The 144,179-nt window shown below is 36.1% G+C and overlaps 3 protein-coding genes and 1 non-coding gene across 11 annotated transcripts in view; 1 reads left to right on the top strand and 3 right to left on the bottom strand.

Moving 5' to 3' along the window:
• Positions 1–20,028: 20,028 nt before the first annotated feature.
• On the bottom strand, positions 20,029–114,842 carry LOC123534489 (eIF-2-alpha kinase activator GCN1-like). Its single transcript, XM_053519445.1, has 51 exons — positions 114,789–114,842; positions 114,598–114,700; positions 112,201–112,399; positions 111,680–111,785; positions 108,631–108,729; positions 107,919–108,053; positions 98,181–98,249; positions 96,579–96,687; positions 96,251–96,325; positions 93,314–93,442; positions 92,569–92,721; positions 90,689–90,786; positions 90,076–90,151; positions 88,885–89,037; positions 88,360–88,452; positions 85,152–85,227; positions 84,114–84,273; positions 82,912–83,101; positions 82,286–82,410; positions 79,749–79,927; positions 78,192–78,285; positions 76,384–76,503; positions 75,599–75,791; positions 72,432–72,769; positions 70,243–70,470; positions 67,409–67,536; positions 66,796–66,988; positions 65,708–65,944; positions 62,168–62,362; positions 61,241–61,487; positions 60,579–60,700; positions 53,500–53,614; positions 52,657–52,836; positions 52,235–52,455; positions 51,809–52,016; positions 51,070–51,266; positions 50,536–50,725; positions 45,641–45,927; positions 45,088–45,252; positions 42,605–42,766; positions 38,986–39,081; positions 38,505–38,648; positions 37,723–37,992; positions 36,742–36,855; positions 32,712–32,942; positions 32,234–32,427; positions 31,365–31,576; positions 29,842–29,990; positions 24,069–24,170; positions 22,418–22,636; positions 20,029–20,955 (listed from the first exon to the last, which is right to left on the bottom strand). Exons 1-51 carry the CDS (start codon positions 114,810–114,812, stop codon positions 20,827–20,829), a joined length of 8,031 nt encoding a protein of 2,676 aa, XP_053375420.1. The 5' UTR covers positions 114,813–114,842; the 3' UTR covers positions 20,029–20,826.
• A 5,892-nt stretch (positions 114,843–120,734) lies between these two features.
• LOC123535509 (small nucleolar RNA U3) lies at positions 120,735–120,952 on the bottom strand. The gene has a single exon (XR_006683229.2). It is a non-coding gene; the product is annotated as a small nucleolar RNA U3 (small nucleolar RNA).
• A 5,140-nt stretch (positions 120,953–126,092) lies between these two features.
• On the bottom strand, positions 126,093–134,303 carry LOC123533831 (selenoprotein M-like). The gene is made up of 4 exons (XM_053519446.1): positions 134,144–134,303; positions 131,014–131,084; positions 129,179–129,257; positions 126,093–128,203 (listed from the first exon to the last, which is right to left on the bottom strand). The coding sequence occupies exons 1-4, from the start codon at positions 134,237–134,239 to the stop codon at positions 128,021–128,023; spliced, it is 429 nt and encodes a 142-aa protein (XP_053375421.1). The 5' UTR covers positions 134,240–134,303; the 3' UTR covers positions 126,093–128,020.
• Positions 134,304–142,011: 7,708 nt separating this feature from the next.
• LOC123534343 (uncharacterized protein CXorf38 homolog) overlaps positions 142,012–144,179 on the top strand; it is an 8,280-nt gene continuing 6,112 nt past the window's right edge. For 2 of the 8 annotated variants that reach the window (XM_045316555.2, XM_045316553.2), the window contains exons 1-2: positions 142,018–142,512; positions 143,943–144,179. The exon at positions 143,943–144,179 is cut by the window's right edge and continues 300 nt beyond it. Coding sequence is in view for 2 of the 8 variants with exons in the window: in XM_045316559.2 (XP_045172494.2) it covers positions 143,949–144,179 (231 nt within the window). In the remaining 6 variants the exon portion in view is untranslated. Of the gene's footprint in view, positions 142,513–143,942 lie in introns of all 8 variants that reach the window. The other 6 variants (XM_045316559.2, XM_045316560.2, XM_045316561.2 and 3 more) reach the window with 6 other exon arrangements.

Consider the following 144,179-nt stretch of genomic DNA (forward strand, 5'->3'; position numbering starts at 1 on the left):
TATTGAGAGTTCAAGTGAAGATAAAGATACTATGCAGCTTGCTTTCCAGAATATGACTTTGCTAGAATCCACATCTTCAACGCAAACAAACCCTTGCTTTGTCCTGAGCACATACCCATGGGAAGAATCTGATATGTTCACCATTGAAAATATTATTCAACAAATCCCTGATGTTTTAGACTACCTTAAATCAGATAATCAAAAGGAAATGGTACATAAAATTTACAACATTACTCGCGGTACGGAAGATTCCTTCATCGACCAGAAGATTCTGTCATTACTTTCGCTGTGCCATCACTGACTTGTCTAGAAAAATATCTCATTTGGCTAAAAAACTGAAACAAAGTCGTCCAAACAAAGCCTGCAGTAGTCTTTAATATATGAACCTGAAAGCAATCCTCGGATAAATATTTTATAACTGCAAAAAGCGGGGTAATTCAGTAAATATGCCTGACAAAGTTATGTTTCTTAATGGTATGACACTGCCCTTCGATCGTTTCAACGAATTACCTTCAATAGCACTGAAGACATGAAGTGGCACGCAAAACTTTAACCAGCATTTCTATGGCAAGATACTGTTGACCCCAAAGACATGTGCGTAGTTTCTACCAAATACCTTCAGTTTTCTTGGAGAGATAAAGTTCCAAGCAAAAAGTAAGCAAAGCATTACGCCGGTGTAATGAAGTATTTCGACCCCCATAGAATAACGACCCCCCGGTCATTATTCTATAGAAAATGTGACTCCTTTCCTGTAAAATATTGACTCCCCTTATAAAAAACTGACTCCCTTTGAAAACTCTATAGAATAACGACCCCCGGTCATTATTCTATAGAAAAACTGACCCCTCCAAGTAAAATACTGACTCCCTAAAGATGACTCCCTTCGAATATCATAGAATTACGACCCCGGTTCTTATTCTATAGAAAAAGTGACTCCTTCCATGTAAAATACTCACTGCCGAAATTACTACATTCGAACTCTCATACAATATCGATTCCCGGACATTATTCTATTTAAAAAAGTTACTCTTTTCGTGTAAAACACCGGCTCTTAAAAAGACTTTCGACGATAATATCTATTAAAAAGTAATCCCCACCAAACCTAACGGACAATTTTACTAGATCTACAACTCTAATACCCTCCATTGCCAATAGCTAACATTTTGATTGTACTACTACTACTGGTGCCGCTACTTCTATTGTAATTACTACATGTACTTCTTCTTCTTCTACTACTACTACTACTTCTACTACTACTACTACAACTGCTACTACTGCTACTACTATACCTGCTTCCACTAACACTTCTTGTACATCTACCTCTTCTTCTCCTGCTGCTGTTGTTGCTGTCACTTATTCCTCTGCTGCTGATGCTGCTGCTGCTGCTGCAACTGCCACTACCACTGCCACTACTACTACTACTACTACTTTCTATTGTTGCCGCTACCGTACTTTACTGCCACTGCTAAGTATTGCAACTTCTATTAATACTAAGTTCTATGCTAGCAGTTTCTTGTGCAGTTTTCTTCCGAAGAATTACTTCATACCGAAGTTTACAGGGATTATTGACACTGGTGTGTTTTGTGAACGTATTGTGAATTGTTATTTTCCTGAAAAAAAAATGTATACACCAAGATACAGCGTCTAGAAATAGAATCCCTTTTCCCGTTGCGGAATGCTCTGATTTCTGTGTCAAGTGATGGTATCTGGGGCTAATGGTCAAACGGAAGGACGGACATACAAGGGCAAATCTATATGCCCCCCTCCCCACTCCCCCGAGTGGGGGCATAAAATGCAGCAATTAGGCCTTAGATACATGAGTTATCACTAAATTTGACCAACCGGGGGTTGTTTTTTTTATGGGAGTCAATATTCTTCGTGAGGTTCAGTTTACTTCACGTGGGGGAGTCATAGTACTATGATCTGGAGGTCATAATACTATGACCGGGGGGTCACTTTTTCTATAGAATAATGACCGGGGGGTCATTATTCTATGGGGGTCGAAATACTTCATTACACCGGCGTCAACACCAACGACGATGCATGAACACGTGAGTAGAATAGCTTAGACTGTTCATTGAATCGTCGAGCTAAAGAACAAAAGAACAGTTGTTGCAAACGCAGATGAGACATGTTACTAGTAGTTATTATATCGTATCAAGATATAATTCCTCTTTCCATAATTAATTATCAGCTTCATGTAAATATTTTTGTTTCCAGGTAGGGATGTGCTTAGGCAATAATCAGTCATTCTACGTGCAGCTAATGCTTAACATTACTTATAGTACGTATAGTACCCGAAAACACTTTAGATGCGCCATATAATTTTTGTGGACACAGGAACTTCACATTCGGAACGATAAAAGACAAAAGGTGGATATAAAGGTAATGGAAATCCCCCTACGTGACTCGCAAGATATGGTTCAGTGAACTCGCAAGTGAGGTACAGATTTGCAAGACGGGTTCAGTATTCAAACAGTTGCCTTATTTACTTTCCATAATTTTCTACATAACAAACATGGTCTGGTAGGTATATGTCGCCTGTTTAGTGAAGGAAATACATTAAACAATACCTTAAACTCGAGTATTGGTATAGATAAACGATTTTATCATAAAATTCCTTGTGTAATCGGCGAGTGTTGAAATAAACGTAACACGTTGAGAAGAGTACAGCGTTTTATCCGCAGTTATAGGACGAAAGCTGGCAAAGACTGAATTTATCCGGAAGGATAAAGTATTTCTTGATATGATACAATCGTTTACATACCGCCTCAGCATCATTGCAACAAGTTGTTTATAATTATTTAGATAGTCCCACCTATTTTCGCCAATTGGATCCTGAAATATGCTCGCAAGATCCGGTTGGGGTTCAGTTCGTTTATATACTGTGTATTTCATCACAAATTCTAAGAAGTAAGTAACATTTTATTTACCTTTATCGCGGCTGGAACTTTTTAAACAACGTTTTCTAAGTAATTCAAGAAAACAGCCAAGAACACGTGAAGGTTTCGGAACGCGCTACGGATCATACATTCAGCTTGTGTCTTCCGAAAGTTATATAGCAGAAGGAGCGAGTTAATGAAACTGATAAGAAATGCATATTTTAATCATTTAAGAGGATTATGCGAATTCTACTCGAGATAAAATTTTGTAAACCAACCAGCTTTTATGGGAACTACTCGATTTTCAGTACGTGTATTTTATTTAGGAATGGTCTTACATGTAGATCGAAAACGGCCGTAGCTTTGCGGTTAATAACATAACTGTTAAGTTAGTTCTGTATGTTCGAATATTTTTTTTCTCCAATAAATATGGTCATGTGCTTGATAGATTATTTTTCTGTTGCTGATTTTGAAATTATTGGACATCAAACTTTTTTTTGTCAATGGAAAACACAATTTTGACGGCGTTTTTCCAAATAGAAATACTGATTGAATTTAGATTTTTATCGAAACTATTTGCTAATTTCATATCATATATTATTCGATGTGAGAATTTTACCATGATCAATGAGAAAGCCAAACTGAAGCTGATTTGATGTTAGTTTTAATCGTTTCGCTCGCATTTTTAAAAAAATTATCTTTATTCTTTAAAAAAGATATTTCACCTTGTTAGCTTCAGCCGTAAGCACAAAGCTATTCATTCATCACCGAATATCAGGCACAGGTGCTCAGATAAGACTTCCGGTGTAAAAAGGTTTGCAGAACTAGGTTTCTCTTAAAAACAGATATTATATAATTATTATACACATCTGCACTCAAACTGTAACATTTACCTCCTTGCAATAATTATGTATACAGTAGTTTGTTCTCAAATACACGGATCCTAGAAATTGCTTCATAGAAACATGGCAAAAGCTATTTGTAACATTGTTTGGTGCCGTAAGTATTGTCTTCTTGTTCCAACAGATAGAACGGTCTCAATTCTGTTACAAAGACCATATTTGGGCATACAGTGTGGCATGCCAACAGGTAAAAATTGTTGCAGAAGCGGCAACAATATAAAATTGTATATATCAAATACATTATATATAAACGCAACCTCTTTTTTTAATGTGCAGAGAATGTGGCTATAGATTGCGTCACTATTCCTAATCCTCGTACCGTTCAACGCGTCAAATTGGTCATTTCTGGTATAACAATAGTCTGGCTACCAACTACATAATCTTTTTAATTTTTTTAATCATTTCTCTTCTATATTCTGACCGATCTTTCTTGGCTCTGATTCTCTAGCATCCAGTGTGATGCTTCGAAATGACACTTTTTAACATTTGACTTTTGGGATCACCTCTAGAATAAATAGGCATATAAACCTACCCCACCCCGTGTTGAAATCAAGAAAAATTGGGCAAATTTTCTTATTTCAGACACAAGCCATAGATTCGTTTGTGTACTTAAATATAATTTCACCATGTTCTCATATAGATCAAGCGTAAGGGTGCAACACCCTGCTAAGCAGTGTCTCTCAAACAATACTGTGATGAAAACGCCGCTCTGCAAGTGCAGTATGAATAAGGGCCAACCTAATCCTGTGGGTGGATGACTAAAACCAAACTAAGTTTCAACTTTAAGATAGAGAATTTATTTTATTTAGTATAAAGATTCACAAACGATATGATTACTTTAGAAACGTTTTTTACTTATTAAACAAAGCTTCAAAATGTTAATCCGAGTTCCAATAACAAGCTTTGGAAAAGTTTAAGGAAAGATCCTTCCAATGTTTAAAGCAAACAATAAAGTTAATATTTACATCTCCTGTCCCATCGCAAGTCCAGTGAATTTTCAGTAAAAATTAGGGTTAATAACAGTATTTAATACTATTAAATACTTTGCTAGTACTGTATTTGTAAATAAATAGAAGTTTAAATAAAAGTTTGAAACAATTTAGTTTAATGATGTTCGTCCAAAGTCCGAATGAGAAAAGCTCCTGATTGCCCTGTGCGGCTGACTATATTCAAATTTCCCCGCTCCCAAACTCGTATCTAAGGGAGACTCGCGCATCACGGTGGTACCCCATCCAATCAGCTTGCAGAGATGGGAAAACCGCGGGAGATCAGTTCCAGTCATCCAATGAAAAGCCGTTCAGCCCGCTTTACCTCTTCATCCCACCGCGTCGCACAAACCTAGTGCGCTTAACTGGATACTGAAAAGAACAGCCTAACAGACGAAAATAGGGGTCTAAGGAGGCCCCTAAATACTTAGTACTGCCTAGCCTAAAGATTTAGTGGTGTGACATCAGTCATTAATAGTGTTTTTCGCGATGTGATAAAAATATCCATGCGCCAACTAAAATGGAAACCTTACAAGTCAACAATGAATGAAAATAAGGAATATTTGCTTATAATTGAAAATATGGATGATACAACATCGATGAGGATCTTCTTCTATAAGTAGGTGTATGTTTCCTGGTCCATATATCGCGTGGTATGAGTATGCAATGTGCATAAAGTGTGTTTAGGTCTCATGTTTGATTTTACTTCCTGGTTCCTAGAAACGTAACACGAGATATTTTCTTATGTATTGGTGATATAGAGTATCAGGAATGAACTACAACAGCAAATTAATACATCCTTACGATTGTCATCAAATTGAATGACATAATTTAATGTGACATATCCAACATGTCCAAATACTGTGAATTCAAAGGTCAAGCATGGCAGTTAGAGATGGAATCCAGGTAAACATTCTGACAGCACTATTCTGCCTGTGGTTCGACCCCGCTCGGTGCTGCTTCAAAAAAATGTGGGTGGGAGGGAATCTGAATATCCGAAGTGCATTCTGATTTTGTGCCATGGACTTCTTGCACAAATGAACCTCATATTACAATACAATAGGTTTTAGGGGGAAAAAAACCCAAATCAGCGAATTTATATCCCCCGCCAAACAGATTGTTTTGCGAATGAGGGGACTATATTTTGAAAGATATTTAATTTCCTGGTATACACAAGTTACGTACAATAGGACTGTGCCATGGTTTCTTGGTTCACTGACTGATTTGAGCATAACTGTCGTACTTTTACAGATATGTATAAAAGAGTAAAACATTCCCTTTTTTTACAAAATCAGAGATAAACTGTGCTTTTACTGAGTAAAGGTGGGGGGGGGGGGGGGGATAATACTACATGTGAGCATGCTAAAAATGATTATATGAGATGTGGCAATTCTAGCTAAAATACTTTACGAATTATAAACACTTTCAAATCGGACGCACGCACGCAGACAGACATACAATCAGCCGGACGGACAACGCTAAACCTTTCTACTTGGTTTATGTTGGAATTTAAGAATAATGAATCAATTCAAGGGCAATAACTCTTAAGTTAGTTAAAATATTTTGATAAATGTTGCATGCGCACAACTGCCCTCCTTGTTACGTGGGAATTTATGAATCCTTAAACAATTAACGTGCAATGACTCTGCAGTTACTGAAGAGACCATGACAAAATTTGTTCATGCACCACCGCCCTATAGTGACTTATACGTGAGGAAGAATTGACCTCCGGACCGATATCTGCCAACTTCTCCACATGAATCGGATGCTACAAAACAAGTTTGATGAAGATCCATCTAGTGTTTCATGAGAAAATAATGTTTAAAGGTATTCCTATTTTTACTTCTAGCGGCCCCACAAAGACTGTAAACAAGAAAAGGTATACAAGTGATAATTTGTTCAATCATTGTGTGTGAAGGGAAATCGATTGAAAATTTCAAACGTAATTCTGAAAAAGAAAGGCACAAATAAATTGAAAAAAAAATGCAAGTATTTCACAATATTTCACAAAACTATTTACATCAATCTTCTCACAGTCAACTAGTACACACTCAGGACAACTTCCACATATATATGTGTAGTAATTCTCGAGACAACTTCCACATATATATGTGTAGTAATTCTCGAGAAATAATCAAATAAATGTCAGCGAGATGAAATGCAGCCTACACTTGGCCCTCTAACTCATCATCAAAGGAACTTACGCAGAAATTTAGTGACTTTTCATCGAGAAAATTGAAAAAATTAGGAATGACATTATTTCGCATAGCCAAACTGATTGTGATTCAGTAGACTTGCATTGTTCAGAACACCAGGAAGTAGCAAACTGTCTTATTGATTTGGCTCCAGGTAAAACAAATCATACAAAAAGCTCCAAACAAATCCTATGAACTTGACCCTTTACCAACATGGCTTTTGAAGAAATGTCTTGATGAGCTCTTGCCGTTGACAACAAACATCATAAATACATCAATGGAATTAGGTTATGTATCAAAAGAGTTTAAAAGTGCTACGAAAAGACCACTGCTTAAGAAACCAGGTCTTGAACCAAACATTCTCAAAAACTACAGGCCTGTGTCTAACCTCCCTTTCATTTCAAAAATCTTAGAAAAGGTAGAAGATGCGCGTCTTGAGCGGCACTTGAGTGAAAATAAGCTACATGAGGGACTGCAGTCTGCTTACAGAAAGTTTCATTCAACTGAGTCGGCTTTGATAAAGGTACAGAATGACATCCTCACATCTCTCGGCCAAAATTCTGTAACAGTCCTCGTGCTACTCGATCTGTCTGCAGCTTTCGACACGATTGACCACCAAACACTGTTACACCGACTCGAACGTCATTTTGGAGTCACAAAGTACTTTCATGGATGTCATCATATCTTAGTGACCGCTATCAAACTGTGTGCGTTGATGGTGAGTTGTCGACGCCTATGTTGATGAAATACAGTGTGCCCCAGGGATCAGTGCTTGGTCCAAAGAACTATATCATGTACACTAAACCCGTGTCTGCCATATGCAGACGTCATGGACTTCTTCATCATTTCTACGCCGATGACTCTCAATTATACCTATCTTTTAAGCCGATAGAGGCTGTGGCTAGAAGTGAGGCTTTGCGCCACATTGAGAGCTGTCTGGCTGAAATTGTATCGTGGATGCATTGCAACATGCTGAAGCTCAATGCTGATAAAACGGAGGTAATGCTATTCACATCAAAGCGTAACTCCAAGTACATTGATGACGTCTCTGTGAAGGTCGGTGACTCTGGTGATAAAATCCACAAAATGTGTTAGGAATCTTGGTGCAGTATTTGACAACAGTATGGATATGGAACAACAAGTCAACTCTATGTGACGGACTGGATATGGACAACTACGCAGAATAGGTCACATCAGACGGTATCTTACCAGTGATGCCACAAAGACCCATATCAACAGCCTGGTTACTTCACGGTTAGACTACTGTAATGCCTTGTTAAGTGGTATTCCAAACAGCACACTTAACAAGTTGCAACATGTCCATAACACGGCAGCTCGCGTCATCACTAAGACGCCCCGTCGCAATCATATAACACCGGTTCTGAAGGAGCTTCATTGGTTGCCAGTAAAATACAGGGTGCAGTACAAGGTTCTGACCCACACCTTGAAGACTTTACACAATCAGTCCCCTTCCTATATTAGAGATACGATAGAAGTGTATAAACCAGTCAGAAACCTAAGATCACAAAACACGCTGTCACTGGTTATGCCAAAAACTAAAACCATGATGTATGGCAATCGCAGCTTTTCGTTCACTGCTCCAAAGCTTTGGAACTCCCTTCCCGTCAAGAGCAGGGAAACTCACACGCTAACTGCTTTCAAAAGCCTGCTAAAAACCCACATCTTTGTACAATATTTCGTTAACTGACCGATACATTGATGTTTTTTTTTCTTCTTCATAAAACAGCGTAGAACAGTATTTTATCCTAGGGTCACTTAAATACCTTTAAATATATATGTATGTTTGTCTTGTTTTATCTATATGTTTTACATTCATGATTTTTGTTAATGTGGAATGCATTATTTTCTATGCGTATTTGTTTGTATTGTTTGCAATTTATTCTGTAAAGCACTTTTGAACGTGTACATGTGCATGAAAAGAGTGCTATATATATGTGGTATAATAATAATAATAAGTGTTGAAAGTTTCAAAGCTTTTATCTCAAAAGGTTTTGTCAAAATGTGGACTGTTACGAAAAACTTAACCAAGGTGTGACGCCGACGCCGTGTTGAGTAGGACATCTCTACTTATTCTTCGAATAGTCGAGCTAAAATTGGGAGAGAACCTTATAATGATGCTACAGACCAAGTTTTATAAAGATCCATTAAGCAATTCGTGAGAAGAAGTCATTTACAGGTGTTTTTTTTCTATTTTTAGCTCTAGCAGCCCCTAAAAGGAGCTAAGTGCCCCTAATTGAACGAACTTGGTCTTTAGGACTTTATAAAGATGTACAAATCAAGTTTGATAAAGATCCATCAAGCGGTACATGAAAAGAAATCATTAAAGGTGTTTTTCTATTCTTAGCTCTAGCAGTCCCTAAAAGGGGATAAGTGCCCTTAATTGACAAAATTGGTAGAGGGCCTTACAGTGATGCTATAGACCAAGTTTGATGAAGATACATCCATCGGTTCATTAGAAAGACGTTTTTTTTAAATAAAAAGGTATTTCTATTTTTATTTCTAAGGAGCCAGTCGCCCCCACACCTCCCCACCCCCTTCCCCATGAGGGGGAAGTCGATTAAATGAATTTTTATTTTTATTTTTAGCCCTTGCGGTCCCTTATAGGGGTTTCAGAGGAGAAGATGTTTAAGTACAAATGTTGACGCAGGACGACGGACCATGGACGACGAACGCTGGACCATCTATCCATACTAATCACCCTGAAAAAAGTTCACGTGAGCTAAAAAAAAAAAAGTGCTGAATGGCGTAGGCGGATCTATGGGTCTCCCCACGGGGTGTTCATTTAGGGTTGTTTCAACTCATAATCAAACAGAATAGCGAAGTATCCAACCTACAAAGCCAGCACAATATTGGTAGTAAATTTTTCCAATATAAACCTTCAATGCTTTACTTGTGTTAAACGATATACACAAGTACACATTTAGTGGTGAGGTAGTACCTCAATATATAGTGATCAATACATTATCACCGTGTCCAACGTATACGTCGCATTTACGGTGGGTACGCTGCATACATGGTATATTGTACGCTCCATTACCGGCATTTCCTGTTGATTTTGTCAACACCCCGTATAGTGAGGTAAGAAAAACTACTTATTTACATAAATACTTCTGTAGACGCGCCGTTTTATGAGGCGTACATCGCTAATTTTGGCATAAAACTCCTTTTAAACATGAATTTACGCCATGATATATATTTCAAATTGTAGCTTGTGATACTATTCTCGCGTTAAACCGATGAAAAGTCAACAGAATGATTTTAAGAGACAGAAAATGAACCTGAAAGTGAACATCCGAGTTCAAAACCGCCTTCACACGTCGGTTTACTCGAATGTTTGAACAAACTAGAGAATTACTGACCAAAATCACATTACCATGGGGAGCTTGAATGATCTGCAGCTCGTACTGAATATATCGCTTCTTTGAACACGTTGAACTTCGATGAAAACGAGTAGTTTTTCTTACCCACCACATAGGATGTTGACAAAATAAACAGGAAATGCCGGTAATGGAACGTACAATATACCATGTATGTAGCGTACTCGCCGTAAATGCAACGTATACGTTGGACACGGTGATTATAGTCAATATATAATAGTCTCTGTTATTATACAGTGTAAACAGTAATTCATCCAAGTCTGAAGTTGTTGAAATTATTACTGAATTTGCATTTTTTTTAAACAGATTTAACAGGTCTAAGATTGTGTGTCTTACACTCACATTACATATTTTTTCAAGCAGGATTTAATACATTTTATAAGCTTTTACTGTTAGTTTAAACATATTTTGTTGCATTTAATACATGTATTTATATAATAATAACCACAGGTACAGCTCGTTTAAATGGGTCAACCGTGTTATTGCACTTATAAAATAGACTGGCCCGGTTTATAGGTTGATCAGGGCTACGGATATGTATTGTACTTTGCCATCGAAATATTTCTATAAAATGCTTCTTCCCCTTCCGTTTGGATCCGACCATGTTTTCAAACACGTTTGTTTATTTTATGGACTGTAGACATTAACAATCAATGAAATTTCTAGTATAGCAATAGGGTCGGGTCACAAGTTCTGCCAACATTAATAAACGGTCCTTCCCTTGAATATACCAATAAACTTCTACTGTTATACACTTGCAGACTGACTTACTTTTCCAACTAGAACCCTAACAATTTAGGCATATCATGCATAAGTTCTTGAAAAAATATTTAAAATAGTTAAACTGTTGACTAACATAGTGAAATGGCCACGTTGCGCTATAGCAGTTAACATTTCTATCTTGTTTTATTGAAATCCTTCCAATCATGTCGGAGATATGACACCGGGCAGACAGAAAATGTACAATTTATATAAGTAAGGGCCATAAAACTTGCACGGCTCCATTCCTTCACAGCAGTTAACATTTCAACCTTGTTTTATTGAAATTCTACAACCCAGTTCTGAGCTATGACAAAAATCGAATAAAAATACTATATATATAATTGCAAAGGGCGATAAATCTTGTCCTAAATGAAACTTGCAAGGTCGTGTTGCCCTATGACAGCTAACATGTCTACCATGTTTTACTGAAATCCTTCCAACAACGTCTGAGATATAACTCCGGACGGACAGAAAATGGAATAAAACACTAAATATGTAATGTACCAAGGGCCATAAATCTTGTCTTATTCATGCCATCTGACCAAAACTCGCCTACGGTAGTTAATATTTCTACCATGTTTTATTCTAATACCATAGATATGGTTTCGGACGGACGGACAATGCCAAAACTATATACCTCCACCTTTGGCGGGGGGGGGGGGGGGGGGGGGGGGGAAAAAAAAAAACAGGCCAAAGACGTTGTTTCGCTACAGAAAACACATTGCCTCGTTCAAATCAGTGCTTCCGAAAAAGGTGACTCGCAAAATTTATGGATCTAGGTGTACCCCAAAATTCGCAAATGCTACATGCATGTAAACACTGATTTCTTTGAGAATTAAAACAGTAATATTAATAAAATTTGAAGAGAGGTAACCCAAATATTTCCAAAATCGATCGGGACCTAAATTCGAAAATGATCCCCTACCACCAAAATGGTACTAAACGTCAACACCAGAATAATTAAAATGCTCATTCAGTAGACGTATTATTCGTGTAATGCCTCTACAAATCGTGACAGTCTCAGATAGTGCCGGAGCATCTCAATGGAGCAATAACGAATATATGCTCATAAAAAGGCTTTGATGTCAAAGTGAAACAATACTGATTAGCAGTAATCTTGTTTATGCTCTAGTAACAGCATGCTATGTTTCAGATAATTACAAAAAAAGTAGATGAATGTGTTAGCATAACCTCTGATTTAGATAGAAAAGAATTCGGAGTTTCCGGTATATAAGAGAAAAACTTGGGACTTTGAATATCGTCCGATTATAGGCAAAGGATTCCGGTTTTTTGGAGGGTCCGGTTTTCGGAGTTTTTACTGTACATGAAAGAATTAGAATGACCTCTGGAACTGGTTTGTACAAATAATTGCACTAAATCTAACTGTGGTTTGAACATTTATGCTCTTCCTAAATGTAAGACAACAGCAGGAAAAGCCAGCTGAAAGAATTAATTGTTTTATGAACTGCCTTACCATCAGATGTATAAAATCGTATAAAAATATGGCTTTCAAGAAGGTGAAATGGCAGGTATGTATCTTATGAAGCTGTCAGAAACAGGTACATTTGTAAAAAATATTCAAACATTCGAGAATTACGATACACAATTGTCAATGATTAAGTTAAACCCGATTATGAATTAAAGGCCAGCGGCTTGTTTCCAAATAAAAAGCATGTACGGTTGTCTTTGTTTAGCTTTTACATGTAGTTCCGTCTGTGGATCACTTGATTTTTTTTCTCCTGTTATCGTTTTTTTAAGTAACAGTAAAACAATTTGGTATTCTTCCAACGAGAGATTTGTGGACTTTCCAGCTTTTATATATAGATAGGTTGAGTTACAGTGCATGGCATGGGCGCGCGCGCTCTCTAGTGTAGGTACGTAGCCCAAAATTCGAGCGCCTGTGATGTGAGCTCATAAAACGGCTTTGAAGCCAATGCAACCTAGTACTTACCAATTAGATACAATAGCAGTATGGCTATGTATAAACCACTATGTCTTCCGAGACGAATCTTGTTATTTCCTGCCGCTTTCATTCATCTTTGTAAACTAGGATATTACAAATACTTAATTTTCAAGTCGTAAGTCAATCCCTAATTTGTAAAGGTATTGACTTGTAGTTTAAATAATAATCAATTCTTAAACCGGTCGTTGATGGAGAAGCTATGTTCTAGCCATGCTCTAATGACCGTGTGCTAATGGTTTTACATCAATAGATGAAAGAATTAAATGATTTCTCAATGATACAGACAATTAAAGTCCTAAGATACATCAATAGATGAAAGAATTAAATGAGTTCCCAATGATATAGGCAATTAAGGTCCTAAGGAAAAACGAATTTGTACTAATAATGACATTTATATCGCTTTAAAAATGTAAGCTATACGAATAAGTAAGTCAAAACACGAAAATGCTGCTGAAAGACAGTTCATCTGCGAATCAAAAGTTAAATGAGCCGTGCCATGAGAAAACCAACATAGTGGGTGTGCGACCAGCATGGATCCAGACCAGCCTGCGCATCCGCGCAGTCTGGTCAGGCTCCATGCTGTTCGCTTTTAAAGCCTATTGGAATTGGAGAAACTGTTAGCGAACAGCATGGATCCTGACCAGACTGCGCGGATGCGCAGGCTGGTCTGGATCCATGCTGGTCGCAAAGCCACTATGTTGGTTTTCTCATGGCACGGCTCAAATGTAAAATTTACGAAGTGAAACTGGGGCTGGCAAGTATACACGTAACAAAACTTATGATGCAGAATTAAAGGGTACATACCACCTGTGCTTGTGTGTATTTTATAGTACTGTCATGTAAAAAATGAAAGATCCTCATATCAGCATGAACACTTCAACTTCAGTAATCTTAACTAATGCCAGGTACAATCTTAACATGAGCTGTATGTAAACAGATATGCTCCCCGCCACCCCATCCTGTCCCGTTTTCAATACCGAGATCACCTTGACCTTGATCTTTTACTTACATCTAAAACAAGAGGTCATCAACTGAGCGCTGGTAATCGTCCTATGAAGTTTGAGAAATGTAGGCCAAAGCGTTCTTTACTTAATGAATGAAAACCATTTTCAGTCACAATAATACTGTGATCTTGACCTTTGGCCTACTGCCCCCAAAGCATCAAGGTTCATCTGCTGACCACAGGTAATCATCATACAAATTATTACTATTATGAGTCTAACCATCTCTGGTAATTGATCGAACACCGAATGCACGGTTAATCTACCCAGTCAACGGGAATGGACTATTAATCTACCCAGTGTACGGGAATGGACTGTTAATCTACTCAGTCAACGGGAATGGACTGTTAATCTACCCAGTCAACGGGAATGGACTGTTGATCTACCCAGCCGACGGGAATGGACTGTTAATCTACCCAGTTAACAGGAATGGACTGTTTATCTACCAAGTCAATGGGAATGGACTGTTAATCTATCTAGTCAACGGGAATGGACTGTTAATCTACCCAGTCAACGGGAATGGACTGTTTATTTACCCAATCAACGGGAATGGACTGTTTATCTACCCAATCAATGGGAATGGACAGTTCATCTACCCATTCAACAGGAATGGACTAGTCAACAAGGGAATGAACCTACTAAGACAATGTGAACATACTGTTTATCTATCCAGTCATCAGGAATTGACCGTTAATCTATCAAGTTTCGGGAATGGTTTGTTGATCTACCTATTCAACAGCGGGAAAGTCAACAGTAATGAAATATTAATCTATCCAGTCAACAGAAATGAACTGTTAGTCTACCCAATCAACATGAATGGACTGTTAATCTACCCAATCAACATGAATGGACTGTTAATATATCCAGCCACTAAAAATGGACTGTTAATCTACCCAGTCAACAGGAATGGACTGGTAATCTACCCAATCAACATGAATGGACTGTTAATCTACCCAATCAACATGAATGGACTGTTAATATATCCAGTCACTAGAAATGGGCTGTTAATCTACCCAATAAACATGAATGGACTGTTGATCTACCCAGTCAACAGAAATGGACTGTTAATCTACCCAGTCAACACGAATGGACTGTTAATCTACCCAATCAACATGAATGGACTGTTAATCTACCCAGTCAACATGAGTGAACCTTTAATCTACCTAGTCAACAGGAATGGACTGTTAATCTACCCAGTTAACATGAATGGACTGTTAATCTGCCAGGCAATGGGAATGAATGGACAGTTAATGTTCCCAGCTAATGGGAATGGACTGTTAATCTACCCAGTCAACATGAATGGACTGTTAATCTACCCAGTTTGGGGAATGGACTGTTAATCAACTCTATCAATGGGAATAGTTAGTAACTTTAATGCAAAAGATAATGTGTATAAGCAGATAAGCAGTGTCATCAAAGAACCACATTGAAAGGATCAATAACTCCTACCAACTACCTTGCCCAATGTCAACTTTAGGACCATCCAGAAAATTATTTAATAACCTGCAGTTTTTTTAATCCACTCATTAAAACCAAAATCAGTGTAATTATGCTTCAGAATTATGACCGACAATACAAACTGTTGAACCTTGTATTGCAGGTCAAGTACCTTTCTATGACGTAAATTAAGTCATTGTAAAGTTAATGACATTCAGTATCAATCACATCTTCCATTATTTGGTCACAACTTAAATAACAAGAGGGCCATGATGGCCCTATATCGCTCGCCTGAGTACCATTACTCTTAATGATAAGATCAAGTTTTGACATAGATCACATAGGCATACACATTAAATATCATCAGGATAAGTATTTTTTTGTAACGGCCCCTTTTGACCTATGGATCACGTACTAGTCAGGGCCAATCTCCATACAAAGTTTGAGGGTCCTAGGCTCAAATGCTGCATTTTTGTACTAGCATGATTATTCCTTACCCTGGAAGACTTAAATAATATTTAAAAACAATCTCATTACATGCTGCTGAGGTACATTCATTTACATAAAATAAAGGGAGATAATTTGTCATAAATTAGTCAAAAGTTATCTACCCTGATTGTCAGAGTCCATCTAATGGAATAAATGACATTTCAAATCAGTATCTTTATTGGTTACTGAGATACATCCATTTTAAATTGAAACAAAGGGAGGTAATTTGACATAAAATCATGATTGTCTCAGTCCAACTAATGACAATAATGAAATTTCAAATGAGTACTATAATACTTATCGAGATAAATCCATTTTTATTAAAATCAGGGGAGGTAATCATGCATTGGTATATGCATGTAGAAGATACAGAGTACAAGCCTTTACAACAATATATAAGAAAAGTAAGTAAAAGTAGAAATTTCTTACCATGGAATACATAAATAACGTTTAAAACCAATCTCAATAGAAGCTGCTAGGTATATTCATCTACATAAAAAGTAAAGGGAGGTAATTTGTCATAAATTCAGTCAATATGTATCTTCACTAATTGTCCAAGTCCATCTCATGGCATAAATGAAATTTCAGATCAGTATCTTCATTAGTTACGGAGATATACCCATTTTAATTTGAAATAAAGGGAGGTAATTTGACATAAAATCAGTCCATCGTTACCTACCCTGATTGTCTGAGTCCAACAAATGACAATAATGAAATTTCAAATGAGTCCTAGAAGTACTTACTGATATCAATCAATTTTGACTGAAATCAGGGGAGGTAATCAGATATATATTAACTCCAGAATCTGACAGATTCATCAAGAAATCCAAGATTTATTGTTGTTGGAGATATTTTGCAAGTTTGTATTATCTCAAACCATAAATGAAGTATCTATATGGCTGCAAAAGCCAAAATAGCAAATTTTGGACCTTTAAGGGCCCATAACTCTGGAACCCATGATGGGATCTGGCCAGTTTTCACAAAGGAACTGAGATATTATGCCAGTACAAGTTGTGTGCAAGTTTGATTGCAAATTAATGTCTCTATCGTGTTCATAAACAAAAAATAACAAATTTTGGTACTTTAAGGGGCCATAACTGTGAAACCCATGATGGGATCTCGCCAGTTTTCAAAAGGAACCGAGATATTATGCTAATACAAGATGTGTGCAAGTTTGATTAAAGTTGATTGCAAAATGTTGTATCTATCAAGTTCACAAGTAAAAAATAGCAGATTGTGGCCCTTTAAGGGGCCATAACTCTTGAACCCATGATGGGATCTGGCCAGTTTTCGAAAGGAACCAAGATATTATGCCAATACAAGTTGTGTGCAAGTTTGATTAAAGTTGATTGCAAATTGTGGTCTCTATCGTGTTCACAAGCCAAAAATAGCAAATTTTGGCCCTATAAGAGGCCTAAACTCTGGAACCCATGATGGGATCTGGCCAGTTTTCGAAAGGAACCAAGATATTATGCCCATACAAGTTGTGTGCAAGTTTGATTAAATCAAATACAAAATGTGGTCTCTATCATGTTCACAAGGAAATTGTGGACGGACGGATGGACGAACGAAGGGTGATCACAAAAGCTCACCCTGTCACCATGTGACAGGTGAGCTAAAAATGTCCATTCATTCCCTACAAACTGATTAATGGTCAATGACCATCCGCTTCTCTCGTACACTGTTGAACAGGCTCCCATTAAGTATAAGAAGCCAAGTGTGGTAAAAATACATCTTTAAAAAGATGCCCAAATGGGCCTATGGCACCCATCTGAAGAAAACCTTGCACATCTGACCAAGTTTGGAGAACAGTTTATTAAAATAAAAGTTATTTAAAGGTTTTTTTTCTATCTTTTGCCGTCACAGCCTAAAAATGAGAAAACATGAGAGAAACTTGGTGATCAGCAGCTGTTGAAATAATTTTCTATTTTTAGCTCAACAGAGGGACATAGTGAAACCATTACAATGATGCTATATACAAAGTTTGATGAAGCTCCATAGAGTGGGTCCTGAAAAGATGTCATTTAAAGGTTTTTTTTCTATTTTAAGCTCTAGTGGTCCCTACAAATGGCTAACTGCTGCCCATATGAACAAACTTTGGAGAGGACCCCTTACACTGATGCTACAAACAAAGTTTGATGAATATCCATCCAGTGGTTCATCAAAAGAAGTCATTTAAAGGTATTTCTACTTTTAGTTCTAGCTGCGTCTCAAAGTAGCCAAGAGCCACCAGTTGATTATTTTGGCATAAGACCTTATAATGATGAAAGGGGCCAGGTACCTCCATCAGGACAAATTTTTGAGAGGACCTTATGATGATGCTACAGACCAAGTTTGGAGAAAATCCATCAAGTGGTTCATTAGAAGATTTTGTTTAAAGGTACTTTCGTATTTAAACCTAGCAGCTCCTAACAGTGGCCAAGTGCCCCCATTTCAATAAACTTGGGAGAGGACCTTATAATGATGCTACAAACCAAGTTTGATGAAAATTTATCAAGCAGTTCATGAGAAGAAGTCATTAAAGGTATTTCTTTTTTTACTCTAGCAGCCCTTAAAAGGGGCAAATTTTCTCTATCTGAACAAACTTTGCCGAGGACCTTATAATGATGCTACAATTTACAAACCAAGTTTGAAGAAGATTTATAAAGCAGTTCAGGAGAAGAAGTCATTTAAATGTATATCTATTTTTAACTCTAGTGGCCCCTAAAAGGGTCTAAGTGACTCCATTTGAACAAACTTTGGAGAGAACCTAGTAATGATACTGCAGGCCAAGGCTGATGAAGATCCATAAAGCAGTTCATGAGAAGCGTTTTTTAGCTTTGGCCCTCCTAAAAGGGCTTAAAGTGAAACATTTCAGCAACTTGGTGGAGGTTCATGCCAGGATGCTACTGACCAAGTTTGGTGTAATTCTGACAAGCAGTTTCAGTGAAGAGGTTTAAGTAACAAGTCTGCCCATGGGCAGAATGTCGAGCCCGCCATAAGTGTGAACTTGACCTTAGACCTAGGGACCTGGTTCTTGCGCACGACACTCCGTCTCATAATGGTGAACATTCATGCCAAATTACATCAAAATCCCACCATACATGAAGAAGAAATGCTCCAGACAAACTTCAATTTGACCTTTGACCTCCAATTGTGACCTTGACATTCATGCCATATATAAACAAGATTGGTCCATGCATGTCAAAGTTATGGTCAGGACAAAATCAGATGGACGCACATACACCGACCTGCAAAAAGTGACAACCAAGTCGAGCTCACCGCAAGTGGGCTCAACAAAAATGTTGACACGCAGGATGATGGACCATCCATCTATACTAATAGCTCATCCTGAACAAATTTCAGGTAAGTTTAAAACAAAAGTTGAAAGCCATTTCTTAACAGAAACATTTTATTATTTTTGTTTCATAGTTCTTTTTTAATGTCCAGAAAACCAGTAAAATACCAAATATAACTCATGCACTATCAACACATTTCTATATTACAAGCACTTTATAACACGATTTGTTTAAACAGCACTTAAAATATCGTATACAAATTATCCAGCTTATACACATGAGAAAACAGCAAAGTCAGAGCATATGCTGGAATACCAGATAAAACTAGACGCTCGTGGGCAACATGCCGAGGTTTTGCGCATGATACTCCGTCTCACTAAGGTTAACATTCATGCCAAATGCTCCATGCATGTCAAATTATGGTCCGTACAAACAAATCCGGACGGATGCATGCACGGACACACATACATTGAACAGCCATTTGGACAACTAGTATGTCTTTGCTTCTGCAAAAAGCTTCTTACTGAATATTACAGATCTTTTGTTGGAGCATATGTTCCCAAATAAATATTTTACAGCAACAATACCTCAGGTACCTTTGTACAGTTTTGTCTAAGATGTAAACGTTTGAATAAAATGTTCTGTCAATAATTTGCAGCAGAGTTAAAAACAAGAAGAACAGTGCCAGAAAGCAGTCTCTAGTTTCTTGTTTACATTGAGGATGTATTTTACAGCAGCATTACTATTAACATGATGAAATTCCAATGATAGAGTATATATACATGTTTTCAATTTCACATTCTGTAATGTACAGCATTTAAAAATTTGGTGAAAGTCAAAGGAAATTGGAAATGTTAAAACAAGTACAAACTAAGATAATATAATTTTACATGATGTTAACAAGAGAACACGCCCAAAACTAAACAATATGGCAAAATATAGATAGCACTAAGATCATGTTTTATATCAATGTAACAAAGCATTTATAACTTATAAGTTTCATTTTAACTCACAACAGAGCTTAAACTCAAAATAGAGTTTAAACTGATAACAGAGCTTAACATTAAAAAAGAGCTTTTTTAGTTTAAGCCCAAAACAGAGCTTAAATGTAAAACAGAGCTTAAACAAGATTTTTTTTTCTTATACTATTATTTCATCCTATACATGTATAATCTGGCTGAATCAGGTATTAATTATCTGATCTGCTGACAATATCATTTACCAAAGACTTTCCAACCTTTACAGGGTCATAAAACAATTAAGTAAAAGGGAAAGCTGCATAATTCATATTTCATGCATTCATATACCATCTTTTACAGCACAAACACCTTTTTTTGTAAAACTGTTCCAAAGAAATTTTGCTTCAAGAAATTTTTTGTTATTCAGGCTGTCAAAATATGGAAAGACTTAAAAAATGTTAATGCCGTCACTTTCCTACCACCAAGCATCCGTAAATTTATCACCAATTTTATTAAGTGTCTTTGTGTAATAATAGAATAGTTTTAGTCCTATAAAGTCATTATTAACATCCTGCTAAATGAGAATGGTATCATCCATTTGATCTGCAGGGGGTTCAGGTTGACTGATAATCTTTTTCAGTGATTTAGACACTACCTCCTGTAATGGGTCCTGCATTCCAGAGTCTAACATAGAAATCACAGTCTGAAATATAGGAACAAATTACTGTAAATCATGTAGAAACTACTGTAAATCAGTAATCACGTGAAAATTACAGTAAATACTGCAATTCAACTAAAAACTAGAGCTGCTGATAAAAGCGCATGTCTCCCACAACTACCTAATCATCTAAATAGTAAATCAGTCTTTATATACTGTTTACTTAGAGCACATGCGCATGCGCTTTTTGACCTCAAAAGGACCCCTTTACTACTTTTAAAAGTAGTATAGGGGTCCTTTTGAGGTCAAAAATGCGCAAGAAATCTGAGCGTATTTTGGTAATTCAAAGGCCATAATTCAAAAGTGCCTGGGCCGATTTGGCTGGTTATCGAACTTGGCCGAGCACTTATTGGCAAACACATTTTGTTCAAGTTTGGTGAAGATCGGATGAGAAATGTTCGACTTAGAGTGCAGACAAGCTTTGTGACAGACAGACAGACAGGAGTAAATCAATATGTCTCCCACACCACTATGTGGTGGGAGACATAATTACCGTAATTCATGTGAAGAAGGGGAGTTTTTCCTTGATTTAAAAAAGAAGCAGTAATTCAACCTCTTGTATAAGGTTAACAAACATATCAAGGGCTATTAATGATGACCTATTTTTTGCAGAGAGTAAGACATGGGGAAACCAACATTTTTTATCAAAAATTTCAGTGACAGTTATCATATGTGAAATACTTCTGTTTGGCTCTTGAACGTCATCATCTTTTACCATTCACTTAAGTGTAAAGCTTTAAATGTTTAAGAAGTCAGTATTTAAAACTAGATGAAAATAAATTTCTTTTTCACCTTAACTGCAATTTAATCCCTCAAAAGCTTGAAAACTACATGTTGGAATTCAGAACCTAGCTGACTCATAACCTTACCATTTTGACCTTGCTTCGAACCAAGTTTGGTGAACATACATCAAGTGGTAAAAGCGAAGGTTTGAACAAACTTAACCTATAGCCTGCTACCGGCAAGTGATTTTGCCTTTGTGACCAGTGCAGATTAAGATCAGCCTGCACATTTGTGCAGGCTGATCATGGTCTGCACTGTTAGCTATTAAGGTGAACACCCTTCAAATAATATATGGTACTGCCCAAATTGAATGATAGACCAGTCCATTTTATAAATTCAGCAGGATAAAAGTTAAATAAAGTTCATCTACTAAGCTTGGTGAAGATTCATCATGTGGCATGAAGAAATAGTTAAAATGATTATCCATTTTTTTTAACTCTAAATGCAGTTATGCGGAACAGAACAACTGACACAATTTTGGGGAATGGTCCATGCCATGATGCTTCAGGCCAAATCTGGTGAAGTTCTGACTATGATATCATGAAGATGTAAAATTGTGGACAATGGTCAAAGAACATGGCGGGATCATCTGCCTATACTATGTCAGTTCAGCTAAAAAGAAGCCTGCCTATACTATGTCAGTTCAGCTAAAAAAAAGCCTTACCTTAAGATATGAATCTCCTTTCCTAAGTTGTAACACAGAAACTAAAGCATATTCTGAATTAGTCCGTACTACAGTGTTCTTCTCCTTCGTTCCATTTACAAGTGGCATAACCATCAGTTTACACACTGCAGGATCTAACCCTTGTGTTAGTCCTGACATTATAAATGATACAATCTGTCCTATCATTTGTTTTATATCATTCGATTCCTGTTTAAAACCCTGGAAGAGAAACAGATTACAGTTATGATTCTAATAGTTGAAGTGACTTACAAGTCCACTGTTTTTTTTGTTTGTTTTGGGTTTAACGCCGTTTTTCATCAGTATTTCAGTCAGTTAACCTAACCAGCATTCCTGGATTCTGTACCAGTACAAACCTGTTCTCCACAAGTAATTGCCAACTTCCTCACATGAATCTGAGGTGGAGGACGAATGATTTCAGACACAATGTCTTTTATCAAATCGTCACGAAGAACATACACCTCACCCAGTCTGCCAGAGCTTGAACCTGCGACCCTGCGATCCGTGCTCTTCCTATTGAGCTATAGGTCCACTGAGCTGGGTGCTTGTTGTCTTTGTACATTACTATTTGTCTGTAATATATGATATGCACATGTCACTGTAATAAAACTATGTACCTTTTCACTTACGTAAATACTTACATTTCATTTCAGTCATATTTACATATTTAACTTGCGGGTGTAATTTTGCAACATATACTAAAATACATTGATATAAAACTTTCTTCTGATAAAATTCAGAATGTCGTAACAGACATTAAAAAGAAATGAAAGTGCATCTAAATTAACAGTGGGCTTGATCTACTCAACACCATATGAAATCCTAGTCTTCATCTAACTATAAGCTAACTACAGCCAAAAAAGTCTCAATAATGACTGTTAGTTATTGAGTGCACATAATTATTTCAACTGTGTCCCAAAACATTTGCCAACTTACTAAACAGGTTTGCAGTTTTTTTAATAGGTGCTCACCTTTATATCCTCAACAACATTCTTATAAAGTTTCCTGACTCCAGGTCAATACTTCTTGAGATACATGTGAAACAAACTTTTAGGACTTTAATACATGTTTTTGACTAAGTCAAGGGCCATAACTAAACAAAAACCGTGTGTGCAAAATTCATGGGCTGCATATTTCTACATGGTTTCATGACTCTAGGTCAAATAATCTTCGAGATATATGTGATAAAAACTCTTAGGGCCTTAATGCGTATTTTTTAGTAAGCCAAGAATCGTAACTCTGGTGTAGCAGAGTTAACAATCCTCTAATGTTTCAGGACTTTAGTGTCTACTACTTTTTGAGATATGTGTTCAGCAAGCTAATAAATGCTACCTGTCTAAAGTAACACTTTTCTATCATTTCTTTATATCTGAATCTGTTACAAGACTTATTATTCAGATATAATTATACCAAACCATTTATAAAATAGCAAAAAAAAACAAAAAAAACAAAAAAAAAAAAAAACCCACAAGAACACAGATTATGAGCTGCAATTTCCGTTTTTCTCATCTGTATGTGCTTGTATAATCTACACATTAACATCTATAAATACTTAAACCAAATTATACGAGGGAGTTATTTAAGGAAAAAGAAGATTCAAAGAACTACTTTACAAGTGTATGTTGATAATTACCTTCATTAGAGTTGTGATAAGGTCTGTTTCTAAGGTATCTGTTTTTATAAGATGACTTAATAAATAACCTAAGCATCTGTATCCACTAGTACATAAAGGAATCTGAAATAGAAGCACCGACAATTAATCAATTTAGGCTACACGCTAATTGGAACTAAATTGGGGATTAAAGAAAACGATATAGTTATGAACGTTACTACATGTCTGATTTGTGAAGCCTGTTAACTATGTTAATGTTCAAGTACCACCAATTCTGTCTACCTCCTTAGTAATAAGTTTATGTGTATTTGATTGGGTGTATTAATTAAGATGAGCAATTAATGCTTATAAAACACACCACTTCATTCAGATTATTACATAATGTTGTGGATCCATTCATGTTTTTGAAGGGTTATTATTGCTTGGTGGGCTGATCAAAGAACTCACAAGAGAGTCAATCACCCAGGCAAGGTGATCAAGTTACAATTTGCTTTGATAATAATCTGTTTATCTAAAACAATGAGAGAATGAAGTAGATAAATTGCAGTGTGTATCAATCTAGCTATCTTCCCTTTGCAAACTGTTCCTAAAATAAGGACTACAATGCAACACCTTAATGTTTACAATTAGTAAGTTTGGCAGCAGTAGGCCCAGACATTCTTCAGTCTTGAAAAACAACAACAACAATTTTCATTCTCATGCTCCCTGTGACCTAAGCTCAGATACTACACCAAAATGTGGTGGATATTACTTCAAGTTTGTTGAAGGTTTATCTGGTGGGCTGATCAAAGAACTCACAAGAGAGTCAATCACCCAGGCAAGGTGATCAAGTTACAATTTGCTTTGATAATAATCTGTTTATCTAAAACAATGAGAGAATGAAGTAGATAAATTGCAGTGTGTATCAATCTAGCTATCTTCCCTTTGCAAACTGTTCCTAAAATAAGGACTACAATGCAACACCTTAATGTTTACAATTAGTAAGTTTGGCAGCAGTAGGCCCAGACATTCTTCAGTCTTGAAAAACAACAACAACAATTTTCATTCTCATGCTCCCTGTGACCTTAAGCTTTCACATACTGACCACCAAAACCATGGGGAAGGAGGTTATTTACTGATCAAAGACTTATGTTATGATGTTTGCAGAATGATGGCTCCAATTGGTCGGATACTGTTTTATGTCCCAAGGTCACTGTAATCTTGACCTTTGACAAAATGACTGCCAAAGCCACTGGGACCATCTACTTACCACATGCAATCCTATTCTGCAGGCTTAAGTTTTCTCTAGTTATTTGCCCCTAAGGCACACTGAACTTTAGATTTGACCAACCAACCCTGATGGACAAATACCCAAGTTTTCTCTAGATATTGACCAGAAACTGTTTCAGTGTAAAGGTTATTGTGACCCTGACCTTTGACACAACCATCACTACAACCATAGGGGTCATATACTGACATCAGGCAATCATATTATGAAGTTGACAAGCTGTAGGCCCAAGTTTTCTTCATTTACTGTGACCCTAACCTTTAACACAAAGATCGCAAAAGCTACAGGTTGACCAACCAACCCTTATGGCAACAGAGGTCATCTTATGGTCACAGGCAATCATACTACAAAGTATGACAATCATAGGCTCAAGTGTGCTTTAGTTATTGATCGAAAATGTTTCCGGTCTTCAGTCACTGACTAAACCTTTGAAAAACTGACCCAAAAATATTAGTGGTCATCTACTGACCCAGTCTACCATCCTATGAAGTTTGACAGCCACAGGCCAAGGTAATCTACTGTTACTAACTGGCAACTATTTTTATTCTCTAAGTCACTGTGACCATGACCTTTGACCTGCCAACACCCAGGTCATCCAATGACAACAAGAAACCATTCTATAAAGATGCAAACTGTATGACCTGCATTCTTACTGATTAAACACTGTTGTAGTCCTAAGGTGACATTCACCTTTCCCCAACTTTTACCAAACCTGGCATCATTTGTTTGTAACTGCTGCTGCAGCTTTAAATAATGTACTAATGTTTCCACTCCAATGGGCAACTCAGATATCCTTCCAGGATGACAATTTCCGTATTTTTAAAGAAAATGTTAAGCATTCAGCACTTTTGATAATGTCAGCAAATTGTGGACCTATACTGCAAAATGCTCATCTAATTTTAAACAGTCGGTCAAAATAGCCAAGGTTGTGCCTCCTCAAATGCCAAGACTACTTGCTATTCAGAAAGTGTATACTGTCAACATTCATATACCATAGTTTTCACAGCAATACTGCTTGAAATTTCTATGCCTGATGAAAGACCCTTTTGATCATCTAAACAATGTGCATGCACATTTCAGCATATAAATCTCTTTTAATGAAATTTTCAAAGCAATATAGACTTTAATTTATAAAAAATCCTTTCTCAATATATTCTGTCTTAACTTTTCGAGGCAGCAACGAAATATTTTCACAATTTACAAGTACCTACAAATCAACAATGGATAATGATTCAACTGTTACTTTTAGCCCCCTGGCGGCAAGTGATTCTGCCTTTGCCACCAGTGCACCAAGATCAGCCTGCACAGATGTGCAGGCTGATCTTGGTCTGCACTGTTCGCTATTCAGTCAGTAATTTTTCAGTGATCACCCCTTCGAACAAGAGCTCGTCGAACACGAAATGCCCCCCTTGATGCATTTAGTAATTGCACAAGGAACAAATTATATGCTCCCTTATGCATGTGGTTCAAATTTGAAGGCTGCAGCTTGAAAAATGTGAAAGTAGGTCACTAGGTCAAAATCAAGGTCAAATTTTATTTCCAAACACAAAACTAGCAAGTGATCCAAATTTGAAGCCTGTACCTTCAGAAATGTGAAAGTAGGTCACTAGGTCAATCTCAAGATCAAAGTTCATTTCAGTACACAAAACTATGCTTGTGGTTCAAATTTGAAGGCTGTAGCTTGAGAAATGTGAAAGTAGGTCACTAGGTCAAAATCAAGGTCAAATTTTATTTTTGAACAAAAAACTATGCATGTGGTCCAAATTTGAAGTCTGTACCTTCAAAAATATGAAAGTAGGTCACTAGGTCAATAACAAGGTCAAAGTTTGTTTCAGTACACAAACCTATGCATGTGGTCCAAATTTGAAGGCTGTAGCTACAGAAATGTGAAAGTAGGTCACTAGGTCAAGATCAAGGTCAACTCATGTCAATGTTCATCTTGCCACTCAAAACTATACATGTGGTCCAAATTTGAATGATGTAAGTTATTGACATGAAGATTCTAAGTTTTTCCCTATATAAGTCTATATGAACCATGTGGCCCCTGAGGCAGGGCCTATTTGACCCTAGAGGAATAATTTGAACAAACTTGGTAGAGAACCACTAGATGATGCTACATTACAAAATATCAAAGCCAAAGTCTTTGTGGTTTGGACAAGAAGATTTCAAAGTTTTTCCCTATATAAGTCTATGTAAACCATGTGACCCCAGGGCGGGGCCATATTTGACCCTAGGGGAAAAATCTGAACAGTCTTAGCAGAGGACCACTAGATGATGTCATATACAAAATATCAAAGCCCTAGGCCCTGTGGTTTTGGACAAGAGGTTTTTCAAATTTTTTTCCTATATAAGTCTATATAAACCATGTGACCCCCAGAGTGGGGCCACATTTGACCCCTGGAAATAATCTGAACAATCTTGGTAGAGGACCACTAGATTTTGCTACATACCAAATATCAAAGCCCTAGACCCTATGGTTTTGGACAAGAAGATCAGAAACTGTTTAGCTGTTCCTGGCCAATGCAACCTTGACCTTTGACCTAATGACCTCAAAATCAATAGGGGTCATCTGCTGGTCATGGCCAACCTAACTATCAATTTTCCTGAAACTAGGCCCAAGCGTTCTGAGTTATTGCCCGGAAACCATTTAACTGTTCCTGGTCACTGTGACCTTGACCGTTGACATACAGACCTCAAAATCAATAGGGGTCATCTGCTGGTCATGAACAACCTGCCTACCAACTTTCGTGACCCTAGGCCTAAGCGTTCTTAAGTTATCATCCGGAAACCGTTTAATTGTTCAGGGTCATGACCAACCTCCCTATCAACTTCATGATCCTTGGCCCAAGTGTTCTTGAGTTATCACCCAGAAACCGTTTACTATTCAGGGTCACTGTGACCTTGACCTTTGACATACTGACCTCAAAATCAATAGGGGTCATCTGCTGGTGATGACCAACCTCCCTATCAATTTTCATGATCCTAGGCCCAAGCGTTCTTGAGTTATCATCCGGAAACGGATTGGTCTACATTCCGACATCTACAAAACAATATACCCCTCCTTCTTCAAAGGGGGGCATAATAATAAATGGTACTGCCCAAACTGAATAATTGACCAGTCCATTTTAAAAACCTTGGTCTGCACTGTTCGCTATTCAGTCAGTAATTTTTCAGTGATCACCCCTTCGAATAACAAGAGCACCGCCTTGCGGGTGCTGACGCTCATCTGATTTTTTTCGTATTATAGAAATATTGTCCTACCCATGATTTTCTAAGTCTAAAAAGGGCCATCATTCTTGCAAAAAGCAGGATAGAGTTATGTTTCTTGATGTACAGTGTCCACTTATGATGGTGAAAAACTGTTGCAAGTTTTAAAGCAATAGCTTTGATAGTTTATGAGAAAAGTTGACTTAAACATAATACTCATTGACAACTAAGAAAATGATTTTCTAAGTCCAAAAGGGGCAATAATTATTGCAAAAAGCAGGATGGAGTTACGTTACTTGCTGTACATGGTCAGCTTATGATGGTGAACAAGTGTTGCAAGTTTCAAAGCAATAGCTTTGATAGTTTAAGAGAAAAAGTTGACCTAAACATAAAACTTAACCAAGAAATCTGATATTTTCTAAGTCCAAAAGGGGCCATAAATCTTGAAAAAAGCAGAATGGAGTTATGTTTCTTGCTGTACAGGGTCAGCTTATGATGGTGAACAAGTGTTGCAAGTTTTAAAGCAATAGCTTTGATAGTTTAGGATATAAGCTGACCTAAACATAAAACTTAACCAAGAAAACTGATTTTCTAAGTCCAAAAGGGGCAATAATTCTTGCAAAAAGCAAGATGGAGTTGTGTTTCTTGATTTACAGGGTCTGCTTATGATGGTGAACAAGTATACCAAGTTTCAAAGCAATAGCTTTGATAGTTTAGGAGAAAAGTTGACCTAAACATAAAACTTAACCAAGAAATCTGATATTTTCTAAGTACAAAAGGGGCCATAAATCTTGCAAAAAGCAAGATGGAGTTATGTTTCTTGCCATACAGGGTCAGCTTATGATGGTGAACAAGTATTCCAAGTTTCAAAGCAATATCTTTGATAGTTTAGGAGAAAAGCTGACCTAAACATAAAACTTAACCAGGCAACGCCGACACCGACAACCGCTCAAGTGATGACAATAACTCATTTTTTTTCAAAAAATCAGATGAGCTAATAAATGGTACTGCCCAAACTGAATAATGGACCGGTTCATTTTAAAATTTAGCAGGGTAAAGGTTAAGTATACATTTTTCTGAAGTATGAAGCTTTGTCAAGAAAAGATAAATGAGCCATGCCATGAGAAAACCAACATAGTGGGTTTGCGACCAGCATGGATCCAGACCAGCCTGCGCATCTGCGCAGTCTGGTCAGGATCCATGCTGTTCGCTAACAAACTGCACCGATGCGCAGGCTGGTCTGGATCCATGCTGGTCGCAAATGCACTATGTGGGTTTTCTCATGGTGCGGCTCAAATTCAACCTTACACTGATACATACCCTATCAGCTTCAGTTAGACTAATTACAGTTTTCCTCACACTACTTCGGAATTGGTCACACCACAGTTTGTCTGGGGCTTCTTTTAATGCTATACCTAGGGCTATTCCTCTACCATGCCTCAACATCCAGTCTGTTGATGAACTAGTGTCTAGACAGGAATGAATGAAAACGTGAAATGTCAAATATTTTCTCAAAACAAAAATTAGGCATAAACAAGTAATGCAATATATATTGTGAAATCATTTATATTCAGGGGGACACATGTGGACAGCCAGTGGATTTTTAGGTAGAGGAAATCCACTAAATTTAATCCAAATAGCCATTTTAGCAGAACCCATGAAATTCCATACCCACAACATTAGATTTCAATATACAGTCGACACTGTATTAAGAGACCGCTTAAGGGACTGCTAAAAATGGTCTCTTAATGGAATGGTCTCTTAATGAATTTCAGTAAGGCGAAGAAAAAAGTTATTTTCAACTGTTAATGTACTTCGTATTTAGCCGATGTGGATTCCATAATGGCGAAAAACTACATGTATGATGTCAAAATCTGTTTTAAGATCGTGAACAAAGGTTAATTGTATTCAGTAAGTTGCAAAACGTACTCGCTAAGTACACAGGTAAAGAAATGCCAAGCGGGAATCTGGTAACCAGTTGCTTAATAGATACATTTTTCTAATATTTTACCTTTCGGGGCTACATAAATGTGGTCGCTAGTCATTTAATAAAAAAGTCGTTTAATGGAATGAAGATATGTATTGAAAACATTCAGGAGGGATTCTGACTAGGCGTTTAATAAAAAAAATCGCTTAACAGAGGTGGTCGCAAGTACGATGTCGACTGTAGTGTGTTAGAAAAGATATTTGTGATACAGAGGCCTAGGCATGTATACAACACCAGCCTGATTAAAAACCTAAGTGTCCAACTATTGCTCATTTCAACTGATAGAATTTATCAGGCACTCCCTAAAAACTTCCATCTAAAGTTTATTATTTTCATTGAAGTACTAGGAAAGTGTACAAATTTCAGAAGAAAATTTATAACCAAACTGGGACATTTAAATAATAAGTTTGAACAAGGTATTTGAGCCGCGCCATGAGAAAATCAACATATTGGGTTTGCGACCAGCATGGATCCAGACCAGCCTGCGCATCCACGCAGTCTGGTCAGGATTAATGCTGTTCGCTAACAGTTTCTCTAATTGCAGTAGGCTTTAAAAGCGAACAGCATGGGTCCTGACCAGACTGCGCAGATGCGCAGGCTGGTCTGGATCCATGCTGGTCGCCAACCCACTATGTTGATTTTCTCATGGCACGGCTCATTTTTCTTTTGCTTAAAATATACATCAAACTTTGTCTTCATTTATTATACTTCATTTTATGAGTCAAGCTGTATTAACAAGCCCATCTGAGAGATCCTTAGTAATCTTATTTGAAAACTTAATATGCCTATTGGCAAGTAAGCAAAACACTCCTCACTTTCACCTTGTTAATAATGCATATTACAAACTGAAACATACCAAGCAACTGTTGAATCAGTAAATCTGCGAGTTCTTCCTCATCCAGAGACAGACACAGTACACCTACACAACCCGACGCCACCATGCGAGTAGATTCATCCGTACATCCTAACATATCGGTAAGTGTTGGGGTAAGTTGTTTACGATTGACCACCGACATTTTCTGTCCAGCACCAACCAAACAAAACCTCAATGCCTGTAACATGGTGTCCCTACAAAAATAATACAAACACGTAAGTCCTTTGTATTAACGGTATGAAATACTGGACATAATGAAGACATGACATTATTTAGTGACTAATAGTTTTATTTTCGTAAGTTTTAAGCCTGCCTCTACTTTACATATTTTATGACACATAAAATTATGTATATCAAGGAAATCTGAAATGTGCACAAGAAAAGGGTTTTAAAAGATTAAAACATACTGATACAAGAAAAAATTACTCATTTTTTCCTATTAAGACATGTTTTTGTATTTGCACATATGGGTACCTATGGGTCTGTATACAGACTCATGTTTTTACCAATTCACAACAAACCCATCACCTAACAATCCAGCCATGGTGACAAAAGCAGCTACTGTGAAATCATTCATATTCGTGGTGGACTAATTTTCGTGGATTTTGTGGTTGTCTATCCAGGAAATTTAATCCCAGCGAACAAGTAAAATTCCTATTCATTTTATGTTCAAAAGTTGAAATCCACGAATTCATATCCCCACAAAATTGTCGTTTTGACAAAAGCCACGAAATTTCATGCCCATGAAATTAAATGATTTCACAGTGTTAATTCAAAAGGTACTGGAAGTCATTATGGAAGGTATTTTGTCGCAAGTATCTGCATTTATACCTGTGCTGATATCTAAGTACCTGACACTTATATCCTCCGCTGTTTTTATACCAGTGTGTAACTCAGTAAATAACGGATCTACTCTAGTATGTATGACTATCAGTTTTCCTAAGGCAGCTGCAGCCTTCAGTCTCACTGCTCTGTTTGGATCATTCAAAGCTTTTAAAAATGTTGTTTGCAGTTGGGGTAAAAATGGCTTTAACATCACTCCTACCTGAAATGGAGAAACATGTCAGAGTATCTTACAACTTTTCTTGCCAGCTATTTGTTGTACAGCTAACATTTTATCACTTAAGAAATGAATCTTGACTTTGCTGCTTCTATCTGAGTAAGAAATACATGGATATATTTAAAGTCTAAAGGTCAAAAATGTAAAGCAAAACATGACTAATATCTTATACCCAAAAAAGAATCACAAAAACTGTAATTTGTACCTTACACAACTAAGATTTTTCAAGTCCGATACAATGCAAGTATATCTACGAACAATTCATTTACCTTTGACAGAAGAAGTGTCAGTGTCTCTAAAACTGCAGTTTTTACACCCCAGGCAAATCTGTCTCCCAGAATTCTGATTAGAGGCCCTGTGATATTAACTACAGATGGTTTCAGGGCCTCGGCACTTGTTTTCTGAATAAGTTCACCAAGAGCAATGGCTGCCTGTTCTTTCATATCCTGTGAACCATTCAATATCCCTTCTCTGAAGATAGGCAACACTGGTGTTATACCCTGCAAGTAAAACAATAAATGAATCATATGAGTCATCAGGACTTTAGTCAAATCTCTTAAACTTCTACTGTCAAATCAGTAATCTTAGTGGGGCCCCAGTTTTTGTTGATTTTGTGGTTAAGTCAATCCATGAAATTAAAATATAATAAATCCGAACCAACAAGAAAAATTCCCACTCATTTCATGTTCAAAAGTTAAAATCCATGAATCTGTATCCCTTAAAAATAGCCATTTTGACTCAAACCAGAATTTAATGCCCACAAAATTAAACTATTTTACAGTACCAAAGTTTTTACAGTAGGTTCATCACTGGCTTTGTTACATTGAAGGTTGGTATTCTAACACTTACTTAACCACAATGGCATACCTTAAGTTGATACTGTAACAAGAGATCACAGAGTGATCTTGGCGCCCACCAATGTGCCATTTTTGAGTGTTCCAAATTTCAAGACTGATTGACTAGCTCAAGGTCAAATTTCATTTCCTTACACAACACAAATCTATGCATGTGGTCCAAATTTGAAGCCTGTACCTTCAAAATGTGAAAGTAGGTCACTAGGTCAATGTCAAGGTCAAAGCTTATTTCGGTACACAAAACTATGCATGTGGTCCTAAATTTGAAGCCTGTACCTACAGAAATGTGAAAGTAGGTCACTAGGTCAATCTTAAGGTCAAAGTTCATTTCGGTACACAAAACTATGCAAGTGGTCCAAATTTGAAGGCTGTAGCTTGAGAAATGTAAAAGTAGGTCACTAGGTCAAAATCCATGTCAAATTTTACTTCGGAATACAAAACTATGCATGTGGTTCAAATTTGAAGCCTGTACCTTCAAAAATGTGAAAGTAGGTCACTAGGTCAATGTAAAGGTCAAAGTTTGTTTTGGTACATAAAACTATGCATGTGGTCCAAATTTGAAGGCTGTAGCTTAAGAAATGTAAAAGTAGGTCACTAGGTCAAAATCAAGGTCAAATTTTATTTCGGAATACAAAACTATGCATGTGGTCCAAATTTGAAGCCTGTACCTTAAAAATGTGAAAGTAGGTCACTAGGTCAATGTAAAGGTCAAAGGTCATTTCAGTACACAAAACTATGCAAGTGGTCCAAATTTGAAGGCTGTAGCTTGAGAAATGTAAAAGTAGGTCACTAGAACAAAATCAAGGTCAAATTTTATTTCAGAATACAAAACTATGCATGTGGTCCAAATTTGAAGCCTGTACCTTCAAAAATGTGAAGGTAGGTCACTAGGTCAATGTCAAGGTCAAAGTTTTTTTCGGTACACAAAACTATGCATGTAGTCCAAATTTGAAGGCTGTAGCTTGAGAAATGTGAAAGTAGGTCACTAGGTCAAAATCAATGTCAAATTTCATTTTGAAACACGAAACTACGCATATGGTCCAAATTTGATGCCTGTAACTTAAAAAATGTGAAAGTAGGTCAAAATAAAAGTCAAAGTTTTTTCCAGTGCACAAAATTATGCAAGTGGTCCAAATTTGAAGGCTGTAGCTTGAGAAATGTAAAAGTAGGTCACTAGGTCAAAATCCATGTCAAATTTTACTTCGGAATACAAAACTATGCACGTGGTTCAAATTTGAAGCCTGTACCTTCAAAAATGTGAAAGTAGGTCACTAGGTCAATGTAAAGGTCAAAGTTTGTTTCGGTACATAAAACTATGCATGTGGTCCAAATTTGAAGGCTGTAGCTTAAGAAATGTAAAAGTAGGTCACTAGGTCAAAATCAAGGTCAAATTTTATTTCGGAATACAAAACTATGCATGTGGTCCAAATTTGAAGCCTGTACCTTAAAAATGTGGAAGTAGGTCACTAGGTCAATGTAAAGGTCAAAGGTCATTTCAGTACACAAAACTATGCAAGTGGTCCAAATTTGAAGGCTGTAGCTTGAGAAATGTAAAAGTAGGTCACTAGAACAAAATCAAGGTCAAATTTTATTTCAGAATACAAAACTATGCATGTGGTCCAAATTTGAAGCCTGTACCTTCAAAAATGTGAAGGTAGGTCACTAGGTCAATGTCAAGGTCAAAGTTTTTTTCGGTACACAAAACTATGCATGTAGTCCAAATTTGAAGGCTGTAGCTTGAGAAATGTGAAAGTAGGTCACTAGGTCAAAATCAATGTCAAATTTCATTTTGAAACACGAAACTACGCATATGGTCCAAATTTGATGCCTGTAACTTAAAAAATGTGAAAGTAGGTCAAAATAAAAGTCAAAGTTTTTTCCAGTGCACAAAATTATGCATGTGGTCCAAATTTGAAGGCTGTAGCTATAGAAATGTGAAAGTAGGTCACTAGGTCAAAATCAAGGTCAACTCATGTCAAGGTTCATCTTGCCACTCAAAAATATACATGTGTCCAAGTTTGAATGTTGTAGTTACTGACAAGAACATTTTAAAAGCTTTTCCCTATATAAGTCTATATGAACCATGTGACCCCCGGGGCGGGGCCATATTTAACCCTAGGAGGATAATTTGAACAAAACTGGTAGAGAATCACTAGATGATGCTACATTACAAGTATCAAAGCCCTAGGCTTTGTGGTTTGGACAAGAAGATTTTCAAAGTTTTTCCCTATTTAAGTCTATGTAAACCATATGACCCCCAGAGCGGGGCCATATTTGACCCTAGGGGTATAATTTGAACAAACTTAGTTGAAGACCACTAGATGATGTCACATACAAAATATCAAAGCCCTAGGCCCTGTGGTTTTGGACAAGAGGTTATTCAAAGTTTTTCCCTATATAAGTCTATATAAACCATGTGACCCCCAGGGCGGGGCCATATTTGACCCCAGAGAAATAATTTGAATCATCTTGGTAGAGGACCACTAGATGATGCTTCATACCAAATATCAAAGCCCTAGGCTCTGTGGTTTTGGACAAGAAGGTTTTCAAAGTTTTTCCGTATATAAATCTATATAAATTATAGAAATAAACAAAGGGCCATAACTCACTCATAAATTGTTGAACCAGTCTGATTTTCAGGGGGACACAACTAGGGTACCAATACATCATTCTGACAAAGTTTGGTCAAAATCCCCCCAGTAGTTTCTGAGGAGATGCGATAACGAGAAATTGTTAACGGACGGACGGACGGACTGACGGACGGACGGACCACAGACGCAGAGTGATTTTAATAGCCCACCATCTGATGATGGTGGGCTAAAAAGCTAAAAGAAAAAAACCGCTTACATCATCTATTTTCATATATCTAAACACAGAAAATACTGCCCCCCTTCTCACAGTAACTGTTAATGCAACCATCTGCATAAGATATCTTTACCATAATAAGACCTTGAACTTCCAGATATCTTACTGTGCACGTTTCAATTTAATGGCACGAGTTACAAGATTATGTTTTGTACAATTCTGTTGCTATTTAAAGTAACTCATATGATGTAAAATATTGTGCAGTAACTCGTTTTTAGTGCAGTGTAAAAAATAACAAATTACTCAAACTCTTCTGAAAATAGACAACATATTGTCTGACCAATGCGAAGGCATTTTCACTCTATAAAACTGCTACCATTTTTCCTCAAGGTGTGATGTAACTGGATAGATCTGACAAAGGACGGTACTTTGAAAAGATCAGTTTCCAAATTCGCCTCTTAGCCCTTCCAGATTATATATTATAAAACTAAACCGATTTTTTATGAACTATGCATATTGTAGGAGTTCTCATTATTCCAGTCTTACAGTAGAACTATTACGAAATTTCTTACTTAAACTGTTGTTCTTACATAAAACAAGACAGACAGAAAATAAGTTATGTGCAATAATTCACACTCACTTTTTTTGGAATACTGAAGCCTGGCAATTCCTCCCCCTTCAAATCTGCAGCAGCGTACCGTATAGCTTGTCGCACATTCTGGATATGATCTAACATATCTGCAGTGTTCAGTTTCTGAAACACGATCAAATATATTTCAATTTCTGCAAATGTTTCTGAATGTAAAGTGACTTTTTATTAATTTCTAATACAGTCAAACTTTGTCCCCTTGAACTAGAATAATTTGTGCACCAGCTTTCGCTCGAACTCATTGTCAGGTCCCAGCAAAATATCTATATAATGCTTAGTTTTCAAGGGCTCAAACTAACAATAACTCGAACCAATTTTGTTTGTCACGTTGAGTTTGAGCAAACGAAGTTCGACTGTACTATGAAATCAATAAAATTTATGGGGGACTAACTTTCGTGGATGTTATGGTTTTGTCAATCAACAAAATTAAATTCCAATTAACAAATGAGTTGCGCCATGAGAAAACCAACATAGTGGGTTTGCGACCCATGCTGTTCGCTTTCAAACCCTACTGCAATTAGAGAAACCGTTAGCAAACAGCATGGATCCTGACCAGACAGCGTGGATGCGCAGGCTGGTCTGGATCCATGCTGGTCGCAAAGCCACTATGTTGGTTTTCTCATGGCACGGCTCAAATAATATTCCTATTCTGTTTATCTATATAACACCCACAAATTGATTTCACAGTATTTTATAAAGACTTCTAACTTGTGTAACTAATGTACAATATATAAAACTAATCAAGTTCCCTAGTAAAGCTTGTTAAAATGTGTGTGTTTGGGTATAGCATCTTTATCGCAGAACCTCCTACACCCACAGGGGGCATTCTACCAATATGCTACCGAGGCAGTAAAAAAAGTCTTTGAACACTTTAAGTACACATCATGGACAAACATTAACCTACTGTATTCATAAATCTTCAAACTCTTTAACTGATGCTACAATTTTAAGTTTAGTTACATATAAAAATACCTTGGTAATAGCATTAAGACATTCCCAAGCTGCTAGCAAGACTGGCTCCTCCCTTCTCACAAACTGACCAATCAGACCACGGAACAGCTGTGGCAGGAACTCCTCGTAATCTACCCTCGTATTCTCACAGAAGGCGTGGAGGATGGTGAGCGAGGCTCGACACCTGTCTGGGTCCTTGGACTGTGAGGCACTGAGCAATTCCTCCATGATGGTACGGACACCAAACTCTTCCTCCACAGATAAAACTACATTCCTACAGTACTCCAACTCCTGAAATAAATTAGCGTGTTTCCAAAATATTCAATGTTTGTTAAAGCAGACATGTTTTGTGGAATTGATATTTCATGAAAAAGTTTTTGATGTTATACTGGTATATGGCTATCAATTCATTTTCTATCCATTCCCAATTCAGTATTTTACTTACATTAGGTAATATGTGTCTCTTGGTTAAAACTTGTTCTCTGAATTAACAGTTAACTTTCTTAAAGTAATGGAATTAAAACAGAAAATGTTGACAAATGAGCAACTTACAGATTCCAGACTTAAAAGTCTAACAGTTACCTAAAGGAGGAGCAGTTAAACACTGACAATCTATATAGTACTGTAAATCGCACTTTGAATTCTAACAGAAATTTATTCTAACACTACCAAGATATTAACTTTCTCCTAAAAGGAGATTCACTATCTCAGGGGACGAAGAACAGAAAACATTTTCTTCATTGTAAATATTCAGAGTTCTCTGTATCATTTGCATCTTAAATCGATGAAAAAAAAATCTTTACCTGAGGTTCTTCTGGTGTGCCAGCTTTTTCACTGAGTGAGGACATAAGAGCAGGGAGAATTTTGGGAAGATGTCTTGTAAGGGCCTCACCAGATACTGAGGCAAGATAAGACAGGGCTCGAGTGTTCACTGGTGGAGTTGTTAACTGTAAAATAGAAATAATATGGTACAATCATCGTCACTTAGAGAAGTCAAGTGAGGTTAAATAGTACTGGGCATATTATTATTTTAAGTGTTGCCAAGCAATCATTAGCTGTAAATAGGCATGGTACGAAAGAAACATTGGCAAAATTTTTCAGTATTCAACTGCTTGCTTTACTACAATTAAGTATTACTCTACACGACTAGATGCCCTCCCATTTAAAACATAATTTGTTTCAAGAACTGTATCCTTGGCTTCACCCAACTATGGCAAGGGGAAATCACTCTCTTCCACCACCCCCTTCTCCCTGCCATTAATGAAACCCCTGTTGATAACAAACCTGGGGGACAAGATAAGGCAGCACCACTCTACTCTTCACTATCATAACCTGTGTGAGACCATCCAACGCTCTCTCTGACAGCTCCGGGTCATCACCCTGAAAATAAACAGTAGTAAATTTTCACTACGATAAAGCTTATAGAATTTTATATAAATGTGTGACAAGTGACTAACATGCACATGTGAAACTATTAACATGTATATTTTTGAAGCCATGCAGAAGATACAGAGTACAAGCCTTTACAACAATATATTAGAGAAGTATTCATATCGATAAACGTTCAATCAAGAGTTATCTAACATGACTATTTCTTACCATGGAAGACATAAATAACGTTTCAAATCAATGTCATTCGAAGCTGCTAAGGTATATTCATTTACATAAAAAATAAAGGGAGGTATTTGTCATAAATTCAGTCAATATGTATCTTCACTGATTGTCCAAATCCATCTGATGGCATAAATGACATTTCAGATCAGTATCTTCATTAGTTACGGAGATATACCAATTTTAATTTGAAATAAAGGGAGGTAATTTGACATTAAATCAGTCCACAGTTATCTACCCTGATTGTCTCAGTCCAACTAATGACAATTATGAAATTTCAAATGAGTCCTATAAGTACTTACTGATATAAATCAATTTTGTTTAAAATCAGGGGAGGTAATCAGATATAAAATAACTCTGGAACCTATGATTGGATCTGACAGATTCGTCATGGAATCCAAGATTTATTGTTGTTGAAGAAATTTTTCAAGTTTGTATCAAATCAAACCATAAATGAAGTCTCTATATGGCTGCAAAAGCAAAAATAGCAAATTTTGGACCTTTAAGGGGCCATAACTCTGGAACCCATGACTGGATCTGGCCGAAAGGAACCGAGATATTATGCCAATACAAGTTGTGTGCAAGTTTGATTGAAGTGATTGCAAAATGTTGTCTGTATCGGGTTCACAAGCCAAAAATAGCAAATTTTGGCCCTTTAAGGGGCCATAACTCTGGAACCAATGATGGGATCTGGCCAGTTTTCGAAACGAACCGAGATATTATGCCAATACAACTTGTGTGCAAGTTTGATTAAAGTTGATTGCAAAATGTGGTCTCTATCGTGTTCACCAGCCAAAAATGGTGAATTTTGGCCCTTTAAGGGGCCATAACTGTGAAAACCATGATGGGATCTGGCCAGTTTTCGATAGGAACCGTGATATTATGCCAATACAAGTTGTGTGTAAGTTTGATTAAAATTGATTGCAAAATGTGGTCTCTATCATGTTCACAATTGTGAACGGACGACGGACGGATGGACGACCGACAAAATGCGATCACAAAAGCTCACCCAAAACTATGTGACGGGTGAGCTAAAAAGAAGTCCGGCAAAACAGCAAAATTTATTCTATCCCTACGTTTTGCACTTTATTTCGCATGATGGTAGGATAAAAAGTGTTTATAAATTATGGCATGATAAATAGAATAATAAGTAACTGTGTATTGAGAAAGGGATTTCTCAGACTTGGCTAGATATGGTCCGGAAGGAGCTCGGCTAGCCTCACTCCTTCCCAGGACCATATCTAGCCTCGTCTAAGAAACCCTTTCTCAAAAGACAGTGACCTGTTATTCTCTAACTTATCCTTCTAACTTCATCAGTATGTCAGAATACATAAAAACATGTAAACACATCAATACATCATATATATCAAAACTAGTGACTGAATACATAAAGGTGGCAATTACTGGCATGCTTAATACTTCGAATTTAAATTAGAGAAAACACTTTTTCTCATATATATTGGCAGAGGACAATGGAAAGGTGAAAAAATTAAGTGGACTAATGGTAGCAGCAGGGAGGGTATAGGTAATAGTTGATAATCTACCGCTTCCGGTCCACCTAATATATACCTATCACATGCTCTACTTATATAGAGAACCATAAACTATAACACTTGCTTACAGCTTTCAAGTTTACATATTGCTGAATTACTAGTATCAAGCTTTAATCTGCATTTGCTATTAGTAATGTTTAGGATTAGTTAGAAAAGAAAAGAGCATTTATTTAAAACAGCTCAATTTCTTTTGTTTGAAAGCAGACAAATTTTCTTTTTTATTGTTTTAAATGAAAAACAAATGTATTCACTTCTTTGTAGAGCTCTGTCACATCAATAATTAGATAAAATGATTATGGTACACAAATAGCGGCAAATTTTATTTTTGGAACAGAAACTGGTTTCCCATTGTTCTTTCTAATAATAGCACCAACGGTTTCCCACTGCACCTTCTATTTATAGCAACATTGATTTAAAAAAAGAAGATATTTTCAGATAACAAATTACGACAAGAAATGATTTGCAATTCCAAACTTTTCATCTATATTAATTGAAAACCAGAGTGTAATTATTTTTTCAATTTGTTTTTAAAAAAGGATTAAAATAACATGTATCTTTATGTCCTTAAAAACCTACAAATCATTAACTAACAATTATACAAAGGTTATTTCAATTGGGAGCAAGGTATTCAAATTTTAAAACAGTTATAAATACAATTTGCATTTAAAACGATATATAATGAACTTAAGATTATATCCCTAATAGGTGGGCCGGAGGCATCTGGTTACTATTGAAATGGCATACACATACCCAACTGCCACAATTAGTCCACTTAAGCCTTTTCACAATTTTTTCTAAAATTCTTAAAATTTATATTTCAATCATGAACTGCAATTAAAATTTTCAAGAACATTTGACAATGCTTAATTTTAAAGCTGCTTAGTTAAAACTAGATTAAAGTGTACAGACTGAAATGAGATACGACCCTGAAATCCATAGCTCTGCGCTCTCCCTATTGAGCTAAGCAGGCGGTTGCGCATACACATATGAAACTATTAACATGTATATTACAGAAATACAGTGTATGTATGTATAACTGTATGGCCTAAGTTGATATTATACAGGTAAACTTGTATTAGAAAGTACCCGCTGGCACTAAAGACCGCTACTTTACTGCAAAATCATTTAATTTCAAGGAGATGAAATTTCTTCATTCTGGCTAAAATGGTTCTTTTGATACGATTTGAATTTGTAGCTTTCATATTCTGAAGGTAAAATGAAATGGTTTTTGTTTGTTAGGACTGAGTTTCATGGATTGATGCAACCATGAAATCTTCAAAAATTAATCCACTACAAATATTAATGATTTAATAGTATTGACATTTGCAGTCTATTTAAAGCTGGAATGCAGTCCTCCTATAAATGAGCCGCACCATGAGAAAACCAACATAGCGCATTTGTGACCAGCATGGATCCAGACCAGCCTGCGCATCCATGCAGTCTGGTCAGGTTCCATGCTGTTCGCTTTCAAAGCCTATTGCAATTAGAGAAACCATTAGTGAACAGCATGGATCCTGACCAGACTGCGCGGATGCGCAGGCTGGTCTGGATCCATTCTGATCGCAAATGCGCTATGTTGCTTTTCTCATGGTGCACCTCAATTATAGACATTTTATTGACTCTCCAAAATGGGTCTTTATATAAAGACCTGACCATGCTGACAATGACTGAAGTACGACGGCACTGTATTTGTATCATATTTATACACAATTTAGAGAAAAACAAGTTTATCTTCGTACCAGTTTATCTAGGAGATCGGGTAAGATATCATCGAGTGCTCTCTGGCCAATGTTGGTATGGAGACCATCAAATGTACTGGCTGCTGCCTCACGTACTTCTGGTAGAGGATCTACCAGGGCACGCTTCACTGTTGGTATCAGACTGTCTGCATAGAACATCACCTAAAACAAGTCAAATCATTTAGTGCAAAGTGGAAAAAATACAAAACATCTTTTTTTCTTATCAAAATGCTCTCAAATTCTGCCTGAAAGTAAGTACAGTCATATTAAGCTCTATTCACTTAAACAAACTTTACAGTCCTAAGAATATTTCATAACAAGAGGGCCAAGATGGCCCTAGGTCGCTCACCTAAGAAACACTCCATAACAGTGTAAAACATGTTTGACCTAGTGATTTCATGGAAACAAATATTCTGACCAATTTTCATTAAGATTGGACCAAAAAATTGGTCTCTTGCGATAAAACAAGCATTTTCTTAGATATGACCTAGTTTTTGACCCTAGATGACCCATGTTCAAACTCGACCTAGATTTTATCAAGGCAATCATTTTGACCAAAATTCATGAAGATCAACTGAAAAATACAGCCTCTATCACATACAGAAGTTTTTTCTTTGATTTGACCAAGTGACCTAGTTTTTGACCTCAGATGACCCATATTCAAATTCGACCTAGATTTCATTAAGGCAATCAACCTGACCAAATTTCATAAATATCAACTGAAAAAACAGCTTCTATCGCATACACAAGATTTTTCTTTAATTTGACCTAATGACCTACTTTTTGACCTCAGATAACCCATATTCAAAACCGACCTTTTTTTCTCAAGGCAATCACTCTGACCAAATTTCATGAAGATCAATTGAAAAATACATCCTCTATTGCATACACAATGTTTTTCTTCGAGTTGACCTAGTGACCTAGTTTTTGACCCCAGATGACCCATTTTCGAAATCAGCCTAGATTTTATCAAGGTAATCATTCTGGCTAAATTTCATGAAGATCAGTTGAAAAATACAGCCTCTATTGCATACACAAGGTTTTTCTTTGATTTGACCTAGTGACCTAGTTTTTGACCCCAGATGACCCATTTTCGAACTTGGTCTAAATTTCATCAAGGCAATCATTCTGACCAAAATTCATGAAGATCAATTGAAAATACAGCCTCTATCGCATACACAAGGTTTTTAGGTGATATGACCTAGTGACCTAGTTTTTTACCCCAGATGACCCATTTTCGAACTCGGCCTAGATTTCATCAAGGTAATCATTCTGACCAAAATTCATGAAGATCAATTGAAAAAATACCGCCTCTATCGCATACACAAGGTTTTTCTTGATTTGACCTAGTGACCTAGTTTTTGACCCGAGATGACCCATTTTCGAACTCGGCCTAGATTTCATCAAGGCAATCATTCTGACCAAAATTCATGAAGATCAATTGAAAAATACAGCCTCTATCGCATACACAAGGTTTTTCTTTGATTTGACCTAGTGACCTAGTTTTTGACCCAAGATGACCCATTTTTCAACTCGGCCTAGATTTCATCAAGGTTATCATTCTGACCAATATTCATGAAGAAGAATTGAAAAATACAGCCTCTATCGCATACACAAGGTTTTTCTTTGATTTGACCTAGTGACCTAGTTTTTGACCCGAGATGACCCACTTTCGAACTCGGCTTAGATTTCATCAAGGTTATCATTCTGACCAATATTCATGAAGATTAATTGAAAAATACCACCTCTATCGCATACACAAGGTTTTTCTTTGATTTGACCTAGTGACCTAGTTTTTGACCCGAGATGACCCATTTTCGAACTCGGCCTAGATTTCATCAAAGTTATCATTCTGACCAATATTCATGAAGATTAAATGAAAAATACAGTCTCTATCGCATACACAAGGTTTTTCTTTGATTTGACCTAGTGACCTAGTTTTTGACCCGAGATGACCCATTTTCGAACTCGGCCTAGATTTCATCAAGGTTATCATTCTGACCAATATTCATGAAGATTAATTGAAAAATACAGCCTCTATCGCATACACAAGCTAAATGTTGACAGACGACGGACGACAGACGACACCACGACAGACGACGGACGCCGGACATCGAGCGATCAGAAAAACTCACCTGAGCATTGCTCAGGTGAGCTAAAAATACTCTTACTGTTGCATTCTTTATCATTTTTTTTTAAAGCACCAAGAACAAAGTAAGATCTTGACATATACAAAAGAAAATGCTGATAGTTTCATGAATTGTTTCACATACCAAAGAGACAAGCAGTTACTGACAATTAATCTGACCAGATTCTTAAATAACTGCTACAAGATCACCAAGGAAACCTCACCCTGTTTACCGAAAGTTCCCTTCCCTCCTATAATTACTGGATATCTGAGTGTGAGCATTTCATTTACCTCGACTTTTTTGTATGTATGACACAATTTCAGACAGTTCACAAAATGCGTCTCATATACTTACATGATCTCTCTGTGTAGAAGACATGATTTCCCGTAATCCTATACACACTCCTTGTCTCTGGTCACTCTGCTCCGAGTCTAGTCCATGTTCCAGGATAGGTATAATTTCTGGTAAAACACGTTCTCCAAGTTTCCTTACCAAGTCACCAAGTGTTCTAGCAGCAACCTGACATATAAAACAACTCATGAATTGACTTTAGACTTCTGACACAATCAATAAATAAACAACAGTAATTTCTGTTGGCCATCTTTTCATGAAGCTGATGATCTGACAGTGGGTCACAAAGGAATGTTTTTGTAAAATTATTTATTTTCATCTTATTTTGGCTAGAATTTATTTAACAGATTTTCATCATGATTAGTCAATGGTCTGGTATTTTATGTACTCATTAATCAATGTGAAAATGTTTGATTTCCTACACTATCAAACAATGATATAATATTTGATTCACAACACTTCCAAACAATCACAACTGCGAAACTTAATTACAAGCATAACCACAAGGTTGTGGTACTCGTTTTTTTAAATAAATACAAGTAAGCTAACCACCAACCTGTCTTTTATCATGACTAGTGCTGGCCAAACATCCAAGCAACAATGAGAACAAGGTAGACAGGATCTCCCGCAAAGTTCTTGGAGTATTTGGCACAATAACCTTCCATACGTGAAGTGCTGCCTGCCGCACAAGGAGTGCAGAGTCCGAGCGACCCATGTAAAGCCCAGAGAGGATACGATTGCGACATTCTGCCCCGAGAATTTTGTAGATAAGTTGCTGTGAACTTTCTGTACCAAAATTATCATCTTCTCCTGCACTCTCGGTAGACATTTTACCTGACACACCTGAAAAACAGAAAAATAAGACCATTTAAAATCCATTAAAAACTTTATTATAGATGGTTTAAGGTAACCTGATACATAATTAATATCAATATGCCAGAAATATTTGACTATTACAATCAATTACAATCATATGGTCAGAAAGAAATTTAAAGTTTCTCTCAGCTTGGACAGAGGCCTTCTATTCCACCAAGGAAGCAGTTTGCTGGGTAATGTTTAGCCGTATTATTGCCATGAAAGTTCTTCCAATGATGGAACCTACACACTTACACTCTATTTGTACTGAAGTCAAACTTTTCCAAACTTTGCTCAGCAACAGTTACTGTAAAATCAGTATGGAATTTAACTGGACACAAACAGCAATACCTGAACATGTAAATTTCAAAATCTTTTTTTTTTTAATTTTTCAGTAAATCTCGAAACTTTGTAATACTGCCATGTTTGTGAACAATTTGTTACAGTACAGGTAGGGCTGTCTTTGACAGGTCATTTTGTACTGATAAATCAACTAACAAAATTTAACCTTTAGCCTGCTAAATTTCTAAAATGTACTGGTCCATCATTCAATTTGGGCAATACCAATTTATTATTTGAAGGGGTGTTCACAGTCACAAAGGCAGAATCACTTGCCCCCAGAAGGCTAAAGGTCATCTTAGAAGATTCTATTTTCTTGTAATATGCAAGTTTTTTTTTGAACATTCAACATTTTTTTTTTATTTATCTTACTACGCTAGTTTTCATTTTTCACTGAACTGTTCTTACAGACTTCTGTATCAATATTTTATCCTTTTGACTTTATCAATACATCAAAACATCTAAATGTATCAAAGCAAGTGAATACATAAATGTCACAATTATGGGCACACTTAATACTTTGAATTTTGAGACAATATCTTTCCCCATATATATAGGCAGAGGGACAATGGAAAGTGGAATCTTGAAAAGTGAAAAATTAAGTGGACTAATTGTAGCAGCAGAGGGGGTATAGGTGAATAGTTGGTAACCTACCGCTTCCGGTCCACCTAACATATACATATCACATGATCTACTTATATAGAGAACCATAAACTATAACACTTGCTTACAGCTTTAAAGTTTGCATATTGTTGAATAACTAAAATCAAGCTTTGATCTGCATTGGCTGTAAGTAATGTTTAAGATTAGTTAGAAAAGAAAAGAGCATTTATTTAAAACAGCTCACTTTCTTTTGTTAGGAAACCGAAGAATTTTCTTTTTTATTGTTTTTATTGTTTTAAATGAAAATTTAAAGTAATTTACTTTTTTATAGTGCTCTGTCAGGATCAATAATTAGATAAAATGATAATGGTACATAAATAGCAGCAAATGCTATTTTTGGAACAGAAATTGGTTTCCCATTGTACCTTCTATTTATAGCACCATTGATATTTTTAAAAGTTATTTTCAGGTAACAAATTAAGACAAGAAATAATCTGCAAATTCAAAATTTTCATCTATATTAATTCAAAACTGAAGTGTAATTTTTTTTTCGTTTTGTTTTTAAAAATGAATCAAAATAACATATATCTTTATGTCCTCAAAAACCTATATGTCATTAACTTCTAACTCCACAAAGGTTATTTCAATAGGGAGTTAAGGTATTCAAATATTAAAATTGTAATAAAAGCAAGTTGCATTTAAAACAGTATATAATGAACTTAAGTTTATATCACCAATAGGTGGGCCGGAGGCATCTGGTTACTATTGAAATGGCATACACATACCCAACTGCCACAATTAGTCCACTTAAGCCTTTTCACAATTTTTTCTAAAATTCTTAAAATTTATATTTCAATCATGAACAGCAATTAAAATTTTCAAGAACATTTGCCAATATTTAATCTTAAAGCTGCTTAGTTAAAACTAGATTAAGATGTACAGACTGAAATGAGATACTGGGGAAATAAAAGAAGTTTGGTGGGTATTTCAATACTATTACAACAAAGCATCAGGTCTGTAACAATGACTAATTTCCTACAATTTCCAACTAGAACTTACATACTGAAACAAATAATATGGTAATTATGACTGGTGTAAACTGCAATGAAAATAACCAGACTGCATAATTAGGTGACCATTCCTCTAACCTTCTTTCAAGTAACAAAATGATCAAACAGGATCTTATTTTTCTTTCCTTTGACATAAGAGGAACAGCAGCCAGTATGTGAAAGATATCATTTCCAGACCTGTTTACCCCTTTCACGCCTCAACAGTAGTCTGACAAAGTTTTTATCAGTAGCTTTTGGTATCTGTCAGTAGTAACTTACCGTCGACCAGTGTTTTACACAACAAAGATTGATTAAACCACAAAACATTGATAATGATAAAAATTTAACTATATTCTGTATCAGAATAGTTTTTTTATGCTTGAAATTAGAATTCAGCATTTCACAACTGATAGATTCTTCCTCCTTACAGCCAGTTGATTCCAGAACTGATAGAACATTAACCATTATCAACAAGAGATATTTCAATTTTCACGGATAAGAATTGCTCAAGTTAGAGAGCAGATGCCGTTAGGATGCCGCCCGTACGCCCACCCTCCGGGCATATAAAAAGGTTATCGAAACTACGTAAAATATTTACAAGTATTCCTCGTATTTCTCGTAACGGAGAAACCATTCTTTGTTACAATGATGTGGACGCTTGAATACTGTAGTAAGAATGAGCGTTTATGTAACACAGATGCACTAAAGAGTGGAATGTGTTCTAAATAACAGAAAGGAGTCGATAAAACGAAATTTTTACTGCAACTGACCCCGTAGGAATTTCACTATTTATCACTAGTGCGTAGTTTCTGTGGCAAAATCGTAGTAAATACAGACAATCTGTAGGGGTAAACAGGTCTGCATTGCATGGTTACATGGAGATTTAAATTTCTTTGGCTTAAATCTAAGTTCAAGAAAATATCAAGTGCATATAAGTGACATGACACAGGAAAGTAACAAATAACAAGAGGACCATGATGGTCCTGAATCGCTCACCTCTTCCCACATGACCCAGTTGATAAACATTCAGACCAACTTTCATACAGATCCCATGAAAAATATGGCCTCCAGAGAGGTCACAACGTTTTTACATTATTTGACCTACTGACCTACTTTTTGAAGGCACGTGACCCACTTTCGAATTTGACCTAGATATCATCAAGATGAACATTCTGACCAATTTTCATGAAGATCCATTCATAAATATGGCCTCTAGAGATGTCACAAGGTTTTTCTATTTTTAGACCTACTGACCTAGTTTTTGACCGCACATGACCCTGTTTCGAACTTGATCTAGATATTATCAAGATGAACATTCAGACCAACTTTCATACAGATCCCATGAAAAATATGGCCTTTAGAGAGGTCACAAGGTTTTTCTATTATTTGACCTACTGACCTAGTTTTTGATGGCATGTGACCCACTTTCGAACTTGACCTAGATATCATCAAGATGAGCATTCAGACCAACTTTCATACAGATCCCATGAAAAATATAGCCTCTAGAGAGGTCACAAGGTTTTTCTATTATTTGACCTACTGACCTAGTTTTTGAGGGCACGTGACCCAGTTTCGAACTTGACCTAGATATCATCAAGGTGAACATTCTCACCAATTTTCATGAAGATCTCATGAAATATATGGCCTCTAGAGAGGTCACAAGGTTTTTCTATTTTTAGACCTACTGACCTAGTTTTTGACCGCACGTGACCCAGTTTCGAACTTGACCTAGATATCATCAAGATGAACATTCAGACCAACTTTCATACAGATCCCATGAAAAATATGGCCTTTAGAGAGGTCACAAGGTTTTTCTATTATTTGACCTACTGACCTAGTTTTTGATGGCAAGTGACCCAGTTTCGAACTTGACCTAAATATCATCAAGGTGAACGTTCTGACAAATTTTCATGAAGATCTTGTGAAATATATGGCCTCTAGAGAGGTCACAAGGTTTTTCTATTTTTAGACCAACTGACCTAGTTTTTGACGGCACGTGACCCAGTTTCGAACTTGACCTAGATATCATCAAGGTGAACATTCTGACCAATTTTCATGAAGATCTTGTGAAATATATGGCCTCTAGAGAGGTCACAAGGTTTTTCTATTTTTAGACCTACTGGCCTAGTTTTTGATGGCGCGTGACCCAGTTTCGAACTTGACCTAGATATCATCAAGATGAACATTCTGACCAACTTTCATAAAGATCCCACAAAAAATGTGACCTCGAGAGTGGTCACAAGCAAAAGTTTACGGACGGACGGACGGACGCTGCGTGATCACAAAAGCTCACCTTGTCACTATGTGACAGGTGAGCTAAAAATACTGAAGACCCATATTCGACATCATTCCATGTCTAAAATTATGAGATACACTTTAAATTCTTAATATTCCTTCCAAAGTATTTTCTTAATCTTATACAGATTTCAACGGAAGTTTTTTTTATCTCGCATGAGTTTTTAAAGTGCTTTCATGTATAACATAATATATATATGTTTATAGTTGACTGCTTTTAAACAAATGGAACAGTTAAAACTTTAAGTCTCAGACATCTGATTAACACTACCTAGGACTTATACCTACAACAACAATAGCATAAACTTACCAGATATACTGTACAACAAATCTCCGAGTAGCTGTACTGAGCTGTATCTGATTCTCCAGTTATCGTCAAACAATCCTTTCTCCAGTTCGGGTAACAGTAACTCTATAGCTGTATTAGCGTACATGTTGATGATTCTCTGACCAGCACGCAAGGCTGTATCTCGCACATATTCAGACTCATCAGCCAGTGCCTGTAAATGTGTCAAGTGTTTTCTCAACAGTTTTAACCATGCAGTTGTTTCAAAAACAATGCAATTGTTTCACATTTTTCTCTAATCATTTAAAAGATAAATTTAATACAGTTTTTAGTATTATCTGCTTATAAAACACATTCATCTAAAACTATAGACTTTTTTTTAAATTCTACATGGATATATAGTAAAACTAAAGTGTATTATTATTTTATGTAGATCATATATTAGGTTTTAGCTGCCATTATCTTTATCACAGCAAATCTCTGAGTATCTTTCAAGCACTAAGTTAGATCAGACAAACTTTTATTTCCGAATTTATGACAGAATTAACATATAGATACCTGTAAAATGGATGGGATGATAGGTCCCACATATTGTTTGAATTCCTCCTTGAACACAGATGGCAGATATATGTACATCATGATATAACCATCACGCACGTGTGGCGGTATGTCCGTGCGTTCTGCAGTATGTATGACCTGTGGCATCAACTTGTGCATATCAGCAAGACCCATACCACCCAACACTTCACTGAGACCTGTATAAAGGTAACAAAGGTAACTTTATTCATTTTTTTTGTATTTTTAAAGAGTCACATTGGCACAATTTTAGGAAGACCCGAGAAGCCTTTCCTGGCATTGTTTCATGCATGAGCCGGCACCTGGTTAGAGAACCACAGACATTTTATAAGCAAGGTGGATGGCTTCCTCAAATGAAGAATTATAAACCTAAAGTAAGGTTTCCAACACAGAAACTGATCTGAAGGCAGCAACCTTAACAACTTGGCCCCCAAAAAATGGAGGTCCCTAACAAAAACGTAAATATTTGTGGCTATGCAGTTAAACATTTAACAAAATCAAATTTTTAATTCTGGCTACTCTAAGTTTACTTTGTTAAACTGTTTTTTGTCTTACTTTTGTGTCCTAGTCACTTTGATTTTGAGTAAATCAGCTGTCAAAACATCAACCTTAGATGGTGAATATTTCTACCTTGTACTAATTCAGTGGGACTAATTTATATTGTTGATACATCATCCAAACAGATTTTTTCTATTTAATTTTAAAGTTTGAAATGATATACCTTGAGCAGCCCCAGATCTGTCCACTGAACTTCCCTCTGACTTCAGTGTCTCCATTAACCAGTTCATTAATTCATCGAATTTCTGACCTCCCATACCCTTCACCATAGCACCAAGGGCATGAGCCGACACCGCCCTCACTTCTGGTACAGGGTCAAGAAGAGACTGTTTCAGACCTGGGATAACCTTCTCTATATATGGGTCAAGATCCTAAAATATACGCAAACCTATTACCATTAGTTCTGTCACAGAAGAAATACACTTGCACAGTAAGACTTGGGACACAATCATTAAAATAATAATTTGACAGAATTTGATCCAGTCCTGGTCAGATACATACTTAAAAGATTTCAATGTTTTCCTTTTTCATCATTCCACAATTTCAATTTTCCTTCAAACTTTTACTATACATAAAATCCTAAAATTACCTTTTGATCAGTAAGTGAGTACATATTGCCTATAATTTGTGCAGCCATCTTCCTCGTTTCGGTTGCCCTGTCCTGGAATGCACGTTCCACTACAGGCATGATGAGAGCCAGGGACGGAGCGTCTATAAAGTGGACAAATTTTGTCTCCAGCAGGTTCTGTAGACACATACTAGTCTTCCTGGCTGGATCTTGTAATGCATCCAGCAACACTGGTACAATTGCTGCAATACAAATGTTCAAAATAAATGTTGTTTTTTTTTGGTTTTAAAGTGAGGTTTCCAACCCACAGCAATAAGGAGCAAGAGTTTCAAAGTCAGTGACCTTACACTCGGCAAACATAGACCCCTATAACAAAGGCTGAGACATTTTTCTTGTACATGTAGAAACATCTTTGAGGATGTTTTTAGATGCTAGGTACCAACCTTGAATTTCAGGGTTCCTGATAACATTGCCAATCTGTCTGAGAGCCTGGGAACCAGCTTTCTGTACTCGTGCATGAGAATCTGTGAGAACTTCCGTGATCTTAGGGACAATACTCGGCAGGCAGGCTGACAGCTGTTTGGGGGCACAGTACGCCATAGAACCCAGTAACTCAACAGCACCTGTATACAGAATCATTCCAAATGAATATCGTAATTAGGTACACGTTTTCTTCTATGATTTTCTAAGTTTAAAGACCCTTAGTATTCACAACAACTGTTAACTGAAGCACCAAATACTTAATGCTCTTGTGCAAAAATTTTTTTGATGTTTTATAGCACAATAATTAGAGTAAACAACATTTCTGAATCGATAATAAACAGCAACATTCAAAGCAGAAGTATCATCTTCATTTTTACAGCAGAAACCAAATACAAATGAGCCGCACCATGAGAAAACCAACTTAGTGCATCTGCAACCAGCATGGATCCAGACCAGCCTGCGCATCCGTGCAGTCTAGTCAGAATCCATGCTGTTCGCTAATGGTTTCTCTAATTGCAATAGTCTTTGAAAGCGAACAGCATGGATCCTGACCAGACTGCACTATGTTGGTTTTCTCATGGCACGGCTCAAATGAAAACTTGTTTGAACTGAGTCTGAGAAAAACTTGAATCTTTTGATACATAAATCAGCATTTTAATATCAAAGGAAAAACTCTCAATACGTTCAACTTGACTTATTTTCTTTACTCAAACTTCATATATAGTCAAACCTGTGTCAAAAATGGCTGCTTAAAGAAGTCAACTTTCAGCACAGGTTGGACTGTGTTTGTGTAAGTCACCTACCAGCCTTAGTTCTCCAGGAGTCTTCTTCCAGACCTTTAATTAATGACGGCAAGACAAGTTTGACACCATGAGCTGTTAACATTGCCATAACTGCCTTTGCTGTTTCATCTGCTGCCTACAATAGTGTTCATATTTTAGTAACTTCCTGTAATACCAGAAATGTGTAACATATAAAATACCTGTTGAATTGAAACAGACTGCCTTAATTTTTCCTTAACATCTCTATATTCTAGTTTCCCATCTTTTTGAGCATGCAATATATATCAATATTGCACTTGCTTTGTTCACGTTTCCAAAATGTCACCTATTTATGCATATGTACATACCTCTCAAGCAAATGGGGACATATGTATCAATGTTTGTATTAACTAGAATGTGTCGCAGACATGGATGCCCCCGCAACATGAGAAAGGTCACAGGCATGGTACTGCTCACAAACTAAAAGAAGGACCATTGGCCCTATTTATTTACAAAACAAGAGATCACAGAGTGATCTTGGCGCCCACCAAGGGCCATTTTTGAGTGTTCCAAATTTCAAGACTTACTGACTAGCGCAAGGTCAAATTTCATTTCCGTACACAACACTGTGCATGTGGTCCAAATTCGAAAGCTGTAGCTCGAGAAATGTGAAAGTAGGTCACTAGATCAATCTTAAGGTCAAAGTTTTATTCGGTACACAAAACTATGCAAGTGGTCCGAATTTGAAGGCTTAGCTTGAGAAATGTGTAAGTAGGTCACTAGGTCAAAATCAAGGGTCAAATTTCACTTCAGAACACAAATCTATGCATGTGGTCCAAATCTGAAGCCTGTACCTTCAAAAATGAGAAAGTAGGTCACTAGGTCAATGTCAAGGTCAAAGTTTGTTTCGGTACACAATTATCCTATGCAAGTGGTCTAAATTTGAGGCCTGTAGCTACAGAAATGTGAAAGTAGGTCACTAGGTCAATCTTAAGGTCAAAGTTCATTTTGGTACACAAAACTATGCATGTGGTCCAAATTTGAAGGCTGTAGCTTGAGAAATGTGAAAGTAGGTCACTAGGTCAAAATCAAGGTCAAGTTTTATTTCAGAATACAGAACTACGCATGTGGTCCAAATTTAAAGCTTGTACCTTCAAAAATGTGAAAGTAGGTCACTAGGTCAATGTAAAGGTCAAAGTTTGTTTCGGTACATAAAACCAGGCATGTGGTCCAAATTTGAAGGCTGTAGCTTGAGAAATGAGAAAGTAGGTCACTGGGTCAAAATCAAGGTCAAATTTAATATCGGAACACAAAACTATGCATGTGGTCCAAATTTGAAGACTGTACCTTCAAAAATGTGAAAGTAGGTCACTAGGTCAAAATCAATGTCAAATTTCATTTTGAAACACGTAACTATGCATATGGTCCAAATTTGATACCTGTACCTTCAAAAATGTGAAAGTAGGTCACTAGGTCAAAATCAAGGTCAAAGTTTTTTCAAGTGCACAAAACTATGCATGTGGTTCAAATTTGAAGGCTTTAGCTACAGAAATGTGAAAGTAGGTCACTAGGTCAAAATCAAGGTCAACTCATGTCAAGGTTCATCTTGCCACTCAAAAATATACATGTGGTCCAAATTTGAATGTTGTAGTTATTGACAAGAAGATTTTAAAAGCTTTTCCCTATATAAGTCTATATGAACCATGTGACCCACGGGGCGGGGCCATATTTGACCCTAGGGGGATAATTTGAACAAACTTGGTAGAGAACCACCAGATGATGCTACATTACAAGTATCAAAACCCTAGGCTTTGTGGTTTGGACAAGAAGATTTCCAAAGTTTTTCCCTATATAAGTCTATGTAAACCATATGACCCCCAGGGTGGGGCCATATTTGACCCTAGGGGTATAATTTGAACGATCTTTGTTGAAGACCACTAGATGATGTCACATACAAAATATCAAAGCCCTAGGCCCTGTGGTTTTGGACAAGAGGTTTTTCAAAGTTTTTCCCTATATAAGTCTATATAAACCATGTGACCCCCAGGGCGGGGCCATATTTGACCCCAGAGAAATAATTTGAATCATCTTGTTAGAGGACCACTAGATAATGCTTCATACCAAATATCAAAGCCCTATGCTCTGTGGTTTTGGACAAGAAGGTTTTCAAAGTTTTTCCCTATATAAATCTATGTAAATTATACAAATAAACAAAGGGCCATAACTCACTCATAAATTGTTGAACCAGTCTGATTTTCAGGGGGACACAACTAGGGTACCAATACATCATTCTGACAAAGTTTGGTCAAAATTCCCCCAGTAGTTTCTGAGGAGATGCGATAACGAGAAATTGTTAACGGACGGACGGACGGAATGACGGACGGACGGACCACGGACGCAGAGTGATTTTAATAGCCCACCATCTGATGATGGTGGGCTAACAAAAAATATTGTAGGAAAACCAGAAAGCTTAGTATTCTGTATATGTAGTGAAAATTGGCCAAGTTCAACCGAAGACTGTGACCTTGACCACTGAGCTACTGAAATGGTTTTGGGCATGACACATCGTCTATCTAAGCATCATTTGTGTCAAATTATTCTGAAATCCGACCATGTATGTCAAAGTTATGGCCCAGACACGAACACTACCCTTTCACGAAAACACACAAAAATCTACTGGTCATGACCAACCTCCCTATCAAGCTCAACCAAGGACTGTGACCTTGATCTTTGAGTTAGTGAAATGGTTATGGCCTGGACACGAACACCACCCTTTCCCGAACACACAAATGAACAAACAAACAGAAACACACACGGACAGGGGTTACACTATATGCCCCCCCCCCCCATTTTAAGGCAGGGGCATAAAAAACAAGAGGGCCAAGATGGCCCTAGGTCGCTCACCTGAGAAACACACCATAACACAACATATTAAACAGAGTAAACATGTTTGACCTAGTGATTTCATGGAAAACAAGAGATCACAGAGTGATCTTGGCGCCCACCAATGTGCCATTTTTGAGTGTTCCAAATTTCAAGACTTATTGACTAGCTCAAAGTCAAATTTCATTTCCGTACACAACACAAATCTATGCATGTGGTCCAAATTTGAAGCCTGTACCTTCAAAAATGTGAAAGTAGGTCACCAGGTCAATCTTAAGGTCAAAGTTCATTTCGGTACACAAAACTATGCAAGTGGTCCAAATTTGAAGGCTGTAGCTTGAGAAATGTAAAAGTAGGTCACTAGGTCAAAATCCAGGTCAAATTTTACTTCGGAATACAAAACTATGCATGTGGTCCAAATTTGAAGCCTGTACCTTCAAAAATGTGAAAGTAGGTCACTAGGTCAATGTAAAGGTCAAAGTTTGTTTCAGTACACAAAACTATGCATGTGGTCCAAATTTGAAGGCTGTAGCTTGAGAAATGTAAAAGTAGGTCACTAGGTCAAAATCAAGGTCAAATTTTATTTCGGTATACAAAACTATGCATGTGGTCCAAATTTGAAGCCTGTACCTTAAAAATGTGAAAGTAGGTCACTAGGTTAATGTAAAGGTCAAAGGTCATTTCAGTACACAAAACTATGCATGTGGTCCAAATTTGAAGGCTGTAGCTTGAGACATGTAAAAGTAGGTCACTAGGTCAAAATCAAGGTCAAATTTTATTTCAGAATACAAAACTATGCATGTGGTCCAAATTTGAAGCCTGTACCTTCAAAAATGTGAAAGTAGGTCACTAGGTCAATGTCAAGGTCAAAGTTTTTTTCAGTACACAAAACTATGCATGTAGTCCAAATTTGATGCCTGTACCTTCAAAAATGTGAAAGTAGGTCACTAGGTCAAAATAAAGGTCAAAGTTTTTTCCAGTGCACAAAATTATGCATGTGGTCCAAATTTGAAGGCTGTAGCTACAGAAATGTGAAAGTAGGTCACTAGGTCAAAATCAAGGTCAACTCATGTCAAGGTTCATCTTGCCACTCAAAAATATACATGTGGTCCAAGTTTGAATGTTGTAGTTACTGACAAGAACATTTTAAAAGCTTTTCCCTATATAAGTCTATATGAACCATGTGACCCCCGGGGCGGGGCCATATTTAACCCTAGGAGGATAATTTGAACAAACTTGGTAGAGAACCACTAGATGATGCTACATTACAAGTATCAAAGCCCTAGGCTTTGTGGTTTGGACAAGAAGATTTTCAAAGTTTTTCCCTATATAAGTCTATGTAAACCATATGACCCCCAGGGCGGGGCCATATTTGACCCTAGGGGTATAATTTGAATAATCTTAGTTGAAGACCACTAGATGATGTCACATACAAAATATCAAAGCCCTAGGCCCTGTGGTTTTGGACAAGAGGTTATTCAAAGTTTTTCCCTATATAAGTCTATATAAACCATGTGACCCCCAGGGTGGGGCCATATTTGACCCCAGAGAAATAATCTGAATCATCTTGGTAGAGGACCACTAGATGATGCTTCATACCAAATATCAAAGCCCTAGGCTCTGTGGTTTTGGACAAGAAGGTTTTCAAAGTTTTTCCCTATATAAATCTATAGAAATTATAGAAATAAACAAAGGGCCATAACTCACTCATAAATTGTTGAACCAGTCTGATTTTCAGGGGGACACAACTAGGGTACCAATACATCATTCTGACAAAGTTTGGTCAAAATCCCCCCAGTAGTTTCTGAGGAGATGCGATAACGAGAAATTGTTAACGGACGGACGGACGGACTGACGGACGGACGGAATGACGGACGGACGGACCACGGACGCAGAGTGATTTTAATAGCCCACCATCTGATGATGGTGGGCTAAAAATATTCTGACCAATTATCATTAAAATTGGAGCAAAAATCTTCAGTATAAGTAAGTATTTTCTTTGATTTGACCGAGTGACCAAGTTTTTGACCCCAGATGACCCATATTCGAACTTGACCTAGATTTCATCAAGGCTATCATTCTGATAAAATTTCATGAAGATCAATTGAAAAATACAGCCTCTATCGCATACACAAGGTTTTTCTTTGATTTGACCTAGTTTTTGACCCCAGACTACCCATATTCGAACTTGACCTAGATTTCATCAAGGCAACCATTCTGACCAGATTTTATGAAAATCCAGTATAAAATGCAGCCCCTATTGCATACACAAGGTTTTTCCTTGATTTGACATAGTGACCTAGTTTTTAAACCCAGATGACCCATATTCAAACTTGACCTAGATTTCATCAAGGCTATCATTCTGACAAAATTTCATGATCAGTTGAAAAAAATTAGCCTGTATCGCATACACAAGGTTTTTCTTTGATTTAACCTAGTGACCTACTTTTTGACCCAGATGACCCATATTGAAACTTGACCTAGATTTCATCAAGGCAATCATTCTGACCAAATTTCATGAAGATCAATTGAACAAGCAAATTCGATGAATTGGTATCCCCCGCCGAAAGTGTTTGTGGTGAGGAATGGCAAAAAAATATATCCGGAAAAAAGGGCAATAACTCTTAATTTACAAATAAATTCGAATGAAATTGTGTGTACACAACCACATTATGGTGATCTAAATTCTGTTTAAGTTTCATAGTTCTAGGTCAAATATATCAAAAGTTATGATGCAGAAATTGCCATATTTATAGTACCCTATATAGTTAACACTAGAAACTTCTAAGGGCCATAACTCTGGTGTTACTAGGGCAATCTGACTGAAACTTGACGGGCCGCAAAAACTCATAGTGGTGAACATGTATAAGAAGTTTTAAATAAATATTCCCAACCATTTCCTAGATATGGCTCTGGACGGACGGAAAGACGGACGGACAACGCCAAAACTATATCCCTCCGACTTTCGTCGGGGGATAAAAATACAGCCTCTATTGCATAAAGAAGGGTTTTCTTTGATTTGACCTAGTGACCTAGTTTTTGACCCAAGATGACCCATAATCAAAACTAACGTAGATTTCATCAAAGCAATCATTCTGACTTAATTTCAGGTAGATCAATTGAAAAATATAGCCTCTATCGCATACACAAGGTATTTCTTTGATTTGACCTAATGACCTAATTTTTGATCCCAGATGACCCATATTCAAACTTGACTTAGATTTCATCAATGCAATCATTCTGACCAAATTTCATGAAGATCAATTGAAAAATACAGCCTCTATCGCATACAAAAGGTTTTTCTTTGATTTGACCTAGTGCCCTACTTTTTGACCCAAGAGAACCCATTTTCAAATTCGGCCTAGATTTCATTAAGGTTGTCATTTTGACTTAATTATAGGAAGATGAATTGAAAAATACAGCCTCTATCGCATATATACAAGCTTTTCCTTGATTTGACCTAGTGACCTAGTTTTTGACCCCAGATGACCCATATTCGAACTTGTCCTAGATTTCATCAAGGCAATCATTCTGACCAAAATTCATGAAGATTAATGAAAAATACAGCCTCTATCACATACACAAGGTTTTCCTTTGATTTGACCTAGTGACCTAGTTTTTGACCCCAGATGACCCATTTTCAAACTCGGCCTAGATTTCATCAAGGTAATCATTCTGACAAAAATTCATGAAGATTAATTGAAAAATACAGCCTCTATCGCATACACAAGGTTTTTCTTTGATTTGACCTAGTGACCTAGTTTTTGACCCGAGATGACCCATTTCCAAACTCGGCCTAGATTTCATCAAGGCAATCATTCTGACCAAAATTCATGAAGATTAATTGAAAAATACAGCCTCTATCGCATACACAAGGTTTTTCTTTGATTTGACCTAGTGACCTAGTTTTTGATCCCAGATGACACATTTTCGAACTCGGCCTAGATTTCATCAAGGTAATCATTTTGACCAAATTTCATGAAGATCAGTTGAAAAATACAGCCTCTATCACATACACAAGCTAAATGTTGACAGACGACAGACGACAGACAGACGCCAGACATCGAGCGATCACAAAAACTCACCTGAGCATGTTCCATATATGGAATCTGTCTGAAAATTCTTCAACAGTTGTTGAAAATTTCTGACCTTGGACAGAGGAGTAGGGATGGGGTAGTTTGTGATTATAACAATCTGATCTAGGTGACAGGATGTAGAAGCAAGAAGAAAACTGTTACCTCTCTGACATACTGACTGGCATCCCCAAAACACAGCAACAGGTGTGGCAGAATATGAACAACATATGGCTCAAATAGTTTACCCAACATTGTGCACATCATCTCATAGGCAAACAAGGCTCCTGTAATATAATACCTTATGCTTTAAAATTCTCACCACAACCTTGCCAATCCAAAGTTCCAGCAGGACAGCTTCCTTTTCTTATTTCGTTTTGGGTTAAACACTATTTTTCAACAGTATTTCAGTTATGTAACGGAGGGCAAAGGCCATTTCTCAACAGTATATCAGTTATGTAACGGAGGGCAGTTAAACTAACTGGTGTTCCTGGATTCTATACCAGTATAAACCTGTTCTCTGCAAGTAACTGCTCAGACACAATGTCTTTTATCAGATCATCACGAAGAACATCCACCCCTTCCAAGGATCGAATTTTCAACCCCACGATACGTAGATCTGCTCTCTCCCTACTGAGCTAAGCGGACAGCTAACAGCCCTTCAACATGCTGTACTATGCAAATTAATCATGAAAGCATTCAGTGAGACAATCTGATAAATTCTGTTAAAGGTGAGTGAAAATGTAATTTCACATATTTTAAAAATGTCAAGTAAAGATTCCCTCATACTCACATTCCCTCATGCTCACAGTTTCTACAAGACATACCTTCTCTCCTTCTTGGGTTTTTCTTATCTTTCACGGCATCTTCTAACGTTGTCATGATCTCCAGTTGCTTCAGTGCCGTGATTCCCAGTCCTCTAACAAGACCCGCCAGACCGTAAGCTGCCCCCTTACGCTCTCCGTAACTGTCTGATTCCAGTAAAAGGTCCATCAGTTTCTGAACAAGTTCTGGGGCGTTTGATTTGACAGCCGGCACTAACGGAGGCAGACAGTTCGCAACAGCTTCCTGTACCTGTAAACAAAATATTCATATTTTAGTCTTCTTTTGTTGGGTTTAACGTCGCACCAACACAATTATAGGTCATATGGTGACTTTCCAACTTTAATGGTAGAGGAAGACCCCAGGTGCTCCTCTGTGCATTATTTCATCACGAGCAGGCAATGGGGTAGAACCACCGACCTTCCATAAGCCAGCTGGATGGCTTCCTCATATGAAGAATTCATCCGAACCTACACTGGTGAGAGGCAAGTGATTTGAAGACAGCGACCTTGGGCCATGGAGGTTCCCTATGTTAGTCTTGTATTTCAATATGTTTACTATATCACAATTTAACAAACCAGTTGCTATTTCTGAAATGAGATAATACATGTATGTTTTACATTTATTTTTTACCATACCTGAAAAAATTTGACAAAAGAAAACTGAGAAAGGGAAAGTACCATACAAAGCAATTTTCTATTAGAATCTGTAGCTTAAGGAATTTTGTATAAAATCTGGCAATGAAACAGACCTTGGCGGTATTTAGGGAAGAACATACCCATCATGTTACAATGATTTCTCATGCCAAAGAAGAATGACACCAAGAAAAAGCAGAGACCCTCAGAAAATCTTATTCAATACTTTTATGTTGTAAGTCCCCGTTTTCAGCCTGTTGCATGTATACATTCATTTAAACAGTTTTTCTAACATACCTCCTGTGATGGTGTTGATAGAGCAGCTATAAGCTGACCCACTATGGGCTTCACCTTTGGGTTGTCTTTATCTAAATGTTTAGCCAGGGAGCCCATGAGGATGACAATGCTCTGTCTGACAGCGTCGTAACTGGCGGTACCTGGGGCACTCGTCAGAAACTCCTCAAACACTGGCAGTAGCTCAGCAACATTGTCCTGGAGTAACATGAAACAGGATCAAAATACTATATGGTAAAAGACTGATACAACCTGTGTTAGACAGTGACATTACATTCATATCTTTTTATTAACTTTAAACTGCTGTTTTAAACTAGAACAGTCACAGGAGTGACTCATACCCCCACCATACGGTCTTGTCACAGAAGAATGGCAACCATAAGGAATCTTAAAAATACTTTGGAGTACTTCATCCTGGGCTTCCACATATAAGTAATACTAGTATAATACTAGTATAGTAATACAAGTAAATATATTAAATCTCTAATATTAGAGACACACTAAAAGTGAATAATCGCTCACCTGCCCCAACATGGCCCAGTTTTGAACTGAGTATGACGTCGTTTTTTTTCTATTATTTGACATAGTGACCTAGTTTTTGAGCTCATGTGACCCAGTTTTGAAACTGACCTAGATATCATAAAAATGAACATTCAGACCAACTTTCATACAGATCCCATGAAAAATATGGCCTCTAGAGAGGTCACAAGGTTTTTTCATTATTTGACCTACTGACCTAGTTATTGATGGCACGTGACCCAGTTTCAAACCTGACCTAGATATCATCAAGATGAACATTCTGACCAATTTTCCTGAAGATCCATTCAAAAGTATGGCCTCTAGAGAGGTCACAAGGTTTTTCTATTTTTAGACCTACTGACCTAGTTTTTGACCACAGCTGACCCAGTTTCAAACTTGACCTAGATATCATCAAGATGAACATTCAGACCAAATTTCATACAGATCCCATGAAAAATATGGCCTCTAGAGAGGTCACAAGGTTTTTCTATTATTTGACCTACTGACCTAGTTTTTGAAGGCACATGACCCAGTTTCGAACTTGATCTAGATATCATCAAGGTGAACATTCTGACCAATTTTCATGAAGATCTTGTGAAAAATATGGCCTCTAGAGAGGTCACAAGGTTTTTCTATTTTTAGACCTACTGACCTAGTTTTTAACCACAGTTGACCCAGTTTCAAATTTGGCCTAGATATCATCAAGATGAACATTCAGACCAACTTTCATGCAGATCCCATGAAAAATATGGCCTCTACAGAGGTCACAAGGTTTTTTTATTATTTGACCTACTGACCTAGTTACTGATGGCACGTGACCCAGTTTCGAACCTGACTTAGATATCATCAAGGTGAACATTCTGACTAATTTTCATGAAGATCCATTCAAAAGTATGACCTCTAGAGAGGTCACAAGGTTTTTCTATTTTTAGACCTAATGACCTAGTTTTTGACCGCAGCTGACCCAGTTTCGAACTTGACCTAGATATCATCAAGATGAACATTCAGACCAACTTTCATACAGATCCCATGAAAAATATGGCCTCTAGAGAGGTCACAATGTTTTTCTATTATTTGACCTACTGACCTAGTTTTTAAAGGCACGTGACCCAGTTTCGAACTTGACCTAGATATCATCAAGGTAAACATTCTGACCAATTTTCATGAAGATCTTTTGAAAAATATGGCCTCTAGAGAGGTCACAAGGTTTTTCTATTTTTAGACCTACTGACCTAGTTTTTGACCCCACGTGACCCAGTTTCGAACTTGACCTAGATATCATCAAGATGAACATTCTGACCAACTTTCATAAAGATCCCATGAAAAATGTGACCTCTAAAGAGGTCACAAGCAAAAGTTTACGCACGGACAGACGCACGGAAAAAAGTGTCTTACCGACCCATGTTACCACAGAAAAATGTTTTTACTTTTTACATAGGACTTATAATTAAAAAGTTAGAAAAATAACTAAAATACTGAAAATCTAAAAATAGGATTTCTAAAAATAGACTAATTCCTGGAATTTAAGGGGAAGAAACTCAGTACAAAAGTTAAAAAAAGGTTACTTCCCTTTGGCTCTAAGCCATTCAGAATGAGATATTGTGAAAATACATCAAAATTAACCTTAAATTCTAGGTAAAAGGGGACACAATTCAAGAAAAATTAGTGTCAGAGTTATGCACCTTGTGTCACATGATGTGGGTGATGAGGTGGAACATCTATTTTAAGTCTGGATCAAATCCATTCAGTAGTAACTGAGATATAGTGAAAATACATCAAAATTAACCTTAAATTCTAAATAAAAAGGGGCATAATTCATGAAAAATTGGTGTCAGAGTTATGCACCTTGTGTCACATGATGTGGGTGATGAGGTGGAACATCTATTTTAAGTTTGAATCAAATCCATTTTGTAATAATTGAGATATAGTGAAAATACATTAAAATCAACCTTAAATTTAAAGTAAAAGGGGACATAATTCATAAAAAATTTATGCCAGAGTTAAGCACCTTATGTCACATCATCTGGGTGATGAGGTGAAACAACTATTTTAAGTTTGAATCAAATCCATTTAGTAATAACTGAGATATAGTGAAAAAACAACAAAATTAACCTTAAATTCTAAGTAAAAGGGGACATAATTCATGAAAACTTGGTGTCAGAGTTATGCACCTTGTGTCACATGATGTGGGCACATGATGTGGGTGATGAGGTGGAACATCTATTTTAAGTTTGAATCAAATCCATTTAGTAATAACTGAGATATAGTGAAAATACAACAAAATTAACCTTAAATTCTAAGTAAAAGGGGACATAATTCATGAAAACTTGGTGTCAAGAGTTATGCACCTTGTGTCACATGATGTGGGTGATAAGGTGGAACATGTATTTTAAGTTTGAATCAAATCCATTTGGTAATAACTGAGATAATAGATTTCGGGACGAGACGGGACGGGACGGGACAGGACGCGACAAAACTGCCTCCTATATACCCCTCTCAAACAAGTTTGGTGGGGGTATAACTGTATAACAGACTGCAAAATCATTCTTCTGAATGTGACATAAACCTTTAGCCTGCTGGTGGCGAATATTTCTGTCTTTGCAACCAGTGCAGACCAAAATCAACCTGCACGGATCCCGCACATCCATGCAGGCTGATCATGGTCTGCACTGTTTGCTACTCAGTAAATTTTCAACAAACACCCCTTGCCCAAATGTATGCCCAAATGTATATTAGAATATGTACATTAATTCATCAGAATGTGTTAATTACTTGATGAAAATGTGGGCATTAATTCTTCAGAAAGTGTACTTTAATTGTATATTAGAATAGGTACAATAATTCATCAGAATGTGTACTTAAACTGTATATTAGTATATGTACATTAATTCATTAGAATGTGTACTTTAACTTCATATTAAAATAAGTACCGGTACATAAAATTCATCAGACTATGTATCTTATTTTCCAGAAATCATAACTGTCCTTCAAATCTGTATGGAGGCTGCAAAATATACACAATACCTTTCCATGTACATTGATAGTTGCTAGTGCTGCCGACCTCATCTGAGATCTGACCTCCGGGCTTCTGTCACCTAGACCCTTTGGTACGTAGAAGTTGAACAGAGGAAGTAACTGGTCCTGGGGTAGTATTGGGGCAATGTGCCCCAGTGCCATGGCAATCCCAGTCCGAGCTGGCCACTCATCCATCTGTTGTGTTGATATCACTCGACCAAATTCATCAAGTACTGGTGCCGGCATCTACGTGTCAAACGTGTAACATTACATATTCTTACATATATGAAAACTTCAATATTCAGTTTTCACATCTAACTACCCAAAATGCAAGGTTTTCCATATAAAAGTAACAGATCTAAAGTATACTTCTGCCATGTTTATAGGAAAAAGGCAATGTATGAATACTTTTCAAGTCAAGCTAAAAATTACTCCAAACATGTCTTGGTGAAATGTGTAATGAAAGTGTGTCCTTAAATAGGTGCTCTAGTGTTCAAACTCGGTTTCCGTGAACTCCAAAATTTACAGAAAACAAACAGCACATGTTTTTAGAATCAGTACTTGAATTCAATGTTTAGTAGATGGGTTTATAAATCTGTTGTCACAAACATCTGCACCTTTCCATAAACAGACAAAGACTATGAGCAACCACAAAGGTGATACAGACATCAAGGATTGTATTTACATTTGTAAATAAATGTAATACAAAATCTTCATTAGCATAATTATAATTTGGTATAATAAATTAAAACCATACACCATTATAGCTTTAAATTAATAAGCCAACATTTTTTCTCATTGAAATGTTTGAGCATTTACTTGCAAAACTTGGGGGCTCACAGTAATTTATTTGGTACTGCATACACTTCATCGTATCTATTACTGCGCATACCTGAATTTGTGCAAGCAAATTTCACACATTCAAGCTCTGTTATTAGTACACCCCTAATATAAATATGCAGACAGTAAAAAGGTGGTTCAGCTCCTTTCAGTCACTGCTTTGATGATCATACTCAGAAGGCAAAGTATGTACAAACTAGATAATAATCCATTTTTTTTAAATTAGTGACCTTGAACTACAAACATTGCAGGCTCACCTCCAGTTTCTTATCATATTTCTGAAGCAACATATCAATGGTAGCATCAATAAAGTCTGTGTGACATTCAAGTGTTTTTGCGAGGCATTCGGCCCCCGCTTTGCGTACAATCTCCTCCGGGTGTATTACATCATCAACCAGTGGGGAACACATATCCTCATAGGGTTCATCTAAGTGGAGTTCTTCACGAAGACTGAAGCCAAGTTTTGAGACATTCATAACTTCACATCTTTTTACAATTCTAATAGTATGCAAAATAGTCTAGATTTCAAAACCCTCTAGTAAAAAACATAATTTTGGTATTTATCAATATAATAAAACAGCTTTCATACCTTAAAATACCTGTATGACCAAATTAAAGCCGGCAATGTAAGCTGCCTGCCCAAAACTTGGCGGAGTACAGTAAAGTTCCAGTAAAGTTGAGGCAAATGAAAAATCCAGACTGGATTGAAAATAGGATTTATATTCTTGAAGGCAAGAATGTTTTATTTTCCAATGACGTCACACAAGTTTATGAAAAATGAAAATACAACATAAATTTCGCCTGTGCAATATACATTTAGGAGAACGCTGTCTTTCAATTATTTGTATTTCAGAAAGCAAGATGTTCTACCTTTCCGCTAGGGTTTTTACATCATTCTCCACATCAAAGCTGGCCACCCATACTCTCTGTGCTATCAGTAATCCAAGCTCAAAGTTATCATCAATGTTTGGTAAGACTTTGCTCAGACAATGTAACCCCTGCAACAGAAAAGTATAGAGCAATAAGAATATGCACTTAATGAAGATTTACATTCACTCTGTTATGTACAGACAGAAAAAAGCATTTATTTTCGTATAAACCAACATTGGTTTAATAATTTTAAGGCCGGCCCTTTTGCACAATCTGACTGATTTGCAAGAAGTCCCAATGTGGTTTATATCCAACTAAAGAAACAAGAGGGCCAAGATGGCCCTAGGTCGCTCACCTGAGAAACACACCATAACAGTGTAAACATGTTTGACCTAGTGAGTTCATGGAAGTAAATATTCTGACCAATTATCATTAAAATTGGAGCAAAAATCTTGAGTATAAACAAGCATTTTCTTTGATTTGACCAAGTTTTTGAAACCAGATGACCCATATTCGAACTTGACCTAGATTTCACCAAGGTAATCATTCTTACCAAATTTCATGAAGATCAATTGAAAAATTCAGCCTCTATCGCATACACAAGGTTTTTCTTTGATTTGACCTAGTGACCTAGTTTTTGATCCTAGACCACCCATATTGGAACTTGACCTAGATTTCATCAAGGCAACCAATCTGACCAAATTTTATGAAAATCCAGTGTAAAATGCAGCCTCTATTGCATACACAAGGTTTTTCCTTGATTTGACCTAGTGACCTAGTTTTTGAACCCAGATGACACATATTCGAACTCGACCTAGATTTCATCAAGGCTATCATTCTGACAAAATTTCATGAAGATCAGTTGAAAAATACAGCCTCTATCGCATACACGAGGTTTTTCTTTGATTTAACCCAGTGACCTACTTTTTGACCCTAGATGACCCATATTCCAATTCTATCTAGATTTCATCGAGGCAATTATTCTGACTTAATTTCATGAAGATCAATTGAACAAGAGTGCCAAGATGGCCCTAGGCCGCTCACCTGAGAAACACACCATAACAGTGTAATCATGTTTGACCTAATGATTTCATGGAAACAAATATTTTGGCCAATTTTCATTAAGATTGGACTAAAAATGTGGTCTCCTGAGTTTAAACAAGTATTTTCTTAGATATGACCTAGTGACCTAGTTTTTGACCCCAGATGACCCATCATCTAACTTGACCTAGATTTCATCAATGCAATCAGTCTGACCAAATTTCATGAAGATCAATTGAAAAATACAGCCTCTATTGCATACACAAAGTTTTTCTTTGATTTGACCTAGTGACCTAGTTTTTGACCCAAGATGACCCATATTCCAACCTGCCTTAGATTTTATCAAGGCAATCATTCTGACCAAATTTCATGAAGATCAATTGAAAAATACAGCCTCTATTGCATACACAAGGTTTTTCTTTGATTTGACCTAGTGACCTAGTTTTTGACCCAAGATGACCCATATTCCAACCTGCCTTAGATTTTATCAAGGCAATCATTCTGACCAAAATTCATGAAGATCAATTGAAAAATACAGCCTCTATCGCAAACACAAGGTTTTTCTTTGATATGACCTAGTGACCTAGTTTTTAACCCCAGATGCCACTTTCGAACTTGGCCTAGATTTTATCAAGGTAATCATTCTGACCAAATTTCATGAAGATCAGTTGAAAAATACAGCCTCTATTGCATACACAAGGTTTTTCTTTGATTTGACCTAGTGACCTAATTTTTGAACCCAGATGACCCATTTTCAAACTTGGCCTAGATATTATCAAGGTAATCATTCTGACCAAAATTCATGAAGATCAATTGAAAAATACAGCCTCTGTCGCATACACAAGGTTTTTCTTTGATTTGACCTAGTGACCTTGTTTTTGATCCCAGATGACCCATTTTCGAACTTGGCCTAGATTTTATCAAGGCAATCATTCTGACAAATTCATGAAGATCAACTGAAAAATACAGCCTCTATAGCATACACAAGGTTTCCCCTTGATTTGACCTAGTGACCTAGTTTTTGACCTCAGATGACCCATTTTCGAACTCAGCCTAGATTTCACCAAGATAATCATTCTGACCAAATTTCATGAAGATCAGTTGAAAAATACAGCCTCTATCGCATACACAAGCTAAATGTTGACGGACAGACGACAGACGGACGCCAGACATCGAGCGATCAGAAAAACTCACCTAAGCATTGCTCAGGTGAGCTAAAAATACAGCCTCTATCGCATACACAAGGTTTTTCTTTGATTCAACATAGTGACCTACTTTTTGACCTCAGATGACCCATTTTCAGCATTGCTCAGGTGAGCTAAAAAATAGCATTTAATACTTAAATATCTTGGGAACACAGCCTGCAGCTGTGATGTTCTTAGTCAGAAATAAGTCAACCAGTTATGAATATCTCCAAAAGGCAACTGACTGTACATAATAAGAGTCAGAAATCTAAGAACTGCAGTCTCTTCAAATACTCCCTTCAATATGTATATACATGCACATCAATGCTGGTCATTCGAGTATGTCTAGACCAATTAAGACAGATAATAAATATGTAAGATATATGGGAAAAACAGACAATTGAAAATTTATATATGCCTCCCATTTTAAGGCGGTCACACGAAGTGGGAGTAATAACAAACATATAAAGAATCATGTGAAAAAACTGTTTTGTGATATTCTGCAAGCAATGTTCATACAAAATATCTTATATCTTTGAATAAAGAATGGAGAAAAGTTGCGGCATTTCGGTACTTTAAATAACCAACAACTTAAACTTGTTACATTACCTGCAAAGCTGCCTCCCTAGATGCTGTACATGTTGACATTAAGGATTCTAACAGTACTTTGATCTCATCGCTTCCTATTTTAGTACAACCCTGATCTCCGTTCACAGACTTGGTCACCTCAACAAGTGCTGTATCAGCTAGCTGCTGTATCTTTGTTGTAGAAACACCTATCACTCTGATCAATAACTGTAATAACTCTCTCACTGGGAATAAACCTGGCCCATATTGCTGAAAAAAACAAGAGCTGTCTCAATAGGATGACACATGCCCCCGATGGCACTTTAAATGAATAGTTATGGCCGATGTTCGAGTTTAGGACCTTTGACCTATGGAGCTGGGTCTTGCGCGCGACACATCTTACTGTGTCACACATTTATGCGTAGTTATTTTAAAATCCATGCATGAATGACAAAGATATGGACCGGACACGCCTATCAATGCACTATCATGAAAAAAGACCTTTAACATCTAAGTGTGACCTTGACCTTTGAGCTACGGACCTGGGTCTTGCGCATGACACGTCGTCTTACTGTGGTACACATTCATGCCAAGTTATTTGAAAATCCATCCATCGATGACAAAGATATGGACCGGACACGCCCATCAATGCACTATCCCTTAATGTCTAAGTGTGACCTTGACCTTTGAGATACGGACATGGGTCTTGCGCGCGACACGTCATCTTACTGTGGTACACATTCATGCCAAGTTATTTGAAAATCCATCCATCGATGACAAAGATATGGACCGGACACGCCCATCAATGCACTATCCCTTAATGTCTAAGTGTGACCTTGCCCTTTGAGGTACGGACATGGGTCTTGCGCGCGACACGTCGTCTTACTGTGGTACACATTCATGCCAAGTTATTTGAAAATCCATCCATCGATGACAAAGATATGGACCGGACACGAAAAATGCGGACAGACCGACAGACTGACAGACCGACAGACAGACGGTTCAAAAACTATATGCCTCCCTTCGGGGGCATAAAAACAACAACAACATAATGTTACAGTTTTGACAATTTCTGGAGTAACATTTTATGTCGATGTCAAAATTTAATTTCAATTTGATACTGATTTTCTATTTTTATGTGATTAAAATTTTGTCACTTTAACTTAATTACCATACATTTGTGTGTAACAGGAAGTATGAAAAACATCTACTTTTGTTCTTTTTTTTTTTTTGCAATACTTATCTATTTTCTAGTGTTATCTAACCATATTTTGGTCTATCTCTTATAAGAATTATGATTAAACGCATCTGTCAACCAAAATATTAAGAATATCTACCACAATATCCTAAACAAGAGCTGTTTGTTAACACATACATGTATAATGCCAATGATGGCCTTTTGGAGGAAACTGGGTACATGATTTTTAGTTTTAGTCTGTCTTTGACCTTTGGCCTTAAAAACAATGGGGGTCAACTACTGACCATAACCAATTATCCTTCGTATATCTGATGGTCGTACGGACGAGCGTTATCCCACTAATAATCTTAAACAGAACAACTTCTGACCACCGACAGTTCATGGTTATAGGTTCACGCATTCTCCAGCTATTGACAGCAAACCATTTTTTGTAGGTCGCTGTGACCTTGACCTTTGACCTCCTGACCACCAAATACATACTGAACATTGACAGTAATGTTTTGCAGGTTGATGGACACATGCTCTCATATTCTCCAGCTATTGATAACTACTTTCAGTCTCAAGGTCACTGCGAACTTCACCTCTGACCTCCAAAACAATAGGGGTCATATATTAACCACATGTATTCAATCATCCTTAACCTTTAGCCTGCTGGCGCCAAGTGATTCTGCCTTTGCAACCAGTGCAGACCAATTTCAGCCTGCACATCCGTGCAGTCTGATCATGGTCTGCACTGTTCTCTATTCAGTCAATAAATTTTCAGTGAACACCCCTTTGAATATCAAATAATATTGCCCAAATTGAATGATGGACCAGTCCATTTCAGAAATTTAGCAGAGTAAGGGTTAAGAAGCTTAACAACTATAGACCCAATCATTCACCTGTTACTGATCAGAAACTGTTTTCAGTCTCAAGCCAAACAACAGGGGTCATCTACTGACCATAGATTATTATGCTATGATGTCAAACTGACATTTTTTTCTCATCTTTTTTTGAAAGGGAGAAGAGTGCAATATTTAACTATGACACTAACCGGTCTCTGTTCATTATGTCTCAGCTGTGCATGATGAGCTATCAGCTTTAACACCTTCCCCATCAACCCTTCATCTTTTCCTATAGCCTCTCCATTATTCGCTAACACGCAGCTAAGGAAATAATACATGAATGCAAAACTTGTTGCCGGATAGAGCGTCCACTGAGAGTCGTCATCGTACTGAGCGAAATTGTTTGGCGTTTCTACCGACACCGACTCAGAGTACAAAATTTCTATCACTCGCGTAGCTTGTTTTGCAAGAGGTTCTTGTGACCAGGCTTTATTGCACTCACATTCTGGGTTCAATAGACGTACTGTAGAGTTGCTCAGTAATGTACCTGAAAAATTAAAGAAGTTAATTTTACTTAGTTATGATTACTATAACAAGCTTCCTGACTATTTCAGCAGACTTTGCATAATGTCAAAATACAGTAACATATATTGAACAAAGTATCTTCATTTGCTTAAAGATGTCATTTTACAAAGTTAATATTTATCATTAGTATTTGTGGGGATTAAAACTCACACTGACACAATTATAGGTCATGTGACAACCTTCTAGATTTTCATGGAAGACCAGAAGTGCCCCTCCAGGCAATGTTTCAGGAATGAGTGGGCACCTGGCCTTCTGCAAGCCACCTGGATGGTTTCCAAACATGAAATTAATGTAAACCCCAAGTGAGATTTCAGACCAACACAGGCCTCCTAGCAGGCCTGAACAAAAATAAAGGTTTTTATAAAGGCTCCAATCTATGGAAATAAAGGCCTTTTAGTGTAAAATATTAAAAAATAAAGAGTAAATAAAGGCTATTTTTGTCGGAATTCTCGTTGAAAACACATAATATATATAGGTATTTACTAAAAAAAGTTAATTTATATATGGAAACCCACACTCTAAAACCAGATATCAGAAATAGGCATGTTTGATATTATGTCATATTGTTTGAATTATACATTATGATTGATATACATACCTAACTTAATGGGTATACCCACTTTCACTGCACATTTATATCACCTTTTTTGTATATGGTTCCTGTTTTATACATTGTACAGGCTTTCAAGCACTATTTGACAAAAATTAGGGCTATTTTTGCAAAAAGTAAGGGCTAAATTAGGACTAAATGCCCACAGGTCAACATGTCAAGCCCATCCTTTTATAATGTTGCTTTTTGCAGGGGCACCATTCTAGAACAACTGTGTCTCCAACATAAGTTTTTGATATACAGGTATGAAATGGTGGACACTGGTGCCTTTATTTGTTTACATATTGAGGTGTACTGGAGGGGTACTTCTCTCAATTGGGGGGAGGGGGTAATTTTCCCCTGGAAAATTTTAAAATACAGGTATGAAATAGTGGGTGCTTGTGTCTTTTTTGTTCTAAATTTTGAGGCATAGGAGGGTGTAGACCCCTAATTTTAGGGAGGTAAGGATGCTGCCCACCCCTCCAACTCTGAAAAAAATTAAAATACAGGTATAAAATGCTTGATTGTAGTGCATGTTTTGGTCTAAATTTTGATGTGTGGCAGAGGGTATCCCTGCAGTTTTAGGAGGGTCAGGGGATTCTTCTTTCTCTGGAAATGTTTTGAAATGTAGATATCAATGGTGGCCTCTGGGGAACTTATATAAATTTGAGGTAATGAATAGGCAATCCCCTTATTGGAAGGGGGGTCAGGGGTTCCTCCCCCTGGAAAATTTTGTAATAGAGAAATGGAATGGTGGCCTCTGGTGCGTTTTTGGGCCTAATTTTGAGAAAATATCTGTTCTTTGCCAAAACAGTTGACAGCAACTTTGATGAGCCAAATGGGGGCACAGGCCTCCTGGGCCCAGCCATGGATCTAGGCCTGATCACTCAATGAAGTAAATCTATGTTTCATGAAGATGTAGCCTAGGAACTCATGGAAACTGATAGAAGCAACCTCTGAAAATGAATCTTAAAGAAAATAAACTTCAATAAATTATTTGGATGATTATATGCATGACTTTGTGCAAAAACAAATTTAAGTTCAGACAGATATTACAAAAAATTAGGGACAATTGAAAAAATAAGGGCTTTTTTAGGAATTTGTCCCTTTTTGAGCATTGTTTTAGGAATTCTAGGGAGACCTAAAAAAATTAGGAATTTTTAGGAATTTTAGGGCCACTTGAAAGCCTGAATTTGTAGTGCCTACATCAACTTTGCTCAGAATGCTATATCTTCACCAGACCTTGTCCAGTGTTACCATAGTGTAAACATCATGTCACCAGACCATTTCAAGCATTCAGCTCCATGGTACCTTATGCTGAATACATGGAACACCTATTACCTATATATATATGGTCTGGTGAACACTACTGCAAACATCTACATGTATGTGGTCTGGTGAACTCAACAGCATTCTGAAAAACTCAAGATGAAAGATACACAAGCAGTATCCTAATAACAACACTTAAAAGGGAGAGAAATACAGCAGTATAACCATTACTTGCTTTAAACTGGCACGGCAAGCAGTCTGAACAAAAATACAGGTTTTGAGTGAAAATTACAGGCTATTTGGCCGTTTTAAAGGTTTTTTCAGAAGATTTAAAGGTTTTAAAGGTTTGCTCTGAAATTAAAGGTTTTTAAAGGTTTTAAAGGTTTCACTAGGAGGCCTGCCAACAGTGGTGTATTGTTCACTTTAAATACCTAGCTTTAAGTCATAATTTTCAGTTTATCCTACTACTATCTACAATCTCAATTTTACTGACACAATTTCTTATTTAAAATGGACTGGTCCATCATTCAATTTAGGCAGCACCACTTATTATTCAAAGGGGTGTTCACTGAAAATTTACTGACTGAATAGCGAACAGTGCAGACCATGATCAGCCTGCACAGACGTGTAGATCTTGGTCTGCACTGGTTGCAAAGGCAAAATCACTTGCCAACAGCAGGCTAAAGTATCCTTAAAACAAATACTTCAGATCTTAACATTGCAAACATTCTTACAGACATAATACAACCAACATTCTATCCTTACAAATACTGCACTAAATAATACAATACAATACAATACAATACAATACAATAATGGTTTATTTGTAATATAAGGCCTCCCGCCCAAACTACATGCAGCATCACATCAAATACTGTACAAGATCGTAAGAAAGGAGACGTATGTAACTAAAACAAACAAATTTTTTATTACCTAATTGTTCATCTTCAAAAGCTGTGGTTCCCAGCTCAATAAACACTTGACTAGCCTGTGGTCCAGCAAGTGGAGACTTGAGTAGAGGTACCAGCAATCGGCACAATTCCTTCATAAACAATCCAGTAGATTCACTGTTTCCTTTGATCAAAGAACTGAGAAGCTGACAGCCCTTGCACAGATCTTTGTCCAGCTGTGAAATATTTAGACAGTCATATTTTGTTACCTTCATAGCAATATATCCACAGTTAATGGTTACATGACTAAGTGAAATATTTTCTAAGATATATTTAACACAAACTTTTTAGCACTTTCCTTAATAACATCAAACCTTCAACCATTACTTTATTTACAATATGCTATACTCATGAAATTTTGTTTGCAGCTAAAGAAGGCACATTTGAGTAAAGTTTCATTACAGTCTTTGCTTAATATTTAACACTGACAAGCAAAAACAATTTCCGATTTAAAGTGTTGATAACACATGTCCAGATGATACTCTGCAGAATAGACCTGTGTAAAGTAAACATTTGTCTTAATAGCCTGTCTTGATTCATGTCAACTTTGAAGGCTGAATTATAAATATATACAGTGAAACCATTTATATTTGTGTGTGACTGAATTTCGAAGTTACAATTTAATCCTTATGAAAAAGCAAAATTCTCATTTATTTTATGTTCAAAATTTGAAATTCACCGATTTATTATATCCTCTCGAAACAGCCTGTTTGACCAAAAAGCGCTGAATTTCGTGTCCACAAATTTAAATGTTTTCACAATACATACCACTGTAAGTCTTGCTCTTATTTCTGATTCTTTCTGTAACTGTGCTTGAAGAACCTCTTCCTGTTTCTTTGTTAATTTTGGCTGCTCTTTCACAGTCTTACCTTTCTTTTTCTCGATTTCCTGTAAAACATAAATTAAAATACATGTATAAACATTGTAGCTTGTTTTAGATGTTCCAAAATGTGAAAAAGAGTTCTTAAGAATCAATGTGTCAAGAATAAATTCTCAGTGGTTTTAATTTTAGTCCTGCATATTGCATGTCTGACTGAAAGTTGAGAATCTACTCATAGTGTTATCCTGTTTGTTTGTTTGTTTTGAGTTTTTATGCCATTTTTCAACAATATTTCAATTATGTAGCGGCAGGCAATAAACCTAACCAGTGTTCCTGGATTCTGTACCAGTACAAAACTGTTCTTCCAAAGTAACTGCAAACTTCCTAAAATGAATCAAAAGTGGACAGCGCATTATTTCTAACACAAAAGTCTTTCATCAAATTGTTAAGAGAACATATGCTCCTCCCAGGGATCGAACTCACGACCCATCTTAACTCTCCCTATTGACCTAAGTGGGCAGGTGGTGTTATCCTGTAACCATTCAAAGTACTTTTAATTAGGTCACATATCAATCTTTATCTCGCCTCCTACAAGTTCCTTGCATTTCTATTGGTCAACAGACGTCACGTGGAGACAGGATATATTCCATATCCTGCTAGTATATTTCAGATATGAATTTTGATTAAAACAAAATTGCTGCCACACTGCTGGCTTAATTGAATCAAGCCAGATTATTTGTTAGCTCCAGTGATAGTATCGTTTCCAAGAGTAAATTTAGTGTTTTCTTGCCGATTTCATTCTATTTAAGTTGAGACTTATGAAGTTTGACAAAAGTTAGCCGTAAAAGCGGAGTAACTCTTTATGGAATACACGGACGTTGAAATGTTCTTTTGGAAGTTGAATAGTTAAATCATCGTGAAATAAAGGAATTGACATATTTGTTGCTCAGCAGTTTGTTGTAGGATCATTTAATCTACGTGCAAGATAAATGATTTAACAGGAAACGGGCTGAAAGCCAAAGTATCAAGACATTTATGACATCGTGATATCCGGTAACTTTCGAAGGGATGGAACAAGAAGTTTTTCAGTGTTTCTAATCTAAACCAGTTCATAACCTGTGTAAATGAACTTTTGTGTTTTGTGATTTAACCAAAACACAGGTCATTGTGCATTTTATTGCTGGTGTAAATCAACTAGTGATGACCAAACAAATGATTTGTAGGATTCCAGTCTGCACTGTAAGTAGCTTTGTTAATTTACAAAATGTATTGATTACTGTATAGCATGTAAGTAAAGGGTAGTTGGCAAGATAAAATTGTTACACTGCTTGTTGGTGACAGGATACGGGATATACGCTGTCTCATAAATCCATATCAGGCTCGAGCCTCGCTCTCGCCTGATATGGTTTTCCTCGACAGCGTATATCCCGTATCCTGTCACCAACAAGTAGTGTAACTAATAGTATGTCCCGACTTCAAACTGACGCTAATTATGTCCAAATTATCATCAAGAAGACAAGATTAATTTTATTAACCTTTACCCTGCTAAATTACTAAAATTGACAGTTCCATCATTCAATCTGGGCAGTACCACTTATTATTTGAAGGGGTGTTCACTGAAAATTTACTGACTGAATAGCGAACAGTGCAGACCATGATCATCCTGCACTGATGTGCAGGCTGATCTTGGTCTGCACTGGTCGCAAAGGCAGAATCACTTGCCGCCAGCAGGCTAAAGGTTACACAAATGACCTACCTTTCTAATCTCTAGTTCCTCCATCTGTTCTTTATAAGAATACAGTTTATTCTCCCTTCGGATATTCTGATTCTGTACCACGTTCATTTTCAAACTGTAGAATAAGATCAACATACAGACACTCTACATATTTTCCTACAAGTGTTAACAAATGAAACAATCATTACAAATGTGACAATTCAAAAAACATCTATGTTATATTCAAACCATTAATAACCGTCAGTTTATAACATTTGGTGCCTACAGGCCATAGTAGTTAATGTTCTTGACAGGAACATTTTTTAATCTCTGGAACAGTGACATTTGACCTCCTCACCTGAAAATCAACTGGATGTCCTACAGAACATAAACAACCATAGAGGGTTGATGGACATTGGTCAAAGCTTCTCTAGTGAGAGATTCAAAACAATTTTTCAGTTTTGTGATCACTGTATTTGTTTGTTTTGGGTTTAACGCTGTTTTTCAACGGTATTTCAATTATGTAACAGCGGCCAGTTAACCTAACCAGTGTCTCTGGATTCTGTAGCAGTACAAACCTGTTCTCCGCAAGTAACTGCCAACATTCTAATATGAATCAGAGGTGGAGAACGAATTACTTCTAACACAATGTCTTTTATCAAATCGTCACGGAGAACATACACCCCGCCCCGGGATCAAACTCACAACCCCACAATCCGTAGATCTGCACTTTCCCTATTGAGCTAAGCGGGCGGGCTTTTGTGATCACGTAACACTGGCCAAAGTGATACCAACATGGACAGGTTGGACCAATTTGCTAACAAAAAGCCAGTTACCTTGACCAACTGATCTCAAATCAGGGCGTAGCCAGTGAATTTGAATGGACAAAGAGGCATCACACAGCAGGTGTTGGTATGGGGGGATCTCAGGCAGAGAAAAATTAAGTTAAGAATACATTTTGTGCAATTATACATGTATATACCCGGGAGTTAAATCAATAAAAGTTCATGAATTCAAGCTTGTTTTCTATCATATATTTTGCTGTTTGTCCTAAAAGTGCATTCAACTAACTTAAACTTAAATGAGGTAATATTTGCTGCCCTCATTTATTCTGCAAGTTAACAAACACACAAACACTTGCAATATTTTGGTAAAAAGTGGATGCAACTGCGTACTGTAAAAGCAGAAATTTTCGCGAGGGTTAAAATTCCGCTATATTTGCGAGGCTCTACATATCGCGAAAATTAATCATCGCATAAATATTCACCATCAGTATAATTCAAATTCAATTAGGACACCATTTTTATAATTTCGCAAAAATCAAACCTCAGCAACATACTCAAAATTTCAAATTCGCAAAATTTTGACCCAGCAAAAATGTGTACTTTTACGGTACTTGCATATAGGAGGCTATGCGCCTGAAAAATGTGTCACCTGCCGACATTAAAGGGTCAGGTTACATAACCTTACAGCCACAACCAATAATCTTTCAGTTTAAAATTCCTTCTAAAATAAGTTGCAGACACAAGCAGGTGTTTTTTCTCTAACAAAATTACTGAACAAGAAAATCAATCAGAAATTAGCTTGGTGTACAAATACCTTTCAGCCAGTTGTCTATCATATAACTCTCCTTCTTTACACAGGTAAGCTCCATATTCATCCTTGGTTACTGTAACCAGGTCATCATTTCCAAGCAACAAAGTAATCTTTGTAACAAAACCTGGCAACACAACATCTGGTGCAATTCTAACCAGTGTTTGTACAGCATTCAAAATGCTCTGAAATGGAACATATGCAATACACATTATCATATGGTATTTATGAAACCATGGATGGTTTTAACAGAAACCAATATCCACTAAGCTAAAAATACATACCCTTTTCATTTTACTAATATATCACTTAATTAACATAACGGCAACAATTATGTCTATAATTATCACTTCAGTGCAATATTGCATGCTAGTTTATGTTCATAGTAATCAAGGCAGATGAGAATAAAAACACATGAAACTGAACAATGGAAGCCTATTATTGCCTCCGTTTTGATTACTATAAAATACTTTATTACACACAACAGACTTCAGCTCAATAGGGAGAGCACAGATCTACGTATCTCGGGGTTGTGAGTTTGATCCCTGGGTGGGGCGTATGTTCCCCGCGACGATTTGATAAATGAAATTGTGTCTAATATTATTCATCCTCCACCTCTGATTCATGTGGGGAAGTTGACAGTTACTTGCAAAGAACAGGTTTGTACTGGTACAGAATGCTGGAACACTGATTAGGTTAAGGTAGTTCTGCACGTTTGAAAAACCGGAAGTGATGGCGTAACGTCATTTATCCGGAAAACGTAGAATAAAGCCTGGGTTCGGCGTACGGAAATGAAAATCAATTTATAAATAAATCGAAACCTGTGCGTAAATTTATTACAATGGCACTTTTGCTATATTTCTAAAGTCAAAATATGATATTAAAACATATGGTACGTTAAAATATTAAAAATAATGTCTTAAAATCAACGTGAAATGTCCGGTTCTCTTTAATCATGGTCAAATATCTCAAAAATAAGCACACAGACCTATACATTTTATTTCACCAAATAATAGGCCGTGTGTTTATTTACAACTGTGAGAAGTTTCATCAAAATCTACATTGTAGAAAAAAATCTATTCGCGAAAATGTTAAGAAAGTTATGATTTTCCCATAGACTCCCATTATGAAATATTGCGTGAGGTCCAAATTGTTCAAATCAGTCTAGCAAAAAATCAAGCACATGACCCTATCTTTTTTATTTGCTGAATTTTCTAGGTATATTCTGAAGTTTTGAAAAATTGGAGTTTAATCAAATTCTACATTGTAGAAAAAGTTTCGATCCAAACGTGCAGAACTACCTTAACTGCCCACCGTTACATAACTGAAATACTGTTGAAAAATGGCGTTAAACCCAAAACAGAATCCAGAAACACTGGTTAGGTTAACTGCCCGCTGTTTCATAACTGAAATACTGTTGAACAAGAGCACCGCCTTGCGGGTGCTGACGCTCATCTGATTTTTTTTGTGTAATAGAAATATTGTCCTACCCATGATTTTCTAAGTCTAAAAAGGGCCATCATTCTTGCAAAAAGCAGGATAGAGTTATGTTTCTTGATGTTCAGTGTCCACTTATGATGGTGAAAAACTGTTGCAAGTTTTAAAGCAATAGCTTTGATAGTTTATGAGAAAAGTTGACTTAAACATAATACTCAACCAAGAAAATGATTTTCTAAGACCAAAAGGGGCAATAATTATTGCAAAAAGCCGGATGGAGTTATGTTGCTTGCTGTACAGGGTCAGCTTATGATGGTCAACAAGTGTTGCAAGTTTCAAAGCAATAGCTTTGATAGTTTAAGAGAAAAAGTTGACCTAAACATAAAACTTAACCAAGAAATCTGATATTTTCTAAGTCCAAAAGGGGCCATAAATCTTGCAAAAAGCAGGATGGAGTTATGTTTCTTGCTGTACAGGGTCAACTTATGATGGTGAACAAGTGTTGCAAGTTTTAAAGCAATAGCTTTGACAGTTTAGGATAAAAGCTGACCTAAACATAAAACTTAACCAAGAAAACTGAGTTTCTAAGTCCAAAAGGGGCAATAAATCTTGCAAAAAGCAGGATGGAGTTATGTTTCTTGATGTACAGGGTCTGCTTATGATGGTGAACAAGTATTCCAAGTTTCAAAGCAATAGCTTTGATAGTTTAGGAGAAAAGTTGACCTAAACATAAAACTTAACCAAGAAATCTGATATTTTCTAAGTACAAAAGGGGCCATAAATCTTGCAAAAAGCAGGATGGAGTTATGTTTCTTGCTATACAGGGTCAGCTTATGATGGTGAACAAGTATTCCAAGTTTCAAAGCAATAGCTTTGATAGTTTAGGAGAAAAGCTGACCTAAACATAAAACTTAACCAGGCAACGCCGACGCAGACGCCGACGCCGACGCCGACAACCGCTCAAGTGATGACAATAACTCATCATTTTTTTTCAAAAAATCAGATGAGCTAAAAATGGCATTAAACTCAAAACAAACAAACAAACAGACTTCAGTTTCAGAGTATCTAGTGACTGTTTACTTACAAGGGGAATAACCATTACCTACCTCTGTCAACTCTGTTCCTGTCTCTACAATGCTGAGACAAAAGTCACAATTATTTCTCACAAATGTCCTGGCATCAAGATTCAAGGCAAACAATATGTCTGTCCATCTGTCAGGGCTGAATGACACTGAAATTTAGGACAATTCTACAACATGCAGATCATGCTAATGAGTCAAGCATACATATCACATTATTATTTTTTCAATGATTGGTAGTGGAATTTTCTGTTTATTCTGAAGTTTTGAAAAATTAAGGTTTAATCAGACTCTACATTGTAGAAATATTTTTTTTCTATCAGAATGTGCAGAACTACCTTAACACACATAATATAAACTAACAAACATTAAATTTTATTTTTTTTCATAAAAACTATGAAGTAATTGTTCATATTTCCAAACATGAATTTGGGTCAAATATATCTTTAAATCAAACTTATTTATTGATGTTTCCTCATAATGCTAAACAACTGTCATTCAAGTGTTTTTGTGCTTTCCCAGCTTCATTATATCATCATCATTTATATTTTTCTTCAGAGCCTAAATAATACTGACTGATCAAACATATATTCTTTATTCTTCTATACAATAATACTTGATTAGTAATGTCTTTTATTTTGGTAAATATTTACCTATACATGGATTGTGTGCAGTGACAAGCAAAGCTTTGGCAATGGACACCGCATCCTTCACTTCTGGTTTCGGCACAGAACTGAGAGAAAATATAGCTGAAGACAGTATACGTGGTGATACATACTTCATCTGCTCTAACACTGCGTCTCTTTCAGAGTCCTCACAGTTTAACATGTCCACATCTATCACCTGCAAATATAAATTCACCTTTTTTTTATTTTCTCTTTTTTTTCCCCACTAAAACATAAATGTTTATCCTCTACATGGTTTCGAGTTTAACAGAAACATAATTTATATTTTGCTAATTTGAGTTTTGGAGATTTTTACTAAATTCAAAAGCATTCACCTATAAAAAAAAACACTGAGAACAATGTAAAATCATTTATATACTTGCCGACATCAAATTTCATGGTCTTTGCTGAAAAGATCTTTTTGTTGCTAATTGAATATATGGACTTCAAATTTTACAGACAAAATAAATTTCCTAACTTGTTCATAGAGTTTTAACCCTTATGCTGGATATGCTCTATTCTGCCTTGGCAACCAGTATAGATCATGATGCAGTCTGATCAAGATCTGTACTATTCGCCATTCAGTCAGTATCTTTATGGTAAGTACTGCTTTTGACAGTTAATGGCACTGTCCACATTGGAAGATGGACAAGTTCATTATAGAAATTTAGCAGGGTAAAGGTTAATTTCATGGACTGACACGATGAAATCCACAACAAGAGTGCCAGACTGTCACAAAATACGCACGTCTAAATATTCAGACATTGTTAGCATGTTTGGTGAAGATCGGATGAAAACTATTCGACTTAAAGAGAGCGGACTTGGACGCCGACTGCCCACGCGCCACGTGTGTTCACATAATATGCCCCGCTCTTTCAGAGCAGGTCATATAAAAATTTGTCCAGTATTAATATCAATGTCAATGATTTTACAGTGGACTAACGCCATAAAAATATTGCACATATTGGTAAGACATTTTTTCTCCTCTTTATAATTTCATCCATTTTTTTCTCTCTTTTTTAAAGAAATATGGATGTACATATGACCTGTGAAATTTCTACAAATTGTCTATACTAAGCTAAGTAATTTGGATGGATAACCTTTTATGTTTTAATTCATTAAACTGGAAAACAGCTTCTACTATGCAGTGTGTTTCTGCTATAGGAAAAGAAATTTTACTCATGCCTTACCTTTTGTGTTTGCAAGAATTCATCAAACACCTGTATCAATGATAGAGCTATAGCTGTACCCCCCAGCAATGACAGGATCCTCTTCACACTGTGCATTGTGTATTTCCTTATACCGTAAGACTTCCGTGTCAAACAGTACACTAGTGCTTTGTAATATGGCCTGCAAAATAATATACAATTTTTGTTTCAAGTATACTGAAAAGCATGTTTTAAAATGAAGAAAATGTTCTTACTTCTAATCCCTAAAATTGATAACAATAGTGCAAACAAGGATTCCTTCAAAACTGTCTGCAGTCAACCTTTTAAATTGTTTTGATTGTTTTGGGTTTTAACTCCGTTTTTCAGAAGTATTTCAGTTATGTAACGGCCAGCAGTTGACCTAAATAGCGTTCCTGGATTCTGTACCGGTATAAACCTGTTCTCCACAAGTAACTGCCAATTTAGCCACATGAATCAGGGGAGGAAGATGAAAGATTTCAGACACATGTCTTTAATCAAATCATCACAGAGAACTCATGGCCTCGTGATCAATAGATTTGCGCTCTCCTTATTGAGCTAAGCAGGTGGGTGGACTTTTAATGAAAGCCTATCTGCTGAATCTACATATTCATACAAAGAGAGTGTCTTCAGTCATGTGACTTTCCGGTCTGTGCATTCAAAAATTCAAGATCAGTTCCATTGCACCATATATCATAATTATGATCTATTTACAGATTTTTATGAGGAGAAGTTTGACGGAATAACCAAAACATTAGTTTAGCGTCAACTGACAGAGAAATTTTTTCAGTTTTAGCCTCAACTTACCACGATATTCTTTCAGTTTTAATGTCAACTCACTGAGGTCTTTTTCAGATTTAGCGTCAACTTACCAAGATAGGTTTTTTTTTAGTTTAAGCATGAACCTCCAAGATATTTTTTTTCAGTTTAGCGCCAACTTATTAAGGTATTATTTCAGTTTTAGCATCTTACTTAGATATTTTTCCAGATTAAGCATCCACTTACAAAGATGATCTTTTTTCAGTCTTCGTGTCAACTTACCGAGATACTTTGTCAGTCATTTTACTTGGAAACTCCAGAATGAGCTTTTCTGACAAACTGACAACTCCCTCCAAAGCTGAAGATAGAAATAAAACATTGTATGTAAATCCACCTATCATAATATGACTGTTGAATGAATGTTACTAAACTCAGTAATTTCAAATTACAGAGTTGTAATGCAGCTAAAACTCGGTATCCCAAATTCCAAGGGACCGAGCATTTTACTTCGATATAACCGAAATTTGACTTATGCTTTACTGAGCAAAAATTTACGGGACAGGACGCGACTTGAAAATGTCTTCAAAATAGCCAGACTTTTGAGACAAGCAAATTCCAGATATCAAGTTTCAACTGTATATTTATTTTTAACTGTCTTCTTCTGCTGACTGTAAACGGACGTTTGTTCATATCAGCTTATTGTGCCAAAAATTATGAAGGTACATTTTAAAGACACAACACTTCAGTGATTTTGTCATGCAACTGGAAAATCATGGAAGTTTACCTAAACATAAAGATGAACAAAGTTTTCAATTGTAAATGACATCTGTAGGTAACAATCAGTTTTTGATGTCAGCATAGATATTATGTTTGTTGCCATAAACAAATTGTAAGTTTGTAACTTTGTTTCATTATCAATGTAGGCAAAATGTAACACTGAAGAAATATGCTTTCTATATTGTTTTAACCTTTGAATACAGTCGAACTGCGATCACTCCAAGTGCCAAGGGACCACCTAATATTTTCAAGTTAACACGACTTCATGTTTATTTCGACTAAGCATGAATTGTCGAGTAAGTTCATTCTGAGTGAATGAAATTTGACTGTATTAATATATTAATATCCAACATTGCTGTTTTCTTGAAAAAGAATGGAGTAATATGAAATTATAACAAAAATACTTTGCAAGTAAAAACTGTCATGCATGGTCTAAAAAAAAAAGTACATAGTATTTGCCCTATATCAATCAGTATTTTTTACTAGTTTTCAGGAGAAAAGCATTTACAACTAGTTAAAGCTACAGTTTGAACAGATATCTTCAATTTAGGATGTTTACAAGCCAGCTAAGGTACAGAAGAATCCATACTATCTGAGCAAAACTTAACCACTTAACATTTACCCTGCTAAATTTCTAAAATGGACTGGTCCATCATTCAATCTGGGCAGTACCTCTTATTATTCAAAGGGGTGTTCACTGAAAATTTACTGACACTAGCAAACAGTGTAGACCAAGATCAGACTGCATGGATGTGCAGGTTGATCTTGGTCTGCACCGGTCACAAAGGCAGAATAACTTGACACCAGCAGGCTAAAGGTTAATAATAATTCACAATTCAACGTTTGTCAAAACATGTTTACATATACCAAAAGTTTCTATGCAGTACTACTGTGAAATCATTAATATTCGTGGGGGACTAATTTTCGTGGATGAGTCAATCCACGAAATTCAATCCCAATGAACAAGTACAATTCCCATTCATTTTATGTTCAAAAGGTGAAATCCACGAATTCATATCCCCACTAAAACTGCAGTTTTGACCAAAACCACAAAATTTCATGCCCAAGAAATTAAATGATTTTACAGTATACAGATTTTCATAACTAATCTTATATTTAAGTTAACTTTAACTAACATTTGTAAGAAATAATAATTTTAAAATTATCTATTTTCCCCTCAGGTTTCTTACAGCAAACGCTTCCCCCTTAATTGTACTAATTTTACACAATAAACCAGGGTTCCCGCTGTCGGTCGCCAATGGCGCCAAATTATAAATTCTGGCGCTAAAAATCTTCAATTGGCGAATTTCATTGGCGCCTATAAGATAATCGTCGATCTGATCTTCTGATCTTTCTCAATGACGCAATAACGGATTATCCGATATTTAACACTACATGAAGACAATACACAACGTGTCAATATCGATTTACACCTTGGGGCATAATTTAAAACTTCGCCGAGTCACTAGAGCGTTCCTCCACGCAAGAACGATTATCAGTCAATCTGATTTGCCAAATATAGCCCCGCCTACTTACACGAAAGCAAATGAAACGAAATATTAGCTGCCTCTTTCGTCTAATGCACCACCTTTTTTATGATGCAAAAAACGCGAGATAAATTTACAGGTTATTTTGGTAACGATCCGATTCGCCGAAGTAATTGAGACCGAGAAAATGCTGGAAATAATGACACGTCAAAGCGCGATCAAAAGATACACATATTCTCCGATCGTAAATAGATAAATTTTGCACAAGCGTTGTTAAATAAATCTATGCGTTGGTAAATTTCAGTCGCGATTGTATAATTTCACTCGGATAATTTTTGACATACAAATGAACTAAAGCAGTTCTTTTGGTTCTTTTACCTGCCCTACCTTAAGCATAGATACACACGAGTGTTAATTTTAAAAACCTCAACCCCAGATCTTCAAACCAAAGTGCTAATAATACCTGTAGGTGGTATTTTCGCCATACATTAGTATGTATGAAAGGAAATAGAAATTTAGTTATATATATAATGAAACTTAAGCATTTTAAAAAGCTTTTCAAAAGTTATAAAATAATATAAAACAACACTGTTTTTGATAAATGACCTAAATTAATTTTAAAATAATGAGTTAAAGGAATAAAGAGATAAATATTCATGTTTTGAAAAAATCTATTTAGTGAAAATGACCATTAAAGGGAGATAATTAAAAATGGCAAACTATATAAAGGGATAATTTTATAGATTGAGCAATTACTTTTGTTTAGAAAATGACTTAAATGTTCTTGAAAATGGTTGAGAAGATTAAAAACTTTTTTTGATTCAATGTGATATTAGGATAAATATTCATGTTTTAAAAACATCTATTTAGTGAAAATGACCATTAAAGGGAGATAATTAAAAATGGCAAAACTATATAAAGGGATAATTTTATAGACTGAGCAATTACTTTTGTTTAGAAAATGTTCTTGAAAATGGTTGAGAAGATTAAAAACTATTTTTGATTTAATGTGATATTAGAATTGACTGGTTCAAGAGCAAATTGCATGGTTACTGTAAAGAATCAAATGAAAAAGAGATTGAAAAAGAAAATGGTATGTCGCCCATCACAGACTATTGGCTCCAACTTGAGAGCCACTGGCGCAAACTTTTCCTGATTGGCGAATTTGTTGGCGCAAAGTGAATTTGACCCAGAGGAAACCCTGTAAACACCAGAAGAACACATACCAGGATCAGTGACAGACGAGAGATATTTTTCATTGACTAGGATCTGTTTATCACAGTCTAAGATCACATTCCACAGAGGTCCAAGTTTACTTTCTGAAATAAATTACGTTATAGCACATCACTCCTAAAATAACATGAAAGTTTTAGTAATACCAATAGTCTATAAAATCAGGTATGTCCAGATAATCTAGTAATAGTTCACAGTGAAGTTGATACAAATTTAGTTGTCTTCACACAATACAAAAAACAAAGTCAGTCTAAATGAAATGGCATTTTTCCTCAAAGTGTACATTTTTTTGCAAACAAGAAATAATGTCTAACAGCATCATCATCGTAACTTTTCCAAAGTAAATATTGATCATCAGAAAATATTGCCGACTGGTACTAATGTCTTCTTTGAAAGTAACTGAACATTCGAAAACATGAAAGGATATTAGAAAATACAAATCTGGGCCTTAGAATTACCACTGATTCTATGAGCTTCCCCTGTAAGAGGTAAAATAAATATTCAAAAAAGCTTTATACCTGCATTAATATCAACCAGTGAGAGTTTTACAAGGATATTTGCTGCAGACACAGCCTCTGTTACCACGGCAACCTGAGTAGACTGGCTCACTGCTTTCTCTACAGACTGCATCAAGACTGGTATCATGTCGACTCCTTGTTGAAGTGTATCACCTAAGAACAGAAAAAAATCCATATTTATGTAGGAACTTTTATGAAACACATAACTACAGACAATGACCAGGTGTGCAATTAAAATTTTCAGTTTTGACAGTCAAAGGAATTCTAAAGGTACTGAACCATTTTCAGTTTTATGGTCACTGTGACACTGACTTTTGACCTACTGACTACAGTAATAAAATTAGAAAGGTCATCCATTGATCACCTACAATTATCCTATGAAGTTGGTCAGTTTTTGGCTCAAGCTTTCTCAAGCTATTGATCAGAAACTGTTTTCAGCCTCAAGGTTAATTTGACCTCGACTTGTGACACCCCTAAAAGGGATAGTCTCCTGTCCATAGGCAATGACTAGTTGCAGGCTGACATCTTCTCCAGTTATTGATCAGAAACTGTTTTCCATCTCTTGGTCACAGTGCCCTTGACCTTTGGTTTACTTATCACTAGAACAATTAAGGTCATCCACAGACCACATGGGTCAATCATTTTTTTGCATTATTACTACTTTAGGCCCAAGCGGTCTGAACAAATAGTCTGCTAATGGACAAAACAATTGACCAACAAACTTAAGTAAAACAATACAACCACTCTTCTGCATTAAGGGGAGAAAATTAGCTAGATTCCTTGCATATCACAATCTGAACAAGGAAAGACTAGGCGAATGATGACCTAGCAATTTTATCAAAAAGCTCAATAAAACTAGAATACTAGCCTCTGTTTAACCCTTACCCTGCTAAATTTCTACACTGAACTTGTCCATCTTTCAATATGGACAGTACCATTAACTGTTATAAGGGATGCTTACCAAAGTGATACTGTATAGCGAATAGTGCAGATCTTGATCAGACTGCACAGATGTGCAGGCTGATCATGATCTACACTGGTCGCAAAGGCAGAACCAATCGTGTCTAGCGTGATAAGGGTTAAGTTTATCAATGGTCTGTGGAAACAATATTCATTGGAGAATTACATGTCACAAATCTTTAGTGTAAAGTGCATGTATAATTTTCTCCAGTTTGACACAGTGAGACTTACCATGAAATGATGCATTCATGCAAAGAATATAGGCATTTCTCACTGGTGATGTGGAAGATTTTAAGGTAATTCCTTTCTGAAATATATAACATAAATCACTATAAAGTACAGATACACACTTGACGTCTTTAACTAGTTGCAGAATAGCATCAAAGTAAGTTATACTGCAACAGCTACTGCTTACTTGAAAACCATCTTGAAGGAAGAATCATCAAAAGACTGAGAAGATTTTGTTTTTGTTTTGGATTTAACGCCAAAGTCCAGTTAGATAATGATGGGCAGTTAACCAGTGCTCCTGGATTCAGTTCAAGTACAAACCTGTTCTCAGCAAGTGACTGCCAACTTCCCCACATATAAGAGTTAGAGATGGAGGATGAATGGTTTCAAATTGTCGCTAAGAACATACGCCTCACACAAGGAACAACCTCTGGTTAAGCAGGGAGCTAAAGACTGACAAGAAATTTGTTCCATTCCACAGTAAAATTAGAGTATGTTACTCACACCACTTAGATAAGCAGAAACAAAGCCTTGTCTTTACTAAAATGTAGCAAATACTGAAGATTATCTGAGCTTTAAATCTAGGTTTATCTCTATCACATTTACTATATTTTACCTTGAACCATTGCACAAGTTTGTCAGGAACCTGTGTGTAAAACTTGGAACACCACAGTGACATCATTGACAGCGCATGAATCAAGGTACCTTCATGTACTGCGAATAAAAAAACATAAACTCTATACAACCAAAAGTGCTATACCAAATAATCTGCTTTCCTAATTTTTTACTAATAAAAAAAAGAAGATTTATAGAGAAGTTCCAATCGTGTCTTGGTTTGACGATTATTCCTCAAACAAAACAAGAAATACAAGTGTATCTTTAATTTCTCTGTTACTGTAGGACTATTATTACTGGAGGGTGAATTCCTTTGAAAACTGTATTCTTTCCATATGCAGGGGTGTGGAATTTCTAATTTTTTTCACTTGTCCATGGACAAGTTTGGTTGAAAAATATACTTGTCCAAAGACTAAATCTACTTGTCCATGGAAAAGATAAATAAAACAGGCCTTCTGTACTCGTATTTGGACCTGCATGAAATGTACTTTGAGGACAGTAACTGTTGCTTTTCTGGACAAACTTTGAACTGTTTTTCCAGTGTACAGGACAGGAGATTTGTTCGAGATGTGTGGAAATATCCTTGACATGTGCATACTTGACACTTGAGAATGTTGTGTTCATCTTTCTGCAGCCAACTGAATTTGTCGAGCCAGCTATCCTGAAAGACGCGAATATGTTTGCTGTCATAATTTTGTCTTATTTCATGCTTAGATTTGCATTTTTCAGATATTTTCTGATCGAGTCGGGCCCGAACCACCCTTTCGAATGACAAACATAGCAAAACTTTTATTCCAAAGGGAAATGGATTGTCTGCCCTGATAATGTTCATTATAACACCATCACTGTTTTCCATGGCAACAGCCAATCAGCGCAGAAATTCCAGGTAGACATTTAGCGGGGGGCTCCGTACAGGTTTTGTTTATTAAATAACGGCGTTTACCTACTAAATTCGGTCGGGAATTTCTCCATTTAGCTTTTAAATAATTTACAGAAAAGCTTTATTTTCAGAATACTATTATGATACTGGAAATTATTTTTATTTTTGGCACAAATTTTCACTTGTCCACGGACAAACAGGATGAAAAGATCTACTTGTCCGTCAGCAAAAAAGCCCATGTCGGACATAGGAATTCCACACCCCTGCATATGTGTATATTTAAGGATAATCTGCTATTTTCTGTGCACTGAGACTGGTATAAACCACACTGTGACTTCTTGCAAGAAGTCCCAATCTGGTTTATCCCACCTTAAACGCCAATCCTTAAATTTACATTTTCAGTTGCTTTTGTTAGTGACGTTATTTTGTGGGATTTCAAACTTCAAATACAAAATTAACAGGATTTTTAAGTTCATGTATGAACTTAATTTTGTTGAAAGCTGTAAACACTCAATGCGCAAAAATTACTCTGACAGCATTAATATAAACTAACAGGAGATTTTGTCACAAAAACATAATGTCTCCCCCCTATGTTTACCTTTAGATCTGGCAGCCATATTGTGCAGCGAAGCAGAATGTGTCAGCGATATGCACAACTAGGCTTGGTACTGATCACTCCTGTGAAGTTCGTCAAATTCTGTTCAGCAGTTTGACCTGTGAAAGCAGGACAAGATTTATCTATTTTTAGCTCTGGCAGCCATTTTGTGCAGCGAAGCTGAACATGTCGGTGATATGCACAACTAAGCTTTGTACTGATCACTCCTGTGAAGTTTCGTCAAAATCCAGCCAGCAGTTTGACATGTGAAAGCCGGACAAGATTCTTCTGTCTTAGCTCTGGCAACCATTTTGTGCAACAGTGGGGAGACATAATGATTTCTAGGTCTCGTAAAAAGTACAGCCAAAAGAGTTGTATAGTATCTTGATGGTGACAAGGGACTTACCTTCTGAGGACAGTACTGGAATGAACAACTCTACGACAGATGTACTCAGGTTCTGTAATGTCGGCGCACCACTCACAGTGTTTTTACTCATGTTTCCCACGGCCTGCAGAACACTTATCTTCTGTTCCGTCAGAGTCAGTTTACCCTCCGACCCTAAATGGACAAGATCATTTACATTATTTCTGCCTATGAGAATAGTAGGAAAGGTGAGTAGCTTGTCAAGCAAATTATCCCTTAAACTATAACTGTGAACTGTTCTTTTTTTATGGAATCAAAATCACAACTCAAAATTCTGAGGTATCAGTGTCAATTTTATTACTGAGCTAGCTGGATAATCAGTTTCCTACTACAGTTTATCACAGCAAATTATTTTTATAGGCTAAAATTATACTGATTTTTTTATGGACAAAGAACCTCATGGTTTCACCCGAAGAGCTATTTACAGGACATGAATTTCAAAATGAGTATCATTTTTGTTAGTATTCAGATATTTCATTTTATGAATTGAAATAATGCATGAAATCTAGCAAAATTAGTCCATCCCTCAGAAATATTCTTTACATCAAGTACGTAAGGTACTTCAAAATTTAATTTGAATCGGTGTACAAGTTTACCAACACTTCCTTCCATCTACTCTCAATCATCTATTTAATATTAAGTTATGCACAATAATTCTGCCCCTGAAGAATGGATGTTGTGCATATAAAAGGCATGTTAAATTATAGTACAGAAATAAAAGAATTACCATTGAGCACGCCAAACAGATGTTTTGTGACCTTTTCTACGATCTCGTGATCACTGCACTGTGCAGCAAGATTAAGTACGGCACAACACGCTTCCTCTCTTACTGTACTGTCCTTGGATGTCAGTTGTACTGGAAAACCATATCAAAATATATACAATTAAAAGTTACCTCCACCTATAACAGGCTAGTGAAAGCATATCTTGGTACACAGTATAAGTTACTGAAGATTCAAAACAGTGATTGTCATAAAAATAAACATATGTTTGTCTAAATAATCAATCCATATAATATACCAAACAAGAGCACCGCCTTGCGGGTGCTGACGCTCATCTGATTTTTTTTGTGTAATAGAAATATTGTCCTACCCATGATTTTCTAAGTCTAAAAAGGGCCATCACTCTTGCAAAAAGCAGGATAGAGTTATGTTTCTTGATGTACAGTGTCCACTTATGATGGTGAAAAACTGTTGCAAGTTTTAAAGCAATAGCTTTGATAGTTTATGAGAAAAGTTGACTTAAACATAATATTCAACCATTTTTCTAAGTCCAAAAGGGGCAATAATTATTGCAAAAAGCAGGATGGAGTTATGTTGCTTGCTGTACAGGGTCAGCTTATGATGGTGAACAAGAGTTGCAAGTTTTAAAGCAATAGCTTTGATAGTTTAAGAGAAAAAGTTGACCTAAACATAAAACTTAACCAAGAAATCTGATATTTTCTAAGTCCAAAAGGGGCCATAAATCTTGCAAAAAGCAGGATGGAGTTATGTTTCTTGCTGTACAGGGTCAGCTTATGATGGTGAACAAGTGTTGCAAGTTTTAAAGGAATAGCTTTGATAGTTTAGGATAAAAGCTGACCTAAACATAAAACTTAACCAAGAAAACTGATTTTCTAAGTCCAAAAGGGGCAATAATTCTTGCAAAAAGCAAGATGGAGTTATGTTTCTTGATGTACAGGGTCTGCTTATGATGGTGAACAAGTATTCCAAGTTTCAAAGCAAAAGCTTTGATAGTTTAGGAGAAAAGTTGACCTAAACATAAAACTTAACCAAGAAATCTGATATTTTCTAAGTACAAAAGGGGCCATAAATCTTGCAAAAAGCAAGATGGAGTTATGTTTCTTGCTATACAGGGTCAGCTTATGATGGTGAACAAGTATTCCAAGTTTCAAAGCAATAGCTTTGATAGTTTAGGAGAAAAGCTGACCTAAACATAAAACTTAACCAGGCAACGCCGACGCAGACGCAGACGCCGACGCCGACGCCGACAACCGCTCAAGTGATGACAATAACTCATCATTTTTTTTCAAAAAATCAGATGAGCTAATAAAATGACTATTTTTCTTTAAGTAACAATTGTAAATGGCTACTTGTCAAGGAAATAACAATGGTACACTTAATACTAGAATACTTTCTGCATGCCCACGGGCAGAATGTCAAGCCCGCCAGCACCTCTGGCCTCTAAGTGTGACCTTGACCTTAGACCTAGGAGCCAATTTCTTCTGCATGACACTCCGTCTCATAATGGTGAACAATAATGCCAAGTTACATCAAAATCCCACCTTGCATGAAGAAGAAATGCTCCGGACAAACTTCAATTTGACCTTTGACCTCCAACTGTGACCTTGACCTTTGAGATAGGAACATGGGGTTTGCGCATGACACTCCTTCTCTTTGAGGTAAACATTTGGCCAAATATTAACAAGATTGGTCCCTGCATGTCAAAGTTATGGTCTGGACAAAATCGGACAGACGGACGCGCACACATACATCAACCCCCCATATCGAGCTCATCGCAAGTGGGCTTGACAAAAATTATCAAATTCAAGGTATCTACAAGCTGGACTGCAGGACTTTTTCTCAAAATTATGCGGAAAAAAAGAGAGTAGTTCTTTTTGAAATTGTGAAGTTTTGCTGTTGTTTTGTGAAGTATAAAACTTGATATCGACTATGTAAACTAGATGCCCACGGGCAACATGTAGAGCCCACCCTTTGACACCTAACTGTGACCTTGACCTCTGAGATAAGAACCTGAGGTTTGCGCATGACACTCGGTCTCACTGAGGTTAACATTCACGCCAAATATAAACAAGATTGCTCAATGCATGTCAAAGTTATGGTCCAGACAAACAAATCCAGACAAACGGACGGATGCACGCACAAACACCGAACAGCCATTCGGACAACTATGTCTCCACATCCACAAGCGGGCTCGACAAAAACTATTCACAGTACAGATTCAAACATTTAGCTTTAGAATTATTCTGCATGCAAGTTTTCTATGGTTTCAGATCCATGATCATACATCCAGATGGTAAAGAGCAATCTTTTATGTCCTAAAAGCCCTTTTTTTTTTATTGTGAAGAGTATTTTGTTCTAAAATAACATTATTTTTTAAAAAATTCTTCATCAAATTTTCCGCTGGTGATCTTAACTTTTGTTTACAATGTTTGCAAAACATCATCATTTCCAGATTATCTCACTTTCACATATAGATTGACAGTAAAGAAGTTAGTTTTAACAATTTACTATGATGATGTAGCCGTATATAAAAACTAGACCCCCTACCCTGGCAGTCACGTTTTTTTTTCAGAAATAGAGATTTGAAGGAATTTGGCAGAGGGACACCCAAGGAAACTTTTCTGCAACTTTTTCAAAATCTGGCCAGCTGTTTTTGAGAAGATTTTTGTTTTTCATCTTCATTGCCATGGCAACCATGCATGAATGACCTAAGTTTGCAGGAATCTGAAAATGAACCACACAAGGCACATTCCTATGAAGTTATGTTAGAATTTGCTAGGTGATTTAGAAGGAGATGTTCGAGATGGACGTAGGACAGATATCCAATGATCCTAAAACCTCACCATAAGCACTTTGTGCTCAGGTTGAGTTGGGAAAGAAAACCTTTTATGAAATAATGCGACAAGACTCATTTTACTTACCTCCAAGTGGTTTGACAATCTCCATGGCATACTGGCTAAGATCTAGCTGTAGACCAGCCAACAGGTAACCGAATGCTGAAAAAAAATAATCAAAGTACAGAGTATTAACTATTTCAGGCATACAACTTCAAAACTACAGACTTTTTATGTACAAATAATCAAATATTTCATATAACTTCTGTAATATATATTAACGGACATGATGTTGTTTCTATCATATGTTGTCATTTCTGATAAAGACATACAAGTCAAAAGTAGAAAAGAATGTGTTCGTTTTGGTAATATTTATTCTTTTTAACCTATGTAATATATGTTAGAAAGTAATCACCCTGAAGAATAATTTCTGGATTGCGGAGCAAAGCTTTCTGTGTTGCCGGCCACACTTTGTCCTTGAATGTTTCGTGTGAGCAGTGTCGAAGTATATCCTGTGCGGACAGCTGAAACACAGACAGTATAATTATGTACAGCAAAATCATTCATAGAAAAAAAAACAGAGGCAGAATGAGCCTACTAGGTTATCCCAATCATTTTGAAATCCTGACCCCATACAAACGCCGACATTGACCTGACGCTACAAAAACTCCCTGACATTGACCTGATGCCATATAAACTCCCTGACATTGTTTCTATAAACTTAAAAGCAATATTTAGTGACATTTTTTTAACAAAATAATCAATCTGTTTGAACAAGAGGGCCATGATGGCCCTATATCGCTCACCAGAGTTGGTCTGGCCTACTGACCTAGTTTTTGACCCCACATGAGCCAGTTTCGAATTTAACCTAGAGATCATAAAGACAAACATTCTGACAAAGTTTCATAAAGACTGAGTCACAACTGTTGCCTTTAGAGTGTTCACAAACTTTTTCGTTGACTTGACCATGTGACCTAGTTTTTGACCCCAAATGACCCAGATTAAAACTTTACCTAGAGATTATCAAGACAATCATTCTGACAGTTTCATAAAGATTGAGTCACAACTGTGGCCTAAACAGTGTCCACAAGCTTTTCCTTTGATCTGGTCTACTGACCTAGTTTTTAACCCCACTTGACCCAGTTTCAAAACTGACCTAGAGATCATCAAGGCAAACATTCTGACAAAGTTTCATAAATATAGGGTCACAACTGTGACCTCTAGAGTGTTCACAAGCTTTTCCTTTGATCTGGCCTACTGACCCAGTTTCGAACTTGACCTAGAGATTATCAAGACTAACATTCTGACCAAGTTTCATAAAGATTGGGTCACAAATGTGGCCTCTGGAGTGTTCACCAGGCAATTGTTGATGGACGCCGGACAATGACCGGTCAAAATAGCTCACCTTGAGCACTTTGTGCTCTGGTGAGCTAAAAAGCTAAATTCACTATAGAAGATAAACTTTCTGGTAGCAAACTGTATATTTTTTCAATTATGACTAATATGAAAAATTACAATATTGTGTAGGCCATATATAAGGCTTATGTAAATCTTGCCTTTTCAAGGGCTGATTCAACCATAATATCCTGAAATAAGTATCCCATAAAATTAATAACAGTGATTCAACAGTATGTAAACAATGACAACATGTCAAAGTATTTCTTATGTAGAAATAATTCCAAATTCAAAATAATTCTATAATGAGGTGAATCTCTGTACAAGGCAATATTGACTGTGACTTGTGTAATAGAACTAAAAGTACAGTCTGACAAAAATAAATCTTCTTTTGAACATTCCTGTGACATTCTATAGTAGAAATTTATGCTGATTAATGTTAAGTTAAATGTTGAAAACCAGTCAGAACAAAATCATTGAACCTTGGGTAGTCTGACTGCCAACCATATTTATCTCAGAGTCAAAAATTGATCAAATCAGTTCAAGTAAGTAAAACAAGCATTTACTTGCAGTCTAACACAGCAAGGTGTTACAATTCATTTGTATAATATAAAGTGCGTACCAGAACAGCAAGTGGTGGTTTACTGCGGCATCCTATCACCTGCTTCAGATATACGTCAATAAATGCTGCCTGAAAAATTAAACGACGATCTGAGAATGACCCATTCACATTCGTCTTCTGTATATTTTGGATTTCCAAAATTGCTATTTTTATTTTCGCAAATCTATTTTTATTTGAACCAATCGGACCACTTGTTCGAGTGTCCAAGAGTAAGAAAAATTTGCAGTCTCTCCAGGGTTCAAACCCGGGACCCATTGCTTACAGAGCAAGTGCCCTACCAACTGAGCTAACCGGCTATCTGACAATTTACGACATAAGAATTATAGATATCAACAAGAGTGCAAGAATGTCACAATATACGCCCGTCACAGCAAATTTCTTTACTCTAGCACCTGTATTTGCAAATGGAATTTTAATTTTGTGGTTGTATAGTAATAACTGTAAGTGTTTTGTTTTTCTAAGTCCACAAAAAAAACTCCTTACCAGGTAGAGATACCTTAAAATACACCTAAAATTAGAAAGTAACATCTATGTTGTACCACAGAAAAGTGGTCTTGGTTTTTCCCTACGGTCAATTATAAAAAAGTTACAATATAAGTTATTTATAGTAACAACTAAGGGAAGTTAATCTTTAAAAAAAAAAAAAAAAAAAAAAAAAAAAAAAATCAAAAAAAAAAATTGTAAGTCCTCATAAAAATCTTTACCAGGTAGAGACTGGTCAAAATACACCTCAAAATTGGATGTAGCATGCATGTTGTACGACAGAAAAGTGGTCTCGATTTTTCCCTACGACTAGTAATGAAAAAGTTACAATATAAGCTATTTATAGTAACAACAAAGGGAAGTAATTCTAAAGAAGGGAACTGCGCATGACACTTCGTCTCATGATGGTGTATAATTGTGTCAAGTTACATCAAAATCCCTCCATGCATGAAGAAATGCTTCGGACAAAGTCATTCTTGTATCTGACCTTTGGCCTCTAAGTGTGACCTTGACCTTAGACCTAGGGACCTGGTTCTTGCGCACGACACTACGTCTCATGGTGGTGAACATTCGTGCCAAGTTATATCAAAATCCCTCTATGCACGAAGAAGAAATGCTCCGGACAAGGTTTTCATTCTTGTATCCTTTGACCTCTAAGTGTGACCTTGACCTTAGACCTAGAGACCTGGTTCTTGCGCATGACACTCCGCCTCATGGTGGTGAACATTTGTGCCAAGTTATATCAAAATCCCTCTATGCACGAAGAAGAAATGCTCCGGACAAAGTTTTCATTCTTGTATCTTTTGACCTCTAAGTGTGACCTTGACCTTAGACCTAGGGACCTGGTTCTTGCGCATGACACTCCTTCTCATGATGATGAACAATTGTGCCAACTTTCATCAAAATCCCTCTATGCATGAAGAAGATATGCTCCGGACAAAGACATTCTTGAATTTGACCTTTGACCTCTAAGTGTGACCTTGACCTTAGACCTAGGGACCTGGTTCTTGCGCATGACACTCCGTCTCACGATGGTGAACAACTGTGCCAAGTTTCATCAAAATCCCTTCATGCATGTAGAAGATATGCTCCGGACAAAGTCTGTGGACGCCGCCTGCCCGCCCGCCCGCCAGGGGCGTTCCCATAATACGTCCCGTTTTTTCAAACGGGCGTATAAAAACCAAGGCTTTTTTAAGCTTGCAGAATGTTATAAGTTAGCTTTTGATTGGCTAGCGGAAGGGTCGGAACCAGGCTATCAATAGCTCGTATTCAGATCCTAAGCGTAGCGTAATAGGATATGTACTTTAGTCAAATTGGTTATCCTGCATGATGTCAGTACCCCTTATCATTTCTAAATTGTTACTTAAGTCCCATTTTAAGGCTTTTATGTATAAAATAGACAAATCAGCTGTACAGAGTGTGCAAGGTTAGAAAAGCACTTCTTTTAATATTGCTAAGGTTAGCATCATAAAGGGAGGTAATAAAACAAGAGCTGTCACAGGAGACAGCGTGCTCGACTATTTCGATGCTGGATAATGAAACTGGGCATATCTGAGGAAACTAGAGCTATCACTGGAGTGTTTAATGACTCCAATTGTGGATGAAGATATTGCACAATAGCCTGAGTCTATGTCAAAAATATCAACTTAAAGTAATGAGAGGTAAAGATAAAATGTATCAAAACACTATATAAGTATATCCTAAGCAAAAAGGGGCATAATTCATTAATTATTGGTGCCAGACTTATGCAGCTTGTGTCATATAGTGTGGTTGATGATGTTGAACAAATGTTTTAAGTTTGAATCAAATCCATTCAGTTATAACAAAGACAGAGTGAAAGTGCATCAAAACTTTAACCTAAAATTCTAACTAAAAAGGGGGAATAATTAATAAAAGATTGGTGCCAGAGTTATGCACCTTGCATCATATGATAAGGGTAATGATGTTGAATAATTGTTTAAGTTTGAATCAGATCCATTCAGTAATAACAGAGATAGAGTGAAAGTGCACCAAAACTTTAACCTGAAATTCTAAGTAAAAAGGGGAATAATTCATGAAAAATTGTGCCAGAGTTATGCATCTTGTGTCATATGATGTGGGTGATGATGTTGAACAACTATTTTAAGTTTGAATCAAATCCATTCAGTAATAACAGAGGTAGAGTGAAAGTGCACCAAAACTTTAACCTGAAATTCTAAGTAAAAAGGGGGAATAATTCATGAAAAAATGGTGCCAGAGTTATGCACCTTGTGTCATATGATGTGGGTGATGATGTTGAACAACTATTTTAAGTTTGAATCAAATCCATTCAGTAATAACAGAGGTAGAGTGAAAGTGCACCCAGCCCTTTTTTTATGGTTTTGGGGAAGGGTGGCGGGTCCTTTCAGAAGGGGAAATTTGCGTCGTAAAATACCAAATTGGGGAATTTTTTTTATATATAAAACAAGGGGGCCATGATGGCCCTATATCGCTCACCTGTTATCATTGCACTTGAGGACAAGAAGGTCCTCAGAAAAAATATCTAAGTCCAAAGGACAGGAACAACAAAGGATAGAAATTTAACCAAAAAGAAAAAAAAATTCTTACAAGGTATAGATATGTCAAAATACACCTAAAAATTGGAGGTACCATCCATGTTGTACCACAGAAAAGTGGTCTCGGTTTTTCCCTACGGCCAATAATAAAAAAGTTACTAAAAATAAGCTATTTATATTAACGTAAAAGGGAAGTAATTAAAAAGAAAATTATTGTAAGTGAACGAAAGAAGGATCTGCCAAATAAATCTGTTGACATAAATGAAATTTCAGATCAGTATCTTCATTAGTTACGGAGATATTCCCATTTTAATTTGAAATAAAGGGAGGTAATCTGACATAAAATCAGTCCATAGTTATCTACCCTGATTGACTCAGTCCAACTAATGATAATAATGAAATTTCAAATAAGTCCTATAAGTACTTACTGATATAAATCCATTTTGACTACAATCAGGGGAGGTAATCAGATATAAAATAACTCTGGAACCTACGATTGGATCTGATCTGTCATGGAATCCAAGAATTATTGTTGTTGAAGATATTTTGGAAGTTCGTATCAAGTCAAACCATAAAAGAAATCTCTATATGGTTACAAAGGCCAATATAGCCAATTTTGGACCTTCAAGGGGCCATAAATCTGGAACCCATGATGGAATCTGGCCAGTTCAAGAAAGGAACCAAGATCTTGTGGTGATAAAAGTTGTGTGTAAGTTTGGTTAAAATCAAATCATAAATGAAGTTGCTATTGTGCAGACAAGGTCAAAATAGCTAATTTTGACCCTTTCAGGGGCCATAACTCTGGAACCCATTATGGGATCTGGCCGGTTCAACAAAAGGAACTGAGATCTTATGGCAACACAAGTTTTGTGCAAGTTTGATTAAATTCAAATCATAAATGAAGCTGCTATTGTGCAGACAAGGTCAAAATAGCTAATTCTGGCCCTTTCAGGGGCCGTAACTCTGGAACCAAAAAAGGAATCTAGCCAGTTCAAGAAAGGAACCAAGATCTTATAGTGATACAAGTTGTGTGCAAGTTTGGTTAAAATCAAATCATAAATGAAGCTGCTATTGTGCAGACAAGGTCAAAATAGCTAATTCTGGCCCTTTCAGGGGCCATAACTCTGGAACCCATAATGGGATCTAGCCAGTTCAAGAAAGGAACCAAGATCTTATGGTGATACAAGTTGTGTGCCAGTTTGGTAAAAATCAAATCATAAATAAAGCTGTTATTGTGCAGACAAGGTCAAAATAGCTGATTTTGGCCCTTTCAGGGGCCATAACTCTGGAACCCATAAAAATGGATCTGGCCAGTTCAAGAAAAGAACCGAGATGGTGATACAAGTTGTGTGCAAGTTTGGTTAAAATAAAATCATAAATGAAACCACTATCGTGCAGACAAGAAATTGTTGACGGACGGACGGACGCACGGACGGACGGACACACGACGGACGAAGGGTGATCACAAAAGCTCACCTTGTCACAATGTGACAGGTGAGCTAAAAACCCCAAAAAAACACAGATTGAGTAAGATCAAGGCCTCCCCTGGCTCTTTCACACTTTTAGCCATGACTTAAGCCAATTGCAAAATCTTGGGACCATTTCATATCCTAAAGTGCCAGAATTAGAAGCCATTATTTTTTTTAAAATCTCTATTTCATTTTATACTTTAACCAAGCAATTTGCCCGTGAACCATTTCATCCTAATATCACATTGAATCAAAAATAGTTTTTAATCTTCTCATTAAAATGTTTAAATCATTTTTCAAGAACACTTTCATTTCAAAGCTAAAGTAACTGCTCAATGTATGAAATTATTCCTTTAATAGTCTGCAATTTTTGAATTATCTCCCTTTAATGGGCATTTTTCACTATTTAGATGTTTATAAAGCATTAATATTTAGTTCTTTATTTTTGACCTATGTATTTCAAACTTAATATAAGGTCATTTATCAAAACTAGAGTTGTCCTTTTTTATTTTATGACTTTTAAAAAGCTTTTTAAATGCTTTTAATTGCATTATATATAAATCTCAATTTACAATCTATTTCATACATATTACTGTATAGCGAAAATACCACCTAAAGGTATGATTAGCACTTTGTTTCGAAGCTCTTGGGAGGTGCTTTAAAAAATCCATTGCTGTGTATCAATGCTTTACATTGGGCACGTGAAAGAACCAAACGAACTGCTTTAGTTCCTTTGTATCTCAAACTTTCTTCACGGAAATTTAACGAACGCGAGCGGAAATGGGCCGACCGAAATGTTTACGCGTAGACTGAAATGAACGCGACTGAAATCTTCGCGTCGACTGAAATGAACGCGACTGAAATCATTTCACGATCGCGCAAATTGTTTGTGAGTCATTCGACTTAACAATATTTCCAGATTTTTTAGTTCATTACTTCCGCGAATCGGCTTGTTTATCTGCGAATCAGAAATTCTGGAAAGGGAAATTACCGATGACTGAAGTTAACTGTAATATCTGAGATGTTCCGATTGCGGCGTTTCTTGAAGCGGTGTTTAGAACGCATATACATTCAGACCTATTAATCTATCGGCGGTGGAAATTTTCGCTGATAAAAACGACTTGCATTTGGGGAATTTTTTAGTGCAGTTGGGGATAAAAGTATATTATTTTGCCTGGGGAATGGGGCCGAATTTCGGCCCCAAAATCGGCGTAAAAAAAGGGCTGGCACCTAAACTTTAACCTGAAATTCTAAGTAAAAAGGGGGAATAATTCATGAAAAAATGGTGCCAGAGTTATGCACCTTGTGTCATATGATGTGGGTGATGATGCTGAACAACTATTTTAAGTCTGAATCAAATCCATTCAGTAATAACAGAGGTAGAGTGAAAGTGCACCAAAACTTTAACCTGAAATTCTAAGTAAAAAGGGGGAATAATTCATGAAACAAGAGCACCGCCTTGCGGGTGCTGACGCTCATCTGATTTTTTTTAGTGTAATAGAAATATTGTCCTACCCATGATTTTCTAAGTCTAAAAAGGGCCATCATTCTTGCAAAAAGCAGGATAGAGTTATGTTTCTTGATGTACAGTGTCCACTTATGATGGTGAAAAACTGTTGCAAGTTTTAAAGCAATAGCTTTGATAGTTTATGAGAAAAGTTGACTTAAACATAATACTCAACCAAGAAAATGATTTTCTAAGTCCAAAAGGGGCAATAATTATTGCAAAAAGCAGGATGGAGTTATGTTGCTTGCTGTACAGGGTCAGCTTATGATGGTGAACAAGTGTTGCAAGTTTCAAAGCAATAGCTTTGATAGTTTAAGAGAAAAAGTTGACCTAAACATAAAACTTAACCAAGAAATCTGATATTTTCTAAGTCCAAAAGGGGCCATAAATCTTGCAAAAAGCAGGACGGAGTTATGTTTCTTGCTGTACAGGGTCAACTTATGATGGTGAACAAGTGTTGCAAGTTTTAAAGCAATAGCTTTGATAGTTTAGGATTAAAGCTGACCTAAACATAAAACTTAACCAAGAAAACTGATTTTCTAAGTCCAAAAGGGGCAATAAATCTTGCAAAAAGCAAGATGGAGTTATGTTTCTTGATGTACAGGGTCAGCTTATGATGGTGAACAAGTATTCCAAGTTTCAAAGCAATAGCTTTGATAGTTTAGGAGAAAAGTTGACCTAAACATAAAACTTAACCAAGAAATCTGATATTTTCTAAGTCCAAAAGGGGCCATAAATCTTGCAAAAAGCAAGATGGAGTTATGTTTCTTGCTATACAGGGTCAGCTTATGATGGTGAACAAGTATTCCAAGTTTCAAAGCAATAGCTTTGATAGTTTAGGAGAAAAGCTGACCTAAACATAAAACTTAACCAGGCAACGCCGACGCCGACAACCGCTCAAGTGATGACAATAACTCATCATTTTTTTTCAAAAAATCAGATGAGCTAACAAGAGCACCGCCTTGCGGGTGCTGACGCTCATCTGATTTTTTTGTGTAATAGAAATATTGTCCTACCCATGATTTTCTAAGTCTAAAAAGGGCCATCATTCTTGCAAAAAGCAGGATAGAGTTATGTTTCTTGATGTACAGTGTCCACTTATGATGGTGAAAAACTGTTGCAAGTTTTAAAGCAATAGCTTTGATAGTTTATGAGAAAAGTTGACTTAAACATAATACTCAACCAAGAAAATGATTTTCTAAGTCCAAAAGGGGCAATAATTATTGCAAAAAGCAGGATGGAGTTATGTTGCTTGCTGTACAGGGTCAGCTTATGATGGTGAACAAGTGTTGCAAGTTTCAAAGTAATAGCTTTGATAGTTTAAGAGAAAAAGTTGACCTAAACATAAAACTTAACCAAGAAATCTGATATTTTCTAAGTCCAAAAGGGGCCATAAATCTTGCAAAAAGCAGGACGGAGTTATGTTTCTTGCTATACAGGGTCAACTTATGATGGTGAACAAGTGTTGCAAGTTTTAAAGCAATAGCTTTGATAGTTTAGGATAAAAGCTGACCTAAACATAAAACTTAACCAAGAAAACTGATTTTCTAAGTCCAAAAGGGGCAATAAATCTTGCAAAAAGCAAGATGGAGTTATGTTTCTTGATGTACAGGGTCTGCTTATGATGGTGAACAAGTATTCCAAGTTTCAAAGCAATAGCTTTGATAGTTTAGGAGAAAAGTTGACCTAAACATAAAACTTAACCAAGAAATCTGATATTTTCTAAGTACAAAAGGGGCCATAAATCTTGCAAAAAGCAAGATGGAGTTATGTTTCTTGCTATACAGGGTCAGCTTATGATGGTGAATAAGTATTCCAAGTTTCAAAGCAATAGCTTTGATAGTTTAGGAGAAAAGCTGACCTAAACATAAAACTTAACCAGGCAACGCCGACGCAGACGCCGACGCCGACGCCGACAACCGCTCAAGTGATGACAATAACTCATCATTTTTTTTCAAAAAATCAGATGAGCTAAAAATGATGCCAGAGTTATGCACCTTGTGTCATATGATGTGGGTGATGATGTTGAACAACTATTTTAAGTTTGAATCAAATCCATTCAGTAATAACAGAGATAGAGTGAAAGTGCATCAAAACTTTAACCTGAAAATCTAAGTGAAAAGGGGGGATAATTCATGAAATATTGGTACCAGAGTTATGGCCCTTATGTCGGATGATGTGGATGATGATGAGGAATAAGTATTTCAAGTTTGAATCAAATCCATCAAGTAATTACAGAGATAAGTTGAAAAAAGAGAAAGTGCACCAAAACTTTAACCAAGGTGGGGACGCGGAAAGACGCCGACGCCGACGCCGGGGCGAGTAGGATAGCTCTCCTTATACTTCGTATAGTCGAGCTAAAACAACAGATTCAATAATACTTTCTTCTTATTGAGCCAAATATTCAAATCTTTGACAAATATAAAAGAAAAATATTATCAAAAGCAATATTTAACAAAACATTGTGTTTTATGTCCGTAACCAAAAATATGGCAATCCTAGAGTCATTATGAGTCTTAATCATGAACTTATAGTTATACAAGTTTATGTACACTTCTCATAAATTAAAAATATCCAAAGAAATCGACATTTAACTATACAAACAAGAGCTGTCTCCGTAGGATGACACATGCCCCCGATGGCACTTTGAATGTTATGGCCGATGTTAGAGTTTAGGACCTTTGACCTACGGACCTGTGTCTTGCGCACGACACGGCGTCTTACAGTGGTAAACATTCATGCCCAATAATTTTAAAATCCATGCATGAATGACAAAGATATGGACCGGACATGCCCATCAATGCACTATCATGAAAAATGATCTTTAACGTCTAAGTGTGACCTTGACCTTTGAGCTACGGACCTGGGTCTTGCGCACTGCACGTCGTCTTACTGTGGTACACATTCATGCCAAGTTATTTGAAAATCCATCCATCGATGACAAAGATATGGACCGGACACGCCCATCAATGCACTATCCTTTAACGTCTAAGAGTGACCTTGACCTTTGAGCTACGGACCTGGGTCTTGCGCACTGCACGTCGTCTTACTGTGGTACACATTCATGCCAAGTTATTTGAAAATCCATCCATCGATGACAAAGATATGGACCGGACACGCCCATCAATGCACTATCCTTTAACGTCTAAGTGTGACCTTGACCTTTGAGCTACGGACCTGGGTCTTGCGCACTGCACGTCGTCTTACTGTGGTACACATTCATGCCAAGTTATTTGAAAATCCATCCATCGATGACAAAGATATGGACCGGACACGCCCATCAATGCACTATCCTTTAACGTCTAAGTGTGACCTTGACCTTTGAGCTACGGACCTGGGTCTTGCGCACTGCACGTCGTCTTACTGTGGTACACATTCATGCCAAGTTATTTGAAAATCCATCCATCGATGACAAAGATATGGACCGGACACGCCCATCAATGCACTATCCTTTAACGTCTAAGTGTGACCTTGACCTTTGAGCTACGGACCTGGGTCTTGCGCACTGCACGTCGTCTTACTGTGGTACACATTCATGCCAAGTTATTTGAAAATCCATCCATCGATGACAAAGATATGGACCGGACACGAAAATTGCGGACAGACCGACAGACTGACAGACGGTTCAAAAACTATATGCCTCCCTTCGGAGGCATAAAAATACTTTCTTTGCTGAAATTTATGTTGAATTTCACATTTGTTCAAAAACAGATTTTAAATATATAAGAATTGTAAGAATCTTTACCTTAACAGTATTTAGTGGCTCCTGCATTTTGTTAGAGAAGAGATATTTCATGTATATACTGATGAGGCATACACTGTACGTAGTGTGTTCTTGATTTTCCAGAAATCTCCCGTACCTCTCCACTACTGCAGGTCCCTGTAACATAAAAACTGGTATAAATCATGTATTTTTACCAAGTAACATATAAGAACACTTCAGTATATTAAACATTTCAAGAGCTTTTAAGCATGCTTTGTCACTCAAGTACTGAATTAGTCTAGTATTTTCAAACTGTACACAGTATATGACATCAGGATGTTACTGACTGAAGTTGTTCCATTCTCAATGACTATTGCTGTTGTGGAACAGCTCCTTATTGTCAAGTACTGAAGCTTTCAAGTTCGTTGCAGAGCACGCCATCTACTTGGCATTTTTTTTTTTACAGTTTATGGTTCTTACCCAGGTACCTGCCCTTACCAAACTAATGCCCCAAGGAGGATATTTCTAGGATTTTCCTTAACTATCTTAAGCTGGAAAGTCACAGTGTTATCTGAACTGTGTCGGCAAGTTGGCTCAATTGCGTACCCGGATTTTGCCTCGTACACCAATATCACCCAGTTTCTACTAGTTTCAGTTGGGCTACCTGCCAACTGTTGTATGAATCAAGCCTGCCTAGTGTGATGATAAGTACAATCAAACTTTTTAGACATACGTAACCTATATATGTAACTACCTGTTTCCAGACCGAAGTCAGCTTTCTGTAAGCTGCTGTGGATATATTGGAATTCTGTCCAGCCATTACTCCATACACAATACCCAGCTGAGCTTCTATCTACAAAATATGATAATAACTATGCAATTTTTAAGGGAAAGAAATTCTGCACCTTTCATAGTCAACATTCAAAAACAATATGACAAATTAATTTACAGCAACAAGAGCTCTCTGTATTGTAAAACAGCCAATGCTTGACTATTCAAATTATTGTCCCAAAAGAAGGAATATTACCCTAAATGTTAAAATATCTACAGAGTTTCAATCCAGTATCTGCATTAGTTTTGGAAATAGTAACTAGCATGCAAAACTTTAACCAGAAATTCTTAGGTTCAAAAGGGGACATAATTTTGCAAAACACATGTCAGAGCTGTGGGACTTGATACTATGACCTAGTTTTATAAACCATAACAAATGTGTGAAGTTTCAATTCAATATTTGCATTAGTTTTTGAGATAATAACTTGCATGCAAAACTTTAACAAGGATTTTCCAAATCCAAAGGGGGAATAATTTGGCCAAAATAAATGTCAAGAGTTATGGGACTTGATGCTATCACCTAGTTTTATAGCCCCGAAGACAAATATGAAGTTTCAATTCAATATCTGCATTAGTTTTGGAGATAGTTACTTGCATGCAAAACTTTAACCATGAATTTCTAAGTCCAGAGGACATAATTTGACCAAAATACATGTCAGAGTTATGGGACTTGACCCAGTGAGGTTGTTAATTGACCTAAAAAAAGAAAAAATAAGTTTCAAAACTATATGCCCTTAAATGATAGCTATATGTACTTGCATGCAAAACTTTAACCAAGGTGTTACGTCGCCGCCAGGATTAGTAGAAAAGCTGAAGACTATTCTTTGAAAAGTCGTGCTAAAACACTGAATTGTGATAATTTCATTGCAATAAAATATTTCTTAAGTGCAATAATCTAATATGAACCAACCATATACATATCTATCTAATCTATTAAAACTGCAACCCTACTAATTATAAATGCTTTTGTCAAATACTGATTAACATAGGGTAAATGCAGTGCACAACTTTTGCCCTGCATGACAGTTTTTACTTATTAACATTTTTGTTCTAATTTCATATTTACCGTGTCTTTATGCAAGACAACAGGAATGCTCACAACAATGCAACGGAATAATGACTCTGTTATTAAAACAGGATTAAACTGAAATATTTTGGTGCATATAGGTCGCGGTAATGTATAGTTCGCATCTAATTTTTGCCCTGGAAATGGCCGGAAAATTAAAGTTCTAGCGTATTAGTCCCAGTTAAATTTCGAATTTTACCGGCAAAAAAGTTATGGCGGCGGGCATATTGATACCGCGGACTGAATCATTATCAGAATCTGATTGGTGGAAATATGGTAGTATTGGTAACAGACTGTATCTCAAATCAAAGAAAAGCGGCTTTTTGACACGGATTGGCAGCAGTCGGTTTGTGTTTATATTCTGCAATTATGCAAGTTTAAGTGTGAATTGTTTGTACAGCAATTATAACACCTTTCCGCGTCATGTAATTAACCGCGTTCTGAGTAAAAAGATTAACTAAATATCTTTTTGGAGGTTTTTTTTTCTTTTATTTAAAAATTTAAAAGTAAAAAAGATATCTTTCAAGTTTTTTATTACGCTAAGAATTAGTATAAACAATGTTTGGAATTGAGGACAGATCTGTCCGGATTTTATCCAACCCGGAGTACATGTACCTGTCAATGGCGTCCATTAAAACAAAAGTAGAAACAACGTAATTCAAACTGCAAAAACATTATTGAATTAAAGTAATTCTTAATTTTACTAGTCTGTAAGGGTTATTTACGATATATTTTATTGAAAATAACCGCTATTGGTTGAAAAGCTGCTGATATTGATATTTTTTTATCCATTTTGTTCGTATGTAACAGATGCACGTAATTTTACGAGAGCTCCGGTCAGAAAATTGACCCGAAAAAAATTCTGCTGGCAATGTTCTGTCGTATAGGTCGCAGGAACTTTTTCAGGCAGCAAAATGTGTAGAAAAAGTGCGACCTATACACAACAAAATACGGTATGGTGAAGTACATGCAAGAGATGTTTAGCATTAATGTACAAGTTTGTAACTGATTAAAATGTGAAAGACAGCCCGTCTTGTAACAAGAGCACCGCCTTGCGGGTGTTGACGCTCATCTGATTTTTTTGTGTAATAGAAATATTGTCCTACCCACAATTTTCTAAGTCTAAAAAGGGCCATCATTCTTGCAAAAAGCAGGATAGAGTTATGTTTCTTGATGTACAGCGTCCGCTTATGATGGTGAAAAACTGTTGCAAGTTTTAAAGCAACAGCTTTGATAGTTTAGGAGGAAAGTTGACTAAAACATAATACTCAACCAAGAAAATGATCTTCTAAGTCCAAAAGGGGCCATAAATCTTGCAAAAAGCAGGATGGAGTTATGTTTCTTGCTGTACAGGGTCAGCTTATGATGGTGAACAAGTGTTGCAAGTTTTAAAGCAATAGCTTTGATAGTTTAGGAGAAAAGCTGACCTAAACATAAAACTTAACCAAGAAAACTGATTTTCTAAGTCCAAAAGGGGCAATAATTATTGCAAAAGCCGGATGAAGTTATGTTTCTTGCTGTACAGGGTCAGCTTATGATGGTGAACAAGTGTTGCAAGTTTCAAAGCAATAGCTTTGATAGTTTAGGAGAAAAGTTGACCTAAACATAAAACTTAACCAAGAAATCTGATATTTTCTAAGTACAAAAGGGGCCATAAATCTTGCAAAAAGCAGGATGGAGTTATGTTTCTTGCTATACAGGGTCAGCTTATGATGGTGAACAAGTGTTCCAAGTTTCAAAGCAATAGCTTTGATAGTTTAGGAGAAAAGCTGACCTAAACATAAAACTTAACTAGGCAACGCCAACGCCGCTCAAGTGATGACAATAACTCATCATTTTTTTTCAAAAAATCAGATGAGCTTTAAGTGATTATATAGCAGTTGGCAAGGTTTCACCAATAGGTTACCAGTTTTTTCAGTAGGTCATCTCCAACAGCTGTATTCTGGAACCCGGCTTTTAAACCAATACATGACCAGGACAGGGCAACCAGGGCATCTCCAGCTGAGGTTCGACTGCAGATATAAAATACATCCACTTAATAGTTGAATTCTTTGGCATTGACATGAATCCCGTTAAAACAACATTCATACTAGGGTTAGGTTAGCTTATCTGTATTCTTTTGTCTAGTAAACTTAGTCCAGCAAAAAAAAAAACAACCAGTAAAAATAATCAGAACTGACCTGTACCCTTTCTACCATTTTACATAACATTTCACCTACAACACTTTCATGAACTGTCCTGCTTTTTTATAAGAATTTTCTTTTCTAGTTCAGAAATACAAGACTTTGAATATTTTTATAAATCATTTCACCACTTTCATGATCATCAAATCGCAAGGTGCTTTTCTTTCATTTGAAATAGTTCAAAAAGATTGCTGTTCTTTAAAGGTTAATTTATGAAATAATCCGAATTGTAAAAATTGTAAACCTGGCATTCACAATCTTTTTCTGCGATTCAGCAAAATTTCCGAGACAAGAAGCTAACAGTTTCAGCGAAGCTGACGGCTGTTTCTGTATTGCTGCCTCTATAAGTTTCCGTGCTGATCTTAGGGAGTGTGGATCCCGGTACACACATATTGTTGGGTATAAAAATTTGAAAATTCCTTTTAATGCCTGCTCTGGTAAATCTGAAACAAAAAACATTGTGATATAAAATATGACATGATACAGAATAAAAGGTAAAAAAGTATAAGTAAATTTTATTTAACGTCACTTTGTGAAACAATGACATAAGCTGTGTAGAGCTTTTGAGCGACCCTTTTTTAAGAACAGTTACAACCAATTATACCTTACCCCCAGCAATTTGCTGGAACCCATTTACAGCTGGGACATTCTAAAAAAATTTTAATGGTTTTAAATATTCTTTCATTTATTTTCATTGCTTAAGCTAATTTGTTTTTTGATCTAAATACATTTTGTCTTTTAATTGAGATCAAGAGAATGTCTCTTAATCCAGGTGAAGTCTCTGACCTGCCTATCTGAGTCAGACCTCATTATTTATATTGGAACATTTTCATCATTTTATACTACAGTGAAACTTCAACTGTAAAAATCTGTTATGACTGCTGTGACTAATGTGAGGTCCAAACTTAACTACATAAGATTTATTCCTGAATAGGTCAGAATTTTTCCGCGGAAGTTGCTATTCTTACGGCCCCGTAGGAATAGCCTCGCAGGCTATTTTTACAGCTCTCCCATAAGAATAGTGAAAAGTACGCAGGTGTCTATTCCTACGGCTCTCCCGTTCGAGTTATGAAAAGTCCCCAGGTGGTTATTGATTTTCCATAGTATAACACATAGTTGACATTACATTTTTGCTTCCATTTGTTACATAACCAAACAATTTTAAAACAACGAATTTATCACAAGAACAAAATATTTATTTAAATAAAATTTGTGTTCTAAATAAATCGGAAAACGATTGTTAGTTGTATACAGATTTAGATCCCAAGATGTAAATACATACGTTATTAATATTGAAACACTTAATATATTGACCAAGTCTTTTCAAGTAATTAAACCAGTTAGAGAATTATTGATTTATTTTTCTTGTATATACATACAAATTTTTTACAGCAATACAAAGTTCTTACCACTCTAAACACCTTTATCACACATCAGCTTGACATAACAAGATTCAAGATAATTCATTTAGGCAAAAATATACAATATGTTCTATGTTCATTGCCTAACATGGAATATGACATTGTAATATGACAATCAAACCTGACATTTTATGACCAAATATGATTGTCATTTCTGAAATCGTTTGAATGACTTCAGTATAATGAATTGTAATACAAAACTGCCGTAGGAATAGACATCTGCGGGCTTTTCACTATTCTTACGGGAGAGCCATAAGAATAGCCTGCGAGCCTATTCCTACGGGACCGTAACAGTGTTTTCCCTTGACTTTTGAAAATGAGGGTTATTGTGACCCCCAGTGTTTCATATCTGGGAGTCATTTCCAAATTTTGGGGGTCATATAGATATACTAAAATTAGTATTTTGAATAAAACTTAGTTTTACTTGTACTAGTGATTATATTACAGATTGAAGTCTCAGGAAACCTCCTTTCCTTATATTTGTCACTGAATAAAATGATAAAAACAGCTGATGTTTGACTTTATATATTTATATATGTGCTAAATTAGGTTTTAGTACTTTTTACCAGGCAGTGTTATAGTAGAAACAGGCGCTCTGAACCACTGGGTTCTATTGTACTTGCTGCCGACGATGTCAAACATCGTCAGCTTGCTTTGCTTTCGAGCCATTCTTTTTTTAGTAAACAGCAGACAGGTACTACTGGTAGTAGTAGCGAGCAGCGATAACAACTGTTATTAAATGTTAATCAGTCAAATTATCAGACTGGGTATTAAATTTGTGAAATGACTGTGTGAATCGATGCAAATATAGAAAATTGGTGACACAGTCTGCATATAATTACAAAACTGAAAGTAAATTTTCAGAAAATCGCTCTTTGTAAACAAAACTGGCCTGATTTAGATTTTCAAAAAATTGCGTCCACTGTGATGCACAAAATTTATTTTTACGGGTCATTTGTCGGAAAAGTGCAACTATGACGCAGGATTTGTGCGTCAGGGAAAACCCTGCCATAAGAATAGCCACTGATACTTCCTTTTTTCAGCAGAGAGACCCAAAATGTCTACGACACATAACCTTGCTTTCCACTTGGATCTATCGACAAACCACTGTTTCTTATCATCGAAAGCCATTAATTGCCCAAAACACTGTTACAGAAAATATGAATCAATGGCACAAGTGTATCGATACTTGCATAAGTTGCAAAAAGTGGGTGGGGTACCTGTTTCCGTAACACATTTTGCGACACTTTCTACAACTTCAGTTCGCTCTTTTGTGCTGCTTGACAGGACTAGCTTGGAAAATCTCTTCAGAAGTTCTCCAATCTGAAATGAAAAAGATGCAAGTAATGTAAAATTATCATGAGCAAGTCAAAATATATAGCAAATCGACGCCGAAATGTCAGAATCTTACCGATGTGGACACATGGTCCGCCATGCTTGTTGTGCAATATAACGCTAATGCACACAAGTTAAAGATGTTTTTTTAGTTGCATAAATAAATAATATTTTCAAAATAAAATTTTAACAAAACACTAAAATTATTATCATTTTTCTTTGTTGACAATTAAATATTTAACTTTTCCTTTCATTCAAAATGTGTTCGTGATTATTGTTGTTGTGCATCAAAATATAATTTTATTGGGCTTCAGTTACCTAACATTGTGCAAAAAACAATACACGAAGTAGCGCATCGCAATATCCATGGGTTGCCCGTTTCGTTTACTATTTATTTACATTTCAAAATTGTAGGAATGTGGGCAAGTGGGTTTGGGACCGACCAACTAAACCTAGATCTACTGATGTTTTTCCCACATTTTTTTTTGGACAACCAGCAAAAAAAGTTCTTCCCATTTAATATTGCCAACAGACTTCGACATAAAATCCTTAAAATAGCCGGTATAAACATATAAATTCTCTTTAGAATTGGCCTTTCCCCGTACAATAATGTCAGCGAAAAATAGTTCAAGCTCTGCTTTAAAATTTGGGTGAGGTGGGGTCAAAGCCCATCCAATCTCAAAGTTCGGGTGGAGGTTCCCGTGGCTCTGCCACCAACACAACTGCTACTAGCCACGTCGATGATTTACTTTTCATATTTCACATTTTGAATTAATTTTGTGATATTGCTTTTTCATTTTATGATGTCATTTAAATTGTTTTAGTGATATTTCAAAATACAGTCAAGTTACGCAATTACATCAATGATTAAAATCTAACATATATCATTAAATTAATTCATGTCTGTTTTTTTTTCTAAAATATTAGGGTACGATATCTCTAAATGCGACTTTTTCCATATCTTAAGTTCGATTTAATGATACCCTGAATTATTTCTCTTTTTTTTTCATCATACAGTGCATCACCGTGACAACGAGCAACAGCTGTGGGTTTGGTGTTTAATACTCATCGAAATTTCTAACGTTTAAGTAAATATTCTAACAGAACATTTTCGCAGTTTCTCAAACATTTAGAAGGTAAATGCAATACATAAGGTAAATGCAATAAATTTACACAATAATATATGGTATCATTTTATCATTAGTTTATCTCAAACCATTTTAAACACACAGAAAATGCATAGATGTGAATTTCATATAAGGCAGGACAATTATGACAAGTCAAACAAACTTCTTTATGCTGCCATATCTTGGAAACAAACATAAATTTGGTTTGATATTCGAACATGTAATATCTACATGTCAATATCCTTATAAATGATATTTACTTTTGTAAAAAGAAACAAAATTCTATCTGTATTTTTTCAACTTGTAAATCAATGGAATTGATATATTTGCACCAATAAATTTTGATGATGTTCAAATATATTGTAACCTATATATTTATGTAAACGTATGAGACATTTCATGTGTACTTCTCTATGAAAGATGTTGCAAAAATATTGGGAGGGGCTTTAGAAGTTTCGAATATACGCGTTCGCGTAACACCTTCTCTAACTCAACACCATTTTTTCATCGCTGACAAATATTAACATATCTGAATGAAACTTGGGAGCAATGTGTAATTAAGAAATAATTTATAGCAGAAGAGTGTTTTAACACTATTTTATGCACGATGGTTGGTTATACGTCGGGCGTAATAATTTCACGAGGGCGCAGCCCGAGTGAAATTATTTGTACGGCATATTACCGTCCGATTGTATAAAAAGTGTTAAAACACGCTTTTGCTATGAATTATTTCAATTCTAATATGCCCTTAATCTAAAACAGTAGATAAAATATAGTAGCGCTCTTTCTTGGTCGCAACAAAAACTTTGACGTCTCCGCATGTTAACGTGACGTCATTTTAGCGTAAGTGTGTTTTAACAGAGACAGGCATATTAGAATGATATTTCATAACGATGATATCATTCAGATATAAATTCTTTGAGCCGTAACGGATACAATTAGATAACCTAAAAAACAAAAGTCACGTAATCAGTAAAGTCCCATGTCTGCAGTTCACTTTGACCAAAATTCAAATTGTTATATGCTCATGAATCAACTCTGTTCAGTCGCAATGGATCATTTGTCGGTATTTTCAATACCAACGTTATAGATAGAGTTTATGAAGTGAATTTTTCGTGAAAAGAAATCGATACGGAGGGAAACGGAGCGTAGCGGAGTGACCGACCGAGGTTTCTTTTTCTCGAAAAATTCTCTACGTTTGACCAGTCAGAATGCAGAGTCAGTCGTGTCGACGCTCTTCAGCGTGTAGAGTAGCCTGGCTCCCTGGCTGCATGGTTATTTTTTATATAAATACTGCAAGCAAAATAAGAAAATCTTAAGCCTCTAAAATTGCACATTTTTATCTGATGGCTGAACCATACATGTACACCTATGTTCGGAGCCAGGGGCAATAAAAAATGTCAATGTAGAAACAACCTGCTGGAGTTACTTACGTCTTAATGAATAAACATATATTATATATAAATAAGAACAAACATAGGGACGGGAGCCAGTCTACGTGTAGAGCTGTTCTTTGAAAATTATTGCTACAGTCACATTGGTCTTCAGGAATAAGAAGCCACATTTTTTGAAAAATAACTAGCTCTAATTGGTCAAAAAAGTAGGTTGCACACTATATTGATGGATGACGTAGCGTTTAAATTAATTCGATAATTTTCAATCGTACCCAGCCAAACGCAATATCTCCCTTGCAAAACCCGTGCATATTTCGCGATAAAAATCTGATATTTTTTAAGCATCCGAATGAGCAAATAAATGGCATCTAAGAAAAGTATACATCACAGCTAATCCAGACAACACGAATTGCATGCAACATATAACAAGTAAGTCAAGAGGACAATGAAAAAAGGAAATTCAATGAACATATTCAACAAAAAATAAGAAGGTAATAGCATTTATTTGCAAGACTTTCGCACACCTAAATAGAGTGATGTTTATGGCGCCTATACCAAAGTTTAATTATTTGGACCGCATCTCTAGCATGAAACTGTCAAATGATATCCAAACATGAAAAATGACCAGATATCAATTGAAAAAGTACAAAGAGCCCCGGGACTGTTAAAAAAGCAAAGACGTAACCAGTTTGATTTGTCCTCGTTGTCTATATGTTGTATATGTACTTTTGTGTAAATGTTAATAATGTACAAATCCAAACATATATGCTGCTATGGTGTTGCGGTATGAGTAGGCTGCATGAGTTCTTGGAGACTGGATTTACCTTTTGGTCATTTATCACTGAACAAAACAGCTAACTCGCCATCTTTTATTTTTCCAATATGTTAAAAATCGCTAAAAGTACTGTTCTGGAAATCAATATACTCTCTGACTATAAATATGTTGGTGATAACATTTCAAAATCTTAGCAAATTCAAACTTTGTCATCTATCAAATTTGCTCATTTTCACAGAATACATTAACATGTCTAGAGGAAAACGGTATGAGGCAAGGACACAATTTTTCCGTGTATTTTTGCGACTTTTAAAAATGGGCTGTTGCAATAAATTATACAGAATTAAACCTTTGTGTGATTTGATATATTTTTTTTTACATTTGGCATGTTATCACAGCAGCAGGCTTTAAATGCCATGTGGCGGCTATAAAACAACTTAGACACAGTGTTGTTATATTTTCTGGTTATTTCGGATCATGGTTCATTTTTACTGTAAGATTTAATGACCTCTCATGAAAACACTCGATCAAACCAAGTCTTGGTGTCGTTCTGGTTTCGTTCTGTGCTTCCAAAGGATCTTTTCACGGACTTTATTGATTTAAAAATAACTTCGGTAACTTTTAAGAAAACGGCAAAATATCAAATGGCTGAAAGCTTTTATTAAAAACGCACCCACTCCCTCCCTCCCTCCTAAAAATAAAATAAAATGGACTCCTGCGTCTTAAATGTTTTAGCTCAAAACACCCGTTAACAGGTTGCCAGCGAATCAGTTGCTGGCGGAGACACAGGTAGTTCTCCAATATTTAATAGTATTTTCTATCCCAAAAAGCAATTAATGCAAAATATGTCAGGATCTCCTCGATTAAAACTAACGTCCAAACCTATACTGATAAAAACAGTTAACCCAACATTAGCTCTTTTTGCCAGTAATTTAAACAAGAGGGTCATGATGACCCTATATCGCTCACCTGTTAAACTTGGCCTTGGACTCATCAAGATAAACATTCTGACCAAGTTTCATGAAGACAGGATAATAAATATGGCCTCTAGTGTTAACAAGCATTTCCTTTGATTTGAGCGATGACCTAGTTTTCGACCCTACATGTCCAAGTTTCGAACTTGGCCTAAGAATCATCGAGATAAACATTCTTACCAAGTTTCATGAAGATAGGGTAACAAATGTGGCCTCTAGAATGTTAACAAGCTTTTCATGTGATTTGAGCACGTGATCTAGTTTTTGACGCCACATGACCCAGATTCGAACTTGACCTAGGGATCATCACGATAAATATTCTAATCAATTTTCATGAAGATAGGTCTCTAGAGTGTTAAAAAGCTTTTCTTTTGATTTGACCTGGTAGCCTAGTTTTTGATCCTACATAACCCACTTTCAACCTTGGCATACGAATCATCAAGATAAACATTCTTACCAAGTTTCATGAAGATAGGCTCATAAGTGTGGTCTATATGGTGTTAACAAGCTTTCCCTTTGATTTGACCTGATGACCTAGTTTTTGACCCCACACGATCCAGTTTCGAACTTGGCCTAGAGATCATTGAGATAAACTCTTGTGTAAGTTTGTATCAAATTAAACCATAAATGAAACCTCTATATGGTTGAAAGGGCCAAAATAGAAAAGTTTGCCCTTCCAGGGGCAGTAACTCTAGAACCCATGACGGAATCTAGCCGGTTTTCGGAAGGAACCGAGATTTTATTGTGACTAAAGTTATGTGTTAGTGTGGTTAAAATCAAATGTAAAATGTCACTTATATCGTGTTCACAAGATGGTGAATCAGGGGTCGTAACTCCAGAACCTATCATTGGATCTGACGGATTCTTCCTGGAATTCAATTGTTGTTAAAGATGTTTTGCAAGTTTGTATCAAATCAAACCATAAATTAAGTCTCTATATAGCTGCAAAAGCCAAAATAACAAAATATGGCCCTTTTAGGGGCCATAACTCTGGAACCCATAATGGGATCTGGCCAGTTTTCGAAAGGAACCAAGATATTATGCGTGCAAGTTTGATTAGAATTGATTGCAAAATGTCGTGGTTATCGTGTTCACAATAGATTGCGGACGGACGGACGAACGGACGAAGGGCGATCACAAAAGCTCACCTTGAAATACTAAACATACATTTTTGTAATTTAGTCTACGCTTACAACAATATGTTGTTGATAAGTTTTCACAATTTTAACAAAATCAAATTGATCATTTTACGACATTTTACGACTTCAGTTAACCCATCTTTAAAAAGTCATCATCTAGAATTTACTAGTACAAACTAGCGAAAAACGTTATGAGGGAAGACAATGACAACACAAACGGAATAATAGCATTGTCATGCCCTAATAAAAGAGCATTTAATATGTGTGAAATTAAAAAAAAAATCCTAGTAAAAATTCAGAATCTGCACTTCCATATTTCTATAGATTATATATATTCATTTTTTAAAAACGGGCTTTGGTAGTAAAATGACTAAAATTATATTTATACGTAATTTAATACTATTGATATGTTAATATAAATAGATCGATCTACTTGTCCCCGTAATTAAAGAAATGTACTTTCAGTAATTTTGAATTATTTGCAAAGTAGCAAATGGCGTGTTAGCTCTTTGATTTATGGAATGTTAAATTACACTAAGAACGCTGAACGTTATAACCAGTCCAACCGTAGCTTTAGAGATGAGCTTTTTAAAAAAGTTCTAAGTTTACCTAAGCCACTCAGAATGCTTTCCTTTCCTCCGTCTCTCCACTTATGGAAGAGAGGAACGGTCATCAATGGCAAGAGCCGTGTCTCCGTGAGGAAACAGCCCTTGCCCGCTTCGCGCTCAGAAAGGAATGCTCTTTCTCGTCATCGTGGTTTTAGGTCTCGTCAGTTTTACCTGACGTCCTGGCGACACTTACTATAGAAATGATCCCTAAGAGTAAGGTCTTAATTGGTTAGGTACTGTTGACATTTAAGTAGCTTTAGATATATAGCTGTCTCAAGATTTCAAAATTACAATTTTTATTAAGAAAAAATCAAGCATGAAATTTAATTATACTTTACAATTTATTTTGGTAACAATGATTATACTTGTTTGGAAATATAAAAATAATTATTGAATTATGTAAATATTTATAATATTTAACACAATAGTATGAATTACGAATATTTTATTTTAAATTATCTTCAATAATATATCTAAGGGAGGTAAGAAGTACTAGACAGCTATTTGTTGTTACGCGTACGGCAAGTAATTTCACGCTTGCATTATTCTTTTGCTGAAACTTGTCAAAATTTTACATAGTAGGAGTCATCAAAATGATAATTTGAATTGTGTTATCTGTAAACTATAAAAGCTGTAAATCTAACACAACTGAAATTGTATCAATATAAACTGCAAACATTCTAAATATATAGATCTAGATAAAATTAAGGGAGATAATAAGAACATTACGGATATTTCCAACTTTATAGTGTCTTGAGAAGAAAAGAGAGATTATTTTATTAGACATTTTTCTGTTCTTGTTTAAAGTAGTTATATTTGATTTGGTCAATTGCTAAATGCTCTAATAATTCGTGGCCCAATCCATTTAGCCTATAGCTGGTCGATTGAAGACTAAATGAGCGCTACTTATATACACTTTATATAGCGCTTGCCCCTCACTGACGTGGGTTCGAGCCTCACCCATGGCGTTGAAATCTTCATCTGAGGAAGCCATCCAGGAAGCCATTGGTGGTTCTACCCAGGCATCCGCTCGTGATGAAATAATGCACGGAGGGGCACCTCAGGGGTCTTCCTCCACCATCAAAGCTGGAGGTCGCCATATATTGTGTCGGTGCGAAACAAAAAGTATAGAGCCTACATGCAGGCTCATTTTAATTTGTTTATGCATGTATATTTTTTCCCTGTAAGTACACTCGGTGTATTTTTTATGTTGGACCCAAATGGTGCACCATATATTCTGGCGGCAAAACTATAATCGAATCGGCGGCGTTGGGTATATGTAATAGTCGTGTCTAAAATTTATTAACGATGTTAGAGCAGTTCGGCTTTTTACAGGATTCTTGAAATGTTCAGCTCTATCACAATATGCTTGTAAGACACAATATGCTTGTAAGGGGACAAAACAAAGTCTATGGCGCATCTCCGACGAGACATTGAAAAAAAATCGGGCGCCTACAGGATCCGAATATACGAATATAGTTTTGCCATCTTACACAGAACACGTATCTGAAATTAAAGAAGAAAAGGTGTTTTTCTAGACCCTGTATCGCTAACCTGACCAAGTTCTTACCCCATATAATCTAGAATCTAATTTGAGCTAGATTTCATTAAAACATATTCTTACCACCCAGATAGCAGACATGCGTTGGCCCAACGTTGGGCCAACGGCAGACTCTTCGTTGGCCCAACGAAGATTTCCGACGTTGGCCCAACGCCATTTTGCTAATTGGCGCAACGTTTGGCCCAACGGTTGGTACAAAAACCGTGGCCCAACGACTGGTATCCTACACTCATCGTTGGCCCTCCATTGGGCCAACAACTGAATATCCTACACTCATCGTTGCCCTCCATTGGGCCAACAACTGATATCCTAAACACTCATCGTTGGCCCTCCATTGGGCCAACAGCATTTTTTTTTGTCTATCACGGTTGTCCAACGTGGCCAACTCTGTTTCTTTGTTGGCCAAGATGGATGCCAAACGCTATCCCAACGATTACGAACTGAAAAAAGACTAAAACTAGCATTGTTTAATACATGTTTATATTTTCAAATAGTTGTGATTTTGTTAACATTTAACAAAAGAAATCTAACATTTATTTAAAGTTTGTTTGCAATTTTCCTGAAGAATATAAACAGAATATTTCAACACTACAACATGTAAAATATTGTCTCAGTTTTTATAAATCTAAATATTTTCTTATTGCAGTCACTAATTAAATCCTACTAAGTGAATTACTGTCTGTATGTAACTCATTATATATCCAAGTTCTGTTTGTTTGTTTTCTTTTCTCACTGTTATATTTTATTTTTCTGTGCACCACAGTGCTAGGCACTCCATTATTACTCACATTGAACAGCAAACCCCGTAAAAAACAAAAATCATAATGTTGATTAAACGATCTACGTCAAATTGATAACAATAACTAAAGTATGAAATTAACTTTTGTCTGTATTTAACCGAGAAAAATATGTTAGAATTAACAAGAAAATGAGTTATTTTATTTACAGAATTTAATACTCAACACAAATACCATCCGCCAGCTTAGATATAGTATTAACATATGTTCAGTCATATATAACATGCATACAGGACATAAAAAGAAATTCTGTATAAGATTCCATCACTTTATCAAAAATATTTTTAAAAAACTCTACTTACAGTTTTAGCTGAAGACCGGGTTTTTGTTAAACCTAGACCTATCACATGTATAATAGTTTCCTTTACTTCACATGTCTAAAAAGCTAGAAAATCTGGCCTAGAGAGTAAAATTAACCACATTTTCGGATTTCTTACATAACTCGGTTAACGAGAGTTCATGCTCTGGAATATTCAACAGTTTATTGTAACATTTTATGATTGTATAAATTAGATTTGTTAAAGAGTTAGTAAAGGCTTTTTTTGCAATACTTTTTTCACAATTTTTCAAGGTAGTAGATCTGAAATAGTTCAAAATATCATTACGGCTGCAGATAAGTTTTTTAGTTTAATTAGCCCAAATTTAACTGATTACGAATTGGTGCAGAAAAGTGTTTAATAATTAATTAAATATTGCATGTTACAGCTACACAACCTAGTGTATACCTGTGGGGCTTATGATAAAACAGTGACCTGTAAAATATACAATTATTATATATTACTTCTAATGACCAACGTTGGCCCAACGTTGGGCCAACGATGTTTTCTCTGTAAGTCTTTTCCTGAAAATCAATATCGGCCAATGCAGAGATATCTGTGACTGAAATTTAAAGTTGTTCAACGTTTGCCCAACAGCTGTATTTACAATACTTATTAATCATGGTTTGGGCCAACAGTGGCACAACAACGATTATCCTTTGACGTTTTTCGTCGTTGGCCCAATGACTTCATGTTTACAGGCAACGTCTTATGTAAACCCAAACATCTAGAACGTCAACAGTAAAATTGTTGACGAAGGGCAGGGTTATCACCATGATTGCTCACTTTGAGCGGCGAGAACGGGGTTGGGTAGGCAGCGGAGGATCAACCCAACTTTTTGATCCGCATTTATTTTTCCCCGCAGAAATAAAGGTGCAAAAGACAGTCATGAAGACATAGTATCACTGGCATTACCAGGTTTGACTCCAAATAGTCCAGTTTCAAATTTTATGTAGGTTTTATTAAATGAACATTCCGAATAAAGTGAAGAAAATATGATTTCTGGGGTGTTAACTTGACCTAGTGAAATTGTTATAGACCCAAGAGGGCTCATCTTTTAATCCGATCTAAGATTTTATCAAGACAAATATTCTGACCTAGAAATCATGCAGATCACGAAGAAAAAGTGGCCTCCGTTTTTCTATGATTCCACCTAGTGAAGATGATTTTCACCTCGATGTTTTTGATTTGAAAAAGACAAAAATTCTGGATTGCTTTTATGTAGATCAAGCAGGAAATATGGCTTTTAAGAGTGCGAGCATTCAGCCTACCGAACCTGACCTAGCTAGATTTCAAACTTAAAGCCAAACGTTCTGGTAAGGACTCCTGAAGATCAGTTAGAAAACATGCTCTAGTCTGTTTAGAGACCCAGTTTGAGGCCAATATAGATTTAACAATCACGTTTCAAGGACATCAGATAGAAATTGTGGCCCTTGTGTTGAATCTTTAAAAAGGTGATCCACATTCCTTTAATTTTACACAAGATGTCAAACGGATTCCCGTGACCCCCCCCCCCCCCCCCCCCACCCCCATTTGAACAAATTTGAGGGACCTTACAAGAATGCCACATACCAAGTTTAAGTGCTCCTATTTGAAGAAATTTAACAGAAGACTTTATAAGAATGCTTAAAGATTAAATTTGACAAAGATCCATCGAACACTTAATAAGAGAAAGCTGTTTAAAGGTGTTTCTATCTAAAGTTCTAGCGGCCCTAAAAAGAGGGCAAGTGCTCCCATTTGAACAGAACTGGGAGAGGATCTTCTACTGAAGCAATGTAGTTTGATGAAGATCTACGAAGAGGTTTATATTCAAGGTGTTTCCATCGTTAGTGCTAGCTAGTGGTCCCTAAAAGGAACCAAGCATTCCCATTTGAACAAGGCAGCCTGAAAGGCAGCTATATTCCCCGTCGCTCTTATGGATAGTGAAAGGGTTGTTGGTATTGGGTGGAAGCATTGACGTTGTTATGTATATTTTATAGTCCATGTATGACAACATCAATGAATTTGTTCCAATTAAGCGATATGCTGACCTCGAATTGCATCCTTGACCTTGAGCCGACATGGCTGACTCTTGCGTATCGTCTTGATAAGGTGACCAAAGTTTCATGAAAATCCTTCAAGAGGTTTAGGAGATACAAAGCAGACACGAAATGGAAGGCTCAAACCTTTGACCTTGAGCCGACATGGCTGACTCATGAGTTCTGCACATCGCCTTGATAAGGTGATCATTTGACCAAAGTTTCATGAAAAACCTTCAAGGGGTTTAAGTTATATGGAGCAGACACAATTGTTACGGAGGGACGGAGACCATTCCTATACCCCCCTCCCCCCAACTCGTAGCGGGGGATTAACAAACTCGAGAGAGGACCTTATAAAAATGCTACAGACCAAGTTTGATGAAGATCCAGCAAGCAGTTTATGAGAAGTTGTTTCAATGTTTTTTTTTCCTGTTTTTTTTTTTAAGCCCTAGCAGCCTCTAAAAGGGGCAAATAGCCCAGCCCACATATAACTGAGTCAGGGTAACACTTGTCCAAACATGAACAATTATTCCTCTAGTTATGCAGGAACAAGTTTGGAGAGTATGCACATGAAATGACAGTGTTGTGGTTAAGAAGGGCCCAATGTGTGCTTAAAATTGTTGCAAAGTGGTACTTCAGCCAAAAGGTAAAACAAAAGAAGAAAAGCTGCTTTATTTTCATTTTTTATTTTCTCCATTGCAAAGACAATCCCATTGACATAGTTTAAAAGACAATAAAAATATAATAAATAGCAAGAAAACATGTACGGAACCAATAAATCACACTTTGATGAAGTTCTGGAGAAAACAGGAGGCCGTTGAAGTACATCAGTCATCTGCAAGCCAGTGGCTTTCCGCAGACGACGTCATTGATACTTTCTCCCGCCCACTCTGATAGAACTTCAGCAAATGTGGTTTCAAAAGGGTCATATTTTAACATAATTTTTTGTTATAATATTGTAGTGTGATATACAGTATGGAGAAAATTACAATGTTAAATGATTACACTTTCTGCCTCAGCCATACAATGCATATATAATACAAATGTTACACATGCAGATCTAGTCAGTCTTTTTGTGTAATAAATAAAAATGTACACAACACAGATAATAAATTACTACAACAATATATTTTCACAAAAGCATTACACTTATCGTATAATGTATTGATGTAAAAAGCTGTGCAAAAGCACTAATATGCAGAAATACTTCTTTTTTCAACTAATACAGACCAGGAATAATGTATACATCTGTAAATCTATAAACTTTAAATGCGTATTTACAGCTACAATCACAATTAAATGCTATCCAGTAACAGCTGTTTGTCAAGAAATACTGTGTCTTTTTCAACGACCTTACAATTTATACTGTGTTAACTTATATATATGTAGTACTTTTTAAACAGCACTGCTTATACACACAAACACGCTTATTCTATGTTTACGCAGATACTGATTAGTAACGGTTCATATTTTTTAACATGAAATTTGAGAAATGATATAAAGTCGAACTTCGTTCTCTCAAACTCAACGGGACAATCAGAATTTGTTTCAAGTAATGGGTAGTTCGAGCAATCGAAAAATATACCTTATAAAGATATTATGCTGGGACCTAACGGTAAGTTCAAGCGACAGGTGGTGTACAAATTATCCGAGTTTGAGCAAGCGAAGATTTACTGTATTTCTAATTATCTGATGGCGTGTTTTTAACATTGCAGTTTGACTAGCGTAGTGACCAGCATTTGCACAGCATTTGCACAAAGGCAGGATATTAAATGTATTACATTATCATAAAGAAATATAAAAAGAGGCTCATACAATGGCGATAAAACAAATCAAATGCATCTTAATTTATTTCATTGAACACATTAAATGCTTCAAGCATTACTAGTATAAAATGTACATTAATCAAAAATCAATAGCCATCTCTTGCTTCAACATTCCGATCTATTCCTACTGTGAACAAAACAATATATCCCTTCCTCTTCCAACAATAGCACCAATATTACTATCTAGTCAGTACAAAACAGTTTATATTGCCATTTTGGTACACTTTCTATCCATATACCTTCAACTATAACAGATTTTAACCAATGATTCGCCGTCTTCATTAACTTTGCTTTGATAACTTTGTTTTGTTTTTGATGGGCCTAACGTCAAACATACACAATTATTTATCATATGGCAACTTTCCAGCTTTTGACGGTGGGCAAAGACCCCAGGTGCCCCTAAATACAACTTTTTTTATCACAGGCGGGCACCTGCCTTAATAAACAGTTTGCGATTTAATGTAATACTGTAATATATTCTTAAAAGCTTTTTGATTTCAAAATATGTGACTTGCAATATTATATACATCATATGTCTGTTTACAAACTAATCCACAACATGCACTTTTTTTACATTTACTACATCCATTTATAAGAGTGTTCATTCCATTAGCAAACAGTACGTATGCTTTACTTTCATTCAATCTAGCAAGAATACAGAAATTTTGAAAACCGTTACACAAAAAAAAACATAAGTAAAATATATGCACAGGAACAAATGATGCAAAAAGTGGCTGTTTAACCCAAAGAAAATGACTTTAAAATCAGTAACTTATAATTCTACTTTCTTCTCTGTTTCATCTGCTGTCTTTTCCAGTTCTTTTGTAGTTTTATAAAAAAGAGTACTTTGTTTGTCCTCATCAACTTCCTCATCCTCATTCGCCTTCTTTAAGAAACCGAGTTGGAGAAGGAGATCATTGCATTCTTGCCTAGATTTCCTATCTAACTCAATTTCCTGAAAAAAATATATGGGAAAAGTGCATAAAATGACAGAGAAAAAAAGGGAGATAACAATGTCAAGAAACAAAGGGAGGTAACAATGTCAAGACAACTGATTTCCCTTAAGTTAGTCCTTAGACACTGACAAAAATGATTCAATGTGTCCATGTAACCTGTAACTGTCGCAAAATAACAGATACAATTTTTTTCTATTAATACAATGACAGACACGCATGAAAATTAAATGTTTTTCACACAACACACCATTTTAAAGAAAATTAATATATCATTGCAGCTTATAAAATATAATGGCTGTTTTTTTAAAAATTTGTCAGCAAACATTGTTCCAGTTTTAGCAACAGTGTCCTTGACCTAAAATTCCAATAGTGGCCTCACAAAAAGTTACCTGTGGCTACGTAGTCTACATATTAATACTGAACAAAACAAGTAACTGAGCAGACATGGCTTTTTTTAAGTCGCCCAGATAAATCTTGCTACTCTTTCTACTAATAAAATTGACGTCTTTGGCAACTTTATCTGACTGGTCAATTATTGTAGTTCATTTTATGCACTGCTTTAATGCTTCTACAATCTTTGCCACCCACCCGCTTAGCTCAGTAGGGAGAATGCAGATCTACTGATCTCGGGGTCGCGAGTTCGATCCCTGGGTGGGTCATAAATATGTTCTCCATGACGATTTTATAAAAGACACTGTGTCTGACATCATTCATCCTCCACCTCTGATTCATGTGGGGGAAGTTGGCAGTTACTTGTAGAGAACAGGTCTGTACTGGTACAGATCCAGGAACAATGGTTTTGTTAACAGCCCGTTGTTACATAACTGAAATACTGTTGAAAAACAGTGTTAAACCCAAAACAAACAAAACAATCTTTGCCAACAACTTGAAAAGAAGCAGAACTTAATTTTTTAAGCAATTTTCCAGAATTTTAAGCCAGTTATCACAAATATAAATTCATAAGCTAGACTTACCTCTAAAATCTGGTTATCTTTATTCATAAGCTGAAGGACAGGAGGAGCTCCACCCTTTGGCTTAAATGTAGCATCGTGACTGTACAACTGTCAAGGATTCTTATGCAGTTTCCATACCATAAAGTGAGTGTTTGTTTTAATATATTGTAAACCAATTTACTAGTATTTTAAAACTAGAAGGTGTTTTTGTCACAAAAACATATGTCTCCCCTCTTTGTATTCCTTTAGCTCTGGCAGCCATTTTGTGCAGCGAAGCGCAAAGTGTCAACGATATGCATAACTAGGCTTGGTACTGATCACTCTTGTGAAGTTTCACCGAAATCCAGACAGCAATTTGACATGCGAAAGCCGGACAAGATTTTTCTATTTTTGGCTCTGGCGGCCATTTTGTGCAGCGAAGCGGAACGTGCCAGTGATATGCACAACTAGGGTTGGTACTGATCACTCCTGTTAAGTTTTGTCGAAATCCAGCCAGCAGTTTGACCTGTGAAAGCCAGACAAGAATTTTCTATTTTTAGCTCTGGTGGCCATTTTGTGCAGCAAAGTGGAATGTGCGAGCCAGGGTTTCCTCTGGGTCTTACTGACTTTGCGCCAACAAATTCGCCAATCAGAAAAAGTTTGCGCCAGTGGCTCCAAAGTTGGAGCCAGTAGTCTATGAGAGGTGATATACTATTTTTGTCAAGATATAATAACAATTGCGAAATGCACAAGTAGGCTGGCTTGGTACTGATCACTCCTGTGAAGTTTCGTCGAAATCGAGCCAGCAGTTTGACCTGTGAAAGCCGGATAAGCTAACAGCGGACGGACTGCGAAGGCAAAAACAATATGTTTCCCCCAAGTATGGGAAACATAATAAATTTCTATAAAGTTTTCAGTTTACCAATATACTCCCATTCTAAAATGTATTTAAATATCTAATTAATGTGTTATATAAACAGTTTTCAACATAAAATTATAAAAGGAAATGACAATAACAATGTAAATCAGTTACCAGTAGTAAACAACCAGGTAAAAGCTCAATAAAATGTATATACTTTTTTCATAACAGTCCTGTTTATTGACCAAAGGTGGTAACAGTGGGTTCGTGTTTTCTCAATATGAGTTTGCGCCATACATGGGTATATCTATATACTTTATCAGTTTAACTGAAGCTTCAAGATAATTGCATTTTTGCAAGTTGTGTCTTTGTATGCATACGAGAGACCAAGCGCCATCTTTGCAAATGATGTAATTTAACTTTGACCCCAGACCTCATCTGGCTGATATCCATCTGACTGATATCCCGGGGCAAACCTTAGTAGTCCTATTCTGTGGAACACTTGTAGAGGAAAATAAATGACTAAACTGAGTAAATCTTCTTGTGTTTCGAAAGTTTAATTAAGCTGACAAAGGTGGAGTCTGAATGAAATATACATTCAAAAGAACAGTCTCTAACACTTATCATGCTGTACATGATTGATTCTGCCTTTGTGACCAGTGTAGATCATGATCAGCCTGCACATATGTGCAGTCTGATCATGATCTGCACTGTTCGCTATTCAGTCAGTCTTCTTTTGGTATGCACCTCTATTAATAGTAAATGATAATATCAAGATTGAAATATCGACAAGTTTATTGTAGAAATTTAGCAGGGTAAGGACTACTTTTGGCTTATTTTAGCTATTTCATATAAACAGTTAAGTCAGCCGCAAAATTCATAATGAATCATTATTCTGATAAATGTGTTTCATTAATCATTGAAGTGGATGGTGAAGTTACAAACTAGAGCAGGGTCTGAGGATGCCGCCCTTGATGAAAGCTCAGATTCTGTAAAGCTCAGATTCTGTAAAGGATACAACAGAGGGATGTCCTCATAAATGAACTTCTTAACCTCTGGTAAACGATTCAATCGTCATCCTGAGCAGCTCTGAAATATATATAAACGAATTGTGACAAGTATTACATAATACCAAATAATACAGAAGTAGAATGAAATGTGAACAAAACATGTTTGTATACCCATGTATACATGTCTAAATTAAGGGTCACAAGCACCTGGATTTTTGTTAAAGGTCTAATTAAAAGTGATTTTTCTTTCTTTCATAAAGTGACTCCAGTAAATGGAGTCAGTTCCCAGCTGAAAAAGTAAGGCTTTTCCCACCAAATGGAAGGCAAATATTCCCCAAATTCAGTTGACAACAAGCGTGGCATACTGTCACTATATATGCCCATCACAGCAAATTACATTTGACTTTTAAAAATACTCCACTCATTGAGCAGACTAGTTGTGAATTTTCTCACTTGGCTAATTCAAGGGCCATAACTCCAGAACAACAAAGTCTATTTGCCTAGTTATCAAACCCTGTAGAGTCACAGTGACATTCTACCACCTGATGTCCTCCACGCTCAGTGATGTGTCTTACTCTACCATAGCTAATTTGATGTGTGGGGTAAAATGTTCATAAGGGTTGTAAACATGTACATGTGCACTTCATACACATAGTGATCAGAGTTAACAACACATTATCCTTAGGAATTTACACATGTTCATGCACCAGAATATTAGTGGGAAGTTGTAATGAAAAATTACAGCTCAAAAAACTATCACCACTTAGTACTTGTTGTTACTGATTTTGGAACTCTGAATGTGGTAGAGACTTCACTCAGAATGGAGGACATAGGGAGTGCATACTGTCAATTTTTAGTGTTTGAAGAGTGGATGCCGTCAGTTTTTGTGAATTTTAGTGAGTCAAAGGCCATAACTCCAAAGCCTCTAGTACAATCTGGCTGGTTATCAAATATGGCCAAGATATTATGCCCATAAACTTTGTGACAAAATTTGGTGAACACTGGATAGAACTTCTCAAGTTAGGACTAGTCAAAATAATTCGACGTTCAGATTGTTTTATATTTGTGACTGGCAATCTAAACGTCAAAACTTTGAAGGATCGAAATAATGGAGGATGAATCACAGTACACAGTCATGTAAAGTTATTGGTTTTATCGCTTGCGCATATTGGCATGTATACACAGTAAACGTTAATCATTTACTGTACATATATACATAGGTTTAAATCAGCAGAAGATTCGTAATTTCGGATATTATTTGATAATTTTTACATAAATCAGTGAGGAATTGAATCCCCTTTTGATACATGTAAGTTTTATTTGAATTTATGGCCAATTTGTGAAATAATCGGCATTTAGACCTATGGCATGTAAAGTGTTGGCAGCGATGACAATTTCATTGGAAATTGCTTTAACTATTTTGGTCTTTCGAGTGTTTGACGCGATTGGGGATATTGCCCATATGAAAAAATTATCTCAATATTTCCTAGGATCACGTCAAATTAGTTGGACTAAAGTTAGGCAACTGTCAATAAATTATTTTAAGTAATTCAAGGGCTTCAGAGATTCTAGTTCAATCTGGCTGGTTACTGAAGTTGGTCGATATATTATACCCATAAACATGACCAAGTTTGGTGGACACAGGATTAAAACTTCTCAAGACTAGGGTTGGATATCGTTAAGGACGAAGCGGTCCGATACCGATACCGATACCAACGAAACGATACGTATTTTTAACGATACCGATACCAAGCTTTGAAGTACATTACATAAGCAATGATTTGGTTAGTATTAAATACACACTTTTAAGTAGTTATACAGGAAAATTTGCTTTGATATATAAACATTTTAAGTCTGTTAAATTGATGTTGTACTAGAACTATGAAAGAGTAAAAAAATAAACATATCTTACAAACTAGAGTTTTCCAAAATAAAAAAAAAAAAACAGAGTAGATACGTCGCTCACTGTGCAATTTAAATCTAGGACTCACTGACTGTGGTAATGCTTGCTCAGCACTGACGAGAACTGTTAAATTCAACACTTACTAGCTTTCAAATTAACCCATTTAACAAGTCAGACTCATTATCACTCATGATAAATCTTCAACCAGGTTAACTAGTAATGTATTTAAAGTGCAACATTTTTTTCAACACAATTTTCATTGAAAAATAACCCTCAAAACGCTTGAAACAACCAACAATAACGTATTTCTATTAGTTCGCGAAAACCGATGACTTGTTTACGTAGTTTACAGCTTTGTTTCGTAACTTTTTATTCAAATCATTTTTTTTTTACTTGTTTTGATAGAATATGACAAAGAGCCAAAAAATGTCGCATGTTTTGCAATTAAGTATGATTTACGTAGTTTAAAACGATGGCAAAAGAAGTTTTTATAATAATATTTAGCATACGAAATTATTCGCAAGACCAGCTCTCCATGATACTCGGAGCGGTGTCACAGTAAACAATGTCGATGGCGTTATTACTGTGTTTCAAATACTATTTGCTTATTTTCTGCTTTCTTTTGCCACAGATTTGGTAATTATTTTGTTTATTTACTTTTATGGAAATACCGAAATCAGAACCGGTTCTTTACGAAACGGTATATACCGGTACTTTTCGAAGTGATTATTCGGTACGGTACCGATACCGGGAACCGGTATCCAACCCTACTCAAGACAGAGAGAGGATAAGGTCAATGTTCCAAATTTTTATTATTGAAATTAATAATTAATGGAAGCTGCCCGCCAGCCATTGGTGACTGCATAATATGTACTATTTCAGCATCTCACATAAATGTTGATTTTTAATTTTTTGTTTACTGTAAGTGGAACTGGTACAATGCCAAAATATCAAAAAAATCTTTAGTCGATATATCCCTGTGAGCCCCATAAAGAAAGCAAATTCATTCTCTTTGATTTGAAATGCAGGAAACTTTTATCCTCTATTACACAGTACAGCTCTAAACCTCGGAAAGAGGCGGCATCTATTGTACAGCTCTTAAAATTGCTTTCCTTATCGTCAAATTTAAGTATTGTCCGAGTACTATGCATATTCTTATATTGTGTATGTACCCAGAGTTTTCTAATGTCATTCAATTAACTACAAACCAACAAAACAATAACATAAATATTTACCTCAATAACTGCCTTAGCCACCTTTTGGTCCTTTACTTCATCTGAAATTACGAAAGTTGTTAGTAAGAGCAACGTCAGCACCCGGAAAGCCGCCATCTTAGAATGATATATTGGGCTTAATATATAAATCAATATTTTGACACGTTAGGTGCGTGAAGAGAATCCATGTGTTAAAAATCTACTGGCTGCTGACAAATATTAAATCAATTTATCCGCAACAATACCATATGTTTATAGCATATATTCATTCTTGTTAAGCCATAGATTACAAGGCGATATCAACTAGGTCTGTTTGTAAAACCCAAGAATTAATAAATACAGTATTAAGTTTTATTATGTTTTTTAATATTAATGCTTTTGTATTTTATACTTCTTTGGGTAAACCAAATATTATAATTATTCCATCTAATCCGTATCAGAGGCTTTCGTGAATTGTGGCTTTATTTTGCAATATCCAGTTTTGAATTACACGTCATTTTTGATTTAAAGGTCTCCAATTATTAAAGGTCATACCCAGCAAACAAAAGACGTCTGAAGACGTATTTATTTGGTTGTTTTATGGTCACGACGTCTGTGACCAGATGAATGTTAATAATAAAAAACTGGAATTTAATATATTTCAGGTGATACAAGGTCCGCTGACCAGTGGTTTTGCCGTGATGAATATTTTGAGAACTAAGCTATTAAATTGCAACTCACTTATTGGATTACCTATTTGACTTACTATATGTTACTTAGATTAAATACTATCACAAATCTATGAAATAAAGATCAGAAAATACATGCTGATTACAAGTGCTAGATAAGTTAAAAAAAATCATGCCTAAACTACTATAGTTCTTTATCAGTTGGATTATGGTTGGAATTCACATTTCAAAAAGATGATCGATGTCTTATTTTTTTCTTACGATAAATACATCATTATAATGCAATACAAAGATGTCTTTCAAAAACAACATAACAACCAAAAAGGACGTCTTTTGTTTGCTGGGTAGTATAATGCAACGATTTCACATTAATTGGTCCGATATTGGGCAAATATTGGTTTCTATATCGGCCTGATATCGACTTTCTCATCGGGCCGGCTTTGAGAGCGCAACACTGCTACACATCGGGCCAATACCAACCAACTGCCATCATGTAGTCGATATCAGCTAAAAAAAAACTTGGTCGATAATATAGAATTACTTCTATTTTCAATACTTTGAACAATCAATGGACGATGATATGATAGAGGCGCAAGTCATGCGAACAGTTAAAAGTGAGAACGATCTTACGGAGCATAAGTTTAAAGAATAAAAACAACAACAGTGTTGTGGTTAAAAACAAAATAAATACCATGAATAATGGGTACAGTAGCAGACCGCCATAGAGAGCTATAACTTTATACTTCTTTGCACTGGTGCTCGACGGTACATATATGGTTTGGGAGGACATTACGCAGTCGAATTGTTCTTGTGTGCGTGAATGTAGAATTAGGTAGCTTCTAAAGGTCCCTGGTAGGGATGGGGTGATGGTGATATACATGAACTAGGTTATATTTGATTTTGTAAAATACGGTCAGAGAAGTATTGTGATGACGTTGTTTTAGGGTTTGCCAGGTTAGGATATTTATCATGTTGTGAATATTGCCTGTTTAGTCATAGCTGTTACATATAAAGTGTGCTACCGCATTATAAGTTAGTTTGGGCTTTTGCCATTGATACCAAACAGTTGAACAATATTATAAATGATGTTTGTATTATAAATCTTTACTGTAATTTCTTGTTTGTCTTGACATTTCTCAAAATAAAGCGGAGATCTAATTTATTTTATGTTTTTGATAATAGTTGACCAGTTGAGACCTTTAGAGATTGTCACCCCCAAGATATTAATTTTATCGGCATCGGTGCTTTTTCATACAATTCTATGTAGAAAATATAAGAGTTCTTTTTCCTAGTTGTTCGCAATATTCAAACTTAACAGGGTTGACTTCCATGGACCAGCCCTGTTCTCACTGTCCCGGAGCATGCAGATCATTTGTAAGGTTTCGGAGTCTGCTGATTAGAAATGACTGTCAGATATACAAAAGTAATATCTGTAAATGGTCTGGCTTTGCTCCGTTTACTACAACGTGTTGAGTATATACTGTCTTTTAGGAATTACTTAATCCACTATAATGCCAGAGGGTTGACCCCATGCAGGTGTTCAAGTTTGTGAATTAGTCTACTGCGATCAACCTTGTCAAATGGCTTACTAAAATCCATAACAATATTATTTATTTGTTTACCACTTTCAAGTTTTTCAAAGACATCTTTACTGAAGCTGAATTGTTGAGTTTCTCAAAATGTGTTTAGATCGAAAGCCATTCTGGTACTAATAATGCTTGGAATCCAAATGTGCTCCATGAGTTTGGAAGCAGAGCAGGTGAGAGAGATAGGCCTGTAGTCACTGACTTTGGATTTGGACCTTTAATTCTTATAATCTACATGTTAAAATTTCTCTTATTTTTTTAGGCCCATTTCACCGAGTTTCTTCCAAGCAACCGTACGCGGTTATGATCATTTCTTGTATATGGGAGCGATGGCTGGGCGGAACAATTCCCGCTGCTAGGGATAGGTTTAAGATTTTAGTGTGGATTGGTAATATCTTAATGTGTAGCATTTTAATATATTTGGACAGGCTTTGTGACAGTCCTAATAGTAATTTGCCAACACCTTCGACAGATATTGAAACCTCAGGCATGGGAGACAAACCATTTTCTTGTTCTATTCCGAGGTTTGGAAAATACAGATTCATATTTCTTGCTTAGTACGATTGTTTTGTCGACATAGATCAGTATAAGAGAGTCCCTTTTCTTTCAGAGGGGGTACACCACATAGTTTCTTTCTTATATTACTTGATGTATGAATACGAGTTTTTGTTACAGCATACTTAGGAATCGCCTCCGAAAATAACTTATTCCAAATATGGCCAGTACTAAGATATCCGTTTTTTGCTTTGGGTACTATACTTAAGAGCCTTGAAAGATTTTGTCAGAGTAAGTTTGGTTATGTTGAGATTTCTAAATTCTTGTGTACAGTTTGTCTCGCTTACGTATTTGCCTGGGGATTGCAGGTGTTACTCAAAAGAGACCAGTTCATGTCTTAGTGATTTTGGTTAGAATGTGTAGAAAGCTACTTACGGCGATAAAGTTACTTTTTAAACACTTTCCACGTAGACATTGTGTGAAATTGACCCAGTTACTTTGCTATTATCTTAATTATCCATTTGGTCTGAAAGGGTCAGCCTGTTTTGATATAAGTTTCACCTTATCATGATCATTATTATGCCGATTTACTATGTCTGATCTCAGTTCTGCGGTTTAGAAAGGCAATTTATTTTCATCATTATTCATATCAGCTATCGGACATAGGACTTAAAGATGTAAAATATCTTCGTCTGTTGGAGATATTTAAATTTATAAGAATCAACACAAAATCCAGTATAACCAATTTTAAAGTGGAATTTAACAAAAAGTAAAAAAAAAAAAAAGAATGCCTGATGAACGTCTCGATCTTTAGAAAGATCAAGACAATGACACAAATAAAGTTGTTATAATCGTAAAAATTTCTGATTTAATGGCAGATAAATACAACCTCTGTCAATTCTAGAGATTTGTGCTTTGACCTATGTTGCCGTTTATAAATAGTTAATTGGCAAGTCAGAAAATAGTCCTGTTTTTAAGTAGGTCAAGGGCAAATTGTTTACCAAGTTGCAAAACATATAAGATTTGGCAGGCTTATTTGTAAACAGTCAGTGCAATTTGTATTGTATAAGGTTATGGAACGCCATCTTTACCTCAAACGTTATTGATGTAGCACTTTATACTGCACCGTTTACCAGTGTATATATTTTGTTTCTACATTCTAATAAAGTGCTTATTTATGTATATAAAGAGCTGCGTATGGAATGCCTTAATGAGTATCTGGGATCTTTCTAAAATTATATGCTATCTTTTGAACAGTATGTGCGTGTTTTTTGTTGATATCTGTGTATTACTAATGCTTTTAAAGACCTGCTCCAGTCCTACCATTTAACCTTAAATTGTCACTGAAAAAGCATGAAAATCCTGATTATAAACAGTGACGCCTGTCAAAACAGAGTCTATTTAAGTATTTTATATAAAATTCTATATAAAATACAAGTTCAGTTCAGTTCAACATTTTATTTAAGTCTCATCTTTGTGTACATTTATATAATACATACATGTATATAAAATATTTGATTTAACACTGTACCACAAAGCCAGTCTATACAGATTTGCAAGAGACTATAATGTACTTTAGATAAAATTATAATAGTCTAAAACAGTAAAAACACATATATTATCTTACATTTTAGAAATAATTTAAAATATTTGTATACTTAAAAACGAAGAAGAAAACCTATGGGTAATGAATATCGTTTCTCAGCTGTAACACCGAGTAACATTATACCAGTAATAAAACAACAGCTGTCCATCAGAAAGCATGCTCGACCTTTCCCAGTGCTTGCTTTGACATCAAAAGGGGCAAAACTCTGTTCAAAAACAGTTCAATTTCAAATCTAGAGTTAAGGGGATTTCTTCTTATTGTATAACCTTTGCTAACAATTTAATTTTCAAGTCCAAAGCTTTGATAATAACAGAGACATTTGACCTGCTAAAAACTTTTACCAAAAAAATTCCAATCAAAAAGGGACATAATTCTGGTAAAATTCAAATCAGAGTAATGGGGACTGTAACTATTTAAATTTTAAGTCTTAAGCTTTAATAATAACAAGAGGTATTTGACCCTATCAAAAACATAAAGGGGCATAACTCTGTCAAAACTCAGAACTAAGTTATGGGAATTACTTCTTATTGTGTAGCTTTGATAGTTTCTAACCAATTACATTTCCAAGTCAAAGCTATTAAAATAAGAGATATTTTACTTGACTTTATCAAACTGATAACCTGTGGTTTGCGTGCTTAAGTGTGGCGCGTGGCCGTTAACTGTTACCTATTGTAATCATAGGTTGCATACACACAATAGAATTTGAATAGCCGCGGAGCAGGGCTTTAACTGTATATGGCATGCTTTATATGCGCACTAGCTTTTATTGCTTGTACTTTTAATTTTATTTGCGAAATTGTAAATGCAGTTCATTTGGCTGTATCTGCGGTGCTTTTAATTCAACGTTACATAAAATGCTTTTAATATACTGTCAATGCAATATCATACGCGGTGCTCTTAACTTTGTTATGTTACAGCTTAGCCGCGAGACGAATGTTTTCATAGCTGGGAAAGTAATTGCTAACGAAGGTGTGATGCCGTTGCCATGCAAGGTAAATAGCCATAGAATGAAGACTTTACACTACTGTAGGGTTTTGTTACGGGTAGGCTGGTGTTTTTGGGACCGAGGTCATTGTCATTGTTTGTTGTTTGTCAGAAGTCATTCCATATATCCAAACAAAAGTGAAAGCGAATATTAATGATAGTAATTAAACGTACCATAAGACTTGATAAGACAATGACTGATTTAAGCTCGTCTACACATTAATAAATCTATCTACATTGTACTAGTATGATGCTTAAAACTACCAATAGCATGCGAATAGCGCAATGTTTTCTTATCGAAGTTACAACGAATGTACATTAAATATCGTATTCGTCTGCGCAATATTTGACTAAAAATTAGAACGGCCAGTCAGAAAATGTATGCTGTTGAAGCAATAATACATTATACATAATACTGTATTGTACCACATAAGGAAACTGCGGCATGTCTTGAAAAGTTGCGTAAAATATGTGCTAAAATTATTTAATGTGTGAATGTGTGAGAGTAACAGTTCTATTTTTAAAGAAAGTAGCAATGTACATTAAGTCTTATAAGTGCTACTTTAACATACAGTTTGATAATGGTTTCCGGTTTTCAAGTATTCGGTTAGACTGCAGTTATAGGTATTCTTATATATGTAGGCAGATTGTTCGCCAGTATGTTAAATTGTACGTGTGTCAGATAGTTTCAAGTTTGTGATGAAATATAGTGTAGTGCAATATTTAAGGCACCCATTAACTTTTAAGCATTTTACCCATTTTTGACATTGCATGTGCATGTACTTGCTTTATTTTTTATTTTATTTATTCATTATTTATTAGCCTCCATGTACCATCTCTCGACCAAGTTTTGTGGTAATTATATAGGTTAAAACATAATCAAATATAAGATATCGACATTGATTGGTAGACTGACCCTTTTCAAAGCTGTGTATTCTATTTTGGGATGTTCACTTCTACATCATGACATAATACAGGTATGTACATGTAGGTAAGTTTGATCGATAATCACATTCTACAAAGAACCAATTCTCGACCTTTCACCAGTACTGCCTTTACGGTGTCATGACCCAAATCAGACAAATATTTCAGCAATAAAATTTAATGCATTTATTTAAATAGTCCATAAGTTTATATATAGTCTCATCAAAATGAGAAAATTTGAACACATGCATGTGTTAGATCTGACAGACGGGAAACATATCAAAACATATATAATTAGATTTTCTTGTAAATTCTATGAGGTCGGTGTACTTTGTCAGTTAGATATGGATATGAATAAAATATTCTATAAAACACTTACCAATACTTTGCTCAAACCTGGCAAAAAAACAATGAAAATGCCAATAGATAAGTAAAGTACCTTTGCAAAGAGCGGTAATTCGATGATATATTGAAATCAATCGGGAGATGGTAGCGTTCGATAATTGGTACAAGGAGGCTATATTTTTATATTTATTCATTATTTATTTAATCTAATGTATTAAATTATCTTATTTCCATTCTTATAACCAACACTGCTTATTACCATTTGTCTTTCAGCTCTTGAATTATGATAATTCATGATATTTTATGTAAAATGTGTAATTTAACATATATGTATAAACATGTCGGTCATAAGCTATACATACATAGCTTATGTTTGTTATGGTGTATTGTTTAAAAATACCAACAATAAATAAATATTGAATTGAACTGAATTGATTGAAAGACTAACGCAACATCAAGTGTTGTGTAGCGGACATTAAATGTTTCCGGTATGGTTAAATTTTCTGGCCCATTATAGACTAATGATTACGTCGGTGCTATAGTGGCCCTGAGAAGTACGTTCATGTTGCACGTTTCAAGTAATTTTAATATACTGGAACGCCGTGGCTGTTTTATATGTATATTTTTCATGTTATTCAATCGTTTTAAGGATATATAGGTTCATTCGCTCATTATATAAATTGGAAAATGCAATATATGGAGCTGTTTCGTCTTTACATGGAATCAACTTTTCATTATATGGTAGCAAACCATTATTATATAGATTCGATTTCCCTTTATAAAGACAGAACGGTTACATATGAATATAAAGGAAAATCGAATCAGGCTATTTGATAATGTTTTGCTATCATATAATGAAAAGTTGGTTCCATATAAAAACAGAACGGTTCCATATATTATATTTTGAATGCATATAAAGGGAAATCGAATCTATATAATAATTTTTGCTATATAATATAATGAAAAGCTGGTTCCTTTAAAGACGAAACGGGTCCATATATATTGCATTTTCCAATTTATACAATGAGCGAATGAACCTATATATTCTTAAAACGAATGGATACATATAATGAAAAGCTGGTTCCATTAAAAACGAAACGGGTCGACATATAGTGCATTTTCCAATTTATATAATGAGGGAATGAACCTATATATTCTTAAAACGAATTAATAACATGAAAAAAACATACATATAAGACAGCCACGGCGTTCCATTTGCTACTGCTATGATTGTAAATATGATATCGTTGCATTTTTTGATTGAGTGACTATGAATAGCCTCGGTCGTGATTATATTCGCATTGTCAAAGGCTATGCAAAATATTGAAGATCAAAATAAAAGATTAGCAGGAAATAGGCGCAACTAAAGACAAAAATGTAAAAGGAATAGTCGAATTAAACGTTTATTGTGAAGATGTAGTTTGTGTCGGTGGTATGGAATTTTCTCAAAGACCACTTAAAGTTGAAATAGTTCTAAAAACAGAGTGAAGTCAGACAAAACAATCACAATTTTGCATAGCTTCAAGCTAAGTAGTGTTCAAACATGAAAACTAGATGTTTGGGGATATGACTTTTCTCAAGTTTGGCAATTTCCTGTCTTAAGCCATGATAATCATGTGGTCATTTTATCATTTTATCAACAACTCGCCATGTTTTCCCAATGCTCAGATATATTAAAAAGTAGATACTCGAGTGTCGTTTCACATATAGGAATTTATTAGATGTGACAGGTGAAGAAGAAGAAGAGGACTACAATTAGGTACAGAAGTGAATATACATGATGTAAATAATTTTTATTATGAAATATTACGGCTTCTAGCCTAGTACAGCATCGGTCTACTAGCCTGATATATTGCAAGCTGCACTAGGCTATTAGATTTACGTTTTAATTTATAATTTTTACGCAAACTGTATAAAAATGAAATACATTTATAGCTACGGTCTGTATCTTTAAGTATATTTTAGATTTAAAAAAAAAAGAAAAGAAAATTACTTACATTACGTTACGCCCACAGGTAATGATTGAAATTACAAATTGTGTCAAATTGCGTTCTGCAATTATAGTGAATACTTGAGTCGAATTCACAAAAGATAATAGGTAAGGGTAGATTTCTTGGAAGCACAGAGCACTAGAAACACAGCCCCAGAGCCACGCATTTGCATAGTAGGCCCACAACAAAAAGAAGCTGTAATGGAAAAATATTTCAGACGGGTTGCTTCAAACATCCAACAAGTACATATTAATTTATGCTAAATATAGAGGGAGGGGAAGGAAATGGTAAGGGGCAAAATCGGGCCGGGTGCGGGGGGGGGGGGGATTAAGGAACCCGAAGGGGAAAGTTGAACAATGACGAATATACAAGGGAGTGCATTGTTCTTTAATAACAAGTCTACTTCAATTAACTTTCGTGCAATCGCAGATCCCCTCCGTTTAACAAATAATTCAACAAGTACTACAGTATAATGATCTAACTGATCTTTTGTCACTAACTTTTATTTTCCTACACACAAAATTACTGAAATTAAATGTTGTTCTTTTGTCGGCTTGTATAATAGCCGGATATGCTGGTTGTACCAATTATTTTTCCCGTACATTTCTGACTCAGTTTAATACAACGGTTTTCCTTAACAGGACAATAATATCTTCTATTACTCACCATTCTAAAGTCCTCTAGAAGGTGATCATAATTATGTACTTTTTTAAATTGTCAAAATATTTTGATTAATTAGTTTTTGATAATTTATAAAAAGCAGTTTCCATTGTAAAATTAGCCATTTTTGATACTAAAAAGTTTGAAAACATAGATGTTGGCTTTATGTGGCTATGTATTGTTAAAAAGTTTCCAGGATATCCTAATTAGCATAATAACAATATTCCTACGTAAACTTTTTGAAATTGTATAATTTCGATCTTTTTCTAAATTGTGACTTGGCCCAATATTCACACAGACTAAAGTTCATTTTTGGCCGTAAAATTACACAATTCAAGGTATCCTCTAAACCTTACACTCCGGAAGATCTTCAGAATGACGTATCACTTATATCTAAATCTTGCATTATGCAGCAGAATTTCAAAAAAAAAAAATGCTGTTACATAACTGAATTAAATCTTATATAAATTACATAACTAAATTATTTCGTTTCTTGTGTTTAGAACCAGTAGTTTTCCAGTGCCAGAATGCTAAATCAATGACGGATTTTATCACTTTCAGAGAAAAATGACTACCATTCAAAGGCCTATCTTGTCCGAGCAAAAGTTTCACAACTGGATAAAAGATGGGATAGCTCTAGTGCTTACAAAAGAGGGGCTGGAGGACATCGTCAAAAACGAAATCGCTCAGTTTCAACACAAAATATACAATGACATCAAAAATAATAAAGGACAGAACACTTATTGTAGTTCTTGTTTCACAGAAAATGTAATCAAATGTTCATCGAAAAACAAACTT

This window comes from Mercenaria mercenaria, chromosome 12, assembly GCF_021730395.1.
Source record: "Mercenaria mercenaria strain notata chromosome 12, MADL_Memer_1, whole genome shotgun sequence".
Classification (NCBI taxonomy): Eukaryota; Metazoa; Mollusca; class Bivalvia; order Venerida; family Veneridae; genus Mercenaria; species Mercenaria mercenaria.

Bases quoted from the DNA above. Each gene is read 5' to 3' on its own strand.
- LOC123534489 (XM_053519445.1), bottom strand. From the start codon at position 114,812: ATGGCGGACCATGTGTCCACATCG. The intron at 98,250-107,918 runs GTAAAGATTCTT...TTAATTTTTCAG, and splicing joins AGCCACTAAATACTGTTAAG to GCAGCATTTATTGACGTATA. The intron at 93,443-96,250 runs GTAAGTAAAATG...ATGGTTTTCCAG, and splicing joins GATTGTCAAACCACTTGGAG to TACAACTGACATCCAAGGAC.